The 144,179-nt window shown below is 41.0% G+C and overlaps 4 protein-coding genes and 1 long non-coding RNA gene across 11 annotated transcripts in view; 1 reads left to right on the top strand and 4 right to left on the bottom strand.

Annotated features, from left to right (window-relative positions):
- Nucleotides 1-14,769: 14,769 nt before the first annotated feature.
- On the bottom strand, nucleotides 14,770-27,878 carry SMPDL3A (sphingomyelin phosphodiesterase acid like 3A). Its single transcript, XM_062632396.1, has 8 exons — nucleotides 27,622-27,878; nucleotides 25,922-26,135; nucleotides 24,298-24,442; nucleotides 21,264-21,360; nucleotides 19,860-20,038; nucleotides 18,496-18,676; nucleotides 16,433-16,557; nucleotides 14,770-15,281 (listed from the first exon to the last, which is right to left on the bottom strand). Exons 1-8 carry the CDS (start codon nucleotides 27,725-27,727, stop codon nucleotides 14,970-14,972), a joined length of 1,359 nt encoding a protein of 452 aa, XP_062488380.1. The 5' UTR covers nucleotides 27,728-27,878; the 3' UTR covers nucleotides 14,770-14,969.
- A 2,680-nt stretch (nucleotides 27,879-30,558) lies between these two features.
- On the bottom strand, nucleotides 30,559-34,118 carry FABP7 (fatty acid binding protein 7). Its single transcript, XM_062632397.1, has 4 exons — nucleotides 33,966-34,118; nucleotides 33,129-33,301; nucleotides 32,418-32,519; nucleotides 30,559-30,913 (listed from the first exon to the last, which is right to left on the bottom strand). Exons 1-4 carry the CDS (start codon nucleotides 34,036-34,038, stop codon nucleotides 30,863-30,865), a joined length of 399 nt encoding a protein of 132 aa, XP_062488381.1. The 5' UTR covers nucleotides 34,039-34,118; the 3' UTR covers nucleotides 30,559-30,862.
- A 7,980-nt stretch (nucleotides 34,119-42,098) lies between these two features.
- Nucleotides 42,099-43,606, bottom strand: LOC134170715 (uncharacterized). The gene is made up of 2 exons (XR_009967342.1): nucleotides 42,521-43,606; nucleotides 42,099-42,403 (listed from the first exon to the last, which is right to left on the bottom strand). It is a non-coding gene; the product is annotated as an uncharacterized LOC134170715 (long non-coding RNA).
- A 6,730-nt stretch (nucleotides 43,607-50,336) lies between these two features.
- On the bottom strand, nucleotides 50,337-105,090 carry PKIB (cAMP-dependent protein kinase inhibitor beta). Of its 7 annotated transcripts, XM_062632401.1 has the most exons (4): nucleotides 87,366-87,535; nucleotides 79,099-79,193; nucleotides 55,354-55,528; nucleotides 50,337-51,210 (listed from the first exon to the last, which is right to left on the bottom strand). In XM_062632401.1, exons 3-4 carry the CDS (start codon nucleotides 55,499-55,501, stop codon nucleotides 51,125-51,127), a joined length of 234 nt encoding a protein of 77 aa, XP_062488385.1. In that variant the 5' UTR covers nucleotides 55,502-55,528; nucleotides 79,099-79,193; nucleotides 87,366-87,535; the 3' UTR covers nucleotides 50,337-51,124. The 7 variants fall into 7 exon arrangements, with proteins under 7 accessions (XP_062488385.1, XP_062488387.1, XP_062488386.1 ...); XM_062632403.1 differs by lacking the exons at nucleotides 79,099-79,193; nucleotides 87,366-87,535 and adding an exon at nucleotides 104,930-105,090; XM_062632402.1 differs by lacking the exons at nucleotides 79,099-79,193; nucleotides 87,366-87,535 and adding an exon at nucleotides 104,582-104,663.
- Nucleotides 105,091-129,109: 24,019 nt separating this feature from the next.
- Nucleotides 129,110-144,179, top strand: part of SERINC1 (serine incorporator 1) — a 15,239-nt gene continuing 169 nt past the window's right edge. The window contains exons 1-10 of the mRNA XM_062632407.1: nucleotides 129,110-129,244; nucleotides 134,339-134,500; nucleotides 135,852-136,045; nucleotides 139,067-139,146; nucleotides 139,316-139,453; nucleotides 140,392-140,561; nucleotides 140,819-140,909; nucleotides 142,012-142,153; nucleotides 142,272-142,499; nucleotides 142,715-144,179. The exon at nucleotides 142,715-144,179 is cut by the window's right edge and continues 169 nt beyond it. Coding sequence (XP_062488391.1) covers nucleotides 129,206-129,244; nucleotides 134,339-134,500; nucleotides 135,852-136,045; nucleotides 139,067-139,146; nucleotides 139,316-139,453; nucleotides 140,392-140,561; nucleotides 140,819-140,909; nucleotides 142,012-142,153; nucleotides 142,272-142,499; nucleotides 142,715-142,853 — 1,383 coding nt within the window. The 5' untranslated portion in view covers nucleotides 129,110-129,205 and the 3' untranslated portion in view covers nucleotides 142,854-144,179. The remainder of the gene's footprint in view (nucleotides 129,245-134,338; nucleotides 134,501-135,851; nucleotides 136,046-139,066; nucleotides 139,147-139,315; nucleotides 139,454-140,391; nucleotides 140,562-140,818; nucleotides 140,910-142,011; nucleotides 142,154-142,271; nucleotides 142,500-142,714) is intronic.

A 144,179-nucleotide genomic window follows, 5' to 3' on the forward strand; every position in this document is an offset into this window, starting at 1 on the left:
TAATTACCATCAAGTTCACAGTAGCATAAGAAGCTGAGACAATTCTTCCCATTTTCTGCCTGTCAGAGTGTACTATCACAACTGACAACATGCACTGAGTGAGGCCCTTCTTTGTAAAAGCACATCTGAATGAAGACTTTTAATTACAGCAACTTTTTTTTTTTTTTTTTAATTAGTGGGTAATTCTGTAACCAGTGGTAACATTTGTAATGGTGCAAGGCTATAATCAGATCTCATGCACTGGTGGAAAAACCTGTCACTCTAGAGATCAAGAAGGTTCTATGAATAAATATTCAATGAAGGTACAAGGTTCTGTATTTTTCTGGAGAGATTTTATATTATTTTTCACACATACAACATGTAATAAAGAAGGAATAAACCTGTGTGTGTTGGTCAACCACAGGATAGGTATGAGACAATGGTGTGCAGTGTCTGTTAGTTGTAGAACACATGAGGAAAAACATTTCTACCAGGGATGGAGAGGTCTGAATGCTGCTTTACAGGCCACTGATACAATTCTGGTGCACTGTTGTGGTCAGCCCTGATAAAAAAGATGAGATCAAAGTGGAGCAGATGAGAAGAAGGCTCTCAAGGAACCCTGAAACACTCAGGCTGCTTGATGTCTTCTACACAATGAATACGTATGTACTCCATCTTTGGCCCTGATCTTGATATGCATCCAACTCCACATTGTAGTTTTCTCTACAAATAAACCCATATGCATAGGCAAGACAAGAATAACATTAAATGGTGGCTCAGGAAGTGGCCAGCTTTTTGGATGTCTCCAAAAGAAGTATGGGAAGGAATGACTGCCTGTTATATATAAAATAGAAGGCTTAACACTGGAAAAGGGTTAGACTGATTTAACTTACGCAGCAATGTTGTCACAAAAGCATACAGTAAAAGACTTATGATAATGTGACTGCACAGACAGCTTCTGATAATTGAGGTGTCCAGCATGAGATCTCAATTCCCAAATAAATGCTTGCAATGACACTGTCACTTAGCATAACTGCATAACAGCAACAACAGATGCCCTAGGATAGACAGGGTTCCTCCTAGCCACCCATATGACATCTTCCTTATGTCATCCTTATCCTCCTTATGTCCTGATGTTTTAGAAGGAATACCACATGCAGCAGAAATGGAGCTAGGGAACACAGTGAGGCATGGGGGCGCATGCCTGCCTGTAGAGTCCTAGCAGACCCCAGCCCATTCAAAGGTCCGGTGGAAGAGACCAGCAGCAGAAGCTTTCTAAGAGCTCACTGCCCTGTGGCCAAGCTCTGCTCTGGCTTCCAGAGGAGTACCAGCTTGCTGCCTGCCTTCATGGTAGAGACAGACAAGTCCCCTAATTGCTCATGAAACTTGTTTCTCTCTCCATGATCACAGTTTCCCATGACAACCGTGTTCCTCCATAGGGACACCATCCCTGGCTGCCAAGAGATGGATGTTTGTGATTGCAGAAATTTCACAGGAGCTGGTCCTGCCCACAGCAGATGGGAAAGGTTTGAGTACTTACGGTGTCCAAAACACATACATCCACTTCTGAAAGAAGCAACAACTGAGACTCATTGCAAACAGAAAAATTAAACTTCTTTTGAGTTTCAAAACAGAACAAACAAGCTATCACTTTCTCTTAAGAAAATACCAGGCGCTCACAAAAACAGGGATAAGCTGTGTGTATGTACCCATCTTGACTTTGTGGGTGGGACAGAAAACTGGAATCACAAAAGCACACCATGTGTTACAGTAATATTTTTGGAAGAGATCTGGCTGCTGCGCTATCGCATCAACACAGACCCTCCAAATCAACTGCGAGGTCATCGCCATGAGAAACAGGAGCCAGGGAAGCACTCTGGGTGTTTGGCCTTCCCAGGAGCCACTGCAAGTTCCGCGCAGAAGCCTCCCCCGGCGCTGCCGGGGGACCGCAGGTTATTTCCTCACCACACTGTGCTGCCTTTGCCCACTCCTTCCGATTACACACCCTGCTTTTGTGCACCGGGGCTGCAGGGGGGAGAGAGCCATGTGTAGTTTGTGGCTTTGTTCCCTTCATTACCATGCAGACAATATTCGGCTGTTCTCAAGGAAGGTCTGGGATCCCTGCTCCTTTCCCAGGCTTTCTTCTCGTCCATGAAAAGAGGAAAAACAACAAGGAGCCTGTTCGGCTCCGTCTGGCCGAGCCGTGGGCTGACGGTGATGTAACGCCGAGCCCAGCAGTGACTGGCTGCAGCCAAACTGGTCATGCTCTGTCCACGCATGGTGCGGGCATTGGCTGGTGGCCGCCTCACACCTCAGCCACCGCTGCAGCACAAAGGCTCCGAGGGGGGAGCATTCAACAGAGGACAAAGCTCCAGCCAAGCATGAAGTTGAAAGGGATCTCCCCCTCGGCACAGAGGTGGCTCCCGGCCCTCACCGAATGCCTGCCCTGAGCTCACGTGCTTCCTGGCTCACGAAGCGGCACCCGCCTGGGGCTGAGGAGGAGGAGGAGGAGGAGGTGGTGGTGGTGGTGGTGGTGGTGGTGGTGGTGATTATTATTCGCTGGTGGAACGGGATTTTGTGAAAGTGGGGCTGGTGGGGGAGGTGAGCACAGAAGGAAGGAAAACAAATTTGCTTTTCTTTCAGAGGATAACAAGGCCAGATCTCAACTGATGTACATCAGCATAGTATCTTTGCCTTCAGTGACAGGTATGTTCAAACACATACCAGAACAAAATGTCCATGATGGCGGATAACTGAAGGCAGTTTACAACTGTTGCATAGTCCCTTGTTGGACAATTAGTAAGCTAAATGTCTACTAACATCTATTTAAACAAAAACATTTAGGCAGTGGGCTTAAAACTAGTTGCATTTTTTTTTTTGCCATCTTACAATATTTAATTTTGCCTAAAAAGTGATCATTATTCCAATAGAAAAAAAAAAAACACAAAAAAATCCACAAGCACACACACAAAAAAAAAAACAAACAAAAAAACCCACCCTTAGTCAATCCTTCGGTGATTGCTTATGATCAGCTTTTCAGTTTTAATTCTGCAAATGTGTTATATTCTTGTTACTAGAGATAGGTTACCAGAAATACAGTAATTCTCATACTTGTGTGATCTTGCCAGACACCTGACATAGAAAGGTGAAACACAGAATAAATATCTGAAGTTCCTTCACAGTAAAATGTAGCAAATACAGGGTTTATGTTTGTTAAACTAAAACTTGTTAAGTAGCTTTACTTTTTCAGTCTTGGTTCAGCCTTCACTCAGCTCATCAAAGGCCGACTCCTGGGGTGACACATCCAACAACAGTTACAGCTTTTGACAGATACGGAGGGAGTGAAAAGCAGTGGAAGCTTGCAGCTTGTTTTCAGACGGGCAAGATACTGAAAGTAAATGGCCAGGTTCTTGCAAGAAAATAGTAGACCTTAAGTGAAAGGAGAGGAGAATGAGTGGAAAAGATTAAGCATTCCATGTTATCTGAAACATCTCTTCTTAAAATTGGATCAACTTCCAAAGTACCAACTTACCTTTCAGATGCAACTTCCCAAAGCATGGTGTCATTTAAACTTGAATAATAAGTGTCTGTTAACATGTAGTTTCATCATTTTAAATGCTTTCCAGAGTCTTGAGTTTGAAACATGCTGTATTTAAACTATAAGTAAAAGTTGAACATTAATTAATTGTTAATTATAATGAAAAGAAGTGCCCAGGTGCTTGATCTGCATGCTTTACACTCATTAAAACACAAAAGTTGAAGTACAAATAAACAGTAAAGCCCTACTAAGTAAACCCAGACTTATCACACAGCAACATGAATTTTCATTAAATAAAAGTCTTCCCCTTGAGTTTTTCAGCAGCCTTTTTAAGTACTTCCAGATACATTTGTAATCTTCTTTCTGTTGCTACCCATTTCTCAAGAGTATGCAGATACTGCCTGTTTCTGCAGCTGAATGACATACGGTGCATGTGCATAAAGCACATGTACTGTAACAAATATTTTCATTCACAAGATCAGAAGTTGCCCTCCAGGCAGTTCATTCTCTCATTCCCAGGTCCTGGCATTTGGAGACTGACACATAAAAAATGATGAAGCCAAAACTCAGATGCTGCAGCAAACCCATGTATCCACTAGTGCACTCAAGGTCTATCTTTCCCTACCTTGATATATCTCATAGATGCACACAAACACGTATCTATGACAGGAGGAAATATAGGCAGCAGAGGGGTAACAACTGCACTAGTAAAATCCAGAATTAGAAGTGCTTGGAAAATGGAAAGGATTTTGCTATTAAAAAGTAAAATAAAATAGCTGGTGAATTCCCTGAGCCTGCCACTGTAGGTTTTTACACAAAATGGAGCTAGGGAGAGGAATGCGTAATTATATGAACGTAGCAAGTATGGCTAGGGTACAGACATACTTTCTATTTGTTTCTGAAAGAAACACAAACAAAACAACCGAATCACAAAACCTAGAAAATATGGAAGTCTTCCCCTATGCAATTTTCTTTGCTAATTTGTCTTCATCATTAGACTTTTTTCTTTTCCTATAATAACAAGATATGTTATATGACCTCTCCCTTTTTGTTCACAATACTTTTAATCGCAAGGCTTTGCTCTTCACTGCTGCTAGCTAGCAAAGACTACAATTAGCACAAGGCATCAGGTGCAGCCCTGTGCTGTTAGGAGTCTCATTAAGACTTAGCAAATCACAGTTCAACCTGATTTTACCTTACTGGCAGTAATTCTTTATCAAAACCACCTTCCAACCATGAAATCTGAAAAATCAGTAACAGTGATTTCCTTAAGAATTGAATACCTAGTCCTGTTCAGGGGATTATCAAAAGCAATGGCATCTCTTGTATTTATTCCATGACCCTTATTTTTTCACTATTGTCTTTACAAAATCAAGAATTGCTTGAGCTATAATTTTTAACTGCTTGAGCTATAAACACTTCATGTAACATACTGAAAATGTGTCCAGAGAGGAAGATGAGGCCTTTCAGCTGCCACGTGGCTTTGTTTTTATCTACTTTGTTATTGCACTTACAATTGTCTTCTGTATTGTAACAGTATTTCCTATGCAAAAACTATCAAGTTTTGATTCTGATAGTGACTGAAGATTAGCAGAACAGTCTGAAGGTCTTGACAACAGATTACATTCAAGCAAACTACAACACACTTAAATAGGGCACTATGCCATTTGTGAAGCCTGTTTTCCTTCAGTAAAATTTGTAAACAATGTTAAAAAAAAAAAAAGTAAAACTTTCATAGTCCTCTAGAGAAAAAAGAAGGCATCTGTCTGCACTTCTATGAATATGTGTTTGGTTGGTTTTGACAACAGGGAGCTCTATTGCTGGGGAACAAACTTTTCCAGTTCCAGAGAGGAAACCTTCACACTTCAGAAAGGCAGAAGAAAGAAGAGGCTTTTCATTCTGCTGTGAGATGATGGGTTTTGTACTTGTTTTTTGTTTAGGGACCCAAGCTTTCATACTGATGGGGAAGTAAAACAGTTCTTTATGGGCTGTTTTATAAAGGACTGTCAATCATTCCAGTACAAGTCTGAAGGTGAAGGGGAGCAAAGGAGAGGTCATGCACAAAAAAGATTGTGTTTCAAGCCGTGCAACAAATGGAGAATTGGCTGTGGGAACACAGATTCATGTTCATGCAGACCCTGAACTTGGCCTTACAGAGTAGGTAATGCTGCTTGTGCCTGTAGTATCCTCTCTCTGAGGTCTACAACCTACAAAATAAATCTGTAATGAAAGCAGATCACCTCATAATGCAGTTCTGGAAGGGGCTGATTCATCTAATATCTCTTGCTTACAAATGTACCATGGGGTTACCATAGTTCAGGCAGCCTCATTAAAAGCAGTGCAAAACATGCAGAGCTTGAATGAAGATGAAATAAAAGCCCTATAGATGGCTCTTACACGTAATCCATTTGTTACTATGCTTCGGGCAAACAAAGGAGCTCATTGTTTATGGAGCTGCTCTCTGCCAGCAGCAGGACAAATTTTTGTATGATTCTAATGAATATTTTACTGACGTTCAACAAAACAAAGAGCGTGCATTCTTCCTAACACTACTAATTCATAACTGGGTGAGGAATAAAGGCAGAATAGAGGAGAGAGTAAAAAAGTGAGATCAGGTAATCACTAACAGCTGTACAGGGAAAGTGAAATTCTCATTGATTCTGGGCACCCAGAATCCTGCACTGGAAGAGAGAAGGAATTTTTCATTATTTTATATGCACTGCATATGGTATGTATAAAGTTTAGAGTCTATTCCCTAACCACTAAATTCAAGTGGTTTATAATTTTGCAAATCAGTAGGTGACAAAGTCTCACCAAGTTTGGTTAGACAAAAAGAAGAAGATATTCTTGAAATAAAAATTGGCCAGACACTAAAAACCGCAGTGGCAGGCACTGAATGAAGCAATGAATTTAACAATATAGGACCTGTCTAGTTATACAGTGAAAAAGTTTAAAATAAAATCACTATTTCTAGTTCTGCATTTGGCATATAGGTGAAGGCTGGTTTTCATCCAAACAAATGAATCGAAAACTTTTTTTGCAGTCTGCAAATAACAGCTTTCTCATACCCTAGGTTAAATGGTGTAGATGCAGACTTCATCCTGACCTCAGTGAAGTTGCACCAGATTCTAAGGATGCCAACCTTAGAGTCAGCCTACCCAATTAGCACCGGTTAATTCACATTTTTCTCCACACCTTGCTTTCTTTTCCTGGAACCATGTGTTCAAGAGTACACTCTCCTAGCTCATACATGTGAACAAAACAAAATTCCTGAAGTCAGATTTCTACAAAGAGGCTAAACACTCCTTATGATGGCATAAACCGAGGGGTAGAGTTTTTGCCTGAACAAAGGAAATGGATGGAGATTATTCTTCAAGCTGAACATGCAGTACACTACACAGAGATAAACCCTTTGCAATTTAAGAATAGAACACTGGTCTGTCATTCTGCCTAGGCACATATGAAGTGTTAGAAAAACTTATAACCTGAAAACAAAGCTAAGAAGAGGCGCATAAAAGACACAGTCCAAGAAGACCTATCCTGAGGTTCTGTTTAGCAGCAGTATAGTAACGCCTGTCTAACTGCAGCTGAAGCAAGAGATTTTCATCTCCCCTGGTCGTGATATGACTTACCCCAGCTTAGTGGTGAAGGGGCAGGTCTCTCTCAAATAGCCTTAACTCTCCTTCATGAGCGAAAGCAATGCAAAGAGACCTTGAATACGGTTAGGGGCCTCGAAAGGGAATCAGTGTATCTGCAGAGAATATGGCACACTATGAGGCCCTGACTGTTAATACTATCTTTGTTCCACAAAGAGAAGTGGTGGCAAAACATGGTCTGGTGTAAAGATGTGATGACAGCACTGGGGCACATATGCAAATTTCTGTGGGAAAACATCCTCTTGGAGGCATTGAGAAGTACTGACATGTTTTCACATAAATCATTAGGTAAGAAGGATCCTATTTTCCACTCAAATGGCAGTCCAGATGCCAGGGAGAGCTAAGGGCCACCCCTCTTCCATTCACAACCAACCACTTTTACCTCTACCCAGCTGATCACACAGCAATTGCTTTTCTGCCTAATTATATGAACGTAGCAACTATGGCTAGGGTATAGAAATACTTTCTGTTCTAAGGCATTTATTATTTGTGTATTGGAGGTAAATACTGATAATCAGGATACAGGAAGAGCCACATTCAGATCTCCTAATTATCCATTTTTTTGGACTCCAAGTTCCCAAAATTATTTGAGGCACACTTTGTATCATAGGTGGCTAATATATTCAGGAATACAAACTCCTGTGGGCTGGATTTCTGTTGCAGCTGGGAGGTCTTATGGACTAAGTAGGTGCCGTGAGTGAGTAGGAATTTTCTGACTGGCTTGATGTGTCAAAGCTTAATTTCTGGCATATTCTGAAAAATGGACTCCACTGAAAACTTTATTTGAGATGATATTATGCAAAAAGCAAGTAATGGCTGACATTTATCAGTTAAATAAAAGAGGAAATGTGAATCATTGACAGGGAAAAACACTGGGCCTTAGTGGGGTAACTTAAATATTCTGAGTAAAGATGTGGGCTGAAGGGAGGGTGGTGGCCGCCAGCCTAGCTGCTGAGAGCAAGGAGCTTGTGTTATTGCAATAAGCAGAGGCACCTACTGAGCAACCAGCAGGTCTCCAGCACCAGTGCCCACACCCGACGGAAAACTGCCCAGATGCACATCCTAATAAGCCCACTGAACATGTTCTGCTCTCCCCTGCTGCACTGCCTGCCTGCCTCCAACCCACTCCCCACGCAAACCCCCTGCTCCTGGGCATCATTCCCCTGATGTGACTGAAGAGAAAAATCCTGTCTCCTGGTAATAGGGATCCCTCCATCCATCCCTGGAGTCTCACACAGTCACACATGCTATGAACAACACACTCCCTTTCCACTGTGGCTTGCTCTGAGGGGAGTGCTTCACCCATGCAAATATTTAACAAGAGTTTTCAGCAGAAAATTCCCAGAATCAGATTGGATGGGACTGTGAGCTGAGGCAATATAAGTGATTAATGGGTCCCCTGCAGAACAAAACCTCCTCAGCTTTGTCACAAGATAGTTGCTATGGTTTTTTGACACCACTTAGCAGAAATTTGCTTTGGCTGGGAGGACTGGAGGAGGGGAGAAACACAAAACATACTATAGAAAAGTCCTCCATTGAACGCTGGCTATCATTCTGAGGAAAATCCTGTGCCTGTCTAGAATTTCAAGTTCTGTATAAATACTTCCAATTAGATTAAAAAAAAAAAATTAAAAATGAGGAGGCTTTGTTAAGGACAGCTTGCAACATGTCTTGCTAGCTATCAACAAAGTCTGTTAGAAATGTTGGAAGTTTTCAGCTAGGTCGATTTAAAAACATCAAATATTCCCCCCCCCCCCGCCCCGCCCCCACCAGTGAGAATAAGTTAAATGTTCTTTGCAGTGACTCCATTAAAATGCTAGGTAAAACGCATGCTGCATACTTCATTGCAATCAGCTGCAACAACATCAGATTCTTTTAGCAGGATATTTTACCAAAGTCTCAAGTTTCAACTGGTTTAGAAATGCAGATGGTAGTTTTCATAGGTGTAAAATATTCTAATATATGGGATGAGTTCTGCCGGAAACATCTAACAAAATAGGAATGAGAAGTTGGCCAGGAAAGGGTTTTCAAAGTGTCTAAAAATGGATGCTTCCGATTTTATAAGGCATAAAAAAGCCAGAGCAGCCTGAAAGAGTTTTAAGGTACCCTGCCCATCTGGAAGAAGTTTTTCTGCATGTATTTTGAGTGACTCAACTACAGGCTTTTAACACCACCCCCACTTGGAGGAAGATCGTGCTAGACTGAATACTGGAGATGATACACAAAAGCCTAGAGAAATTGCCATCATTTTGCAGCCTCAGGCATTTCTAAATTGTTTTATAAACTCCAAAATCCACAAGATGCAGAGTGTCTGTATAAGGGTTGTCCATCTCTAGTCAACAGACATCATACCAGAAGACCTGGGAGCACAATTTGGGTTTGTATGCTTATGTCTGTCAGTATATACTTATATGGCATAAATCAATGCTATACAGGCAAGCATCCAGGGTAGCTTGGAGGGGGAAGCAGGATAGCTGTGTCATCATGTCACTCTGGAATACAGGGGGAATTATTCCACTGATACGGCTACTCTGCTACTGCTACCTGAGTCTGCTTGTGCGACTGCATGTGCGACTGCATTATGTCACACAGAAATATATTGTAGATGGTTTTGAAAATCCATCCTGACTCTCAAGCAGGATTATTCATTACTTCATTTATTCATCACTTCACTAATTTCAGTGCTCTGAGGTCACTTTTTACCAGCTGATCATCCTGCCCACACAAATCATCAAAACCCATAGATTATATACAACAAAAAAAAGTTGCTGCAGTGTATCCATTGGCATGTACTATGTGGACAGGCAAGGTGTCAAACATTACAGCATGTGGGAGAACTTGTGGAGAATGCTGTGTCAATATCAGAGTTTTTTATATAAATGTAACAGTTTCAGTGAAAATTTAAATTTAGAAAGTTGTTCAGTTCCAGGGTAGAAGAAGAGAGCATAGTCAACACCATGACAGACACACAGCAAGTACTTGACAGGAAAGGTGGCAGGCTCGGGTGCAAATCCCCACTTTGCATATCTCATTGCCTAAAACCTCAGAAAGATCCTGGTTTTATTCCAGTGGGACATGTTGAAATCTCAGGATGCTTTTCAGGATGGGAATTTTTTTTTTTTCTATTTTTTTTTTGCCCAGCACCACATTTGAAACTTCTCCAGCTTAATTGTTCTTGATGCCCGAGTGGTTGCTTTAAAATCCCACAAAGAGTTCATAAGGTATGAGAACAGTCTATGCAGTTTTCTTACCCAGTACAAGCTGGAAGACATGATGGAGGGGTATTTCATTGATTAACACATTTGACAGGTAGATTCAGATCACAGCTCAATAGAAATGCAGATGATAGAAGGAATTTTCTAGACAGTCTTTCAGTATAGCTCCACCACTGAAGGCAAGTTGCACTTGAAAAGCTGTAATTTGGCCACATCTGTAAGCACATCAGTGCTCTTTCCACTTCTTCACTAAGTGATTAGGGCTGGAGTTTGACACATTTCCAGTAGTTTTACTTTCAACATTTTTTATTCCCTTGTTATGATTTTAGTCATCCATCTACTGCATCTTCCATCCCACTTGTGACCAGTCTTCCAATACCTACTTTTGCAGGAACCCACTTTTGTGCAGCAGCACACTGGCAGTGTTCATCAGTACAGTGACTTTGCCATTCCCACACCCATCAGAAATAAATTAAGCACATATATGATGGTTAACATTTTTGGTTATTTTTTCTCTGTGTTTTCTTTAGATTTCTATAGTTGTGATATTTCAGACACAGTATGAAAACTACATTCATTTTACACAAGGCTTTGCAGACCAGCAAAGAATTCCTAAGGATGTTCCTCCAGCAGAACAATAAAACTGGGGCCAACAGACGACAAAGCTGGTAGAATTCCTAAGGATGTTCCTCCAGCAGAACAATGAAGCTGGGGCCAACAGATGCCAAGTGAATTATCTAAAGCAATATTTTCTTGTTGAAAGCTGTGCTGGTAAGCAGGTAAAAGTTAGTCTTCAGCTTTTGGAAAATAAGGAAGGAAAGCAACTAATATTGTTTAGACAATTACAGTCCCTTTCTTCATTGATATTGTCATAGTTCCTCTTAACTGGGCATAAGAGAGACTTCCAACAGTATTTATTCTCAGACCAATGTGACAACCATTCTTGAGATGGCTGTTTCCACAGTGGAACTTATATATCGGTGTTAAACCAGGTACTTCTTCTTGAAGATGCTACATGCTCATGATTTGTCCACACAGGAAATGGACAAGGGACTACGTGTACTTAGTTACATTCATCACTTTGATTTTCCTAACAATATGTTCACTCACTGCCCATCTCCTCCACTCATTTCAATTTCTTCAGGCTGGCAGGTGAAAAACAACAGAAATTATGAGACCACATCCAGACACTATGGAGTGCCCCAATCTAAAGCAATTAACGTTGGACTCTGGGTGCACCTTCACCTTAGTATGGATCCATAGTACACCTCTGAACAGTTTACTGATCATCCTCACTGCGCTTTTATTCATGTTGCAGAGTGCTCTTGGAGAGTGCTCTTTCAGATGCAATGCAATTGGCAGCTGCTGTTCAAATGTACATCTAATGTCCTCCAACTGCTAATGAATGTGCACTGGTCACATCAGCACCTCAGCACCAACTCTCCTGTTAAAGAAGGCACTTCTATTAGGCTGCAGTACCTGTTAACGTAGATACAAGATCAGCTAACTCCAGTGGAGAATTTAAGTATAGAAACTAATTGGAAGGAGACACCAGTCTGATTAGGGATAGATCTCTTGTTTCTATCACATTCCTTTTCTGCTGGCTAGCTGAGCTGGATGCCGAGAGTACCTTCCACAGGCTCCAGGTCTTCCCTGGATGTGAGCTGAGACCTGTACCTCCCACAGGGTTCATGATCCATCAAGTGACATGAGCTCTAGGAGCCAGCAACCATTTAAGACCCAGAGAAAGTGTACTACATAGCAGTACTGCTACGAAGAATAGCAGCACTTTCTTCAAAAACTAGAAATTAAATCCTAGAATGTTCGAGAAATTACTCTCCTTGTTTATATGCCTCAACTTTAATTGTAGATAAATTAAAAGGTTTTTACTCCACTAGGTGGTGTAATTTGTCTTTCTGACAACTGTGACCTTCCAAATATCCCCGTAATCCTTCAAGGTGGGGACACAAAATACAATATGAAAAGTGAAATGGAAATCTGGTCTACAGGAGCCAGCAACTTTACCAGGCCATGCCTCTTGGGTATTTTCTATGATTCCTTAAAAAAGGCTTCTGTCAGGAAATGTTAACCTACCTTTAGAACATTCCTAGTTCCATGAAGAAATAAAGTAGGAACATGAAACAAAAATATCGTGGTCACCCTATTTCCACTTACACCCAGGTGCCATCCAAGGTGTTCATGTGGTTTATCTTGTTTCCTACAGTGTAACATTCCAAGAAGCTCTCTCATTGGTTTATGCCTGAGTTACACGATGATGCATACTCATGGATCTTTCTTGGTCAGTTATGCTTGAACTTGCATGAGTATAGTTACATATAGGAGAAACAGAGAATGCTAGCTGGCATAACAAGGTGTATCTTGGAGGATATACCCTGGCTAAATGTAATCCTAGTGGATGTATCCCTCTGGCTGAAAAAAAAACCAAACATCCTTGGTTGGGGCCATCTAACTTTTGGCTTCAATTAAAGTCCACATTTTAAAATATTATGTCTGGGTCATAGCTTGCTGTTCTGACATTTGCAGTCACTGATTTGTTCATGCTCACTAAGTAACACCGACTGACACACATATTAGAAAGAAATCTAGGAAGCAAGATGCCCCCAAACCCATCAGCAGCATACTGTTCCTCCTAGAGTCCGTAGCTGCTTAGCCACGTGGTTCGGTTCTCTCTGAAGTTCAGCAATAAAGAAGTCCTTAGTAGAAGAATACAGCTTGATAGCATTTATAGTATTTTCAGGATATCTTGTAGGTATTAAGTTTAAACAGAAGTCACAGAACTCACAGAAATAAACCATGTATGAGAAAAGAAGCCACTGCAAAACACAAGACTGAATGGAACAAAACCCATCTGGAAAATTAGAAGCAGCCCAGCCGTCCCACCAGCTGCAACTGCCCTTTAAACTATCTGCCCACAACTTTGATTACTTGCCCTTGGAGAACTGATACAGGTAACATGGGTGTTTTTTAATGAACACACCCATGAGAAATGCAACCAATGAATACAGCCAACACAAAGGGAATCATCAGCTTTCAGCTGTGTAACTTTCGAGTACTTCCTCACAGTCACAGTCTGTACAGAACCCACATTAATTCGGGTTATTTACATATCCAGACACATTCAAGATCAGCCAGAGCAGATAGCTCTAAAGCATTTAAATGCCCACCATACCATTTCCAAGCAATTTAAAATACAGGACTGGCTACTGTGAGTTATTAATGTCATTTCTAAACATCAGCGCTACTGGAGGATTGGTTTCTGAATGTAAATTTAACAAACCGGTGTTTCTTCTTTGGATGATTGATGCATGACAAATCTGAGGTATCTGCTTCTACAGCTGTGAGTACTACAGGCTTAGAAAATTTGTCTGGAAATGTTTTGCTAAATATTTCAAACTTGGGTGGAAACAAAATCAGAAAGATCCTCAATGCTACAGTAAAGGCTTTAAATCATATGAAAATAAACAGCATTTGGATTTGTCTCATAACCACTTCTGCAGCTCCAGTTACTCTGGAATACTACTATCTGGAGTAGGGTCTGTATGATATTGTATTGACCAAAGGTTCCAAATGTATAGCTCTTGAAGTGACAGAAAAATGGGTAAAGGTCCTTCCTGGTTATACACAAGGTGGCCTTCTTAATATTATCATCATGTGCGTACATTTAATCACAAGAGGAAGAGAGTCTGTGCAACTGTAAATTCACACATGCAATAATCACATTACATATGACACTGCTTTGTGAAAAAAAAATGAGAAACATGACATGTGCATGTTTACCTGTGCTGCAAACAGAATGTATATGCTATGTCTGCTTAGTGATGGTGATCAATTTAAATGTGATTTAAGGTCTGCTGCAAAGTATCATACCAGGAGACTGCTTGATAGCAGTACCAGTGTACACAGCTCTGTCATAAGAAGAAAACACTTTGTGCTGGGCAAACACACATTCTGACAAAATGCATGAAATACTCACAGGATGGAGGCACATGTTCCACTGAGTCACGTTCATGCTGTCATTAGAAAATGACCCTAAGCAGAGTTGGGTTTAAAGGGTTAAGAAGGAAAAGGAAACTTGGCACAGGGAGATACATAATATTGGCATCACATCAACAATATAAATGCACTCGTCTTAGCAAATGCAGGTTCTGCAGATTTCAGTTTGCAAATTGTGATGGCAGATGGCTGAAACCTGCCCCCGTACAAATCCCATGCCTGAAATGGCATTGCCTACGTTTAAATGTCCTGAGGAAAGAGACTTGCATTTCTAAAGATCTGAGTAATGTCTATTACCACATACTGGGATGGCTGTTACAGAGGGTACAGGACACTTGAAACAACAGCAAAGTATCTCACCACTGTCACATAGCCAATAAACCTTTATTTAAACGTGGAAGGAAAATACGTTTACAAGAAAAAAGATCTAGGGAGGTATATTGCTCCCCTGAAATTCAGAGAAGCCCCACAGGCTCTCTGTCAGCATGTCAGTGCTTGAGTGAAAGGATGAGCAGGTTCTTTAAATCACAGGCTAAAGTCAATATCAGCATAAATTGTAGAGCAATTTCATCTCCATGTTGCCTCCCGATTGATACAATCTGTGTATGAGGAGTAATCCAAATACTGGATAGCACATATTTGGCAGGTCTTGCACCCCTCTTCACAGACAATGGTTTTGTCATAACTCACAATGAAGTTACTGTAATACTGCTCAAACAGCGTGCTGTGTGGCACAGACAACTGCTTGGCCATTTCATACAGGCTTTCTGGCTTCAAGTCTTCAACACCGTAAGCTTTAGTCAGAATATATTCTAATTTCCAGTTTGATTCATTTTTCTTGTTGGCATCTCTGAGGTCCAAGTAAAACTGCCAAAGATCCTACAGTTAAAAAAAAAAGAGAGAGAAAGAAAAAGTAGGCACAGCTGTATTGCTTTCTTCCCTGCTTCATTAAGTCTCTAGAGTGATATATTGATTAGGAAGCTGTCACTCCTCGTTATTCACAACTGAATAAAAGGTCATGTCCCACCCCAAGAGCTGGGCTTACACCCAAAGCTGGTACTGGCAGAGCAGTAATGGTGGGGGGATGGGGAGAAGAATAAAAAGGAGCCACAAAGGGCAGCAGTGGCAGTGTTAGAGGTCTTCCTGCCCAAACGATAAACCAAAATCCACTGTGCCCATGTCTGCTTTAGGACTGGGGCAAAAGGGTGAGAACCAGAAGTTTTTTTTCTGTGGGCACTGCTTGAGGGACAGAATAGACAGAAAAGAACAGCTAAGGGAGAACAGGAAAGGGAGAGATGGAAATGCAGGAGTGAAACCTGCACAGGAAAGGAGCAGCCTGTATTAGCATAGGTCTCCAGGGAGAAACCCCAGTGCCAGTCAAGCTGTGGGATGCACTGTCACTGAACTCAGGGAAGTCAAGATTTTACTGTGAATTACAGAGAACAGCCAAGTCATTCAGAGCCAAAGTAATTACACAGGATTCATTTTATATCCAAAAACATGAGACTACAAATCAAAGTATTTTACTTTTCTTTCCTTCTAAATTTATCTAGAATTTCCTATAAAAAGCATTAACTCTATAGGAGAGTGCATGATTACAGAAGACATCACATGGTTAAGAGTAGGTTTTTTTCATCTGCTCTTCCACATCCTTTAAAAGCTTTCATGGACTGCATCCCAATGCTCAAGCTATCACCAGCAAACACTGGTATGTAAAAAAGCCCAGGATTTAAGTGAACCTTCTTCACCGTCGCAGAGCTCCCTGCAAATAGTTTTAGGATTCTGACCAGAAAATTTCTGCCTGTCTTTGATTCTATGTCATAAGAATCTTCCATAGAGAACAGGAAGTACTGGGTAGTACTGCAGGCACAGACAGACTGACCAAGTTCCTTTCCTTTTCCCAGGAAGAAAAATAAAAAGTACCAAAGTTCCACCAACAGCCATAATAACACAAAGGCTGACATCTCAGTGTAACTTTTAATAACATTATATTTAGATGTCTTAAACTATGCTTTAAAATCTTTACTTACCAGCAAGTTATAATCAAGAACATCATATTGATAAAATCTAACACCAGGGTTATTGGACTCCATTTGCCATATACTCTTCACTGGGGTTACAGCAGGTGCCACAAACAAAGAATTTACTGGCTTTCCTGCAGGAAGAGGGAAGGTGAAGAAACAGTTTCCTTTCAATCATTTCTTTCTCAAACAAATGTATATGTAGAGAACGAACACAGCAAGAACCAGAGTGACTGGCTTAAGTGCATTAACATTTTTTTCCCCCAGAATAGCTCTATCACTGTGAACTCCTTCTATACTTCCACTGGATAGAACTAAATCTGTGTAAAATACCTCAGTACACATTCTAGTGTGTACCAGTTAAGACTGTCTATAGTACAGGCTTCCCACCAAATTCAACTACCTGTGCAAAATGGTCTTGCTTATATGTAAGATCTCTGTATTTTGCCTATTTCTACTCAAGAAATACTAAAAACTTGCTGTCTCAATGCTATATTTTACATACTGTTTTCAGTATTTTTTTTCTTTATGTGTTTATGATGTTATTAGAAACACCAGGGTATCATCACCTGAATCTGACTTCAGTCATTCAGACTAGCAGTACGTGAACACCAGTCTTTACAGCAACTGAAACATGAGGATGCACACCAGTTTTAATGAGACATAATATGCAGGTAAGTATATTGTGAGGTTCTCTGTGAACCATAAAACCCTAACTATTCCTTTATCTGACAACATCACAGCTGTGAAATTGTAAGGTCAGTCTCTACATATAAGCAGAAGCTTTGGAAGCTTGGAAATAAGCAGATTTTCCAGAGAAGATAAAACTGAGCTCTGTGTCTCAGGACACTGATGTTGTCTACAGTATTACAGTTATCTTGAATTCTCTAGGATTCAGTTGAGAGGAAAATGGCATGAGTAGAAAACAGCCTAAAATTGTACAGATAAACACAAACTGTACTCAGATACATGCAATTTCAGTTTTTAAATTTTGTCAAAAGATGCAAAATTATTAAAGTAACATGGAAGCAATTACTTGCACATGCAAACTGTAATAACAAGGCACCAAGACCAATCTGTCCTCAGTGAAAGTTGCAGTAGAGGTGATGATTCATGCACAAATGAGACGAACAAAAATATATAGGTATAAAACTGCCTTGAATGCCATTAAAAAAACCCAAACAAATAAACAAAAAGCTTGTTCTTTCACTAGGACTGGATTCCTTTTTACTGAAGATTAATTTCATGGTAACGCCATGTAAAAAAGTGAATTATTTAGAATACTGTTACCGCAGACAGCATTTTTAGCATTGTTTTTATGAGTTCTTATAAAGCAGTTAGAGCCTATTTGGACATTTTACATAAACCAAAACAATGGACCTCTTACTGTTCTACGGTGCAAACACACAAGTTTAACCAGTTACTTGTTAGAAATTCTCTGTTAAAGATGTTAGAGTGCTCCATACAGCCATGGCCATACTTAAACTAAAGGATTATAAAGCAGTATTTTCAGACCTGGGTGCTTTTCTTGAAGGCAAATTAGCTGATCTAAGAGATGCAACAGGCAGAGATTTTCTTTCCCCTGCCTCCTGCTTACCCTTATCTTAATTAACTTTGAAACAGCAGGGAACTCAGCAGAGAGGCACGGTAATGATGCAGGGAACACAAGAACATAGAGCACGTCTAGTCGGCCTGAGAACATTCCCTCTGACACATTACACAATAGCAACCGGCTAGTATAATTTGCCCATGTCACTGTAAGAGTGGAAAGACTAGAAATTCTTCTCTAGGTATATGCATTCATTAAAATAAAAAATAAATGAAAAAAAAGGAAGCTTGGAGAATCTCTTCTGACTTCAACAAAAAAAAGACAGTCTGCCTTGCAAGGTTCTCTTTAGGTAAAAAAGAATGGCAGTGTGTAAGGCTTGAATTCTTTTAGACAAATAGCAGTATTTCCCTATTTCCTTATTCAGTGATTTATAGCAGAGGGTAACTAGTAAGAACATGCAATAAAGCATTAATTTGCTTTTAATCAAGAAGGAAAAAATGAAGGATTCAACAAGCATCATTACCTTCTTCATCCAGGAGGACCATGATACTATCTCTATGTGTATGTCCAAAAAACTGCCCTGCAATTACACTACTGTAATTGCGAAAAATCTTTACCAGTCTCTCATTGTGATACTCCCTGATAGCTGTTGTATTCCGTGCATAGGGCAAGTATCCTATTGGCACATGTCCTATTATATATACCTAAGGAATTAGATACAGAAAGCATAATTAGCACCTTCATTTGAAATTTACTGTTTCAGCTGTAACTTAAAAATGGTTACCACAATTTCAAAATAATGGTATCTTAGAAATGGCATTCTGAAAGTTATAAGTCATGACAGTTTTGCTACACAAAGTACAAACAGTAAGAATGCTTAAATTCATAATGAGAAAAAAATAGGTATTTTTATATATATAATTCAGTATATTCTTGGGAAAGAAAGTTTTCATAAATCTACATGTGATTTTGGGCCAAAAGAAAACTTCATCAATTATTTCAAATGAAAAAAAAATTTACTAGGGCAACACTTATGATTTGTCATCTCAAGAGGACAGTAAGAAAAAATTATGCTACAGTACTACAGAGCCTGCATGGTCAGAGAGTCACCAAAAACATGGAAGAACTAATTAAAACCTCTGTCTGAGGCTGAGACTTGGTTGCAAAAGCACAAACTAACTAATATGCTGCAGGGTTTTATGAGGAAGGGAAAGCTTTCCTCTCTCCAGACTGTAATATAATAGTATTATTAAATTTGCAACACCATAGCAAAATGTAAAAGTTTCAAATTAGACACTTTTTCTGGTCAGATGATTATCCAATCCCCACACTAATCAACCAAACACAAGCCAACAATTTATAACCTCACTTCAAAACCCAAGTATTATAGGACAATTTATTATAACACTCAAATCATAGCAATTGCTGCAGCCTGGCTAAGTTTTGTGGTTGACAAACTCTAATTTCTAATACTTGCAATCACATAAAAATATAAATGAAATATACCTGCTTTTGTCTCAGGCCTAGGGTGCATATTTTAAAACTAAAGGTTATGAGTAAAAGGAGTCAGAAACAAAAATGAAAGTATTAAGTATTCTCATCCTTGCTTCTACGGTATTTTACATAGTAGGAAAGAAAATGTATTTTACTACATAATCTGAGAAATTCCATTCAACTATTTTATTAATTGTTGTGGTATAATGTGCATATTCAAGGAAGAATTATTTAAAAAATGAAATTCTGATGTTGCAGTATCTGTGGCAGCATTAATATTCTTTTAGAATCATGTTTCCGTTTTCATTGTCTCTGCTTCTTACTACTTTTTTTTTTTTTTCCTTTTCAAAGTTTAAACAAATAATGCTGATGGGCTCTGTTCACAGCCCCTACCTTTTCCTTTCTTTGTAAAGAGGTTTCTAGTATTCCCTCCAGCCAGGCAAACTGATCAGCTGGGTCAGTGATATTCACAGTTACACTATTGGGGCTGTAATATAAATTTGTGTTCAGGCTGATTATCCTGAGTGGTTGAGAGCTATCACTGGATTCAAACAGCTGCGTGTAGAAGCCACCTGTGAAAATAAGACCAAAACCATTTGAAAAACAAAATGCTTTTAAGCCAACTTAGGAATGGAAGTACAATGGAAGTACACTGAAAAAATATTCAGCCTTACTCTAACAAAATAGAATATGGCATGTTTATTCAAGCCATGCATCACCTTATCACAACAGAACATCTTAAGAATCTCTTTTCAGCAACATTTTAGTTGCTATGAATTCTTGCCTGTAATTGCTTTTGTGTTTACTTGACGGTTTTCAGATGCAGCTATCCAACTGACACAGAAGAAGTGCCTTGTAACATTTCTTCCCCATTAAGAGATGCAGTAATTGTTAAAATGTCCAAATTTCTTGAAATTCTGAAAACTTACAGGTTCGTCCAGGAAGAACTGTTTGAGTTCAGTAGCCTTGTTACTTTGAAAATCATTTAACTTCAGACTGGAATATGATGAAAAGTAAAGATCATGTTTTGTCAATCCAAGCTCCTGAAACTCTCCATGGTATACAAAGCTTCTTCAATAGGTGCAACTTCATAGTGCATGGACTTCAGTGGAGCTATGGCAACAGAGCTATAATATACTTCAACTTAAGGTCTACCACTTTGAGGTTTTCTTCCTATTAGAATTTCTACTTCCACTCTTACCCAAAGTTCCTTCTCATTCAGGACACAAAACAACAAATTAAAACTTCCAAATTGCTAAGGTTTGAGTGAATTGGAAGTTGGGTTGAACTTTTCAGTACTTTGCTAAAAAGAAGAATCATAATTAGGTATCAATATTCTACTAGTTCAGTAAATTGGATGCAAATATGATGCAATTAACAGTATCATCACCAAGACTACACGCTATCCTAACTAGAACAAATATGGGCCTGTTCAGTATGCTCTGAAATACACATAGTAACAAAACAGAAACATTTCATCAATTTTTTACAACCAAATTTAGGTCTTCTTGTGCATCTTAGGCCTTTACCTAAAAAGCACTATGAGGGTCCTGGTACAAAGCCAGTAGTACTGTACATGTTACAAGAAGCAGTAATTATTGCATCAGAAAAGAATAAATGTACTCTGAAGATAAGCACTGCTATTCAAAAAGACAAATATTTCTTCCAGGAGAAGCATTACAGATAATCCATTGTAGTGATTCATCTTTTAAGACTTAGCTAAACAACTGGGACAAACTTACAGAAATATTAGTTCTCTAAGCCCTAGCTTTAAAATGCATTACTGGCATATTTTACCTTTTCTGAAGGTATTGATTGCTTCATCTGTTAGCCAAGGATTCCAGAAATCTGCTACAGCATTGTAAACTTCACTGGCAGTTACAGGAAGCTGATCCTGTGCGAGAGCAGAACCTGCCTAAGTCTTAGCATTCAGATACAGACACAAAAAACCACCAGAGGACAACAACAACAAAAACATCACTAAATTATCCCTTAACATGGAAGTATATCCAGCCACGACCAAGAAGAACTCAAGAAAAGAAAAAAAATTCTGAACATACACTATGGCTTATCAGGAACAAATGCCTGAACTTAGAACTAACTGTATGGCTTTATTAATGCATTGATGAACGAATGCCAGAAGTATTTCGACCCTTAGGAGCACAGCAGAGTGGAAAACCATACATTATGCAAAATTAATAGATATATAAATTGAAGATTCAAAGTCTAAAAATAAAGTCTCTTGGGGGAAAAGCTTGAATATAGGCTTCTTTTACAGAAGGTGAGTTTTTCAAGCAATTTGCGGTTCATAGGAGTTTCCCAAAACTCCGCTATAGCCCTTATAAACATTCTGGTTCAATTCACAAGTATTTCCATGATATCCTATAGTTTTACTAACAAAACATTTAAAATGTAAAAGTGTTATCAATGTTTTCTCCCACTGGCTCCAACTGGGACTGTAGCACTCTTCAGTATGAGCCAAGTGTCAGTCTGGTAAGAGCCATGCAGCCTTCTAACCCTAACAAAGAAGATTCCAGCAGGTCCTTGCGTTTCCTAAAATACCTGCTTGGATTTGTGGATCCAGAAGAAAAAAAACAAAGGTCGAAAAATAGGAACAGTATTACAGTGCATGTTTTCTTAAACATAAAATTTGACCTTTCTAAGATCTTTGAAACTAAACCAATGTTATTAGAGGCTTAAGCACCAAGTCTCTGTCTGGGAATAGTGCAATCAGAATTCTGTTCAGACTTTTGTTGCTTGCAGTGCACTGATACCAGTTATTAAGAGAGCTTTGAGCCGTAAGAGTTCAGCCAGAGCTAACAAGCACTAATAGACATAGTTAAAGCCTGATCTCAGATAAGAGGTCATGTTACTGACTGAAGGCAGTTTGGACTCAGGCAAGCCCATGCTCTGTGAACTTGTGGATTAGAAAGCAGTTTGAGAATTTGGTTTAAGCAGGGACAAGGAGTAAGACTATGCAGAAAGCCTGATGTCACAACATAAAATCTGAAAGGTATCCCAATGCTTGATTAACCTGAGTAGTATTTTTAGTAGGCTCTGCAAGAAAAATCAACCAAAACCATTAAATTGTTAAGATGGACAGGTCAGAACACAATAAAAAGCAATAAAATTCTTTGGTGCATGGTGAGCTCACAGCTTTCACGCTTGCTCTGGAACAGCCTACAGTGTGTGGCTTGCTCCACATCGCTTCCAGTCAACGGGACATTTGCCAAGCATGTCCACATGAAAAACAAAATGTCATCAACAGCCAAGAAAAAAACCCAAAACATCAACCTGAAATGAACCCATAGTGGGGAATTTCTGATCCCATGGTCTTTCTCAAGCAGTAACATAAGGTTATGTGAGTTCTCCACATCGGTAAAGCCTGCCATTTCAAAGCAAAGTATCACAGATACCTGTGTGGTTTGTGCAGAGAGAACTAAAACTGTTATTCCAATCAGCAACCTGCTTCAAAATACTATTTGCTACACCCCTGCCCCTCCACCTCCCTCCCCCAGCCATCTTTTTCCTATCTTCAGATTTAATTTCACAAATGAAACTTCTATGTGTTGAAAAAGTCACTACACTCTTCGTCTACAAGGTTAATGAATGCAGTTATTTCTTCTATACCAAAGGAGACTGCTAAATGACTATTCTCTGTTAAGACTTTTTAAAAGGCAAAACAAAACAAAGTGCTGGGTGAGACTTCAGTTGGAAGTGTTACTTATCAAAATACTTTACCAGTGTTTCTGGTGAATATGACAAGCTGAAGCTCTACCACCAGAGTAAGAACGCAAGAGACTGAAGTCCCAGCTTGGTTTGTGCGCTCACACTTCCAAGACATGTTTAGCTCTTGTTTCTCACATTTCCCTTTCCCCTCTCTGAGCACCTCCTTTCTCCCTGATTTGGGAATCACTCCAGCAATGACACCAGCAATGATACAGTCACCTACTACACCATGATATACCCTGATAGGCCTAATGAATAACACAGAAAGCTGGAATAAAAGTCCTTGGGGGTAGAAGTGGGAGCACTATATTCCATTTCAAACAAAATATTTTCATTGGCCTCCTCCACATCCCTTACAATCCTCTCAGATCCAATGACAGAACCTGCTTCTGAGTCCTGAGTGCTGTCAGGTCAACCCACAATATGCTTTAAAGGACATGTGAAGCAACTGTTTACTTTTGAGCTATGCCAAAAACAGTATTTGCAGAACACTCAGAGTAAAAAAAGCACTGTCCTCAGCTGCAATAACCCACATATCCAGTGAATCATCAATGCAAGTATTTCTAAGTGTCCAATAAGGAAAGAAAAAACCCGTATTTTTAATAGTAGTGGCAAAACTATAGGAACATTACAAAAATTCTGCAATTTGTCTGATAAAAAAACATCCAGTGATGTCAGCAAACAGATTTCCAGTATGCCTTTCAATAGGCCTTGAATCTTACCACAGGTTCACAGATCCATTAAGGTCATTTCTGCTAGATTAAGTCACTGTAGACACATGAGTGACTTACACAGCAAGAAAAAATAAGTGTGTATTAACTATGATAAGACCTGGTCGTTCTAAGCCACGAGCACTATATTTGCATGACCTCAGGCAATGTAGATTTTACCTGGCATTAGCATTTGTTTGGGTAAATTAACATACACACACAGAGATGTACTTTTTGTTCCTGAATGGAACTATTTATAATTTAAATGCTAATTGGAGGACGGAATACTGCTTCCAGAAGAATACACAAATTTAACTCTTCTTTTTCACACCTGCTTTCTGAGAGGTTAGGAACACAATATGATACATAAACAAATTTCTAACTTGTTTTACCTGTGGCCAGTAGTCATGATTGCCCAAGGCAGGGAAAACCTGAAGATCTGGAAAGAAATTACGAATTGTAGAAGTCATGTTGCCAATAATGCTAATGACCAACTTTGTTGAGAGTTCTTTTACAGGAACATGAGGAGGACTATCTCTGGAAAAGGAAAAGGTTTTATTAACAAAGGTTTATTAGCAACGTAAGGAAAGGCAAAAAATTCTGCAAACACATCTACATTCTAGCATGTAATAGTACTATAGGACTCTAATGAAAATCATCAGATTGACTGAAAGGGTGTCTGCAAAGGCGTTAAAAACCAAAGTTAACTAATGTTTATCCTATGATTCACATTTATCATTAAGAAAGATTTCTTAGAAATTAAATTCATTCAACTCCATCATTTTGAGCTACTGTTCATTTTGGGTTATGTATCTTCCATCATCTGCACAACTTGCTAAGTTATTTTCCCCCTTTCGACAACACCTTGTTGAAAAGGAAGTACAATAAGGCAAATGACATAAATTAATCACTTGTCTTTACGTACTCATATTTCTTAACACGCTTCCCCCAATAAAATTAAGTGACGTGACATAACATATATAAACTTTACAGCAAAAAAAAAAGACCTTGTCACTGATAAACAACTAGTTCTCACACTCAAAGATACTAATCTCTGTGATAAATTATCCATTGATTCATACCATAAAAAATGATGTGATGGTAGAATGCAGAATTTTGCTATGGCGGATGTGTAAATTAATGCCATCTTTTATGAATACCTAGAAAGTAACAGGGTATGGTACTATCGAGCTACACATATGCCTCCCTTTCACACTTCTTTCTCCAGTCCCACTGCTAAGGCACACAAAGCACCACAGATAACACCTGTGTGAGAGAGAGAGAGTAGTATTATGCCCATTTTCTAATAAGGAAGATTGGCACAGAAAAGGAAAACGTTTTACTCAACAGGCAACTGCACACATTCAAAACACTGCAATAAGGGACTATGAAACCACACTTTCTTCTTAAGCACATGTAGCTCCGAGTGATAATGGAGAGAGAGACAGGATCTACAACACAGTTACCCTCCCACTGTGAGACCTTGATCTAGAATTCATATGGGCGCTGAACATAAATGGTAACTTTATACACTTAAAAAATACATAAGCTGTATTATTGATTCTAGTTACCTCTTACCAAATAATTAAAGGGTATCTTCTAAAAATAGATACACTTTAGATTTAGTGACCCTGACATCTACAAAATCCAGAACCTTCCATAACAGTTCATTCCAGTCAGTTATTCCTCTGAAGTTTCTTTTTGCTTTTTCCACTTCCCACCCTCCACACATAATTTCTAACACCGTAAAGTAATACAGTCGTGGTAAATGTTCAGTGAATAGTCCAACAATATCAAGAAGTTATTGGAGAGATCAAAATCTGTTCCTGAAAACAGCCTTATATTCTCACTCAGTCTTCCACTTATTAGCAATTCAGACAACTAAAGGGACTATTTAAAAGTAGTGTGAGATAGTACACTCATATTTGTTGGTGCAAATATAAATGTGTGAATTACTGCACTATAGGTTTATCCAGCTGTTAAAAACTTGAACTGCAGAGCGACTTGAGCACTTACCCTGTCCAAATCATGAATGAAACCTCCTCCTTTGAACCCTTCATGAATTCAAAGGCTGACAAAATAAGCTGATACGGCGAATCACACAAAAAGTCTCCAAAAGGACCTGGGTTGGATGCATTGGCTCCTTTGGAAGAAGAGCAAACTTTGGTGCGATCAGGGGTAATGTGGTATGTCGGATCTAAATGTAGATCAGATATATGCCAGAACTGCCCTGTTTTCAGAAAACAAAGATTAAAGAAAATATATTATTTGCATTTGAACATGGGTAATGCCAAGTTTGCTCCAGTTTGTCTACTGCTATTTCTCTTTCAAGTTTTGAAAGGAAGAATAAATTTAACAAACTGTTGGTGTGGGTGAGTTCTGCATTCCTGTCAAAGAGTCCTTCACATAGTCTGCTCAAAAGCATGGAAAACAGAAGAAGCATAGGCTTAAGTTATGCAGCAGAAACAAAAGTGGAGATTGGTAGGGACTGGAAAATCAGCTCCTTTTCACTAATAGCAATCTGGAAACTGGAAAGCAGAGGAGGCAATAGAAGGACTTCTTCACTCCAGCTGAAAAGAGAGGGAGTTGCATATTAATTATTTTTCCAGACCTTCCCTGGCTAGAAGCTACTACAAAAGATCACAGTACATAAAGAAAGGCAAGAAACAGCATGTGTGCAAAAAATCTCAAAGCTTTTCACCTCACCAGCAGCCACAGTAAGAGAGACTGAGCTTCTCATCAGAGAGAGGTGTGTCAGCCTTACTCACTACTTTCCAGGCTGACACATTCTCAGTTCCTGCTACTTAGCACTGCACAGAAAAAGGAGCTGAGAACTGTAATGTGGTGAACAAGACAAATTAAGCTTTATTAGACTACCAGCTTTCAAGCTTCATGCAAAAGAAGGTAATTTCTTTCTGTCAGTTTCAAAGTACTTGGGAAAGGCACACATATATCTGGGGGAGTGACTGGGAAACCAGGGCCGATAAATTGATTTTCCCAAGGTCACATGCTCATGCAAAGCAAGCAGCACGCGACTCGACTCCATGGAGTTTTATTTCAGGAAGCAAAGGCCAACAACGCTCTTCAAAACCTGCAGAACTGTGCTCCTACCAACAGCCGACAGAGAAACGCCTGGACGCTGCTGTTTGTTTGGTCTGAGGCACGTGTGAGTCACAAGGGATGAAAATCCTGTGGAAGCCCGCTTCGGAGCCCTCACCGGTGTACACCATCACTCCACTGATCACGCCAGGCAGAGCACATGTGTGTTTGCTGACAGCACAGGAACCAAACTTCATGTTTGCAGTGCGTGCCTCAGGACACCACGCCAAAGGCAGGGCAGCGCTCACCTTAGCTGCCACCGTCCGGAGTGCCAGCCTGGCTAACTAAATATAAACCCCATTTAACCCCCCATATATTTGCTTATCTACAAGTCACATTAAGTTGAAGCCAGCTGGGTCAGGAATGGCACTGCAGTAGTTTACGGGCGGGCAACAGCGAGAAAAGGAGGGAACGACGCAAGAGGGGAGCACTCAACCCTGGCCTCCCCGCCACCGGCAGCACGGAGGGGCGGGCGGCAACCCCCAGCCGGGCCTCCCTTAGCCGGGGAGGCACCGCGCTGCCCCTCACCCCGCACCCTTCCTGAGCGGGCGGTCTCAACCTGCCGCCACCCTGCGCGGGGCCGGCTCCGCTCAAGCTGCGGTCCCCGGCGGACTCACCCACGGCGGAGCGGTGCCGCCGACCGGCCGGTACCGCCTCCAGCACGGAGCAGAGCAGCGCCAGGCTGAGGGCCAAGCGGGCGGCGCGTCTCCCCCGCAGCTCCATGTCGGCCCTGTTGGGAGCGCCCTGCCCGCCGACGGCCGCACATGTGACCGGCCCAGCGCGGAGAAAAGGGGTGAGCCCGGAACGGCTTGTGAAAGCTTGCGCGCTCCCCTGCCTCCCCGGGGCAGCCGGAAGCCGCCGCTGCGCCCCGCCTGTATCGGTGCTTGAGGGGGGGGCAGTTGCTGCGGCCGTGGCCAGATGTGCCGGGAATCGGGGTGACCTTCAGGAGGTGCCACCCCCGGCGAAGCACGGGGACCTTGAGCCCCTCGTAGAAGCTAGCCTAGCCGCGGGCAGGGCTGCGTTCACGGCACCGGCAGATCTGAGATGGGCGCGAAGCTTCCTTTGGGAGCCCCTTCCCCGTTCGGCCTGTGGTGCTCAGTGGGCCTGTTCCTTCGGGCCCTGGGGTTCCAGCAAGGGGTTATGGCTCTCCAAAGCGGCTGGGGCCTGTGGCTGAAAATTCTTCCCGCCTCCAGAGCCAGCCGTGGCCCTGGCGGTGCGAAACTGACTGCAGTGTGAGCCCCGGGGCACAGCTGCCCCGAGCAGGTCTGGGGCATATTTAGGAAGGAGCGTTTCTGACCTGAAGTATACTTGTAATAATGGATCCTGATTACTTAATATGCTTTAAAATGTAAACGGCTGCTGAAATGAGCAAGTACACCTTTAATACCTCTTAAGGAAAACGCTGAGGTGTATTGTGAATACGGGTTTCCATTGTTAAGGCTTCATGGTAGCAGAGTGGCTGTTCATTGCTGAAGTCAGAGTAGTTTCCAGAGAGGAAGAGTACGCGGTGTCAGTTTTATGAGCAGACCACGATAGTGACATCATGGATCCCATGGCTGCCTTCAAACATCCTACTGCTCACTGTTCTGTTCTGACGAGCTTTCCAGGGCTGGAAGTCCTGTGTATTTGTATTTTCCTCACTTTTCCACTCCTCTGAGCAATGCTGTAGGCACTTCGCAAGCACCACTTCTCCACTTAACTGTTCCCTTATTTAATTTGATGTTAGTATTGTTTATCTTTAGAATAGCAAAATACTTCCCCAAGAAACTTTAGGATGGCTTCATGTGACTTACAGAACATATATATGTAGAGAAAAGTAGCCTTTGTTTAAAAGTAACTGAAATGTAAAATAGTTACTATTCAGTTTTTATTAATAAACCAAGTCTTAACAGTGTCTGTGTATTCCTTTCCTCATATTTACTATATTTTTTTATTCATGATCACACAAATCACTTGTGAAGATGAATGCCAGTACCAGGGATCCAAGTCTGGTTTCCCTGTGATGAAGGAAAAGCAGCTGCTCCTCCCTGAACGGGATCACTGGGAAGGACAGTCATGTGGTGAATGCACCCATGGGAGAACAGGCAGCAGCAAACGGGAGGCAGGTGAAAGCTGTGTTGGGCACTGAAGCTAAGGATTAAATGAGCTGATAAACCCAAGGGGAGAACAGGCTGTTTAAACATAAGTTGCACGACAGCAACTGAAGCAGCACAGAACACAGAGATTGCAACTCCTCATACCACTGTAACAAGTTGTACCCTTCATTTCTTCAATGAAAAAAGTTAACTCGTAGATATTAAAAACTATTAATATCTACCGAAGCCCCCATATTTATAATGGTTCAGAATTAAGGACTCTGTCTTCTAGATGTACAGTGCTCCCCACAAGAGAAAACAGGCTTGGATGTTCCTTTCAGGCAGCTTCTTTGTAAAAAAGTAAATGTAATAACATTAAATTTTGTATTTGCATTGGCTAGGTGCCATAGTTATGCCTAAACTTTTATGAGTGAGACAAGGTACCCATGTCATCCTAGCTATCCAGGGAATCAAGAAGCCATTTTCCAAGATACCATGTAGCAGATGTGAAGGATGGCACAGCACAGTATTAGGTCTGGGAAGTTGGGAGGAATACCCCTCTGCAGCCACAAACCCTCAGAATGCTGACTCACTAAAGACACAGCTCAGCTGTGCCTTTGATTGAAAGGTGGTAAATAGCTACACCTCCTCCATGTGGTTTGCTCAAATCAGTGTGTCAGAAAGCATGGACTCCAAACAATCTTACCCATGCTGCCAGCAACCTTTTTCTTTATTCCTAATAATCTGAAGTGTAAGGCAGTTTTTCCCACACTGGTCTTTCAGGGAAATATTCTTCAGGAATAAGGTTTTCATTTATCTCTTTCAAACAGCATTTTATTTTAAGTTGCTCACAGTGCAAACTGTCATCTCCTGTACATATTAGGTAGGAAACTACAGCTCAGGGAGGGGAATCTCAGAAAGTTTGTCTTTTGTTTTCCCTTTGTTCTCTTCCCACTCCTCTAGATCCTGATGAAAGATAAGCTTTGTATCTCAAGTTCCCTAAGTCCTGCCCTTTATCATGGTGGTCCCTTCCTCCCACCCTGTGAAACTCTTCAATCTTTTCACTTTGATTTACATCAATCCTTTATATATGAGCAAAGAAACCCACCAAAAAAATTAAAAACTCTCTTAACCATTAAAACCAAAACTATGGGATGCTCTGACATCAAAGGCTAGCTATTGACCTTAACATGCACTGCGTAACAAGTTCCAAGTGAAGACATGAGCTTAAACTGGCTTGAGGCTCTCTCTTCTCTGCCACACATATATAATGACAGGGGCTTAAATTTCTCCAGCAAAAAGAAGTCACTGAAGTAAAGCATGGCAATTTTTAATTTCCCATGTACTCGACACCAGAAAGAGAGAGGCTGCTGCAGCACTGTGTACTAAATCCTTTTCTGTTGTTTAACTCTGAAGAAGAAACTTGAAACAACTCCCTCCAGAACACGGAAATCTTATCAGATTAAATGCAAAAGGAGCACAGGTTTAAAAAAGTTTTTAATTTCTGTTTGATCAGCATTCCAAAACAATTCAAATATGTTCAATTTACTGTTAAAAAAAAAAAAAAAAGGCAAGTGTTTCAGAAATTTAATGCCAAGTTTAACCTATTTCACTAGACAGGACAATTTGATGGCATAAAGTTGTTCTTTTTTTAAAAAATAACACACATCCCTCAAACTATTAACCTTTCATGCCAGAAATGTGCTTTTTAGCTACGTTTGATTATGGACAGTACGTTAATCCATCCAGCAGAAGTAACATCTGGACAGAGGTCAGGTAAACTCTATGCTTTCTCATAATGGCGAACAGCAACCACATCACCGAAAGTGAGAGTCTGCAAGTCCAAGGAAAAGACAGACACGTTAGATGTGGACCATTTTCTGTAATAACACATATTAAGAAGTCAATTTTAGATCAGGGTTGGTTTACATTATCTTATTTATAGAAACACAGATTGGTCTAGGTTATTGATATTTTAAATGAAAAACAGGCAAAACCTTCATTATGGTTCCCATCATAAACATAACTTTCTCATTGCTATTTTTAATTCCAGGAAGCCCATAATGCACATTTACAAGGCAACTAAAAAGACTGTTCAATTTTTCTAATTTTCATGAATGTAGTTTCTTAAATATAGCATTGTTTTAATACAGACTTAACACTTGTTTTCTGAAAGCTGATCACACTGCAAGATGCGCTATCTAAAACTCCAAGTCCTCTACATCCATATTCTATACTATTTTGCGTAGGCATATAATTAAGAAGAGCCTGGTATTACAATACATGTATTCTGTGCACTTCTGTAGCTAGAACTACCAAGTGTTTCAGTTGCTGCTGCTGTGCAACTATAGTAAATACAGTAACTACAGAACAGTAACTACAATGTGTGATTTTGGAGGTATTTCCGGAAGTGGAAGAATGAATCTCACTGTGTTCAAATTCTGAAGGAAGAAAGTTTTCTGTATATGCATGCAGCTGTTTCCAAAAACAAAGCATGTATTTTTCCTTAAACTGTTTGTCACAGTGTTGCACTGACAGTATGCTTTAAGCTTTTAATCATTTGGAAATCTCAATCCATACAGATACTCTCTGAAGTATTTAGAAAACAAGCTAACTGGCTGTCTCCAACAGCAAAGTTGAATAGGTCAGTATAGCTGAAGGAGTTTTATTTTTGAAAGTGCCCAAAATAAGCATGAGAAGTACCACCCTGAACAGTAAGATAATAACTTACACCAGGTATTCACCCCATACTGCTGTTTCTGAAAAGTCGGGAAACGAACATAAATTTAAGCCAAGACTTTTTTTTCCACAAAATTGTTTTTTATTGTAGTTTTTAATGAGAGTGCTTGATGCTTATGTTTTTAGCAAGAGTGCTAAATGCTGTTAACTTCTGCAATATTGTAGTTTTATTTTCCTAGAGAAACATTTGTTCTGTGTAATTAAATATTATTTATGTGTGCATATATAAACCAAATTTTTAAAGAACTTAAATTAATACTAGCAACTGATCACTGCCTATGTTATCGAGAACTTTGTATCTTTTTCAGCTCACCAGGACTTTTTTTTCCTTTTGCTGGGCATTTACACAATTTCTAGGAAGAACGTATACACTCTGGAAGTCCAGAGGGTGGCCTGCCTACAACCTCTAGCCATGCTTCAGCTGTCAGTAAAACAAGAGAGCAAACAAAACAAATATTTGAAAAAAATCTCTGATAGCTTTTCATACCAATTGGTTTAAGGATTTGTGAAAGTAACACTACCTGTTCATAAAGCTCAAGATAAATATAAGTGAGGAGTGTTAGCAGTGTATGTGAATGATCAGTGAGCTTTATACTTACCATTACCATTTTGCCATCCTTGATTTCTCTTACAAAGTTTGTCTCTTTGCCGTCCCACTTCTGTACATGCACTAGCTTGTTGCCATCCAGGGTCACAACTGACTGTGAGATAGCAAGAGACACAAAGGCATTCATTTGTTTGGGGTATTTGGGATTCTGCTTACACATTCAGCTCGCACTATTTTATTGAATTCTCTCCAATAGATGGATGTGGATCTAGAATGATAAAGTAGTCCCAGCCATTTTAAAGCCCATGAATCATCCTCATTTTAAGCATGAGCTCCATACAATTCTCGTTTGTGTCAAAGGATGAAAAAAGTTGTTTCCTTTTCATTCCAGCCTCACAAGAACCACTGTTTCAGCTTGTGCTTTGGGATAACATTTATGTTAAGCACCCAGAGATGCTGGGAAGAAGGCATTTCCCCATTTTGCCTGGGAAAAAGTTATGCCAAATGGTATTTGGATTGAAAGAAAAGCAGGCAGCTAACACAGTTGGAGGCTGGAAGGTAGGCAGGGGGATAACCCATTGTTTCAGACAAGGAATAGTGTGAGCAGGCAAGTAAGATGCAACCTTGTCTTTTATTTCCCTGTCCTTCAGTGCTACAACTGGCAGTAACACAGTTACATTTTTTTCCTTTGACCCTTCCAAAGATACAGCCGCGGGGGCGGGGAGAAGAAAATGAGGCCTTTGAAACCCCAGAGTTCACTTACTTTGCAGTTTCTGTCATCGGGGGTAGTTTCATCAAATTCTTCTCCAAGTTTAAAGCTGATTTCTGTGTTTTTGAAAGTGCTTTGAGTCCTGATCACTACTTTGTCCCCCTCAGTGCTGATAATCACAGTGGGTTTAGTCATATTCCCCACCTGCCGTGTTGCAAAACTCACTCCTAGACCATCGAGGGGAAAAAAGAGAAGTCCATCAGACATCGGGGGTTTTTTACATCTTTTCTGCTACACATTGAGGTACAGAAATCTCTTCCCTTGCTCTACAGCTTTAAGCTACCACGGTGAAAAGCTACTTTCTGCTTCACTTATGCCCTTACCTAAAGTATCCACAGATTCTCCTCTATACACAGAAAGCTGTAGCTCTGCGCCCTCCCTCATCTCCAAGGGCCCTGACAAGGAACCAGAGCAGTGGCACGGCCTGCCAGAGCTCGGAGCGGGCGGCAATCACTTCTCTCTTCTGCTTCTCAGGATTTCGGTTCCTTAGCATTCCTTGTAACGATTTCTTGTTTGGTTGCTTGTTTCCAGCTTACCTGCAGGCAGCATTTGCCCTTCTTGCAGACGCTGTCCCTAACCGGGGGACATCTCCCGCCGTCTTCCCCGCGGCAGTGGGGCTCCCACACACGCACACACACCCCGGACGGATGACCCGGATCGATGTAACCCCACTGACAAGGACACAGCCGCCCATACCCCCTCGCCCCTGCGAGCGCCTTACCTACACCTCTGGCAGCTGGGGGATTTTTTAAAATTATTAATTTAGGGTTCTTAGGGTGGTGTAAAATTCCAGGTCTCCTGAACGTGCCGCTGCCGCCCGGCCGTACCTACCCAGCGCCTTCATGTACTCGTCGAAGTTCTGGCTGTCCACCAGCTTCCAGGTGCCGCAGAAAGCCTCTGCCATGGCGGCGGCCGCCTGCGAGAGCGACAGCGGGAGCGACAGGTGGCGAGGAGCGCCGCGGCCGCCGCTCCGCTCTGCATTTAAAGCCAGCGCCCGGCGGGGGGCCGGGAGGCGGAGGGCAGCTGCGGTCCGCCCAGCTAGCTCGCAAGGGCAAGGGCGCTCTTCCTCCTCGCCGGGGCAGGGGCGTGGGGGGCTCCGCTAGGGCCGCCTTCCAGGCCGTGGCACACGGCGGGACACGGAGGGGCAGAGGGTGGTGGGTTACCTCCGCCTAGGGCACCATTCCTTGCTAAAGCCGCCCACCGGGCAGCCAGCACCCGCCCGCGTTGTGGTGTCCCTGATAAAGTGACGCGGACAAAAAGAGAAGGCACCAAACGCGAAATATTCTACTGAATAAAAATATAGGATAGCAGAGCTACTGCAGGACAGCTTTCCTGAAAGCTTTCCCGTGAGATTTTCAAGCCCAGTTTGGTGTTGGCCAGGTAGAGACCACTTTCCCCCTCCATCTCATGGCATCCATAGGGATTTCGGATGAAACTGGCATTTGCTGTTGTTGGCTGGAAACAGTACCTTGCCTCCACAGCTGGTGGCATTTGGAGACTAAGAATGAAGAACGAAGGAAAATAACCTAAAACTGTTTCATCTATTATGGGATTTGTGTGTGTGTGTTAGAGAGGGAATGTTTTTCTTCTTATAACTGTTCTCTGAATTTTGCCTCAAGTTCTGGTTAGTCATCTTGCCTCCTGAGTGTTTTTCAGAAAGCAACCTTTCTCTCTGTGGGATGCGCCATGGTGTCAGCTTTTCCAGATCTATGGCTTGGACGGATTTCAGAGTCATGAATCTAGCTCTTCAGCTCATAACAAAACTCAGGGACTATGTGGAACAGACTTTCTGTGATTTAGGAACAAAACCCCAGTATTTTCTACCTGGTTCAGCCATACAAAATATAAATAATTATTAATACTTCCCTGCTATTTTTAAATTTGGTTTTAACTGTCATTTGCCATTTTCAGGCTCTCGTAGTATGGCATGTTCCCTGGGTCTAGAACAAGTGATGCTGCTGATTGGATTTTAATTTAATTTGCCATTTTTCCCTTTGAAAGATTTAACCCCTCTCTGAATTAACTCCAGGAATATATAATTGTAATCCCTTTTACCACACAACACAATTTTCATTATCCTTGATAACCTCAGGGTATGAACCAGTGTGTCTATTTCTCCTTAACCTTCCATATACTTACTTTGAAGTGCAGTAAGAGACAAACTGCCCTCCTCCAGCTGCTCAGTTTATGTCCAAATTTCTCTTCTGACCTGCAGTTCTGATACTTGCCAGCTCGTGCTCAGAAAGCCAGGGAGAGTAGAGCATCACTTGAAGTAACAGACCACCAAGTGTTGTTCATGAGGCTGAAAGAAATCAAGTCCCTTTTTTCAGACAAAGTTGAATGATGCCATATCTCCAAAGTCTGCACAGTATACCAGCCTTACTGGTGCATCTCATACAGATGTCCACTAACCTGATGTCCATGGTCAGTCAAACACACTATAATGAATAAGGAATATGCTTTGTGATTGGCACTGTCATGGCATGGGGCATTTAGGATTGATATTCTGCATTTTGGGAAGTGTTTCCTCAATACAGTAATACTATCAAGTATTTAGTAGTCTTCACCACCCATAGCCTAATTCTCTCTGCAGCCGTGGTCTCATAGAGCTTCATTGCTGGCACCCAGGCAGCTGATATGGAAGCAAGTACAAACTGACCTCACCACTCATCTGACACTACTTTATCTGACATGAACCGTATTAAATCCTAAATGATTTTACCAATATCCTCATGAACTGACAGTGTCTCCTCTCCCAGTACTGACAAAACGGAGTTTTCTGCTCACATAGCTCTGTCTGCAGAAGCCCTAGCGCCTCTACTGTTCCTTCTGGCGCAACATGTGTGCACAAAGCCCTGGGAGAGCTCCTTGCTCTCTGTGCTCACCGGGGCTTGTTGTGTAGAACCAGCCTCACAGATTTTGTGCCTTATAAAACTGAAAGTGATTCAGTGCCCCTGCTGGTAGCTGGACTCCTGAAAGACATTTCTGCCTTGCACCTTCTTCCAGACAGCACTGCAGCCTGGCCCTTGGGAAGTAGCCACTTCAGGATATTTCACAATTTAAGCAATCATACACCAATGTCTCTTTCCTACCAGGATATCTCAACATACTTAGCTAAAACAAGCAGCTAGTCTTAAGAAAGCTGTATTCTTCAACACTTTGCACCATGCTTCAGATGTAAAATAGGGTATGCTAAAATATTCACATTCCTTCTGCTACTTAGATAGATTGCCAAAGTCATCACACCAGGTTTTATGGTGGTGAGATTCCACCTGTTAGTGATGATTTGGGAGCAGGATAAATCAACAGTAGGAAATGCTACATTATTGACACCTTGTGGGGTGACAAGCCACAGCCAAAAATGTTTTCCATGGCATCTTATGCCCTATATTTGCTTGTGGATGCTTATGTGAGAGTTGTGTTACTGTCAACTGCTAGTGTAAGTTATCCTGATCTATGTAAATGCTTTGCTATGTCTGGAATGGAGATCACAGTGTGGAATACACTGACCTGGTGTGCATTTAAGAGACCAGCTTGGAGTTTCTCTTATGATGAGTTTGAAGGTATTAACAGACTGTGTGCTCCCCTGTGAAAAGCCTGTGTGATGAGATGTCTTTGTAGATTCCTCTCTGAACACTCAGAGAGACTCATTCTCCTTTACCAAACTTCTTAAACCTGAGCAGTGTAAGTAGGCACATTTGCATTGTCTGCACAAGGCCTGCTTGAAAGATGGAAGCGCTGTGGCAAGACATCCCTGTGTAATAAGTAATCCTTTCTCAGAAGGCCATCCAGGGTGAATATTGGACTGCTCTAACCTTCAGCCTTTGAATACAGGGCACAAAACCTGCTTTTGCCTACCTTTCTCCCCTGTTATAGCCCTGCTTCACATGCCCTCAGGCATTTGAGTGTCTTGGCCTCATTCAGCCTTCATTGAGTCCTTGAAAAATATATTCACTTGATCAAAGAAAAATATATGAGGGGGGAACACTACACGATGGGCACCAGGCTCCTGTGGTAGAAAAGTCTGATCAAGAGGTTTTCTCCTGTGTCGATTTCTCATAATTAATGTCAGGAACTGCTGAGCATTTCATCACAGTCAGTAAGGGCTTAGTAATATGGTTATTTAAATACAGTGAATTGATGCAGCTAATGATGTTTGAAGTCAGGTTTATCTATCCTTCTGTGGTGTCCCTCTGTGGATCTAACTCAGGAGGGGCACTCTTGCTACACCAACTCAGCTGAACCTATCCTTTCACCATCCTCGCAGTATAATAGACAGGATTACTCTGTAAATTTTCATCAGTAGTTAAGGGGATGCTATATTATAATTTAGTGATACCTGCATTATTCAAGCATTTCTATGTTCAACCAATGATGACCCTGAACTTCTGGGCATCTTGTACCCATGTGTGCCACAAAGGATAGCAGTGACACCAAGGCCTAAGTCCCCTGGTATAGAACCAGATGTAGGCACTCAGAGGCCTTTTAGATATTGAATCCTACTGAAAGCCAACATGATTCTGGGTCCTAACTCTCATAGTAATTTTGGTAATCTCCAAGCATTCTGAAATATATAGGGGGCTACTTAGGAATTAAGGAAATTGAAAAAAATGTGTAGGTGAAAGTAGAAGAGATTTCCTCCATTTATAGGCAGTGGACTAGGGTATTATTGGCACATTGGAACTTTTTTTGAAGCCCTGCTGTGAAACTCTGCACAGCTTTGATCTCAGTGTAGTGCAGAAATGACCAGATTTTAGTAGCTATTGTGTCAGACAGGATGATGTTGCTTCAGGGCTGAATGTGATTTGATTTTTTGGTGCTGCAGAAAAACCTAGTATCAAGCAGGGCAATAGAAGGTCTTTAACTAAAGTTATCTCTTGTGTCCTTTAGCTGTCTAAGAGATTTGCTGATCCTCCTAATAAAAAGAAACTATCTCAGTGCTGTTGGCGATTCACAGAAAATCACTAGTTTACTCTATTGATGGGCAGCTCTTCAGAAATCCCAGTTTAAACAAAAGACTTAAATACCTTATGGAGAAGACACCCAATTATGCAGCTGCACAAGAAAGTGGTCACAGAATGGCCTCAGCTACAAAGCAGATGTATGAATCCAGTTTTGTGCTGCATAAATGCTATGGGAAGGGCTTTTGGAAAGACCAGGTGATAGGCAAGGTGCAAGATACCCATGCAAGGTGCACGTCTACGGGGGTATGATATAATAGGCATCACAAAAACATGGTGGGATGGCTCCTATGACTGGAGTGTTGGAATGGAAGGTTACAGGCTTTTTAGGCAAGAAAGGCCTGGCAGGCGGGGAGGGGGAGTTGCCCTTTATGTTAGGGATAGGCTGGAGAGTATGGTACTCTGTCTGGGGACAGGTGAGCAGTCCACAGAGAGTTTGTGGGGCAGAGTTAAAGGGAATATAGCTATGGGAGACATTACTGTGGGGATCTGTTACAGACCGCCTGATCAAGAAGAACCTGCGGATGAAGCAGTCCATGGACAGATAGGAAAAGCCTCATGCTCACAGGCCCTTGTTCTCATGGGTGACTTCAACCACCCTGACATCTGTTGGAAGGACGGTACGGCCCGGCACAAGCAATCCAGGAGGTTCCTCGATTGTGTAGAAGACAACTTCTTTCTGCAAGTAATAGAGGAGCCGACAAGGAGAGGTGCCGTGCTTGACCTCGTGCTCACCAACAGGGAAGGGCTCGTTGGAAATGTGACGCTCCAGGGCAGTCTTAGATGCAGCAATCATGAGATGCTCGAATCTGAGATCCTCAGGACAGTGAGAACAGCGTGCAGCAAGCTCACTGCCCTGGACTTCAAAAGAGCAGACTTTGGCCTCTTCAGGAACCTGCTTCGGAGGGTTCCATGGGACACAGCCCTAGAGGGCAGAGGGGCCCAAGACTGTTGGTTGATATTCAAGGATCACCTGCTGCAAGCTCAGGAGTGTTGCATCCCAACCAGAAGGAAGTGCAGCAGGAGGGCCAGGAGACCTCCTTGGATGGATAAGGAGCTGATGAGGAAAATTCAATTGAAAAAAGAAGCTTATAATAAGTGGAAGCAAGGACAGGCAGCATGGGAAGAGTACAGGGATGTTGTGCAGGAAGGTAGGGACCAGGTTAGGAAAGCTAAGGCCCAGTTAGAACTAAGTACATAGCAAATAAAAAACAGACTAGGGAGAATGTAGGCCCCCTCAGGAAGCTCTCAGGAGAACTGGCTACACAGGATTTGGAGAAGGCTGAGGTTCTGAATGACTTCCTTGCCTCGGTCTTCACTGGCAAAGGCTCTGACCAAACCACCCAAGTCTTGGAAGGCAGACGCAGGGACTGTGAGAATGAAGACCTTGCGCCCACTGTAGGAGAGGAGCTGGTTCGAGACCATCTTAAAAATCTGAACGTGCACAAGTCCATGGGTCCTGATGAGATCCATCCGCGTGTCCTGAAGGAGCTGGCAAATGAAGTTGCTAAGCCACTGGCCATCAGATTTGAAAAATCATGGCAGTCAGGTCAAGTTCCCGATGACTGGAAAACGGGAAATATAACCCCCATTTTCAAGAAGGGGAAAATGGATGACCCGGGGAATTACAGACCAGTCAGTCTCACCTCTGGGCCTGGCAAAATCTTGGAGCAGATTCTCCTGGATGGCATGCTAAGGCACATGAAAAACAACAAGGTGCTTGGTGACAGCCAGCATGGCTTCACTAAGGGGAAATCCTGCCTGACCAATTTGGTGGCCTTCTATAATGGGGCTGCAGAACTGATGGACAGGGGTAGAGCAGTTGATGTCATCTCCCTCGACTTGTGCAAAGCGTTCGACACTGTCCCACACGACATCCTTGTCTCTAGATTGGAGCGACATCAATTTGATGGATGGATCACTCGGTGGATAAAGAACTGGCTGGATGGCCACACACAAAGAGTTGTGGTCAATGGCTCAATGTCTGGCTGGAGACCAGTAATGAGTGGTGTCCCTCAGGGATCGGTGTTGGGGCCGGTCTTGTTTAACACCTTTGTCGCTGACATGGACAGTCGGATTGAGTGCACCCTCAGCAAGTTTGCCGATGACACCAAGCTGTGTGGTTCAGTTGATACCCTGAAGGGAAGGAATGCCATCCAGAGGGACCTTGACACACTTGTGAGGTGGGCTGATGCCAACCTCATGAAGTTTAACCATGCCAAGTGCAAGGTCCTACACCTGGGTCGGAGCAATCCCAGGCACAGCTACAGGTTGGGCAGAGAAGAGATTCAGAGCAGCCCTGCGGAGAAGGACTTGGGGGTGTTGGTTGATGAGAAAATGAACATGGGCCGGCAGTGTGTGCTTGCAGCCCAGAAAGCCAACCGTATCCTGGGCTGCATCAAAAGGAGCGTGACCAGCAGGTCGAAGGAGGTGATCCTGCCCCTTTACTCTGCTCTTGTGAGACCTCACCTGGAGTATTGTGTGCCGTTCTGGTGTCCTCAGCATAAAAAGGACATGAAACTGTTGGAACAAGTCCAGAGAAGGGCCATGAGGATGATCAGGGGACTGGAGCACCTCCCATATGAAGACAGGCTGAGGAAGTTGGGGCTGTTCAGCCTGGAGAAGAGAAGGCTGCGTGGAGACCTCATAGCAGCCTTCCAGTATCTGAAGGGGGCCTATAGGGATGCTGGAGAGAGACTCTTCATTAGAGACTGTAGTGATAGGACAAGGGGTAATGGGTTAAAACTTAAACAGGGGAAGTTTAGATTGGATATAAGCAGGAAATTCTTTCCTGTTAGGGTGCTGTGGCACTGGAATGGGTTGTCCAGGGAGGTTGTGAATGCTCCATCCCTGGCAGTGTTCAAGACCAGGTTGGATGAGGCCTTGGGTGATACGATTTAGTGTAAGGTGTCCCTGCCCATGTCAGGGGGGTTGGAACTTGATGATCTTAAGGTCCTTTCCAATCCTAACTATTCTGTGATTCTATGATTCTATAATGGAGTCAGGAGCAGGGAAGATGTGTTTGTACCGTATCCCTTCTAGGAGCGCGGCATACCTTAGGCAAAGCTTAGGAGCATGTCACTGTAAAAGCTCAACCAAAATAATTCCAGGGCAGACTAACATTAGAGTAAGAGTCATGTTACGGTCTAATTCTGGTGGGTTTTGCTAATTGGTGAAAACGAAGTGCTCTGTGATCATGCATTTCGTTCTTGCAGGCTCTTTCTTACGTTACAAATTGGTGCGACATGAGATTAGCAGAGTCCTGGAAAGTAAATGCCCACTAATACCTCATTATGAACTATTAGACATTTATTCGGATTGGTTTAAGCTGAGAGGACGGCTGGTTGACAATGGTTTAAAGAAGGAAACAAATACTGCCAAATATCTCCAGGGTCTTCTCTGCTTCTTACATGCATTTAGAGGGTTGTTATCTGCTGTCTAATATTACAATAGCTATCATCTAGAGGACTCAAGTAGGAGGCTCTCCTCAATTAGCCTCCACTAAAGCCAGCTACCTTCCTGGCTTAGAGTTCTATTTATTGAAGATGCAGTTATTTTAACTTTGTGCCATTAGGCCTTTGTTATTTTAATATTTGTCTTTGCTTTCTTTTGTGTTTAAGAGTAGAAAAAATCCTCTACAATGTAACAGAAATGTCTGATACTGGGTGTCACTTACAATAGCTGTCTAGTTACTGTAAAATCAATACACAAAATCAGCTGCCCAGAATTACAATTTCAGCATGGCCAAATGCAAGGAAGAAATAAATACAGTTTTACAAATAAGCAACTGATTATTTCAGGGGTAAATAAGGTTAAAATAATCCTTAGGTGCATGAATGGAAAATATCACATAGGTTTAAAGAGATTAGGTGACTTGCATTTGACTTGTTGCAACTGATTCTGGAAGACTTGTGTAGATTTTGTGTTCAGAGCAGCCCAGTGAGAATATTAGTGGAGCAGAAACACACCCTGTATCAAGGTCCAAAGATTCCGTACTGTAACAAACCTAGGGAATGAGTTTTATTAAAAGCAATACAAATTTTGTGGTATTAAAAGTACAGGTAATGTCTAAACGTCATAGTCTGTAGTCCTAGTTTACACCTTGAAGGCTGTGTAACACTTAGTAAGTGCGACTATTTGGAATTCAGTATAATCAACCTCAAGCTAAATCCTTGCAGGATAACAAAAGACAACTTTGCAGGACTGGATTTAAGAAACTTTTGGAATAGCACAATATACCTGAGTTCTGTTTGCCCATACTGAAGCACTCCATTTGCTGTGATATCCTGAAATCATTCTCAACACCATCTGAAATTTAGACAAAAAATAAAGTCAGCCTTATTTAAGAAAATTTTTGCAAATTTAAGAAAATAACCACTAAGTTTGGAGAACAGATGTAAAGCAGTAACTGAGGTCATTAGCTACCTGTATTTAGATATTGCCTGGGTCCTCCTCTGTTCCACTCAGCTATGGACTAACAGGAGAGAGTCAAGGCGTGCTGGAGCCAGAAGTGATCCCTCAGATGCAGCTGGAGACACACTCCTGGGTTTGTCTCTTCTAAATTGGAATCTCTCAGCCAAAGCAAGCCATTTCCTCCAAAGTTCTAAACTAGCAGTGGGTTACAGGGAGCGTTAATGCACCCCTGAAAAATGTCTGAATTCCACAATTTTGATAAATAACTTAACTAGGTTATCAACTTATGGGCCTGTTGATGGAAAAAAAAAGCCTGACATCAGACAGAGGTGCTTCTGAAATGAAACCTCATGCTGGATGACCTAGGCAGAATTACACATCTAACTTGCTTCATTCAAGAGTGCAATTATGTCCCTGCTTTTTCATACTGGTTTGTGACCAAGTGTTACGTCATTTCTGAGTTTGAATCAGTCTAAATATTAAACTTCCCGGAACACGAAACTCTAGAGTAATTTGAAGCATTACAGGGTTATGATAGCTCATTACTAGCCTTAAAGAGGGACCTAGTACCAAGACGATCTTGGAGAAAATTTCAGTCATCCTGCTTTTTGCAGACTATCCCAGAGAAACAGAATAGAGTGGTCTCCAATCCGGTATACAAAACTCCAGTCACTGGAAATTAAGCCTAGAGAAATTTATATTAAAAATGAAGTACATATTAGCTGTCATGAGACTTTGCCCCTTGACCAGCTTTCAAAATGCCTTACTAGACTTTTCATCCCTGCAAGCTGTAAGCTTTGTTAACAACTACAGCTATTAGACATGATGCAGGAAGTAATTCAGAGAAGTTCCATATCCTAGATTATGCAAGGAGTCACATGATATGGTCACAATGGGCAAGTCTAAACCAGGAAACTTTAGAACATACCCCACTTGCTATGAGTATGTTTGTCCTTTGCCAAAACAAAGTCTATCATGGGAAAAGATACAGATATACACAGAAAGTGAAATACGTGTGTAGTCCCTGCCTGGATAATCAATGGTCTCACTTTCTGGACTATACCGCAGCAAGTGCCATTGGGGAAGTGCAGACACATCCACTATTCCTTTAATTCTACACATCCATGCGTACATTTTGAAAGATTTCCCCCTCAGTGTGTCAGTCATAAACATAACCCAGACCCTCTATGGATCACAAAGTCTGTAACTAATCCTGTAATAGTTAAACAAGGCTTCTAATAGCGTCTTCCTCCAGACCTTTGAAACTTTCTTGAGCACTGCAGCCACAGCTCAGAACATCCATAGTCCAGAGCCAGTGGAGGGTGCAGAAGCAGGCTGACTCACACAACAGGCTCAGCTGTTCTGCTAAAGGAAGGGCTACGGAGAGGAAACACGGCACAACTTTCATGCCTTTAACTCCATCTTACTGTCCTTTTTGTACCCCCCCCCCCCCCAAGTATACTTCTTCTTACATTTTATTTTATCCTTTATAAATTTAACTAAAAGTTTCCACTCATAACAGCCAAGTTTAACATCATCAGGAAAAAAAGATGCAAAGTCAAGAGTTCAAAGGCTGTCTGAAAGAACATGTCTGAAACTTATTTCAGCACTTTCTTACATCGCAACACCATCCCTATTTGCATAATCACAAGCTATTTTTGTTCTAGAGAAGCTTTCTCTCAGTGCTCAAGACAAAGACTATTCAGGGACAAGCTCAAGGGTCTTTAATGCGTCTGTCTGATACATAAGATCTCAGTCTCCCAGGACTTGCTGGGAGGAATAGCAGTGAGTTGTCCTATCATCTCATTTTACCAAATATGGAGGCAAATAAAGAGATTAGTTTCTTATATTGGCTGTTTGAAGCAATAACAGTTGATGTTGGGCATAAATCAGGAGGTGTAAGTGAGCCAAGCAAGGGGTGAGCAGCACTGAGTAGGTGAATGTGAGCTTTGCATGGAGCTAGATGAGAAATTCAGAGTGCTGGAAGGAATGGTATTATTGAGCAATTAAAGTAGAAGATAGGTACTAAATTGGTGGGAGGAACAAGAAGGTTGAAAACGCGTAGCTGTTCCGCGGATGCATGTATGGCAGTTTTACGCTTAAAGGGTGCTTTTCGTCTGTGACGCACAGGATAACGTGGCTCAGCCCCTGCTCTCTGTTGTCTGCTGGATGTGGCTTAGGCGACTGCTAGGCAGAACGCACCTACTGGTGCACTGGGCAGCTGCGCACAGGTGTCTGCCAAGTCACGGGGGTGCTGCTGGGGAATGGCCGTCCAGGAGTGACAGCTGTGCTGGAGAGTCAGAATTCAAATAAGCTGCTTGTTTAGGTGACCAGATGGATAGTGTGGCAGGCACCTCTGAGGGAAGTTCACCTGCCCTCCACCCGCTCCTGCAGATCAGCAGGAGCTGGCTGTGGTGGGGAAAGAGGGCGGCACAGTTCAGCCCGGTTTCCCCCAAGCGTTTGGAGACCGCGCAGGGCCTTCTAGCGTCTCTGAGCCGCTTGTGGCGCGGGGGCTGGGGCAGCTCCATGGGCAGCGCCGAGGCGGGAGCGGCCGGGCGCCGCCGCTGCAGTCGAGCCTTGCCGGAGCGAGCGGGGGCGCCCTCTGCCGGCACCGCTCGGCACCTGCGGGGAGCCCCCCCATCTTCCGCCCTACCGGCGCTGGGCGGCCGGGCGCTACCGCAGCTCCCCTTCTTCTTACCGTGACGGTTCATTCCGACTGCCATGCCCGAGGCGCTGCGAGCATCGGGACTGAAAAGCTGAGGGGAAGAGAAAGGCGGGCTCGGGCGCCATCTTGTGCGCACCGGGCGTGAAGTGCCCGGCTGCCTGTCTGACGGCTGCGGAGCCCTCGGGGGAAAGGTGCTCCTGTGCCTTTAGGAAATTACGTGGTTGATCAGGAAACCATTTCTCGAATACTGCTGGGGCTTAATAGCAGTTTACGTGCTGCTTCTTTTTGTTTACACTGCTGATGTGTCATTTACAAACGTGCCTAAGGGATCTGGAAAAAATTAAAATAAATGGGAAGGTTAATCCAGGCTCCCACAGATTAGTTTTTCTATACATTGTATGATAAACACTGGATTTACAGCATCAGTCACTGCACAGCAGAGTTCCAGGAGTAAAGCAGCTGTAAGGATTGTCCATATCCTCACATAAGGACCCTTTACATTATAGGTAATTGCTGAATATATGTTTAATCCAGAAAAGCCCAGAGCACTCAGGCTTTGTATCAACAACCAAAAAAAAAAAAAGCCAAACTATTTTCCATCAAGTGTTAAGGCTTTAATTAGAATCTAGAGGTCTGGCTTTAGGACGTGACACAGAGCAATGGCCTTCAGGCCTCCTTTTGCTCCAGGCCATCTTGCAATATGAACTGTGCCACACTGGTCTGAACAGGAGAATAAACCAATAATGAAACACTATCATCATTTATTGCTAATTACTGTCAGAAGCAGAACAGCTTCAGGTGTGGAAGATGAAACTGAGTTCTCCCTAAAAAATGTCAAAACCAGTCATCTGGTATTGGCACTCTAGCCCAGGTTGTAGAGGGGGCATTTAAGCTGCATAGGCTGCAAGCCAGATTTAGACACCTGTTTTGTGACAGAGCTTCCAGATTGAAAATGCTTTTGGCTACTTCACTCTTTGGTGCCCAAGCCTCACATCTTTCCTTTGCCCATGTAGTGTTAATGAGTTTCCACCAAGAAGTCTGGTCCTCTGAACGAGGCGATGCGCTCCTCCAGACTGGGTGAGGAGGTAAGCTCCAAGGCGCAGCAAGAAGGAGCACCACATACCTACCCCACAGGCAGTCCTGTGGGGTGAGGAAGCTTCAGACAGCGTTGGATTCCCAAACTGACTTAAGCCATTGGAGCAGCGTTCCCAGCAATGTAAGACGTCTCCTGTTTGCCATCATTCAACTTTCTGAGTACGCAGAGACACCAAGGTACTGAACCCTTGCTGAAACCCTTGAAATTAACATACCAGGTTAGCTGGAGACAGCCTACCTCTCACCAGGCCATCTCCCAACATCTTCGCTCTTTTGCTCTAAAGCAGATGCCTCCCAGCTGGTTTTGAGGTCTCAAGCTGTCTCCCTCCACTTCTTTGCACAAACTACCTGATAAGCTAAAATCCCGCTAGATGGCACAACAGTTTAAACCCTTTATTACTATCCAAACCACTTCAGAGCAAGTGCCCTGGGACCCCCCCCCCCCCACACCACGTAGGATCTGGGGCTTATGCTCACCGAGCACAGCAAATACAGCCTGTGCTAATCCAGTGGAGAAATCCATGCAGAAATGTCCGTTCAGTTCCTTTTGATGGGCTTTATCACACATAAAGCACCACCAGCAGGCAGGAAAGACGAATATGAACTAGTCCTAAATAATTTTCTAAACCTTGTTTCCTCTTTCTGTGTGTGATACATAAAGGATACTTGGAACACTGACGGTAAAGTGTAGTTTAAACAACTTCTAGTCACTGCTGTGCTGTCATTTTTAACCAATGCAAACAGAGTTATATTATTTTGTACCATCACTACTGTATGAAAGCTGCACAACACAGAAGTGGCCACTGTGGGTCAAATTGTGGGTTCATATAACTAAATACGATGTCTTGGACAGTGCAAACATGTATGATGTTTCCCTTGATGTTGCCCTATTGTCCTTCAATAGGGCAAACATATATGACTAGCTCTCTTGCAGCCACACATTTGTGTTCCTGGACTTTCTGAGTTGGGAGAAATTTTCTGTATGATTAGTAACTCGTAACTTTAAACTAAAGTTAGATACAATTCACACTGTATTTAGTATAAAATCAGTCTTTGTCTTCAATGACAACTGAGTCTGCCCTGTACATTGGTGTACTGTCAATGATTTGGAAATTTCTGTTAAAATATACCACTTTGCAAACTGCTTTGTCACTTATTTTATCCATCCAAGCTCAGCCTATGCAGTATTATACCAGAATGACTGTATATAGCACAGGTGGAAATAGCTGTATGAGGAATCATAGCAAATGAGCTTAATTTAAAAAAATGCTTAATTACGTCTCTTAATCTCTCTAAATGAGAACATTCTAATGATCAGTCCCCTACCTTGAAAACTATTTCGTCCTTTATTGCCTTCCAGATAACAAATTGAATTTTCCTGGGTTATAGCAACAAAAGATGCACCTCAGCATGTTAATCTACTTCTTAACATGAGGCTTCTGATGAAGGGCTGACACAAAGAAAATTACCTTCCTAATAACGTGGAAAAGATTGAGGCCAATTTTCTGTATATTCAAAGTATCTAAATTGTTTTATATATGCACAGTGAAGTTACAAGTGTATTTCATGGCTTTTTTTTTTTTTTTAAATGCAGAGTGGCTAATAATGAATACTTGCTTCATTAAGTTCTAAAATTTGAAGACAACAAAGTTACCTTTTTTTTTTTGCTTGGTACTGAAAATGAATTTCTTTGCTCTATAAAAGCCCAGGATAGTGCTGCAAAGTGGTGAAAACGATACTATTACCTGTGCCATACTTGCTGGAATGGAAATTGGGATTAATGCATTATAATACTGGATTAGCCTTAATAGAAGTTTGCTGCTGTAATTTATCAAGGTAATTAGGTATGTACCTAATTTTAGGCACTAAGAAGTTCTGTTGACTTCTATGAGACGTATGCATTTAAAGTTAAGCATGTTTTAAAATACTCTGCTGATTCAGGGCCATAACTGTTACCCTGTGGATTAGGAGAATGCCCTGTCATCAATTACCCTTAGCTGAGCTAATGGGAGGGTGGTATAGTCTGGATAATGGTTCAGACTGGATAAACAGGCTCAGTGAGAAACATATTCAGAAGCACTTCATTTGCTCTTTACAGGCTTAAAGTTTAGTGGGACTATCACCTATCTTCAAGGTATTAACAAGAAAATGAACCAGAGCTTTCCCAACCTTAGCTGTGCTTGAGTTAGCCCTGCCTAAACCCCAGACTACTTGACAGCATGGTATAGAGACCCCCACATAGCAGTAAAAGGGCTAGCTCCCCATTTGGCTGAGTCAGGCATAATAGAGAACTAATAAATTCTTCTGGACCAAAGTTCATGTGGCACAATCTCTCTCGCACCAGCAAGTGTTTATACTGGTCAGAAATACACAGCTGGTTCAGAACCATTAAGTTATGTTTGACAAAATTCAGGGCATAACTAGATATTCCTCTCCTATATCTGAACTTACTACAGAAAAACACTCTCATGCAGCCTAAACTAATAATTATTTAGACACAGACTGTACCTTCATGTGGCAGAGAAATATTTCTGCATCTGTACTGGTTAATCTGCAACTAGATAATACACAGACAAATGAGGACTGTATCATATGTGACCCATGTATTAGAGATCAGAAATGTTCATCCCACTTTTAATTGAGTTTCATTTTAAATCTTCTGGTTAATCTTTACTTCATATGAGGTTTTTCTAATTTTCTGTGAAAATCCTTCATTCTACACAGCATTTTCTCAATGACAGATTCATATAGCTCAAGTACAAAGTAAGCACCAATTTCCCAGAGTACTGAGCACTCTGACTAGTTCTAAGCTGTATGTCTGTCTGTGAGCAGTTAACTACATGTATGTAGACAGCTGTGGAATGATTTTTGTGTAGAAGTTAGCACATGAATAATTTGCTAAATTCAGCTGGTTCGTAATTGGCATCTTAATAGTAAAAAACTTGAAAGCATCTTAGGCTAACAAAATACTTTAAGTATCTATTCCTGTAACCCAAATTTCAGTGACTGTAAAAAAAAAAATCTAAATATATCCAATATTGCAATTATGGAAGAAAATTCAATATAGGCCATGACCCAGAAGAGCACTTTAGCATATGCTGCACTTAAAGTGTATAAAGAATTCTGTTTCAGTAATACTCAGCTACTTGAGTTCCATGGGATCATTTTAACTTCTTAAAATTGAACAATTTTATGTACCGTGATGCTATAAAGAAAGCTGGTACATGAAAATGGGACTGCAACTCAGAACAAGAGAATGTACCACAAATATAGTTAGCTCTGAGTCCCTCTCCATTTCAGTTTTCAACTCTGGTCTGCCAGTTTCAGCTAGTTCAGTCACTCAGACTTTCTTAAGCCACCTGTTTCGTTCCAGTGGAGTAGGTTATTTTACCTTTCCAAACCTGCAAGTAATTCTGGGATGTTGCACTTGTAAAAGGAATACAAGTAAGTGGAGGGAACTATGTGTGAATTCAGTTGGATGAAACTGAATCCTTTACTGAATGGTCCCCCGAAGACAGAAGTGCGTGAGTACATAAACGCACAGCAGGAATGGTAGGTGTGTAGAGAGATGTAGAGAGACCTCTTAAAAGCTCTCTGCCAGCTATCAAATACACAAATATTTTAGAGATGGTATACCGGTCAAATGTGGAATGTACTCAGAGATGCTTCCTCCATCTGGCTGCAGCCCAGCAGAGAGATTGTGTGGGCACATTAAAGCATTTGATTGTCATTGTTGGTTAGGTTTCAAGAAGTACATAAATGGCTGCTGCCCCAGGCTGCAGTAAAAGGTGCATGTCTGTACCTTAGGTCTAGAAACTTAGGTCCCCTACAATAAGGGAATGAATGCTAAGTATTTTCAGGAGCATGACCTCCATAACAAAACAATTCCTTTCAGCAGAGAAAAAAAAATAAACAACTTTGCTTAAAAATCTTTGTAAAAATCACAATGACTGAAATATCTTTATTGTCAGCAAACCATTAAAGCAAAAGCCATATGAAATAAAAGAAATACGTATTGTGGGGTTTTAAGTCTTGTCATACAGAAGAAACATCAGGGAATCAACAGAAGACAGAAAATATCATAACTATTTAATTTCCACAGTGAGATTAAACAATTTTAATCACTTACAAACATGACTACTTTATTTTAGATACACATGAACAGCTACAATATTCAGCCTAAAATCAGAAATGACGGAAGTGTCAAGACTGCTAAGAGCAGGAGAACTGAGATGACTTGCCATAATCAAATAAAATTTAAAGAGAGTTAGAAAGCAAACACTGATGTTGAAGTAGTTTACCAAACCTTTTGGAGACATGAGGAAGAGAGAAAAAAAAAGTCTCTTTTTTTATTTCTCACACCCATCTACATGTGCCTAATGAGAACAAAAATCTCAGGAGATAAATTACAGATAATATCTGAAATCTAATATATACTTAATGTCACCTTAAGGTGGGGAGAGTGAATATACCTCTGTGTCAGAGAGAAAGAAGCTCTTTTGGGAAATTAAGAGACAGGATTTTTATTTTGGAGCAATCATTAGTTGGTGGTACATCTACTAGGTACATTAATTGAAACTGTCAAAGAAGATTAGTTAGGATGAGTACTATAACCATGAGAAAACCCAAAACAAGAGATACGTTCTTTAGTTTTCTTCCCATTTGGATGTGAAGAACATTTGTTTTGAAGAGTGACTGTATAAAAAACAGTAGCTCCACATTAATGTCACCTAGGTACAAGTGTGCTGCAAAATCTTGTCTGTGCTGCTAAAGTTGCTACCACACTTCAGAAGGGGTGTCATGGGGAAACTGGAAAGTCTGTCAATTGGTTTCATTAATCCAGCAGTCCTTAGGTGTTAGGAATCGCTGCTTTTTCCTTCCGCCTCTTGACTTTCCAGCAAGGCTTTGGATGATGACACTTCTCCACCCTCTGCTCCTTCATCTAAAAAAAAGACAGAATTAAATGTTTATACCACACACATTCTCACAGCTATTTTAATGCAGCCAAATATCTGCATTATTCACTGATCATCTCTGTTTGGATTGGCTTATTATTACCACACTCATGATGCTTTAGAAACAGATTAACTCAACAGATAAAAAACTTGTGGAGGCATTTTCCAAAAGCAGTTGCCTGTTGGTGTTGATTTGCCTGCTCTTTACACACACTGATCAATGTACATTTGATTGTAAGATTGGAGATAACTTTTTATTATTGTTATTCTTTTTTCTGGGTCATTTCCAAAGTCAAGTTAGAATATTGCATTCCTCTGAGCATTGCTTGGTTTCAGGTAGATAACATCACAGTTTATGAACATGCCAGCTATCTGGCTGACCTTCATTTCCAAGAAATACCCAGGAGAATTCACCCTGTCTTCCCAAGATGAGGGAATTTTTTTTAAGTCTCATTTGGAAGTTCACTCTTCCACACATTAGAGTTGCATGCTTACATGACTAATAGAAGTAAAAGCTCTCCAGTGTATATGGTCACTTCATGGAGTTAAACATCATCACTTTTGATGCTCAAATTCTCTCACTAAGAAACAGGAACACCTCTTGCACTGATTTCCTTGCAAAGCATAATAATTTTCCAGACAGCCTACAGCTTTTGGGGCAAGGAGAAGTCTGCTCAGCATATCTGTCTGAATTATCTTCAGTGTTAATAGATATAATCTAAGAGGGTATATTTTCAGCTATTTGCCCTGGAGACTTTGCATAAAGTATCACAAACAGACAAAAAGGTTATATATCTTGGTCTGTACATATCACAGCAAATATATAATGCTGTACGCAATTCATCAGCTAAAGCTCTTAGCAGAAACCACTTGATGGAGCAAGTCTGCTCAGAGGTTTGGAGGCTTCGGAGTTTTATACTGGTAAATTAAAAATTGAGTTACTTTGACACTCTTCCACATTACATAGTACAGTACTGTTGAGGAAAGGGAGACAGAACAGTCTCCTCTATTGGCCGTTTCTGTGTGAGGCTGGATGCTTAATATTAGTGCAGTATAGACCAGTACAGCTTCTTTGCTCTCAAACTTCTTACAGGCTCCTCTTCAACCTTTTGATCATCAGTGACACCAGTCAACCGTTTAACATGGTTCCACCTGTGGCTTCTCACCAGACCACCTGTGGAACCTCCAAACCTTATGCACCATCAGAGATTGATCAGGCTGGATACAGATCGTTTTCATTTCAGAGTTAGGCTCTGAGATAAACAGCTGGTGCCAAAATCTTTCCTGTTCATCTCATGAGAACATTAAGTTGATGCAGCTTGCAGAGTACATGGAAATTTATATCACACAGCTATGAGCTTTGTATATGCATAAAGAATAAAGCAAAGTCTCTTTTCTAAGCCAGACAAAAGGTATTAGCACATCCTGTTCCTGACCTTTCCCTATGACAGCAGCTGACAGCATTTTAGAAAGAGGGGAAATATATGATCCAATGAGCATTAGCTAAATTTGAAGCAAGATGGAGAGAGTTCTCCTCACCATTTTCCATAATCTTCACCAAATCTTTCGGAGTTAAAAAAAAAAATAATAAAAAAATAGGGCATATATTATATAGCCACATGTTTCATCTTCTCCACTTTTCTCATTTATCCAGCTTCTTTGTTCTGAGCTAGAAATGGCTTTCATTTTTTTAACAACTTATTCTTAAAGCCAGAATCAACCAAAAAGAGATGTCTGTTAGAGCCCCAAATGTTTCACATTTTCCCTGTCACAGCATTTGAACTTCCAAACTTTCTTTCCATTTTAATGAATTCTCACTCCTTGCTGTCTCATCAGTAGTTTAACTTACAACACAGCGAGGCTGTAATTCCCATCTGAGACACCTGGAATTCCTAATTCCAAAAAGCATTCTAGTAGTCCGAGTGGACCTAAGTGTCTCCTGTATTCACTTCCTATTATCAATACCACAAACTGCTCATAACAGAAACCACTCTTTCAGGGCACACTCTGGCACAGCTACATGTCAGTGACAAAAGCAAAGCATAATTCCATTCTCTTAACTGTTCTGCAAATCCTGGCCATGCTGGTCCTTGTATTTGTAAGAAAGCATCAGTACATTTTGCTGTAACTAATGTAGCTGAATTTCATTTCTTCTTAGTGCATTGTATGGGCATTAGAAAATGAGGATTATTCTGTCTGGATGGCTAAGTACTTATTTTATGCTTTGCTGTTTAAAATTTCTGTAACAAGACTTTCACTCTTTCATGTTTATTTTTATCCAGGGGAAAAAAAAAAAAAAAAAGGAGAAATTTTGCATGCTTTAAAAAGTATATTTTTTTCAACTACTAAACGTTCTAGATGCCAAGATGAAGCAAACATGAAGATCTTATCTACAGCTCTTTGCTTAACATGGGTAACACTGTGTATCTCCCTCAAGGTTCACTGCTATTAACAATACACATAATGCGGCAATGAATATTTCAGTGGGTTGGACCAGTCACTTCACTTCCATAGCTCCTGGCACTAATAACAATGTAAGTTCTCATCTACCTCCCCTTTGATAAGGGAAACAGTTGTCTCCTGCTGGAGTTTGACTGTGCCAGGCAGAAGAGCTATTTGGAATAAAAAGAACACCATAATATTTGAAAACCAAAGCAATAAATATTAAGTGACTCTGTACTTCAGTGCTCCAGTTGCATACACCAGGAGAAAAATCTGTATGGACATACTTCTCATATTCCTAGGGAAAAAGCTCTGCTCGAAACAAAGGAGTTTTAACTGGACTCACAGGGCTCCTAGCTTTACTTTAAATGTACTCTGACAATCATGCCTGCCATCCTTCCTGCCTGCTCTTTCAGATTATCCCAGTTCCTCTCAGTAATGTCCTGCAGCCTGAGGGTATCTGACTGTGTGGTCTTTCCTTTTTTTTTGCTTTATGTCCACCCTTTATCCTTCATAAATCTTTGCAATTCGTTTTGCAAAAGTAGTGTCTGCTTCCAGCACCCATTGAGATTCTTGTTTTCCCCTCTTCCCAGGTTCAAGCCTGGAGGTTGTCACTCTGTCAGTTCTCACTCCTCCTAGTAATGTTGTTTCTACCTGCCAAGCAGTCATCTAGTAGGCCCATGTTGGGTTTAAATTACAGAACCCCCAATTAAATAAACATAAATTAAATCACCAAAGCAAGAACAACTTTAAATCAAACGAATTCCCTGCCCCTCAGCCTTTATGGTGCTTCATGAGGCTGTAAAATCAACATCCTGTAGCTGCTTTGGGCAACATACAAGTAGGACACACATCCTTGGAGCCTGGGAATCCCTCTTATAATTTATTTCAGATTCATGGGCCATCCACTACGCTGCACCTGGATGTGGGCCCACCAGTTGTGGTGGCATTTGTCACAGAAGCAAGAGCAATGGGCATGAGAGGAAAAAGTTACTTCCAAATCAGAACCTAGAAAAGTAGGAGCAACACATGCTCAGGGCAAACCTTACAATTCTCACTTCATAGGCATTAGAAACCACATTTTCCTGAATCTAAAAATCCCCCTGAAATCCTACCTGAAAGTAAAAAGTAAATCTGGTGTTGATTAGACTTGTGCTAAACCCAAAACACCTTATCAAATTAAAAGATATGGCAAAATAAGACACTGGTCTCAGACAGCAAAGCTTAAAGCCTACCAGCAGGAGTAAATTACTGTAAAAACTACTCTTAATGTGTATGCTTGAGTTAGGATAGCTGTAATTGGATTAACAGCACAGTTTGCTGTCTTGTGCTAAGTTGTCTCAGTGCAGGAGTAGACTCTATAGCTGGAGCAGTGTGTTTTTAAGCCCCCCAGCAATGCAACTGTGTTTGCTCTTCCTCAGGGGAACTGGAATTCAGTTCCCAGCACCTTTCCCCAGGCTGCTGAACACTGAATCTGTAGGTGGATATGGCAGACTTAGTCTGGGTTAAAATTAACTTGTCTCATCAGGAGGCACAAGTGGCTACTGTTTGTTGAAGGTTGAATTTAATCCTAAATGAAAAAAGAAACATTAGTATTGACATCAAAACTGCAAAGTGGCAGAAGTCTTGAGAAGAAAGCAAAGGATGACTGCATAAAAATGTCAGTTTCTTGAATGTGCAGCCATTACCTTCTGAAACAGAGAGCTCAGCCAGTTTGTGTGGCAGGTCTGAAGTCCCAGCAGCAGCAGGAGAGCCCAGAATATCTGGTAAGGCGTTCCGGCGGCCTGCCCGTCCTGATGCTGCAAAATCTGTGACCACAGGCTCCACATCAGTCATTGCTCACTCCTTTCCTCATAGCAACATCTGCATATGCAACAAACATAAGAAGAAAACAGCTGTAGTCTGGATGGATTCTAATAACCTGCTCAATCATACAATAGTCTTTGCCCAGTGAGTCTTTTGTTATTAAAAGCTGTACATTTCAATACTGAGTGCTTAAGCTTTTTTTGTGCCCCAGAAGAAGGTAAAAGAATCTCTGCACGGTGCCACTTGCACATCAGATAAGTGCAATAACAGCTCTACACCTACAAGAAACCTTGTGGACAGGGTCAGCAACAGCCGTTTCTGCCAGCCACTTGTATGTCTTTTTATGGCCTGATCCCTCTTTTTAAGTGGTTTTGTCATATAGCTACTGGGAAGGGAGCTGCAACTCTATTTTGTCATACTGTCTCTGTGAAGCAAAGCATGTTTTCTTTATTATGAAAGATGTTTAGATTCTTGTTTACAATATTGTTATAACAAATCCCTTTCACAAAAGACCAAATTATATAAAAAACCCCAAAACTCTCAAAAAACAAAACTTCATAAAATTTCTTCATCCTGCAGATATCAAACCATTTGTTTTCCTCTGCTCCTTGTTAGTTTAGTTCAGCTTGTGCATGTGACTTTTATATAATAAATAACTGAATCCTGAAATAATAGAACCAACAGCGCTCTGCTTCCTCAGTCTCTGTCTCAAAGCCCACTGAACTAAATGGGAGAACTCCTGCAGACCAAAATGGACTATGGACGAGGTACAGAGGTGTTTGCAGGATCACACCCCAGAGAATCAGTTTAAGTGAGAACACCTGAAGCCAAAGGTGATGATGCTTACCTGCAAGTGGCACACAAGGACAGTGTGTGAAAACTGCCATTAGCAACTGTATTAAGAATCACAAGACTGTCATACCAGAATTGTACACAACAATATCTGGTAATTAAGGGCATAATTTCTCATAATTAGACATGATTCACTGAATTAAAAACAGTATTTATGTGCTCTATACGAATACAGTTTTGTGTGCAATGTGGGAATAGGAATATTGTCTGTGTGTAAATACGGTCAGTGCTTTGTGTGGGAAGGGATACAGATGTGGCCAGAAACCAATCCAATGGAAGGCTGTCAACTTCTGGTTGACAACTGGCTGTATTTATAATAAGAACTGGATAAGAAAAGTCTTATTCATTTTATGTTATTCATATAGAAGCAAAGCATCATAGTCCCCTTTCTAAAATTCTACTACAGTTGGGAAATACCAGTGCTCTCATTTAATGGACAGAAAACCCAAGACAGAGATCAAACATGAGTTGCTCTGATACGCAGGAAGATGGACGGAAATGTGATGACGGAAATGATGCTGACCTGGCATTCCCACCATAAAGTACATTTTCCTTTTCTCCTTTAAAATGCCTTTCGGCTGTGTGGCTCTATCAACAAGAATAAATATCCTTAATCTTCTTTGTATCTCTAAATGCTTAGTAATAAAGGAAATCTACCCTTCTTGGCAAAAAACAAAGGCATGAGTAAAAACAGCAAGCCTGAAAGATGAGCATACAAATAAACCGCTTTATTTAACTAAAGTCAGTAACTGTAAGTTCTGAGCTGGAGATTCAGCAAAAGTTCCTGTATTGCATGAAAACAGTCAAGTACAAATTATCTCTTCCGTAAGCAGCAAAAATATAAAAACTATACATGGGCATTCAGGAATGCAACTTTGAGAAAATGTATAAAATACATGTATCAACATTCTCCGTTAGATTTAGCGTTATACTATGTATTCATTAAAATGGGTGAGGTCAGCATTTAACAAGAAATGTCAAAATGAAGAGAATGAATCCATATTTACAGACACAGTCTCATGGCTTTTTGTGGGTGTTCATGTTTACTTAACTGTAGGTGTCCTAAATATATTTCTCCACATGCTCACAAGAACAAGGAGGCCATAGATTACACTTCAGAACAGAAAATACTCAGGATCTCCTTTTGCTTAGTAAAGCTGTTAAAATTTGTTTTCCCAGTGCCAAAACACCAGTGTTGCTGCAGTTCCAGCCATTTAGTTGGTGAGACAGAGCTGTTGTTCTGTTAATCACAAAAAGATTTACAGAATGACATTAATATTAAAACATATCAAAGACTGTCTCAAACCTGTCTTGTGGGCTTGCTTGGGTTTTTTTTTCTTTTGCTTTTTTTTTCTCTCCTGCATGAATGTTTTGGTCCCTGAATGGTTACCTTTTAAATAGAGAAAATCTGCTCTAGAACTGATGCAGAATGAAACTCATCTCTTCTGTAATATAGTTTCATTTTACCCACCTTGGGCACTTTCAAATCCCTCCCTCTCCTTTCCAGCTCATCTTTCTCCCCTGAGGTAATGTCCCTGCATTGCGTAATACTAGACAACCCAGGAAGGTGATGAAGGACACAGTCTGACATGCTTTCATGTTCGTAAATTTTGATTTACACGCTTGATTTAAAAAGTGTGCAGAGACAAACCTAGAACATCTGTCACACAGAAAATCAGCTGATCATTATGTACCAGTCTGGTGGCTTTAACTCAAATGTAGCTATCTACAAATAATAGAAGTACACCATCTTTTATATATGCAGCTGTTACCATTATGTTTTCACCTTTGTTTTTTCTATACTACACTTAAGGTGCTAGAGACTAAAGAGAAGACTGGTTCAAAAGTTAACGGCTAAGCATTGTGCAAGCACAGGATGTTCTCTAAGTGTATTTCAAAGTTGGGGGACTACCCCAGCAGGCTTAGAATTGACATTATAAAAAAAACAACTGACATCCATTTAGGTCCATATAAATCAAAATTTAAGTCCATATTCATAATAGCTTGCTGCTGTACCTTAGATTAATGGCATTTTGTTTTTTAATGTTCTAAAGGCATTTCTTCAATTTAATTATGATGCTCTCTTATAATAGTATTTTCTAAGGACATCCAGGTCAGAATGTAGAGTTTCTCCACTCTTCACCTGTTTCTAACTACTTTTTTAAAAAAGTATATCCATCAGGAAATAACTATATTTTTGGCATCTTCTTGCATCTATTATGTGTAGTATTTTCCATGCTTCCTCACAGAGTAAATAACAATCACAGTGTACACAGCATCTGCTTTCCCAAATCATCTCCTCCCACTGGCAACATCTCCTTCAGCTTCACTGAACTCATTTTGCTGTAACCTTATCCAAGCTAAAGATACTTCCATCGTGCCAATGCCTGCATGCAGTTGCTTCTCAGATTCCAGGTTACTGTTGTCATTTTTCTCACATGTCACTGCTCTAATGGTACAGAGCTCTGAAAGAATGGAGACAGACTTCCAGTGCAGAAAGTTCTGTACTTTCCTGGCTCCCTTTTTTCCACAGCAAAAAACAGGCCACCTAAAATCAGAAGGGGACTGGGTGGAAAACAGCTGAGATGTTGAAGTACAGTTCAGACTGAAGAACAGTTCAGATATTGAAGTAAGTGTCCTCAGACAAAGCAATGGCAGGTAAACTACCAGTGGGATTTTCTCTAAGCACACATTCTGTTAATCTTTGAATCTTCATTTGTTGGCAGCATAGACAGTCCCCTGGGGAAAAATGAGTCACAGAAGCTGGTGAGAATTTATTTAAATAAATCACAAAAGGAAAAGAACAAATAAGTATCCTGAAATGATTTGTGTTGAGGCGCAAGGGAAAAAATGCTTTGCGGTACTCAGTTGTAGCAGGTGACAGAGTCCACATTAAATGTCAGTGCTGTCTTTTACTCACCTATCTGTTAGGAAGTAGATAAATCACCACCACATGTATTTATGAAAGCTCTTTTTTCTTCTGATCTTTTTACTGTCTTACAAGGAAACAAAATACTGTTTTCGTTCTACTTGGAAGGACAAACTATTCCTCAGGAAATGTCAAAAGATTCCCCACACTGGTATTGTTACGATTTCATACAAGCAACTCAAATACCCAACACAGGCACTCCTCTCAAAACCTCTTCTCTTAGGTCTTACGAAGTCTCTTGCACTATCAGAGAAAGCTACACTTCCCTAAAACTGTTCCTATTGAATGCTCCTTAGTAGGAACAAAATGGAAAACATTAAATCATCTCAGAAACACCTGAAAAATACAATAGCCCAGCAGGACCTTTAGATCCTCACTGACTGATTTTGTCTTGATGGTCTCTTACTGTAAGATGCATTTCAGTATATTACTATATTCAGAAGGAACCTTAGTCCTTTCAGTTGTGTTTAGTTTTTTTACTTGTAATTAATGTGTTCTCCAAGCACCTTTACCCCAAAAGCTTGTAGTTTCTAAGTAAAGAGAACAGAAAACTTATTGAATGAAGTGCTTCCCGCTGTGCAACTGAGATGAAAACCACATCTCCTTGCTATGCAGTTGACACACTTTCATATCCTCTTCTACTGCAGCTGCATCCTGGTGGCTTTGCCTTCTATTCCCAAAGATCTCAGAATAGGAACATATGTTTATGTAATCCTTACGCTTTATCCTGAAGCATTACTGGACCACAGAAAAGGAAAAAAGCGAGGAACATCTTTTAAGGGAGGCAACCCATGGATTATGATGATGACTAACGGTAACCTGGGCACTTGCACGGCAATTTTTGTGAGAAAAATTTGTTACATGTTGGGTTTTTTTTTGGCATCCATAACATTTGTAAGACACTCGTAAGCTTAATACTGGGACGCACACAGAAGAATAACCAAGCAGTCTTTGCCATATCTGTATCAAACACAGGGGTTTCAAATCTGTTTGGAGCTTAGGACAAGAGATCACACATTTCTTAATACACAGAAGCAATATATCTAACCATATGAAAGTTCTAAGTGTATCATTTTATCATTTAATGTTAGATGATTTGGGTTTCCTGTACCAACAGAGATGGCCTCTCTAATGCCTGTTGTCTGACAAATTCATGAATTGTTTTCCCATACAGGGAAAGTAAATTATATTTCATCTCAGTAAATCTACAGTGCAGAAGCATGTCTGAGTCCTTCTGCATCTTCTGTCCCAGTCTGGATGTTACAGCACATATAACGCATGATATTTTGGGGATATTTGAAAGTTTGGTATATTGTATAATAGGTTTTTACTTTTGTCTCTTTGCAGTATACAGCTGGACAGACATTTAACACAAATATTTTGTGTGTTTCTTCTGCTCTGGATATGTGACACCACACTCTTGCACCAGGGCAAACATCCTTACTGGTAATGTGCAAGAATGGCTTTCCTAGTTGCAAACAAGTCAGCTTGAGATACCAAGATTACAGTATTCCTCTATTTTCTGCCTTGGTGCTCCCAGAAGCATTGAATGAACATCTAAGATCTTGTTCATGTTGTTCAGATGCTCATCACTTTGGGTATAGAATCTAAAAATGTTGGCCAAACCTGTAGGATAAAGATGGGAGCTGATGAATTTTGCCCCTTGGTGAGTCCAGTTTCTAGATAAATGTTGTCTTTGCTTTCATGAGGAATGGCTGAAGATGGAGAATTAATTTTATTAAGTATTAAGGACTATCACAAACCTCACTAATCTTCAGCTACAAATGCAAGATACATCTTAACTTTTGCTGTCTCCTGTATACAGTACCCAAGAAGTGTATATGTGCACTTGCACAGATACTGCAGTTGCAAAGACTGCTGTAAGGCAGCATGTCACACCAGCATTACAAGGTGTGTACGGCATAAAAACACTGTATATAAATGACCTTTTTCTTCCTCAGACTGGTACTTCGAAATATTTTTTGATCACTTCCATAAAGCCAGTATTAAACTCATGGAAAAGACAAGAGAAAAAAAAGCCACGTAACTTATTAGTCATGCTGCTTTTATGCTTCTGGTACCATGGTACAGTTTACCCTCTACAAGCCCATACAGAGTAGAACACCTTTACCATAAGCTGTGTTTGACACTGAGTGTGCACAGTGCTCTGATGCATGGAAGAACACATTACAAAACTAATAGCAGTTCTAAGTAATGGTACAATTTTCCCTTGTGAAAGAAATAAAGAGAGGAGAAGGGTCATGATACTGACAACTGAATCATTAGTTATCTGCAGCATGTAATAATGCAGTGACATTAAGTGAAGGCAGTCAATAACAGACAAGCAAGTCACTTTTCAAATGCCTCTGAGTGACCAAAACCAGTGACAGACATAAGCTTCAATCAACTTCGCAGGAAACACAATTCAACAGGGAAGAAACTCTAATGCATCACCTATGCTAGAAAGAAATAAAATGCATCCCCTACTATGGAATAAAAAATGAAGCTCAGTGGTAGCAAACCAACCAACCTAATTCTTCCTTTTATATTTTGGCCATTTATCTTCACAAACTTTTAACTGTCTATTGCAAAATGTATAAATATTGCCTGTCCCTACCCACATACAACTTTCTGAGTTCAGCCGCAAAGCTCCACTCTTCCAAATCCTTTCTTATGCTTTGCATCTGGCCTGACATCCGAGAGAAGTTTGCCCACCCAAGAGAGCATACCTGAGGAGTAATTTAGGAATTACTTAGAAACTTTTTTTAAGGCTATTTTTGCAGAGGCCCTGCAACTACAGCACTGCAGTTAACTTGCATTTATGATTTTTCACGTTGCCAAAGGCACACAAGGAAACATGTACCCTCCAGCCTCTGATCTCCTTGTTTCTCAGCCTTTAAACTGGGAATTCTTAGGGAAGAATCAAAGGACATTTCCCCTCTACTTTGACCCCTGCTGCCCCAGCATTCCATGAATGCCTCCTGCAACATAGACAACAGGTATGTAAACTCACATATGTGTATGCCAGTACTGTATTCTTTATTAGGAGCATCAAAGGTTTGGTTCTCTGTCTGCCAGCTCTGGCAAATAAAACAAAACAACAAACCAAAACCAAAAACACCAACACAAACTAAACCAAAGCAACAAATGCTGATGTGTAACTTAGTAATTAATTGCTACTTTCTCATAGATGTCTGGCACTTAAAGCAAAGTCTGATTAACCCCCAATTCTTTATTGAGCAAAGTCCCGATGTACTACTAAAAGCTAATGTTATTTTCTTTAGGACAGCAAGCTGCAACAAAGACACAAAGCCTGCTTGTCTTTGTCATGAATAAGCTTGTAAATCTAACATGCCAAATGTTTATTCTTTGACCAGCTTTCTTAGGACACAGCCAGAAAGGTAAAGCAGTTGACAGCTTCAGCTGTTTCACTAGTGTATAGTGTCAATGTGAGCACTCACAAAAAAACAAATGCCAATCTGAGAGCTGCTAAGATATCTTGTAGACATAACCCCAACACTTCACTCAAACATGGTTCTTGGGGGTCTCAGCGTTCTTTGCTTTCATCAGGAAGCTCTGCATAACTATTTCCCCCCATAATTATTTATTCTGTCTCTTACTTCAGATGCTTCTTCTACTTCAAAAATTATCTGAGTTTCCTGAACTATTCTTCTGGCTCATCTACAAAGGCTTCCGGAAATCCAGTCCAAAATACTTCATTTAGCATTCTTCACTGGATAGGATGTTGGAAAGAAAATTGTGTTTGCTCAGCTCAATAAATGTTTAGTTAGTTAATAAAATATATGTTTATAAACTCTTAATATTATTTTATTAACTCAGTTCAAAGGTAATAAAAAGTCTTTGATTTTGCAAATATAAGTGAACTATTATGGGATAATTATATAAAGCCATCTTAGCTTGAAGGAGAGCGAGAGCCGGTCTACCCAAAAGTGTTTCCAATGACATTTTTCTAATAAATGATATTTTCTTTCCCTAAAAATTTTGTATTGACCGTGTCCTTAGGCTACTGCAGGTGCTGGAAAGTTCTACAAAATCATTGTTCAGTATGCCCTCAAGGGAAGATGAACCTCCAGGGATCACTGTGCTTTTTACAGTAATCTGATGACTTTTAGTAAGCCCAGGCAGAAAACAGCCATTTGGCAAGTGAAGGCTAACACAAACAAAATGGAGTTAACCCCCAAATGCAAGTCACCCTGGTGCACTGAAGCACCCTTTAATGAGTTACTGAAGATTTCTGCTGCTGTGCTTGACTTCTTGGTGATTTATACATTCACAAAGATGAAAAATTAATAGGGTATACAGCTACATTTTGAGAAGTTACGTTATATCACTTTTCTGCACTTTAAAATTGCATTGTAAATTTGGACCCTCAGTGCCCTCCTCTGTCTGTTCTATTTATATTTTATTTATGCTTTACAATATATTTTTGTTTCAGCTATAGTATTTCTTTGCTATTAAATAATTTTTCATTTTAATTTCATTCTTTAACATACATCATGTTTAGTCTAATACAATTCCACTCAAGTCATATCCTCTAGAGCATACCTGTTCAATCCTTGTAGTAGTTGTGTTTGTTTATTTTAATGAAATTACAGGTAGAAAAATCTGCCCCATCTCATAGTGACTCAGCAAGCAAATAGACTGAGATTTCAGAAATGCATCTTCCTTTAGGCTTATAATTCAAATTAAATAATAAACTTGATTCACAAGATTTCACAATTATACTTGCAATATACTTCAACTTACACTTAAAAAAGAAAAATAAATTCAATCAATTAAAATTCACTGAAACATATCCTACATAGTTTTACATTTTGATCCTGCAGTTATGCATGTACTTTATCTAATTGCAAGGCTTCTGTTGTTTCCATTGAAATTTGGTAACACCGACAGCAGACAGCACTAGGAAAGTGCTCTTTAGTGTACAGGAGCAGTTCACTGGGTCGGATTTGTCCCACTCATATTTTGAGGTAAGAGTTGTCACCAGCTGTCTCTGATACATTCCCTGGTTGGTTGTCTGCTTTTGCACCAGAAAGTCTTTGCACCTCAATGGTCTGACCACAGGGTATTCAATGCATGCACAGGCACAACTGGAACAAGACAAATCACAGATTCACTTCTCCGCCACAACATTTTGAGACTGGGGGGGGAAAAACGTACCAATTTTTTCCAAAGAATAGGGGATATAGGACCATAAATATTTGAGAGCATCTTGTCCTTAAATTTTCTGGCAATAAGCTAGCTACACCCTGCTCTACTGAATAGCACCAATGAAATATAATTTCAAATAAATGAAAAAGAAAAAAAATAACCCCAAACCCACAATCTCTTGATTGCAAACAAATAGGCTATATGATTAGCCACAGTACACATTCATAACTTTTTCCTTGCAACTTACTTTGGATTAATTCAGGTGAAGGGTTTATCTGCAGTACTACGCTTACTCACACCTTCCCATTTTTAGATGGCTCCATTTGTTTCCTCTGCATCTCAGCTGAAAGGATTCCATTGATCACAGTGATTTATAAACCCCCCTGACTTTCCTGCTATTTCAGAGTGTCTCTTTTTCCTATGAGAATAGGCCTAATAGGTGAAATTCATACTAGTTATAAGCCTAAACAAGTCAGTAGAATTACACCTGGGATTCATTTAGTTTAATTTCTTTAGCCTTTCAATATACTTCTATTTTATGAAAGTATGAATCATTTCTATTACCCTCCAATGCCCTTAGCCTAGGACATTAAAACGACCTTTCTATTGTAAAGCTTCATGGTTACAGACTAGTTCAGTAAAACAGATATATTTCCATCAAAATTCTAGTGAAATGTACAAAGGAAATTATTTTATTGTCTCCCTGAGCTTATCTGGCAATTGGGGGAAATTATTGTCTCTCAAAAAAGTAATCCCTAAATGCAAAACCCCACCTCCAAATATTATAGCTTATCTGTTACTCAAGAACAAACACCAAACAGTCATTTCTAAGGCATGTACTGGGCTGGCAGTCAGATAATTTCCACTCAGCTAAATTAATGTATTTTAAATTAATTCAATTAAAATGATCTCTAATTAAGGCAGATGGCTTTAAAAAAGTCTTTTCCATTTTGGTAAATTATCTTTCAGAAAAGATGCCCTGCTATCAAAACACCTGGATCAAGTGCTTCAAATAAGGACCAAGTAAGACTGTACTTATATCCCAAATGATAATTAGGCTGTGAAAAAAAAAACAGTACATAAAGGACCATTTAAAAGATGAAAGAGTAGAAAGGCAAAGTGTGCTTTTCACAAATTACTTGAATGGAGTACAGCTGGACCCTCAAGCTATTTTAGCTGGAATGGCACTAGGCATAGAACTTTTATGTAACTTTCTTAATCTACATGGACCATTGACATTTAAGGAAAAGTGGTGGGATGGAAACTAAAATATAAGAAAGCTATCAAATCTTGTTCCTATTTGTCATACAAACAACATTGGTTGGGAGGTCCACATACTGAATCTTTCTGTTTTAAAAGTTTTAACAACCATCTTTCTTTTTCCTTGTCTTTATTATTTTAAATATATCATTTAGTCTGCTATATTTTGAGTGAGAGGTGGATTTAACTTCGACATGCCAGACCAGAGCCATTCTTCCACATGGAGCATCAAAAGCAAAAAGTAAGATCTGTCTGAGCACTGTTTTTATTTTGCTTTCCTTTGGAGCAGAATTGGATAGGATGTTCCTACTGAAAACTGTTTTTCCATTGTAAAGGAATCTGCACTTCCACTGTGCAGGGGTCTGTTGGAACTATCATGTTCCTGAATCACATCAGTTTTAACAGGAACTTTTTAAAAGGCCCAGGCAAGAGAGAGCCTGCCAACTGCTGCCTTGCAGATGGGGCATCCTTCAACTCAACTCCTCCCTCTCTTCCCTTGAAAGATGCAGCACCAGTACTGCCACCCCCTCTTACGGCAGCAAACACCTCCTCTTTCTCTGCCCTTCTACACACCAAATTCACACACACAGCCAGGACACTCTCTCTCTACACGGGAAGTGCCAGTGCCCTCCTCCCTAACTGGCATCTTCCACCCTGCCCCACAGGAGGACCACAGCAAGAACCTACACTGTCCTCACAGAGGCTCTTTCCCCAGGCAGCACCACACATGAACCTTCCCACAGGAAGACAGAAGAATGAGCAAGGCAACTAAGAGAAGGGGAGTTTATCACATCTGCCATTTCACTCTCTTGCTGAAGGCACCCTGATGCAGAGGAATGAGGCTCCCAAAAGAACCTGTTTTCAGTTGGTTACATATTATTGTTCAGTGCTGACAATTTGTAGCCTTCAGATTTTATGTTTAATTGGAAACACCACTCTCACAAGTTTCTCTTAGAATTTTGCAGCTTCCACAGCATCTGGCCAGTGGGTACACATACCTGTGTAACATACTGTGTGAATTCAGGAACTGCTGAATGCTCAAAACCCATTTTTTCCTATCTGCTAAGCTAATGACCTCTTCCAAAATGTCCATGAGCTATGAGTGTTCCTTTTTTAGCTTTGCCAGCATAATCATCTTACAGCCTGACACCAGCAGTGTAAATTAATCTCTCTTTTTCTTTTTTTTTAATTCCTGTGCAAATTTCTCTGAAGTGGAGTCTCCCCCTCCATTTTGTGTTATTAAGCACAGAAAAGGAGAGAAGGAGAAAAATAGGCATTATCACTGAGTGAATTTTCTTGCAACCTCACACCTTCCATTTCTAGACAGATTGAAACCAACACAGAGACCATTTTGGAGGATACATTCTACAAAGATGCATCTTTCCCAGAAACACATAGAACTAATTGCACTGCTTAATGAAAACTCCATGGAATTTTATTGGTGGAGGTATGGACTTGAGCATTTCAAAAACAAAAACCTGGAAATTATACTGACTGACAAGTGCAGATCTTTGGGAGGTTATGCAGATGTTGTTGTAGTACTCAAAACATTTACTCTTTGTTTTATGTACTGGCATTTACTTCTGCACTAAGAGCTGTATCTTCAAAAAGTCAAAAATAAGAAGAATGCTTGCCGTGCTTTCCTTATGAGCACATACCCTTAGAGATGGCGGATTCCCTTTTTCTATATTCCACTCAACACTGGAGATGAGTACAGCCTACACCTCCCCCCTAGAGTCTTACATGAAACTGGTTGGAGAACTGCAGATGGTGTGATTTCAGGGGACTCTTTCTGTAGATGACTTCTTGTTCTTGAAGAGCTTCAAAAGGCACCATGGGAAACATTTTTCTCTGGTATTCTCTGTTACATTTTTATGGTTCACTTTAAAATGAGCAGTTGAAAGGATGTTTTTATTTATATCTTGTGGTTTTCTCAAAAAAAAGGTGAAATAATTCTGAATTTTCTTGATTGCAGATGAAAAGACATAACCTTTCACCAAACAGACCTGTACGCTATATTAATTTTGAAATTATGAGTCACAATCTTTTCCTGAGAACATCAACAAAACCACTACAGATTTGTTTCGTGAAACAGAGGTTTAGGAGAGAGCTGACAGAAAATAAATCTCTGCAAATAACCCTCCACAAAAGCCCTGCTCATTTATTCTGCCAGGTAAAAAAACATGAAAAATCAAGATTTGTTTCTGCCTTGGAAATTTTAGCACTCCTCCCTAAACTGTGAAGAGTGCTTCAAATTTGTGCGGACTGTGTGATGGCCAGGTCCAAGCACATGCAATTCTTTGGGCTCAGTTCACAGCTGTTTGTATCCAGTGCTTCATCTTAAACTCCTCCTGGTCACAGGGAGCTCCAGAAACCTGGCTGATATGGATGTCTCTAGAGGACCGACTTGACAATCTGCATTTGAGAGGCCACATGAATGGTTTCACCAGATGATTAATCCCTCTTCCTTTTTGAAGAAGGAAGAGATGCAACCACAGAGAAACAGAACCCATTTCTGTATTTCTCAGCAGGGAACTCCCTAACCACTGACCACTCCCTAAGTCACAGCCAGAGAACAAAATTAGAATATATAATCTAGAGCCTTTTTGTTTTTTTAATCTAACCACATTTATTATACCAAACAAGATGCTTACTCTAGTGTTTCAAAGCAGAGCCTAGAAAGACAAAAGACGACTTTCAGAGTGTGTAAAAGCCCAATGAGCAGGAAAACACTGGCAAGGCTCAAACAAATAAAGGGGAACTTCTCTGTTTGCTTAGTTTGTCAAAAGCAGCATACAGACAAGCACATCTCTAACTAAAGTTCATCAGTAATCATAGATGCCAATGGAACCTGTAAAAACATTTTAAAAACAGCCTAAAAGTGGTAGAGAACACAACTGGTAGAATACATCAAAGGAGAGCATAAGAGAAAAGCTACTTACAAGACAGCAAAAAGGGGCTGATGAACACCAGAGACACCCAGGAACAACTAGAATGTGATCTCAGTGGCTGGCTTTCAGCTGGCTAAAGCAGAACTTTGGCTAAAGCCAAAGGAAAGCTGAACTGTTGCCAAAAGGGAAACAAAACTTGAATACACTTAAATAAAGAGACTACAAAGGAGCATATGCCTTACATTCAGACTTCTGGACTTCAGCCTTTCTGTTCAGGGCATTTCTGGTACAAAAATAAGTTCTTAACAACTACATTGTAAATGAAGTCTCCATCCTCCTGTAAACCAGGGCAAATCTCTCTGCACAGGCAGTGGTGCTACAGTCACCCCAAAGGTGCAACTGTTGCCTGGCCAGCTGGTAAGAAAGCAAGCTGTGTCCCTTCAATGGCAGTCTGCCATCCAAAGTGATAACACGTAACAACGGCATAAGAACCTCCACACTGTCATGAAATAAATAATACTTCCACACCACATTTTAAGCAAATGTCTACAACAGAGTTAATATTTCAGCATCTGTACACACAGAGCTTCACAACAGACAAGAAAGCTGCCTGGAAATAACCATACTTCATTTTGTGTTAGCTGTCAGCTGATTTGCATGGAGCACTGACCAACCTGCAGGGAATTAGGTCATCTAGTATAGTTTTTGGTCAGTCTGCCCAATTCTGTCCCCCCAAATGCTTAAGTACCTTAAAATTCATGGTTCAGGTATGACTTCAGTCCTGCAACATGGCTTTTCTTGAAGAGGGGCTGGGTGTGAGCTACAGAAGAAAGCCACCACTTGATCTGTAGTCAATCACAGGGAGGAACATCCAGGAAGGTGCCAGCAGCTCTGGCTTCCACTGTCGCCTCAAAAATAACCTGCCATCACACAATTACTAGAGAAGCAAACAGCCAGTGGAAAAGCCTCCCTGCTTTCAAAAATCAGAAAGGCTTAAATAATTTGAAGCCATACAAACAAAAAAAGCTTCTTATGAGCCAAGTACATCAGCAGGGATAAAAAGAGAAAGGAACACTGAAGAAAGATTAACTTCTCAGTTGAGGAAATGACTCAACGTTGTCAAGATGATAGTCTCCACCTGACATTTTTCAAGGGTGGAGACTAGGGGAAGGTGGGGTTTTATTTACCACTGCATAGGTTTCCTCTAGTACAGAGGACCCTAAGCTGTGTAAAACTCAACTCCTGCAAATCTAGAGCAATCCCACAGGAGTTAGGTTCCCCCAGATGTACAGTGGGGCAACTGAGAGAGGGGTCTTGCCGTAAACCTTTCACATGGGACATTTCAGTGGATGTCAGTGGAATCATAAAGTCAGGTAGCAGAAATAGACATTAATTTGCCTAGATAAATATTCCTTTTTTTTTGTATGGTGTCATACTCAAATGTTTAACCTAGACATAAAAAGAAAGGAAAAAAAGGAAACCATTTTTTTAAATGGTTAAGTTACCCTTCAAATCACTTAATGTATTTATTTGTGTATAGTATGAAACTACATTAACGCCTACTCTGATCTATTAAACAATTCAGCACTTGCCAAGTATAACATTTTCTTCCCCATATTCTCTCTTGGATGAACATTATTCCCTCTGCACTTTCATATTAAGTAGTAATACTTACGAAACCCAGTGCAAATGTTGCGAAGGGTTCATAGAACCCTATCTGCTCCATAGGTACTAGTTATAAAAATGTTGCTCCATACAGTTATAATAATAATATAAAGATCAGTATTTTGAAGTAGATAGTGGTTTGTCATGGAGAGATTACTGAATTTCAGAATACTGCAAAATAAATTGTACCACTTCTCAACCTCCACCTCAATATTTCTGCTGATAGAATAGAGAGCATAAATTCACAGGAAAAACTGCAATCTTCCCTGGAGCTTTTACCACTCTGTAAAATTAGTTTTCTTCTTGTGCTTGTCAATTATGCCTATTTTATTGGTTTTGCTTAATTAACACTATCCAGAAGAAACTTCAACTACATAACTGTCCTTGGCCATTGCTTACAAGATATGCCTAATTTATTTTACAAGTATAGTTGGCAAGGCAAAGCAAGAATGGGTTTCTAATTAAGGAGCAGGTTCTGAAGAGAATAAAGGGGGACAAAAAATAGGTTGCCAGGGTCACACCTACCTGTGCTGCAGTAGCAGAAAGGAAGTATGTGGCTGCCACAATGCTGATGCACACACACAACCCAGCTAGGGTAATTCAATGGCTAGAGCCCCATTAGCCCCTTTCCAGCACATTTCCTGTCATTCTATTCCCCCTCTATTCAATAAATCATGCCTAGTATCAGCAGGGAAACATAAAATTGTGAATGTTATGTCAAGTTAAAATGCTCTCTTATTCCAAATCTGTTGCTTACCAAAGACCAAAAACCATGCTTTTGCTTCCGCTGATATTACTGGACAAACTGTTTGTACAGTCAGTGCTCTGAACGACATTCTTAGCCTAAAATGCTTTCTTTGCACACACCCCCTTTCAAACCTGACATTTTATGTATTGACTTTCGCTGCTTTACAGTTACCTAACTGCTGAGACAGGAAGAAAACAACATGGACATACAAAAGGTCTGTCACAAGTTCTCCCTTTTGTATTTTAAAGTTCAAAAGCATATATATTATATATGTTTGCAGCTCTCCAGGATTTCTACCAGCTAAAGGGTAGATTTTTCTGAACTGCTACTGCAGCTTCCAAAACTGTGACTCAGCAAACAGACTTTCATATTTATAAGTTTGGCAAGTGGCTTGGTACAGATAAACTAATGATCTAAGAGCTTCCAAATAGGCAGCAGGATGCTTTAGGGAAAGTTTGCCCATTACATATGTAAGGACAGATTATTTGCTGTAAACTCAAGATAAACTTTACTGGTCTTGCAGCACTGAGAGTATTCCGAACCTCTCAACATAATGTTTGGGTTGCGGAAAGTCTATTCTAGCATGTCATTGTTTATCAAGAAATCATTTTTGCATTTCTCATTTCAAGAAATTTATTTTCAAACTAATATTGCTAAGACTTTTACTTGCGCATTTTGTCTACAGTAAAGAGTTTTGTTTATTCATTTTTTTAACAGATGAAAAAAGTCTTCTCACCTTCAGTTTAATGCATTTAGAAGCTCAGTTGTCTAGAATGCTCTTAAATTTACAAGATGAATATAAAGGCATTTCAGGTTATTGGTATTGTGGACATAATTCACATTGTAATTTGCACGTAATTATATGAGATACCCCCACATGTACATTGATGTCTAAGGACATATGTCATCTAGATTCTTTTTTGTCTAAATGCTCTTGCTGTAGCTGTTAAGGTGAAATGACTAGGGAGGAAAAGAAACTTCCCTAAACTTCACTGGATATGGAACTGTTCAGGGCCATACTACAGCTGATAAAACCCACTTTCCTCTAAAGTGAATAAAGATGGAGTCAAGCCTACTGCAAGCAGCCCCTTGCAAAATCAAGCTTCTTGTGGATTGTCATGATGATGGCCCTCTCCTGTTCCTGGACCTTATCTTGCCTCCTCTTGTACCACACACCACAATTCTTCATAGCATCTGGGCACGGATTTATGTTCATTCTTCAGCCAAGAAGACATGTGCCATGACACCTTTGCTTAGGGCAATTTGCAGGCCTGCGATTCAGAAAGAAGCCAAACTGTAGAGCTAGATGTCAAAGTTTCCTCTACCAAGTTGGATGCTTCAGAAAACTGCTTCCACCTACCAATTTCATACCAGAAAGGAGAACCAGCTGGAACTAACAAACTAACCTGCGAGGAGGGCATGCCTAGGGATCCTACCCTTCACAGACTTGCTCTGGGTTCCCAGGGAGCACCTGCATCTACTCATCGCTCACTTCAGCTGATGAAATCATTCCCTCTGAAGCGACTCCTTCAAATCACCAGACAGGGTTCATTCCTCCTTTTGAAAACATGACCAGAAGTGTATACCTAGTGATGTGAGAAAAAACTGCCTTTAGCTGCTGTCTCCGATGTGAATATTTTAACCCCTGGAGAAGAGATTAAGTTGAGCCACAGCACTTTTCACTGTGAAGAAGTACTGTAACTAAAACTCTGCTCTTTTTGCGTTAATGCAAGTTTTGCTTTAGCCTTTACACTTTAAGCTCTAATACAGTGCTTTCTTTGAGAGGGAAAAAAAGTATGTCACAGAAGCTGGGGGTCAGGACTGGCATTAGTCAGGCCACCACTTGAAACACAGAGGAAAAATATTATGCTTGAAACCTAAAGACTGCTTCTGTTATTTATGCAAGTAACTATTTCTTATACAAGAAGAAAGAGGCCTTGAAATCAGTCCAATATTCACAACTTCCACATTTTGTGCAGAGTATCGTAATGACTGCTCATTTTGTTCCCACAAACCATTAATTCTTACCTGTCCTCTTCTCTAATTACCTCCTAACTGCCCAGATAAGAAGTGTCCACAGCACTTAGCTGTTAGAGAGGGATTAAACCAAATGAGTAAAACTAACACAAAATTAAACCAAAACACTGTATATTTATTTAAGACTTGACACTAAAAACATCAACCATGCTGCAAAGAACTGCAGAATATTTCTCTGAAATAATATATTCCTTGCATTGCTAATATTACATTACATAGTGATAAAGCAAGCACTAAAGAGGACCCCATTAAGATGCTTTTCTCTTGGAGACAACAGTTGCAAAACATCTTAGTACATTTACATGTTTCTTGCAACTGAAAGTAAATGAGATCAGTCACCACCCAGACCTGCTAATCTGATGAAAGGATACTTGTAATTACCTCTGTTGTTACATGCTATGTTGACTCACTGCCACTAGAAGTTTGACTTTTCCTATCTCCCTAGGGGAAAGATTATTAGAACTTGTCCCTGCCAGTGAGGAGTTACCACACCTACAAAGAAAGGAACAGGATTAAAATAAAGCTGAAGGGTCAGCTTTCAATTATACATATTAGTTGCATACACCATACAGTGATAATTTACTCTGGAAAGATTTTTTAGACAGTTTTAATCCAACTACTCAGGAAAAAAAATTATGCTTCTTGCCAGCCTTTGGTGACATACAAATGCATGGCATACATTAGTTCGTCAGCAATACTGGAGTTAGAATCACAAACAAAATAAAGGAGGTCAGTACAAGCTGTCAGGCACACAGTACTTGAGAAAAACAGACTGCTAACATGTCCAAAATAAAGAGAAGATAATTATGTAATTATTTTGGAAACTCTGAGAAGGCAGTTTCTGTTTATCATTTCTACCACCTGTGTGTCTCCTACTACCACCTCAGTCCCTGAACACTCACAAGCTGCACTGAGGTCAAGAGCTGATCATCACATAGTCAAGTCTGAACTGACGCAAACACATATTACATCATATGTCAGAAAAGGCCTCCTGTTTTGTTGCTCTCACCAAATAGAAAGCCATCCTTGCTCAGGCACACCCCAAGTAATTAAATGAATTACTTGGTGAATTCAGCAACTGCTACCAGTGTTGCCCAGTTGTCAAGGCAACATGAATGTTGCTTTTGATAGACAAACTGATGATCCTTCCTTGCTGTCATCCCGAAGCCCTGTTTTTCAGGAGAGTCTCTTTGCTCTCCTTACTGTCAGCCAACCTTGTAAATTTCAACTCCAAAAGTAACATTTTTGGGGAAAAAAATGCAAAATCAAACATTTAACAGTGGCCCAGGAAGAAGTGTCCTTGTTGTATACTTTACTTTATCATGATTTTAGACAATTGCCACTGATCTAGATTAGAAATCTGTTATTTTAGTCTCTTTAAAAAAAGTCAAGTCTGCAGTTTGCCTAATTTTATTTCGCATTTACTAGTAAGTCATTATTTCAGACTATTCATGGGGACATTTTAGATGATGTCTTTGTGTCTGCCCATTCTGTATAGATTGACTCTGCTGCTGTTTTTCTCAAAGTCATCTGAGGAGGCGAAGGGAACAAGTAACATAATTAGGAAGAGTACAAACTAGTTCAACTTTATTCTGTTTAGACTTCTAAAAAAAGAGTTCTGCATATGAAAATGAATTAGTGTCACTGCTTCTGGGACAACTAAAAAATCTAATTAAATCAAAGGAATCCTACTCGACTTTGCTGAATATGAACAGATGGGGTACATGAGACATGAGGCAAGGTCTTGGGGGAAGCAGACTCTGGTGGTTTCTCAGAGGCCACAACCAGCTGATGCTTGCTTCAGAATGTCAAGCACAAATTTAAGGATATTGTAAAATGTCTGCCTCCTAAAAAAAGGAGCATCACTCCTTTAACAGTGAAAAGTTAACGAAGTTATTCTGTTCAGATGGGAGTAAATGGATGAGGTAGTCAGGTGGAAATCAGTGGCTTACACTTCCTTCATTGATCAGAACGACCTTCCTCACCAAGCAGAGTTACAAGGCCACAGGGATAGGCTGGCATAGGTTTGAACTCAGGTAAAGAATCAGCCAAGGTGATGACTGGGTGTGAAAAATGGCTTATACTTTCCTGATGCAGGAAGTCAGTCAGTCTCTTGCCAATCAGTTAGCACTGTTTTGCTGTATGGGGCTTATTTTTTATTTTTTATTTTAAATTCCATCTGTCTTTCTGCCTAAATGAACATGTATCTTCTGTCTTTGGGTCATTTCTTGCTCCTGCTCCCAGAAATTGCTCCACTTTATTTTGGACCCTGAAAACAAGTTCTTTGAACTTATTTGAGGCTTGAACACTAGACAATATTATTTCTTCATTTGCTGAAGCTGTTATACTAAACTACCTCAGCAAAGTGTTTGTTGGAATGCAGTTCCGCCTTCCTGCTAATTATTGCTGTGGCTTCCTGCCAGGCATCATTTTGAGAAATTAAATACTAGCTTCCAGAGGAGCAGCAATGTTAAAGATGACAGAACATCATTCTAAATAAAATGGATGGTGGCATGAAAAAAAGCAAACATTTTCCTGATGGAACAGCTGCCTACAAGTCCTGGCTAAGCAACTCCCAAACAAGGTAGGGTTTTGACAAAACAGGAGTTTGTCAATATCCCAATACCAGCACACTTTTCATCATGTCAGGGCTCACTGGGTGGAGAACAGCAGTGATATCCTGCATTATCTGTAGGCCTCTGAGAGTGGGACAAGCTACGTAGCCAGGAGGTGTCTGGTACAGAACCAGAAGCAGAGGATAAAGCAAGGCAGAAAACTCAGTGATATGAAATCCTAGAATAATTCAGGCTGTAAGTGACCTCAGGAGGTCATCTGCTCCAACCTCCTGCTCAAATCAGTAATTGGTTCAGACCGCACTACTCAGGGATTTGTCCAGTCAGCTTCTGAATATCTCCAAGGACAGAGACTCCACAACCCCTCTGGGCAATCTGCCAGGGCTTGACTGTCCTCACAAAGAAAAGGCTTTTCCTTACCTCAGGTTCACATCCACTCTGTTCTAGTCCATGACCATAGTCTCTTGTTCTCCTGCTGTGCAACTCTGTAAGGAGCCTGACTGCATCTTCTCAGGTACACCTTATATGAGAAGGCTGCTCTTAGGTCCTCCCAAAGTCTTCTCTAAACTCAGCCTCTCCTCAGCCTCTCCTCACAGGGAAATATTCCTTCCCTGACAAACTTTTAATAAGGCAGGAGTGAAACTGGACAGTCTTCCGTACATGGTTTAAGGAGTACAGCCTAGTATGCTTGGTAAGTAATGTTTAGCTTGTTGCAGGCAATGCACAAAGCAGCATAAAGATGGTCACAAGAGACTTCTGGCTGAACAGCTCACCCTGACAGGTGTGGAAAAGATGGGGAACTATCAACTGATCCAGCAGGCCTCTGTATTCTAAGAGCCTCCATCTTTTGGCATGGTGACAGGTATCCAGTTCGGCTGTGAGACGTGTAGAGCAGAGCATGTGGTACTCCAAATCAGGCATCAAAAATCAGCTATTTTATTCTGAAAAGGGCTGGCCTGGCACTGAGTCTGGTTTCCAGATGGTCTTCTGTTGTGTGTTTCTGTCACTTAAAGAATGGAGCAAAATCAAAAGGAAAGCCCTTCCCCAAAGAGAGGCAAGAAATCAGGGAAACAGAAGTAAACATGCAAAGAATAAGGCACTAATTCATAACTTAAGTCACTCCGTGTGTCACAGTTTTCTCAAGTAAGGAACCAGCTGTGGAACCTCACTTTTATGCCAAACAACTCCGTGTTTGACTTTCCTGCATGTAGTAGTTTTGGCTGCCATTTTCCAGTCTTATTTATACAGTTAGATAAAAAGCAGCAAATTGATGTGGTTATTATTTATTAACAAACAGGTTTTTTGAAAGGACAGATGCTCCTGGCTCATCATTCTATCAATCAGGCTCCATATCAGTGTTTGTGCTCTATGCTGTACAAAGTCTGACTTCTTTTATTCTTTATCTGCTTTTGATATTCAATTTTTCAAATTGCTCAATGCCTCTATTAGGGTCTGTTTTAGTTGTTTCTGTATTTGGAAATGTTCCTTATAGCTCCTTGATATCACATTCATTCATGAATATCATTAAAAGTCAATTGGAAAATCCAGTTTAAGAATTTGACCACTGAAGTAACTCTGGCTTCTGAAAAACTCTCAGCACAGTCAAAGGGCACGTATTTAATACAGTGGGGACATGACAAAGTTGACTTAAAGGACTGCTAACTGGACTCATCTTTAACTATCTGCCTATGTTCCATTTATTAATTGTATTAGAGCCCTCTAGCAAAAGACAAGTAAAATACAACAGGGAATAATGTCAAATCAATAAATTGAAGTGCAATATACCATCAAATGCCACTTTAACTTCAAGTTTTAGCACTATAAAACAATTGTACTGCATAGCTCCAGCACATAGGAATACTAAATCAGGTGTCTAATTTTCATAGCTGCATGCTTAAAAACTCATGCACTCTGTACAACTGGGCCATAATTACTTATTTAATCTTATTTTCTAATTTCACCTTTCAAAATAGCAGTTGCAGCCTTAAGAAAGACCACTAGGACACAACAGGTCCCAATTCAAGTTTCTAATCTGAACTCTTAAGAGTGCTGAGTACTGTTGACTTCTACAGATAGCGGGGAGATCTGAAGTTATTTAGCAACTTAAGGGATCCAGCCCTATTAAAATTTCAGGAATGTGCAAGACTTCATCAGATAGGTTTCTGTCATAAGGGAAATTTTCTTTTCTAACAGTAGACCTTTCCCTGACATCCAATCTCCCACCTGACACAGTCTGATACACTGACACACTTTCTTGTAGGTCTATTGTATTGCCGTGGCCTTGAACCCAGGCCCTCTGAGGAGATCAATAGTGAAAAGACATAGCAAGTCATCAAAACCAGGATTCCTGTTGCCGATCATACCATCCTGCTAAGGGCAACCATGGGAGGCTGAGCATGGAGCTCCTTGCTGTTGCTGAGCAGGGGTAGCTGGGGTAGAGGAATTGGGCCAGGAAAGCACGGTACCCTCTAACTCTACTGCTCCTTCAGCCCTTGCCTCTTGACCTTGAACCCACGTTATAGTTTCTCCACTCCTTACAACTTTTCTCTTTTCCTTACTGATGCAGAATCCAAGCTAATAACCTTTAGCAGGTTACTGCTTTTTATGTCAACTACAACTTACCTGGCTTGAAGCAGAAACACATGAAAACAGTCTGTGGTAGCCAAAAGGTCAAACTACCTTAGTACAGATGTAAGCAGTGTATGGACAGAGGGGCCAATTAACTTGTGCACCTAGCCATGCAGACTTTCACATTATTGGCAGCTACACTGTAAAAAGGCAAATGTGTGCTTGCAGCATTAAGACCCGTGAAATACAAAGAGTGAGCAAGCAGCATTTTGAAGGGTAATTTAATTCTAATCACTGGTCAGAGATTTGCCAAAAGCAGAGAAAGCATTTTGGGCTCACCACTGTCCAGCAGATGCCAGTAAAGCAGTAAAATACCTTATTTCACACGCCCTAGCATGAAGGTAGACACAAGTAGAGTCACACGGGCATCAGCAGAGCACCAGTCAGGTGTATCTGCTAGTGTGCAACACAGAAAGAGCCATAGATTCAAAAGGAGAATGGTGGGGAGAGATGGTGGTCGGAAGGGCTTAAGTCTTTCCTCCTACACTGTACAGCTAATCCTATCTATTTGTCAGACAGAAAAGGAGAGAGGAGAGAAATCTCCCCCAAACATCAGTATCCCATTTTCAATGGCATGCAGCCATAAATCAGCAAAATTCACACAGACATACCTAGGTCTGAGTGAGGCTACATCTTATCTCCGTGCAGGTTATCACACTGCACATGGGATTTTTTAGGTACAATTATAGTCTCTGACATCCTATCTAAAAGAGTGGTCACCATGGTAACGCTCGAATCACATAGCACTGCACACCTGATACCAATCAATCTTGAAAACATCTTTTTAAAGAAAAACACTCCTAGAGAAGCTGTAGATGGAGGTTTCTGGTCACTGGGAAGATGCTCTCTTATATCAAACATGGAAATTTTACCTTATAATCTTTTCATCCAATTCTTCCTCCATACAACCCCAGTCTCTATCATCTTATAGAAGTGATAGAAAATAAAACAGGGCAATGGCTTTCTGCTGAAAAGTGACAAACAATGAAGTACAGCTGGCATGTAAATGATATATTGCATTTTTCCCCAGATCATTAACTGTGACTTCTGAGAATACAGCCATGCACTGATTGCTGAACAAAACATAAACATGCCCACCATAATGCCTCTCCACCTGCCCAGGGCACCAGATTTCCCTTCAAATGCTAAACCCCAGAAATTTCACCAGCTTCTTTCTCCCTTTTTGCTTTCCCAGTCTGCAGTTCAGTTTAGTTGATTAGAGTTGTGTTCCTCTCTCTGTGTGCGTAAAAGAAGCAGAGCATGTTTAATGAAATAATGTTTGCACTTAGCTTGGCACAGTGGCTTTCTGAAGTGCATTCTTCAGAAGCCAAAGAGCTGACGAAGTTAAGCTGCTGACACCACTGGGGTTTTGGGTGGGCTGCTTTATTTTTACAGCTCAGCTCCACCCCAGCAGCCTTTGGGCTATCTGTGGTGTGCCTGCTCCTCTACCTGCTTGAACAGTCTGCTGCCTCCTGTTATCCCAGCAAGGACACTGCTATGGCCTGATGAAAATCATCCATCCCAGCAAACCACTTATGCACAAAGTTCAACCAGCCTCAGCAGTATTTCCAAAATAGTTCCTACTTGGTTCTATCTGAAATTACTGCTCCTTTCATTATTTGAAATCCTACCACTTCTCAATTGTCCTTTGAAAAAGACTGTTTCTGTTCAGATGGATTCCATCTTTGTCAACTTCCACCCTATCTACATTTTCCTTTTCAAATAATTCACAGCTATAATCATTTATTCTGACAGTGCCTCTCCTTTATTCAATGTGATTTTGAAACAGGAGAGCCACTGAATTTATAAATGCCACCAACTGGCCTGGGAAGAATACAGGGATGTTGTCCGAGAAGCTAGGGACCAGGTTAGGAACGCTAAGGACCAGTTAGAATTAAACTTGGCTAGGGATGTTAAAGATAACAGGAAGGGATTCTATAGGTACACTGCAAGTAAAAGACAGACTAGGAACAATGTAGGCCCCCTCTGGAAGCTGTCAGGAGAACTGGATACCCTGGATTTGGAGAAAGCTGAGATTCTGAATGACTTCTTTGCCTTGGTCTTCACTGGCAAAGGCTCTGACCAAACCACCCAAGTCTTGGAAGGCAGATGCAGGGACTGTGAGAATGAAGACCCTAGGCCGACTGTAGGAGAGGATCTGGTTTGAGACCATCTTAAGAACCTGAACATACACAAGTCCATGGGACCTGATGAGATCCATCCATAGGTCCTGAAGGAACTGGCAAATGAAGTTGCTAAGCCACTGTCCATGATATTTGAAAAATCATGGCAGTCAGGTGAAGTTCCCGATGACTGGAAAAAGGGAAATATAACCCCCATTTTCAAGAAGGGGAAATGGATGACCCGGGGAATTACAGAGCAGTCAGTCTCACCTCTGTGCCTGGCAAAATCTTGGAGCAGATTCTCCTGGAAGGCATGCTGAGGCACATGAAAAACAACAAGGTGCTTGGTAACAGCCAGCATGGCTTCACTAAGGGGGAATCCTGCCTGACCAATTTGGTGGCCTTCTATGATGGGGCTGCAGAACTGATGGACAGGGGTAGAGCAGTTGATGTCATCTACCTGGACTTGTGTAAAGCATTCAACACTGTCCCGCATGATATCCTTGTCTCTAGATTGGAGAGACATCAATTTGATAGGTGGAACACTCGGTGGATAAAGAACTGTCTGGATGGCCACACACAAAGAGTTGTGGTCAATGGCTCAATGTCCAACTGGAGACCAATAACAAGTGGTGCCCCTCAGGGATCGGTGTTGGAACCGGTCTTGTTTAACATCTTTGTCGCTGACATGGACAGTGGGATTGAGTGCACCCTCAGCAAGTTTGCCGATGACACCAAGCTGTGTGGTTCAGTTGATACCCTGAAGGGAAGGAATGCCGTCCAGAGGGACCTTGACACACTTGTGAGGTGGGCTGATGCCAACCTCATGAAGTTTAACCATGCCAAGTGCAAGGTCCTACACCTGGGTCGGAGCAATCCCAGGCACAGCTACAGGTTGGGCAGAGAAGAGATTCAGAGCAGCCCCGTGGAGAAGGACTTGGGGGTGCTGGTTGATGAGAAAATGAATATGAGCCAGTAGTGTGTGCTTGCAGCCCAGAAAGCCAAGCGTATGCTGGGCTGCATCCAAAGGAGCGTGACCAGCAGGTTGAAGGAGGTGATCCTGTCCCTCTACTCTGCTCTTGTGAGACCTCACCTGGAGTATTGTGTGCAGTTCTGGTCTCCTCAGCATAAAAAGGGACATAGAACTGTTGGAACAAGTCCAGAGGAGGGTCACGAGGATGATCAGGGGGCTGGAGCACCTCCCATATGAAGACAGGCTGAGGAAGTTGGGGCTGTTCCGCCTGGAGAAGAGAAGGCTGCGTGGAGACCTCATAGCAGCCTTCCAGTATCTGAAGGGGGCCTATAGGGATGCTGGAGAGGGACTCTTCATTAGGAACTGTAGTGATAGGACAAGGGGTAACAGGTTAAAACTTAAACAGGGGAAGTTTAGATTGGACACAAAAAAGAAGTTCTTTACTGTGAGGGTGGTGAGGCACTGGAATGGGTTGCCCAGGGAAGTTGTGAATGCTCCATCCCTGGTGGTGTTCAAGGCCAGGCTGGACAGAGCTTTGGGTGACATGGTTTAGTGAGAGTTGTTCCTGCCCATGTCAGGGGGGTTGGAACTACATGATCTTAAGGTCCTTTCCAACCCTAACTATTCTATGATTCTACGATTCTAAGTTGGATATCCAACAGCCATAATGCTATTAACAAATTTGCTTAGAAATTCTTTCAGCATCCTGGAGATACATGTAAAAACAACAGGAGGAGACACTGTATGAGTTGAAGACATCCTTCACTAAGCCTACCTGAAGTCACTATATACTCTCACTGCTGACCCACCAGAACAGATTATGTGCACATGAACTGCTACCATAGGTTGTTTGAGCTCATCTGGGTGACTGTACACTAAAATTGACTAGGAAAATGCTCCCACAAGTCATTCCCAGAGAGATGGTCATATCCAAGACTGACTACTTAGATCATTAGACTTCCTCTTGAAAAAAAAAGGTGTAACTATTGCTGTTCAAGAAGAGTGCTATCAAGAGTTTTGCATTAAAGGAAGTGCAGTAATTGGGTGTTTATGATATATATATATATGTCACTTTGCATCTATCACAACTGAAAAGTCAAATTGTGCTTGTTTACCTTAGGTAGGAAAAAATTCTGGTTGCCTCTAATTTTAGTATAAAATTGGCCTCTATCCTACAGGTGTGTTCCAGGAGCAAAGTGAGGAGCAGAGCTAGAAATAAGATGCATGTTGCTTTGAAAATACAAAAATAAAGGGAATTGATGATATGTAAACATTTGTGGCCGTTGTTTTCTGCCCTCAGTATGTTGTCATGCAATAGAGATACTTCCTAGCGGCTGTATGAGGTATTTGTACTGTCTATAATGCTTTAGAGGTCAGTGCTAGCAGTCATAGAGTCCTATTACACATAAGGAAGTCAGACTTTGATCTGTTTTCATAATGTGCAAGTTACATTTTTTCACCTGTGGCTCTGACGTGTGTGTCAGAGTAAATGGTGTTATTGTTTGACACGGCAACAGACCCCAATGATAGAAATGTAATGTTCCAAAATCAAAATGAGGAAGTCAGTAAACAGTGCTGAGTTTTAAGCTATGCCAGGGCCCAATTATGGTTTTCAAACTGCATAGGAATTGATCGCAGAGGAGATTCACTCATTTTGGCGTAGATCAGAGACTATACTTTGACTATGTCCAGTATCTTTTGCAAAGGTAAATGTCAAGGGAAGATCAGGAAAGCACAAGTGAGCTGTTATAGCAATTAAGAAAGCTGCCTGTGGCCTTATGTTCTTTATCAGCCTGTAGGAAAGAACTTAAAACCTGCTCTTCCCAAATCTTTAGTTTAAAGACAACAACATAATCCATAAAATGGAACACACAAAACCAGTCTACTCTCACCGTGAAAGAGCTTTGTTGTACATAACTAATTAACCACACAGTTCAGCCTGGAAGTCATTTGGACAAAGGCACCCAGGAAAAAAAACACATTAAGAGACAGAATTATCACATTACACTTGCCGCTGGAAAATGGTGACTCACTTGTTTTCCACATCCTTTTACAAACTAAAGGTCATCATTAAAAAAAAAAACAAAAAAAAAACCAAGAAAAAAACAGTGAGAGTCAGCTCCATGCATATTTTCAGGACTTCTCTAGCAGGTCTTCATGTGCCATTGCTGACAGTAAGATCACAGATCTTTTACCCTTATGCAGCTGACTCGCCAGTGCTGTAGAAGCTGTCAGTATTGCATGTTTCAAACTGTATGCTAAACTGATGCTTTCTGTTAAGGTTGCCTTCTTCTACTACTATCCTTATGTGTATGGACTTCAAATACTAAATAATGGACTGTGGATATGGCATGTGCCTTTTAGGCTGAGGGGTCTTTTTAGTGCTGTCTTAGGAACATCTACACTCTTTTTTATCCCTTGTAACTCTTTTTTATCCCTTGATGCTCTACAGTAGAAATAACTAACAAATAGCTTGCTAAAGAGTTATTTATACAAATGCAAATACAAACACATTAGATTTCCTAATATATTTTCCTTTCGTATTTGTATAAAATAGTAGCGAAATAAAATCATTATAAAAATGTGATCCATCAAAAGCAAACAGAACAGCAGAACTAGCAAATCAAACAAGTCAGAAAGTCTGCCTTTTCAGATTCAGACTTCCATCTCTGACACCTAGTCCAGTTTCAAATTCTGAGTCTCGGTTCTATTACCTAGAAGCATTTAACAGCTTTTTTTCCCCTCCTATGTCTTGGAGAAGTGCAAAAAGCAAAGATAAAGCCTGGGACAGGGTCTGTCTTCATACTGTGATTGATGAGGTTGATGCTGTATTGAATTTAAACTTAAAACCATCAAAACGAACATCCCTCTGAAGCAGTGAGGAAGGAGGGCACCGATTCAGCCCATTGCTATAGGAAGTATAGCCTGAAGTTGCTTGAATAGGCTCAAAAACATCTGAAAGCAGAGGCCTGTCTCCTAAGAGAGAATTTACGGTATTCCATGATTCATTTACCTGGAATTTAGACTGAACAACCACTACTTTCTAGCTGTGAAATGTAAAAGGAATTGTTACCTGCTGCAGCTCAGCACTCCTCTTGTCCAGTTGCACCATGGAAGGATTTCAGCCACATGTCCCTAGCAAGAGCCACCTCCCCCAGTGAACAGGAGAGGAGTCTCCCTGCCAACCTGCATACAAAGCTCCCTTTGTCCCCTGAGACTCCAGCTAAGAGGCTTTACCCTCACCCGTGGTTGCTCCCCACCCATGAAGCACATAAATAGGAGCATTGTGCAGAAGCCTCTTTCCAGCCAGCCAGTGAAACAAGGGAGATGCCTGGCCCACCCTGGAGTGGGGGCACCCCTTCTTAGAGGGCCTGAGTCTTTCTTAATTGGTGCACACAATTTAGGAGTCCACCTCCCCACCCTATCCTGAGCTGAAATACCTATTCAGAGTAAAATGAAACTTCTGGGGGATGCGAATGTGATTTTTATCATGAGCTATTAAACGACAAATACTTTTGAGCATGGCCTTAAGGACCCTGATATCTGATTTATCCATCATAGAAAGATATGGCAAATACCACGGTACTCACCTGATGCTCACCTGCCACTGTTTTCCCAAGGTAGCCATGCCTTTCCTGACCATTTGCAAGATAAAAATGTAAAAGACAACTGGCATGTCAAGAAAGAAATTACATCTTATAGCTACTCTTTTCACTCCTGTTCATATTCTTTTTCCAGTGAATGCATAACCACTCCCAACTTCTACTTATTTTGGAGGGAGGGGTGAAGGCACCTCCAAACACTTATCACCCAAGTGCATCTGCTCCTTGTCCATACCACAGCTGAAGAAAGGTAACCTAGAGGAGGCAGCTCTGTCCCATCACACCCAGAAGGAGGTGTCCTATAGACACTGCTAAAAGAGGGCTTTATGTACATATATGGAGGCCCTCACAATTAGGCTCTTGATGCACTTACCATTCATTGCCTGATTCTGCCTTCAGGTGAGTTTGCATTGTTGTTAGGAGCAGCCTCGAAAGTGCTCACCTCTACTGAAAGGCATTTTATGCCAAGAACTGAAATGCGCCGGCTCAGTAGCCGGGTACAGCTGTACCTGCAGGAGAGGGACCAGAACCTCAGCCTGCAGAAAAATCATTCTCCTTAAGCTTCCTATCTATTCCCATGACTGCAATTACAGCATCTCTTTGGCTGGAAGAGACCAACTTGCTCTTTCTTCTGAAATATGTAAACATGGCATCAGTTTGGACTATGCAGTGCTTTTATAGGACATCTTTAATGTGCACACAGAGCAGCTTTAGAGATTCCCCCACGTTTTTTGTGGGAGGTTTAGGCATGGTCTCGCCAATGAAAAAATCCTTTATCACAATTCCTCCTGGGTCCAGTATAATTATATTGGCCTGGGTGACTGTTCCCCACTTCAGTGTGGTGCCTATACAGCCCTTGGAGGCTTTGAAGCAAAACCAGGTGTCTATATTAAAGAAATAAAGATGTGAAGTTAATATGGATCGAATACTTTATCTGACTCATGCTTAAGTCAGGGAAAGCATTTCCAGCATCTTAGATGCAGGACAGGGCTCAAAGAGGTGGATTTTATGCTGCTTGCAACTAGCAGCAAGGAATTCTGCCTTCTATGAAGCATCTTTGAACCCTGAGAGGAAGCACACTGACTTAATCCTCCTCATACAGACTATGCTGAAAATGAAGGACATTGGCGGGCAAGATTTCCACATTGCAAACTCATATTTGAGGAGTTTATCTTTCAAAAATTGATGGAGCTTATCCATGTGCACATTTTTACCATTCCCAGACACAGAGATATGTGGGCTCTACATCTGAACAGATAAAGGAAGTCAATTTAATTTCTGATCCCACGTTGTATACTATTAAGCTTCACAGCTTGAGTCATGAACATTATCTGCAATGAAATACGTAAGAAAAGACATTTCATGAGTTCTTTCATCAAGTTTTAAAAAATGTAGCTGATCAGTAGGTTAATCTTATGCTTAAGCCACATCTACTTAACAGTTGTAGCTCTTTCCTCCACCAGAAACTTGTGTAAGCAAGGGCATTCTATTACTTTCCAAAGAAATTTCACAGATGCAGAGAGAAGAAGCCTTTCCATACCCAGAGTTACTAATACTTATTGATAAGCATTTCAAACTCAAAATCTGTTTTAAACATTCAGGAATGATCACCCCAAAGAAGCTGGTTTTCAACAACAGAAAAATATTTTTTTGAAACCAAGTCATCAGTATTAATGAGGTCTAATTAAGCACCTTTGCCTTAACAGAGCTGGCTGTAAGTACCTACTGAATTACGTACTGATTTGCAGAACTGGTGAATATCTACACTTCTCATGTGAGATCTCTAAGAACTTAAGTTAAATGACACAGTGTGAAAATCACCTACTGTAATTAGGCTTTTGCTTTAAATACATAACTTCAGATGTTTTGTTAACATGTATTTTCTTCAGATCTTAAAATACAACATCAAGGAGCTCCGCTGTCCTCAATACAATGTTAAAAATCACCAGGACTGTTTCTGTTTCTTCCAGAGCTGTGACTAGTTCCCATTTCATTCTCTTCTTTTTGGACACCTCAGTGTATAACTTCTGAAAGCAAAATAGTAGGTAGGTTATCTGAAGGACATTCACTACACATCACACCCTTTCTCACCTCAGTATTTCTTTGTGTGGCACATGAGCAACACTTCTGCCTTCAAAACTGCTTACCCTGCAAAGCACTGGCAACATCCCTATGTACCTAAAGTGGACAAGAAAGCAATAGCTACATTTGGAGTATGGACAGGCAGACAATTACACCAGCTGGCAGGGGGTGATGAGGAGGTAGCAGTGCCATTCAAAAGAATGATGAATTATGGCAGCAGTGAAGCTTGGCTTTGAGAAGACTATGGCTATCCTTCTGGATGTCCTGCCCCTTGGCCAGGATCTCTGTCAAAAACCAACACTGCAAATTCCCACACCTCCACAGATTCATGGTTTGCTTTCCATTACACATAACCTTACCATTTCAAATGTCTAAAGAACCAACAGGCAACAAATCTCAATTGTTTCCAAGACAGAAGTTGCTTGATGTCATGCAGGTGACTTCAGGGAGCAACTGCTGGATGTCTGTGGAAAATCTATCCTGGATCTGAAAACTGGCTTCAACCGATAGAGATGATTGAGAGATCCAGGAGGTAATTAATGAAGTTGAGAAGGTCATTAAAAAAAAATGAAGAAAAAAAAATATCTATCAACAGCTACTAAACACAAAGATACTGCCTCTGGCTCAGGTAACCTGTGAGCTGCTGGAAACATGGAGAATATACAGGGGGAAGCACTTCCCTGTGTTCCTAGTGTTCCTCTTATTTTTGACCTTTCTCAGCAGCAAGGCACTATGCACTAGGCAGCCATTTGATCTGAACCAGTTCAGCCGTTCTTATGCTCTGGAGGAAAATATAAAAATAAAAATAAACTCCCCACAAACGAAATCTCCATTATGTCAGTTCAAAGCAAATGGAAAACTTCCCTCCCATACCAAAGAGTAGTCCAGTCACTTAGTCAACATTGACTTAAGAAAACCCATTCTTTTCTAGACACACAAGCACTGGAACAGTACAGCACACTAAGGTTTCTAATCCAATGTTTGCTGTGCAATGCTGTGGCAAGGGAGAACATCAAGTTTTTAATGAAGCACAAAAAAACATTTCCAATTTTGATTTCCACCCCCAGAAACTGGTGTGTGAGACCACTTCTAACAAGCCCCACAGCAATATCCTGCAGAGGCGAATAAGTAGTCCTATGGCAAGAAGTCAAAAGTATCTGCTGAATTTGGAGGGGCAGAAAGAAGAATCTGAAAGCAGAAAATTACAAGGGTGTTTTGGATGAGTAAGACATTACAGCTTTACAGTGAAAACGGGAAAGGATCCTATTAACCGTTCATTCAGTTTAGCTTTCTGATTTCAAAGAAGCATTAGACAATGAAAAAGGACTCTGAAGATTGAAAGAGCTCAGTCAGAAAAGAACATTATCAATTTTGTCTTCCTATTGAAACTGTGTGACTCCTCCACTTGTGCTGAACTCTGCTTGAATGGTAAAATGGGAAGTTTCACAGAACGTAAAGAGATGAACACACAGGTTTTTCCATATTGATCATCTGTGAAGCCCTGCAACTTTCTGCTGGTGGCTGCAGAGGCAGCCCTGCAGTGCTGCAGGTTGCCCTTCTGAAAGGGCAGCAATAGGAGCAATCAATCTCTGAAGCGGTGATCTTCTAAAGCAAGGCGATGCTGAGGAAGTTTAAAAGTCAAATGTCCTGAAGAATCACCACCTGCTCTCCTGTCTACAGTGACATCCCTGACATCGGGCAGTCAGGACACAACTCATGTGCGGTATCTGATGTGAATAAAGCCATCAGCACAGATGTGATCTGGAATCAGCAGCTCCAAAACCAAACCCCTCTTTAAAACCTATGATTGGAAGGAAAAGGGTGTCAGAAGCCCAGATACACCCCAGCTGCAGCTTGTGGTCATTTGCCAGTGTTCAGCTGAAGCAACCTGCTGGCACACCAGGGCTTGCCAAAGGTTGAATGGCATCTGGAGGTGAGGTGAAGGCAATCCCAGGGAAGACAATAAATCATATCTGATTCCCTAAAGAGGTGGAGAGGGACAGCAGAAGAGGAAGTGGGGTTTCCTCAATCTTTCTTCTTGCACTGTTCAGGCCAGATACAGCTGAAGCCCCAAGCATTCTCTGAGGGCTAGGACTGCTCCTCTTTGCTCTTCCTGGAACCACAGCATCTCTTCAAGAGCACGAGAGGGAAAGCAGGACTCATTAAGCTCCAGCCCTAACCTCTGCATACTCTTTTATAGCTTCATCCATCAAATGGGATTTTTATAAGTTCTTTGCAGTCCCCTGCAAGACTCCTTGGTGCTCTATCAGTAGGGAAATGCATTTTCACACACATGAAACCACCGTATTTATATTAAAAAAGGAAAAAAAAAACAAAACAAAAGAAAAACAACAACAAAAATATGCATAACTTGATGTCAGTGGCAGAAAGATGATAAGCCTGAAGCCTTGAAGATAAGCCTGAAGAGAAGCGTGTTTGAAAACTACTGTCCTATGTCCGGATTCATAGCTGAATCCACCATTTTCCCCTCCTATATTTCATATCATTTTATCATTGCACTTTATCCTCCCTTCCCCACATCCAAACTGTTCTGCACAAGAACTACTGTGTTTGTTAGCACAAGGGTCTCTGTCACGCAGGCTCTGTAATTGCATCTGCTAACATTTCTATTAATCTAACAGGCTGTGACTGACCACATGTTATTCCACATCCGGTATCACCAAGAACAAACCTGAAATAAAACAACGGAAGTAAGCCTTGGCACACTGTATATCCAGGGATATCACACTGATGATAACTGAAGGTCATCTCCTGGATTCAGTGTGCTGTGAAACCAAACCTATGGCAATCTGGTGGTGTACTTGCTCTCCTCTCTGCTATGTACACCACTTAAATGATGGCAGACTACTTACGCAGCTTTTAGCAGCCTGCAAGCAAACATAATTCTGATGTTAACGTACCAGGTATTATTCCTAGTCCATCTCTCTCCCAGGTATGCACAGCAGCAGCATTCCCTCTGTTCATTCTTGGAATGAAATCTTCCCTTTACCAATATAGAGGAAAAGAACCAATGCACTGGCTTATTCTGAGCACAGTTCACATGTCAATGCTCTACACAAGGATGTTTAGGCCACACATCAACCAACCATGCAGCCTTACAGCAACAAGCAGGGAGGTCTACATATTTTTTATTTGCCCTTGGTATGGAGGACATCACCAAAGAAAAAGAAAAGCCAGTGTACTACTGTGCTGCAGAGATCCATCAGAGAGGCTAATGCAGCCAGGGGCAATTTATAAGAGATATTCTGAATTATATCAGAAGACAAATTCACCTTCATTTATGCTCAAGCACAACAAGGCAGACAGGCACCAATAAAAGACTCTACCCTTCAAGTCCTAAGAGGTCCATTCCTTTGACCTTGATGAGCTGTGGGTCTAAGGTGGCTAACAGGACCCTTGGGGCAGGAAACTGTTTTTGAAAAAGCTGCTAAAAAGTTCTCCTAAGGATGCACTATTTCTAAAGAAATGCATAAAACTCCAGTGGAAATAGGGTAGGATACATCTCAGACAAATGAAGAGACACATGGCATAGGCCTCAAGATTTTGTGCATTCAGCCAATTTCCTTTCAGGAATTTAGTCAACATCTATAAAATATTCATGCCCATTCCCACCGAAGGATGTCCAAGCTCTACAGCAAACCTCTCATACAATGGTGTGAGTTTTCTCTCACTATTTGTTCTGAGTAACTTTTTGCTTCTCCAAAGAATCCTCAGTGCAGCATGAAGGAGAGGAGGCAGTGGTTATTTAGCAGTAGTATCATGTCTTTTTAAAGGCACAAAAGCTACCCTGCCACAAGTACCATCAGTCAGGGGTTTGTGCCTAACACTCAGGCTCTTCGTCTTAGGATTCATCAGTCAGCATCAGTCTTCTTGGGATGTATCAGAACAGGACAAAAATACCATTCTCTCAGTTTTTGTGCTTGCTGAGTTTCAAGTTAACATTTGATTCTCCAGAGATGTGTGGTTTGAACAGATGTGGGAGCTGACTGTCAAAATACTCTATGTATATACATGAAAACTGTATGTGTATGAAGAAAAAGAAAAGAACATCTACAAATAAACTACTCTCCTGGAATTGTGACCCTCCAAATACAGAATTGGAGCCTGAAAAATGGGTACCTGATACCAAAAGCTGACACTGACAAAATAACTTAGGTAAAGGAGAATGAGCTTCAAGTTCACACTAAGTCCTATACAAATGCAAGTGACAATTTTATCTGAAACTGTAAAAGACTATTAAAAACAAAATCAAAGTCAGGATATACCAATAGCCTTTCTGAGATTTCATGCAGCAAGAAAATATGCTGAATCTCTAGATCCAGGAAAGTAGTCTTTAGTAGTGTGTGGTTTCAGGCTGCTTACTACGTGACCCAAAATAGTCCAATGGACATGGATTAGTTCAAAGGCTGTAGAGATGAAAACTAACTGAGTGGAGAAAATAAGTGCCCCGTCAGTGCGATGGCAGAACACTTGCGTTGTGCAGCCCACAGATACATTAAATGTATCTGGGATCATATCATACACTTTTTCACAAACAATTAATTTCTGTTATCACCCACTTGGCACAACTGAATCCAGAGTGTGTCATTCATTTGCCCCATTAGAAGAACATAAACTCCTCGGTCTTTCAAGAAACTTCCCTGATGGCAGTTTGTTCTGCCTTTTGAAGGCTTCATCCCACAACTCAGAAGGTTGCATTTTCCCAATTTAGCGAGGACAAGCTGGAGATCCATGAGAAAACCTGCCCCTACTTCACAGATCCCCAGCTGAAGAATGGCCTCCAGCCACAGGGGAACACTTCCAATGCAGGACACCCCATAACCAACTGGGAGCAGTCTCACCATCTAACTATGGCATGGAGGGCTCTGTGGGGTGCTGCAACCTAGACCCTGGCACAGCCCTGACAACCAGATGTGGCTCATCAGCAGGCTGGAGAAAAGGCTGAACAACAGTGCAGTGATTGGGGCCACAAATAGCCACAAAACTACTATGCTGAGGTAAGGGCATGAGACTGAACCCAATGGTGTGAATGCTCAATAGACATGATTCGACAAGCAGCAGATAAATAGCTGCAAATCTCTCTCCCCTTCCCCAAGTCCCACACTTTCAGATCTGGAGAAGGAGGTACTGGCTATGTTGCTGGGATGTACTGCTACACATCAACACCTGGGCTCTGTTGAAGCTCCTTCTGAATTAACTGGATAGCAGCCCTCACTACTCAATCCTAGAGAAACAGACACAAATAAAAAATGGGGGTTTTGTGGTAAAAATGCCTTTTCAAAATCAAATTGTGAAAGACAAAAAAGGTTCCCATGAATTTCTGAATTAGAAGTAATCAATTTGTGGTGTAATAAAAAAAGGTCTTTTGGTCTGTTTGGGTTTTTGTTTGTTTAGTGGTTTAGGTTTTTCTTAACCTCAACCATCCTTCAATTTAAAGCTCCATGCAATTCCTACATTATCTGTGTAGGGATTTGAATCACTGCTGATTCAAAGCAAGGATTGCTAACAAATCTGTGCAACACCAGATCCATTAAAACAGCAAGTTAGTGGATGGGAAAACAGCAGATGCATGTGATATCCAAAATTACCTTTCCTACAGATTTCTGTGTTTGATTAAGTATATCTTTTTCATGGTATACTGTAACATGAGAGCTCTTCCCAAAATGTGAAGACAAGAATGAGGCAGTCTTTACCACCAAAACAGGAGAAGCCTCATACAGTGCAATTCAGTACTGCATATACAGTGCAAACTGTGCAAAACCACCTGTACAATTTTATTCTTCTAAATAGTGAAGTTACTTTAATAAACCTTATTAAACCCAAGCATCAGTACGAGTTACAGCATTAAATCACTGAATACAGAGCAGTCTTTCTGTGGGAAATTTAAGACCAGAGGAAATATTCTAGCCCTGGTATGTTTATAGCATCCATTTGGTTTTTAATGGAGGAAAAAGAGATCCAAGATTTCAAATGCTACTCAGAGTGTCCTGTACCTTGAAGAAGGAAGACAACTTGCACCACAACACCTGTCACAGCTCCCGAAACATGAGATGGCTACTAGGTACAACTGCCGTTGCCATGGCACATTCATTTAGTCAGCCACCATTCTCCTCAATAGAGCTGGGTAGTATTGGCAAGGTCTCATTAGACTCATCCTGGCCATTTTGGATATAAAACCAAACCATCCCAACCTTTTCTCTTACTCCTCTGTCCAGTACTACCGACACCCATTGTCAAAGCCGTGGCACACAGCCCCAGGGCCAAATGGCACGCAGCAAGAGCTCCTTAAGCCCTTTCCATGTGCTGCAGACCTTGTTCCTTGAGGTGCCTGTTGGCCCATCACCCCAGCTCTGCCCCCTCCCACGGGGAAGCTGCCTTTCCCGAGGCATTCAAGTGAACACTGCACAAACTCAGCATCCCAGATGAGAAATACAGACAGTTCATGAGCTCTTCTCCGGCAATTTATTACCAAATGCAACATGATCCCGGGGGGGGGGGGGGGAAACAGTTAACTATTATCTTTGTTCCTCTAATTTAGAAAATGAGGGTGCAATTTCCTCCAGAAAGCAGATGCCACAGGATTAGTGGTGGATTTTCCCTGGTGTTCTGTTCACAGTTTAAACATTCAAATTGGAGCATCAATAACTGTTTCCTTAATGTTTAGCACAGTAAAGCTCTGTTTTTATCTAGGGAAGTATCATTTCAGAAGTCACAGTTCACCAATGAATGCTGAGCACCACATTCATGCAGGGTGGCATTTCTCATAGGATCTACAACCCCAGAGCTGTTACTGGAAAAGCCTTTTTCTCCCGAGGGGCAGCTTTTCCACTGAAACATAATTAACAATGTAACACATCACTGCAGCTCCTCTGCACCTTCATTTGCAAATTGGTACTAATCTCTGTCAGATCACAGCTTCACTCCCTCCTCAGCTTCCCTTCCTTCTCACTCTGCCTCTCTAAACTCAGAGACACTAATCTACAGGAAAACATGCAAAGACATTTCCTAAGGAGGTATAAAATGGAGAACAGTATCTGCTACGTACACCACACAGAATAAGACTATGTGCCTTCTATACAGTTTGTATGCTTATTTTCTTAACAATTTTTGAAACTCCCATACTGACACCAGACATGATCATTCCATTATATTCCCTTCTCAGCTCCGGTTTTTCCCCTTTAAGGATTCGCTCCTCTGAACAAACCCAGAACAGTTCCAGCTGCTCCTGAGTTAGGTACTGGCTGGGCTGGCACTGTGCAACTGCAGCTCCAACACCACCGAGCTGTTTTTAGCTCCCATGCTGCCTGAAGCTGAGCATCTTCCCCCTCATCACATCCCATTTAGTGATGAGCCATTCATCCTCAGGCTTTTGAGCCCTACACTCTCTTACAAGATTGAGCCTTTAAAAGGTCTCCATCAAAAAAGCATGTCTCTATGCATGCTGCTACCAAAGCCTTTGCCCCAGAACATCAGAGGTGTCAACACAGACACTAGAAAATCAGAATTAGGTCTTATCCTGCACGTATTTTGTTCAGCTGTCTAGACTGGCTTGCTATCTGCTGGAGCAGCTCAGACTGGCACAGAAGGAGTGAAGCCAGATTCCCCTGCCAGCATCTGGTTACACATCTGAACAAATATCCACATTTTGGGAAAAGTTTAATTTCAAATGGTAATTGCATCTCACCTTCAATGGGCTCCTGCTTTTTGAAGCATCAGCTGCTGGACTGCCTCATCTGTCAGACACAACTAACCCATCCACTGCCATCTATGCACCAAATGCAAGTCCCATCAGATGGCAGCTTGGGCTGTCAGCCTTGCTTTTCTTCCTCTATGAAATACTGACATTAGAAAGTCTTAACAAGGAAACTGAGATTATGGGAAACATCTTTTGCTCCAGAGACATCAATGCCAACTGTTATCTCTGTTCTCCAGTCTCAACCAGGAATAGAGGAACAAATGCACTTGATCCTACCCTGAACGGTAGCTCTACAGAAAGGTCTGGACTGCAAATCCCAGCTTTGTGGTGGCTTTAATCAAACAGAACAGCATCAGCAGGAGTGGGGAAGTGGTGGTGGGGAGAGCCTACACCATCAAAAAATTTAAATTGACCTTTTTTTAATCTGCTTTAACCTCTAATCTTACATATTTTCTCCTAAATTCTGAAAAGGCACAGAAATGAGACCAAGATACAGATTTAAATAAAGAAATTACCATTTCCTTTCAATATGTATGCTTAGAAAATTTACACAGTTAAAATATTTATAGTAAGAGCTGATCAAGTGATTAAATATACTTTTAAAAGTTCCCTTTTAAAAACAGTACATCTCTGAATCTCCTCTTTCAGCTCCTCCATAGGATAAATCTTTATTTCATTTTGAGCAATAGAACTTCAGGTTCTAGGTTTTATAGAAACCTAAAGAACAAGCAACTTTTAAGATCATTATGTTGTTAAGTTTTAATCGGCTTCTTTGTTAGTCAAAATCAAGAGTCAGATATCACTCCATGTGGACTTGCAAAATAGGTCAGCTGGGTAAATTTATCCAGCTTTCTTCTACGCACTTTAGACACTTCACCAGTTACTACTTCTTTCTAAAGAGGCCTCCAAATTTGTTTGTTCTCTCTTTACATGACATAATCCAACTCGCTACAAAGCCTGGCTTGTTAATCAGTCACTTAATTAACACAGTGAATATACAGTTGGCTGCATTATTATATCCATTCAAGATAGGTATGTTTCTGTAACAACATTCCATTTCCATGGTGAGATGTGTGAATTGATATAGTTTGCTCAAACCAAGAAATTGGCTGTCCTTAAATGTGATTATAGCAAGTAAATTTCCATTTGTAATTATTTTAATATCAGTAAAGGTAAATTAGTTAGTACCATGAATTAACATTTATTTCTTTTACTCTCTATTTACTACTTCTACTTACTAGAACAGAAACAACACACCCTGTTGGGAAATTTGGGAAATAGATCATGCCATTTATTCTGGTTTACTTTGAAGTGCTACTTCCAGCTACCTGTAAATAATGAGGATCTGGAAGTAGAGAAAGAACATAAAAGTCAGTTAGCCCATTAAGAAAAGGAACTGCGTGGACAGCATGTACACTCTTTTCAAACTGTAATAAAGCTACAAATTCAGAATGGAAAAAGCTAGCATGGACTTTTCAATAAGTCTTCTTCCTAAAGGCATCAAGCTCTGGCTCTGTGCTATATGCCTCCCATGTTCAAGTGGAGAGCTTCCAACCACATCAATAAGAAGATGTTTCCATTAGGAACTGGTTGAGATTAATTTTTATTCAGTTCATTTGCTTCCACAATTCTAGCTTTTCCAGCAAACAAATGCAAGTTCGAGAGGAAGGAAAACAAATATACCTCCAACCCTCACACACTCATCTTCTTACGCTTTTTTTAAGTTCTCAGAGGTAAACAGCATGCACTTTCAATGACAGTTTCTGAGTAATGATGGGAAGAGTGAGGAGGTGGTTGAAAGCACCACTGGCTTCTTAATGCAAACTCTTCTATACTACTCAGGGAACACACGTTCAATCACTGCTTATGAAACAGCTTTGACAACAGGGAGGGCAGCTTTTTGCTTGATGTTTGTTTAAGTGAGGTTGTAGAAGCGACTGCTTTCATTTCACTTTTTTTTCCTTCACATTTTTTTGTTAAACAGAAGCAACCCACAGTCTTAATAACAGACTGGTGAGTGGCTGTCTTCTCCAGAGACTTCATTACCATGAGGTTTCACTGCACTCCAGCTCTTCTGAGAAGGCATTCAGAGAAAACATAAGGGTACTACAGAATTCCTAATACCTGAGCTTCCCAACAAGAAAACCAAGCAAGATGTATTAGAACAACTGCATTCCCACTGAGTGACCTTACTTTAAAACATCAAAATCACACTACTGCACATGATACCTATGTCCAAGAAAGTAATAGCACCAGTGTTTCATTTCTGAACACAGAACATAGATACCATGTTTATGCTTTAGCGAAACATATTTACAGAAATCCCTGCGTATTTATGGAACGATATTGTTCTTTGGAGAGAGCTTTCCTTAGGTGAACAAAAGCAGCAGCAAACCAAATTAGACTTGGAGCCTGAAACAGAGCATGTATAGCACACTTACTTACAAATTATTTTGCAACACTGAATGTAACCATATTTTAGACAGATTATATTGGCAAGATATTGAAGGCAGGGTCTGCAAACCACTCTGCTGTTGTAAGCATCTATTTGTTATTTCTTATTAAAGGTAGTCACTGGCCTTCTTTCACTTTGGGAAATAAGGGTCTCTCTTCCCTGTTACATTTTTCATGCACAGATGGTAACAAGGACTTTGCAGCAACTTTGCAGAGCTCAGCTTTGAGCTTGGAATGCTAGGGTCACAGACAACTCAGTCTGGACAGGAGAGCAGGAGGTCCCTGGTCCGGCTGTGCTGCAGCAGGCTCAGCGCTGAGGTCAAACAGGGCTCCTCAGGGCTGTGCTCCCTCTGGACTGGAAACCCCCAGATGGACTCAGCACAGCCTCCCTGGGTAGCCTGGCCCTGGGAAAAAGCCTTTTCTTTGTGTGCCAGATGGACCTCTTTTGCTTGGTCCAGTTGAGGCTCCTTGTCGCTGTGACTCCCTCTTCTTGACTAGCTCCCTGCAGGTACCAGGGGCTACTAACAGCCCCTGCCAGAGCTTTTAGGCTGGGCCAGCCCCATCCATAAGCCTCTCCTTGAGGAGCAACTGCTCCAGACATCACCATCATAATGCTGATACTCTTGAAAACGGCTACTTCCCCAGAGCCTATTTTACAGGAAAACAGATAAGATGAACCGCACTGGTAGCCCCTGTCAGCTCCACATCATCATTTGACTCCTTGCATCAGGGCTGCAGCTAGGTTCCTGTGTCCAAGCCCAGCTCTGCTACAGGCAGGGTTACAGCTAAACCAGGGTCTCATCTTCCAGCTACAAGTTGCCCCTGTAAGAGTATTCTATTCATGTTCTGGAAGAAGTGGCAACAGAAACACAGAACTCTGCTCTGCTCCTAAGTTCCAGGGTGGCTTCACTTTTTTGTGGAACTGTTTACAAAGCCAATTCTCCAAATTTTTATTCATACAGCAGCAGAAAAGCTCTAGCACTCCCACTATATCCTGGATTTAAATTAAGATGAAGTGCCATAGGACTGCTTAATGTCTCATTGTATCATTTGTGCTATTCACAACTGGCTAAACCCTGAGAAAAGTGAATACTTCAGCTATTAGGCAAACCACATCCTTCTACTTGGTACCACAGAGGAATCCTGGTAACATTTCAAATGCTACTTCCAGAACTGATTGCCCAGTCAGAGACAGAATTTCTAGACATCACCTTCCTGTCTCCTGCTTCCTCTAATCCTCCTATCAAACCAAATCCTATCCACAACAGACAGAAGAGACCTTCCAAGGCCTCTGTATAAATATTTACAAAACAAATCTTACCAACTGTATTTAATGGAAACTCTCTTAATTAAGTACGGTAAAATCCACCTTTGTAGATATAAATTGCTTATGAATAAGGCATACCACATATTGCCCAAGAATTAAAGCTGTGTGTGATGTGGCAGAGCGAGGGTGTAGGCTCACCTTAATGGTAATCACTTTGGCACCACACAGCAGATATGTCACAAAGCACTTGCATTACTTTGTGTGAAATATGTAACAGCTGCCAACGCTTCTGCTTCTGTCTGAGCAAAAGCAAGATACCTTGCAATGAAGAAACTGTAGGTATTGATGGGTGAGGTACTCAGCTACAGAATACAAATGACACAAGATTTAAAACTAGGCAAAATAAAGGATGCGTCACACCTACACAAAAGAGAATACTTTACCCAGACAGAACATAGAGTTGCGTAAGTTTTATTAGTGCCTGTCTGGTATCTTGGCTTCGGATCATGCAGAGATTGTGAAATACCACACTTCCACTTGTTTTCTGTGCTGTACATGGAAATACATGCAGCCATACAGCTACCACATAAGCTCTCCCTAGGGTATAGTTAACTCTGAGATGTTTCCTAATCAGAGTGTGTTATGTTATGGTGAAAATGTACACACTTTAATGCAATATTGTATGAAAGTATGACAAACTAGCGCTTTAAAAACTCACAAACATACTGAAACTTTCTTCCTCTCTGGTTCTCCTCATTCTCATTTTTGTTGGTTCCTTTTCTTTCAAGGCCTATCACACAGGTATTGCTAACCATTTTGTATTAGCAACCAACTCAAAATACTGTGAAGAGTATCCTAGTGACATTACCCTTCAACAAGTGAGCCTGCTCCATCAGGAATAATAATCCCAAAGACCAAACCCAGAGATCTGAAGGCATTTGGGTTTGTCTTGTAAAAATGGCTTGTGTACTCCTTAATACTTGTTTTTATTGACCTGCCGGCTTTTCCTTACATAAACTGAGTTGCAGGATGTCAATGTGATCCAAGGATGACTCCAAAGGAGAGATTTTTATTCTAGAAGAGGAAGCTGTAACAACCCAAGAGGTGCTGAATGCAGCATGTCTTCCAGGGGCATTCCCACAACTCTGCCACTGCATTACTTAACATGGTTACAGGCTACTCAGAAGCCTATGGGTTTCCCACAAAATTTGGTAAGCCGGTTTCAAAGGTAATTGAAAATGGCTAAAATAAAAGGCTTCCCATTTGTCCATCAAGGCTTGAAAGCATCATAAATTATTCCACTGTTCTGCATCAGCAGGTGTTTAGATCTGCAAAAACGACCAGTACTGTGTACTACAAGCCCACTTCACCTTCCTCTGTCAGATGGAATATGTGGACAGGATGGGGAAAGTCAACAAAGAGGAAAATAATGCACTGCTATCATTATGTCTACAGAAATGCTGCTTAATCTGGATTAAAGAAAAAAGCAAGAAGTGCTCCCTGATCTGCAACTGTTTCTCTGGGATCTTCCTAAGGACACCACAGAAAATAGAAGGTGTTTAATTAAGAGCTGCCTCCTTTCAGCACAACCTAGCACGGATTGCCCCCTCCTCTGGGGTCAGCAGAGAAAGATGCGTGCTACATATCAAAGCAAGCACATGCAGAAAAGCTTCTGACATGTATATTCAGTGCTTACTGTGCTCTGGCAAGGCACAGTAACGGCTCCTGTCCAAATGCCTCAGCCTGGGTGCACCTGACACGGCTCTACACCCAAAGGCTGCTCAAGGTACACAGCTTCCCGTGTGCAGTGCAAACCTGACACAGCTGGCAGAATCACTACTCTCTTCACTGACACTGTGTTTTTAGGCTGTAGTGATGTGTGCTGCCTTGGCTGCAGCTGAACCATATTAAGGGCTCCTGATCTCAGTCCCCCTGCTGGCTTTCCCACCACAGACCACCCCCTTGGCCTCTGAGCAAGGGCTATGCTCTGCTCTCCACAGGATGTCACTGCCCTTCCCCAACCTGCCAAGGTAAGTGCATGGGTTTGCACACCCTGCCTGACCTGTCACAGTGGTACAAGTTGAACATTTCTACTGGCAGCATTTTAAGGTCCCTTGGATGCATCTTAACCAAAACAAACTGGGTAGCACCTACGCGTGCTGCTACATCCCACGTTTCTGGGAGTGATGCAACTGCTGGTGAGGGGTGGGGAGTGAGAAACCTCTGTGGGAGCTGCTTCTTAAAACCAGCTGGAAGGCACACAGCCTAGCATGCCTGGTGGCAGCTCTCCAGGGTGCAGGGAGAGCCATGTGGGGCTGCTGGAAGGGCCACATACCTGCAGTGGGGAAGGACGTTTGCTTCCATCACAGTGCACAGGATGAGGCAGGGCAAGATGTCACATGAGCTCATGTGCCTGCTCCCACTTTGCTCCTCCTCTTGCTAATATAAACCAGGATACTAAAGTCAAATGTAATCACTATACAGGCACGGTGCTCTGTCTTTAGTGGGGAATGCAGGCTTTAATAATACATAAATGATTTCTAAAAGAGGTAGACCTCAGCTTAGTGCAATGCAGACAAATACTTGAATGCAGACAAATACTTTAAAAGAAATCATCTGCTAAGCACTTTACTAAATTGGTTTCATTTATAGATACGTACACTCACGCCCAGAGAGCAAGTCCAGCTGATACAATTTCTACAATAGGAAAAGCCTAGCAAGTCAGCTTATTGAACTATTAAAGCTTTCTAAAACACAACAAAATGGAAAAAAAAACCAAAAACAAACCCACAAACCTACAACAATTTTGTAGGGAGGTAATGAAAGACAGACAAGTATTGTGATGGTATTAATGCTGGAAAGATGAGGAAGGAGAAAATGGGCAATTACCCATAAATATAGCTCTTAGCTTTAACTATATAACAGAACAAGTAATCGGAACAATAACCACCACTTAAAAGTCAATAAAAGCAACATGTATTTATAAAGGCCCTGCTAGATAAACTCACAATACCTTTTCATATTTCTCCTCCATTACCATTCTGTCACGACACAGGAAGAGTGTTACAGCATCCTGCTTGGCAGAGAAAGCAGACAAGGGTGTTTGGACGCAGCCATAAACAGAAGAAACAGCAGTGGCAGTAGGAAGCAAATTAAAGTCTCATCAAAAACTTGTAAGCAATTCAGAGAAATTGATTGTGGAAGAAAGTAGGTTTTATTGTGACCACAGTAACTGAGTGTTTGCACCAAGTCAAGGTAAAGAAAACCAATAACTGTACTATTAGCTACCAACCCTGCATACAGAAGTATTAAATTATGAGCTAGGAAAGCAACAAGTCAGATTTTGAAGTTGAGGAACAGCAGAGTTTATATATATCTCATTACCAGAAACATCTCGGACAAGCAGAGTTTATTTTGGAGTTACTATGGAAAAGAAAAGGCACAATCAAAACTTCCAAGACTCTGCACTCCCAAGGAGCAAATAAATTGAAAATCAGCAACCCTTGAGCAGCAGAAGCTATGACACTCAGCATCCTACAGAGCACCCACAGGAATTTTCTGACGTCTAATAAGTTGAATCCTTGCTATAGCTCTTCTCTCGGTGGGGGCATCAACCTCATCTCTCTCATCAACCTGGTCACCACAGTTTTTAGGTTTGTAGGAACTTCCAGCACTTTGAAATCTCTACTCTCCTATTTATATCGGTTTAAATCGATCCCGGAGGTAAAAATACTTCAGGGCAATGAGGGGAACTATCAGTCAGACAGCATCATTGTTACCATTACTATTTCAGCTTCATCTCCTTAAGAAACCAGGTTGAAAATAATATAGTCAGGAGAGAAGAGAAGAAATAACAAACAGAAATGTCACATGGAAAAAACTTTTAAAACCAGAATTAAGCCAAGTACAGAAGACATTATTTCATGAGAGAAAAGGCAGATATGGAAGCTTTTCATGAACAGATCACCATTCCTGGCTTTCTAGGATTTCTGTTAAGCCATAATCTTAGGCTGCAAGGAAAATCTGGATGATCCCCTTGTAAAAATGTAACTACCAGAATCTTAATCCATTCCAACACAGATGTTTGACTGTCCAAATACTTCTACTAGACACAATCACTTGGATTTACTTCTGTAATTCTCCCCTTTCACTGCTGGTGGTGATCCCATGGGTCTGAGCGGTCTGTCTGGAGGCCACAGGGTGGAACAAATCAAGCCATCAATCAGAAATCTTGTGTCATCTCAGTGCTCACAAAAAAGAACCAGGAGCACATCAGCAGGGAGCTGTTGCAGTGAATGGAAGCTTTTTGGCCATCAAGATATGGACAGGGTGCAGAAATTTCCCTCGTTGTTCCCTCAAAGCCAATTAAGAGGGAGCTGTGCCCTGAGAAGTGAGCGAAGTCCTGGAGCATCCTTATCAGAAAGAGAAATCAACGAAGCCCAGCAGAAAGCCAAGCAGGAGTTTGGGGAACAGATGCGTGTAAGACAAAACAAAGTAGACTGATCTGTGTTCCAGCAGGGTGTATTTCAAAACCAATCTACAGAACTGAACCTTTACTCTAATGGTAAAGTCACTGCTATTAGAAATTATTTGGGTATTTCTAATGAAGTTCCACCTTATCTTACTTCTGTATAAGTATTTTTTTACCAACCACAACATCACATCTCATAAACATCCTGGCACAAACATTCAAGTTCATATTTCCAAAGGGAATATTAACAATTGAAGAAAAGATCCCACCCCACAACATTCTCATCCCCCTGACTTCTTCAATGAGGAAAGGTAAACAAAGTGTCATGGCCTTCCCTTCAGCTGCTTTGGAGGTCTCTGTTCTGACCAAATATTTCAGCCAAACTGCTTTTTCTAACTACAAAAGGTGATGAAGTTATACAGTGCAAATAAACATGCCCTACGCATTTCCACATTCATCGATCCTAACCACAATGCCCCCAAAGGTGGCTAGGATTTTCTTGGAATCACCAAAATCTCATTGCTTTTCAAAATTCAGACCTTCAGGAACTGGGTGTATCTGTACCAGCCAAACAGCATGCTGTGCATCATTTTATCTATTTCTCCGGGAATATTTTGAACACTCTTTCACTTCTTCCTTTGCTAAAAGCATTCGCCTGCTCCCCAGAGTCCACAGATAACTCTGAACAAATGCAGAGGGGCATAATTCATAATGGAATTAAGAAACAATTCTCTTACTGCCAACATTTTGTTGCAATCAGAAATAAAAATCCCTGCCTTGCGAGTGATCAAAGTACAAGGGCACTCCTTGCAATCACGGGAAGATGAAAGTCAATGATGTTATAAAGTGATTTTCTAGGACCATCTTTTGCATCAGCAAACTACACGTTAGTTCTTCATTATGTTGTCCGTACAACTTTAATTAGAGTTTATGCACAACGGTTATTCTTCAGAAATGTATTTTCATATAACTAGCAGTGTCATTATGCAAATAAAGCTGATTATTTTTCCTCCCTAGCCTTAGCGTTCTTGCCACTGATTAATTTGACCACAGAGGCATAATTGCAGAACGGAGATGTAGATAAAAATTGCACCTGAAGCACTTCTGATTGCTTCTCTGCCAGAGAAAAAAGTCTGCTTGTTCTCTTCCTGAAGAGAGGCAGTCTATTTATGACACCGGTTATCAGTTTCCCTCAGCACTCCCTAAAGGTTAATATCTAACGTTAATGAACATTAAACCTGCCCAGTCCAACGCCGCGGAAGCACCTAGGTAGGGCAGGTGGCACGAACAGCTTACCCCGTCACTTACCCACGGTCACGCAGGACACTCGGGAAGAGGTCGGACACCAGACCTCGCGTCCCGGGAGCACCCTTAGCAGCGGCTCATCCCTTCTCTCCCAGCGCACCGCGTCTACACCTTCCTGCCCTAGCTCTCCTCATTCCCTTCCACAAGCAAAGGGCTGCTGCAGGGGCCGGGGTCGCTGCCCGGGGGGGACGCACACCTTATCGGGACGCTCCGCCTCGCCGCGCACGCACTTCCCGGCACCGCCGCCGGCACCCGGCCCGGGAGACCGAGCCAGCCCCGGTAGTCACGGCCCGGGCGGCAGCGCACTCTGCCTTGCGCCGCTTCCCGCCGCCTGACCCCCGCCTGCCGCCGCCGCTCTCACCTAGCGCCGGGGGTGCCGCTCCGGCGGCCAGCGCCTCTCTGCCGTCGGCCCGCGCCGCCACGGGAGCCGTGGCCGTGCCGGGAGGGGGCGGCCGCCGTGCCCGCCCTGCGGCCGCACCGCACCGCGCTGCACCGCCCCCCCGGCGGCGCCCCCGTCCCGGCAGGGAGCGGTGCGGGGGGACCGGGAGCGAGAGGGCGGCCGGCATGAGGGGACCCCAAGCGCTGGCGTGAGTCGGCACTCCTCGAAATAGCGAGTGGGGAGAGGCCCAGCTTGTGCTCCCCCCCCCCCCCCGCCCTCCTAGTTTGCGTCTGCAACCGGGAGAGGGGACCTGCCCAGGACCCCCCTCACCTCCAACGAGCGAGAAGGGATGCGCCTCCCGAGGCTCCTTGTCACCTCCAGCCCCGCAGATGCACAGAGCTGTCCCTCTGCAAACGAGCGGTGGCGAGGAGAGCAGGTCTGGTGTCCGGTCACCCCAAAATAGCAGGGAAGAATACAGCTCTTTCTGGAGCCTTGCTCATTTTAGTGTCAAGTTCTTTGTGTTACACTTGGGTTTGTTTTCTTTTTTGGCTGCAGTCCCTCAAACTGCACCAGCAAAGTGACACAGGACATCCTCCCGCTCCTGCCCCACGCAAGCAGCCAGTGTCTGACGAGTTCTGGTATGAAAACAATGCATAAAGTTGGCACCTGGATGTAGCCATATGTGACCCTTTTCTGGTTTCAAGCTTTGTTGTAACCACGCATGGAGAGGCCAGGACACAGCTGCACTCGTCTGTCCTAAGACTTCTGGCCCCTGGGACATGGAGCTTGGAAAAATGCAACCTGGGCCTGAAATTCAGCAGTCTTTGCAGGCTTTTGTTTTCTTTAAAATGATGCCCTGTGAAGAATATTGCAAGTTCCCTGTGTTAACCATTGCATTTCACTGGAAACACAAAAGTTAACTTCTGGCATTGTAGCCAGTATATGGAGGCACCAGTACATTCCCTTCAGCTGGATGCATAGGACCATGCTACACCAAATTGGCCTTGGAAGCTTTTAAAAAGATCCATACATTTTAAGCATTGATTTTTAACATGGATTGGTTTTTTTTTTTTGAGATTGTACCAAAAGGACTCTATCTATTTTGTAATGCCTTTAAAGTGTTTTCAAAATCTCACTACAGCCGATCCATACACATCTGAGCCTTCATCCAGCCATTTCCCTAGATCCAGACACAGCCTCATGATAAGGGAACTTGCACAGAGGTTTTCCATTTATACCTGATACGCTGAAAGCTGGACAAATTCAGCTAAAGATGGGTATCACACATGGGTTGTTCAGTGCGTACACTACAAACCATGTCAAGCTTTTTATCACACTTATTTATGATGACAAATAAAGGCAGCCAGAGGGTTAGAATTCCGTTTCACTTTGAAACTGAAGTTGGTGTTCCTGAACCTAAAATCCCTTGGTTTTACTTTTTACATTTTTCTGGTGTGACCTAGAATACTTAGGATCTATTTTTAAGACTATATAAGCCATGATATTACAGTAATCCAATTTACAATGGGAATTTTAAACACCTAATAACCCAGGTGATGGCTTGGAATTGATTCATTATCTTGTGTTTTTATTAGGTCTTTCCAAATGTCCTCTGAAAGTGTAAAAGCTGTAGTCTGGAGTCATGCCAACAGTCCCTCTGAAATATTTTTCTTAGAACATAATTTACTGCATTCCCTTTACTGATTAGTCTCTTTGGCATTTATTTTATTATTTGGGCAGATGGTTTGATTTCTCAAAAAGCCTTTATGACTACTATTTTTAGCATAATGACAAAAATAATTGGCAGATGTCCTTCATTATCTGGGTTGTCAGAGGTTCATTCAGAAGAATGAACCTGCAGTTATTCTCCCATAAAACTAGTATTTATACTATGGATTTACATTCAGCTGTTCATTTTTCCAGCAGAAACTGGAAATCAGTCTGCTGATCACCTGTGGTGCTTAGTTTGTGTGAGGACACATCATAGAGTTGTAGAATCATAGAATAGTTAGGGTTGGAAAGGACCTAAAGATCATAGAATCATAGAATCGTTAGGGTTGGAAAGGACCTTAAGATCATCAAGTTCCAACCCCCCTGCCATGGGCAGGGACACCTCAAACTAAACCATATCACCCAAGGCTCTGTCCAACCTGGTCTTGAACACTGCCAGGGATGGAGCATTCACAACCTCCCTGGGCAACCCCTTCCAGTGCCTCACCACCCTTACAGTAAAGAACTTCCTCCTTATATCCAATCTAAACTTTCTCTGTTTAAGTTTTAACCCGTTACCCCTTGTCCTATCACTACAGTCCCTAACGAAGAGTCCCTCTCCAGCATCCCTAAAGCCCCTCTTCAGATACTGGAAGGCTGCTATGAGGTCTCCACGCAGCCTTCTCTTCTCCAGGCGGAACAGCCCCAACTTTCTCAGCCTATCTTCACAAAGGAAAGAAGAATATACCCGACCTCTCTATATATCGCTATTACAAATATTAGTGCCAAGATACATCCTGGTCTTAGCTTGGTAATACCATGTGAAGGCCTTGACATCTTTCTAGCCGACTTGTATCTCCACTGAGGGAAAATCCAACCCGTGTACTCCTTTGGGCTGATGTAGTACTTGTGAGGTAGCACGAGACACTGCTCACCTTTCCTCATGCAGGATGTCTGCCATGTGCAGTCAGGATTTCATGTGTGGTGTTTCATGGGGAGTACTTCAGACATCTGTTCTGAATTAGACCCAACGCAAGTGCAGGGAAGAACTATAGTTACTATATGGCGACAAGCTCTTCAGAGATGTGTGTGTTCCTACTGTGACACTGAGAGAAAAATCCTTTCTGTAGAGGAGCAGATCACTTACCTTAGTGATGTTCACCAGCAGAAAACTGTTTTCAAGCAGCTGGGATGAATTTATTCTCTGCTGTGGGTATGCCCTGACAGAAATGCAGTGCATCCCACTTAGAGCCACCATAGGGTTTCTCTTCCTTTTCTTCATCATAAACTGATGCTTCTTTAACTTTTCCCTCCTTACAGCAAAATCAATGTCACTTGAAAACCAGATTTTATATCTGTAAGGCTTGCTGAGAAATTTTTCATGCTGTAGCTCTGTGCAGTTTCTGTATTTAGGATAAGGAAAAAAGCCTTCAAAAATATTCATGCCAAGTCTTTCTTTCTTTGTATTATATTGTACATACTGTTGAGTGTTTCAGATAGAAAATGATAAAAGATTAAAACCCAAAGAAGCTTCTAATGAAATCAATTGCTTTCACAGGAAACAGCCCAGTTCAGAAAATACTGTAGAGGACTAATTTTTTATTACAGTTGATAAATCTATGAAGAAGAGTCTGTTTTACTTTGTGCCTAGAAGGCAGGGAATTAATTCAGTGGACCAGATCCTTGCTAGTCCTGTGACCATGTTCCATGTCCACCTGCCACCTGAAGTTTTTTAGAATAACAGTGCATAAATAAAGTAAAAATAAAATAAAATAAAAATGCAGACTCTGATGATTACTTTGCTGTCCCCTCTTGCAGCAAGCACTGGTGATGCCAGCCAGGAGAGGAAGGGGCAACACCTGAGGAGTGGCAGGAAGCTGCACCATCCTTCCCTCTTGGCCACCTCACAGGATTTGCCATGTAGCAAACCTACTGCCCATGGCCCTTCACGGAGCTAGGGTTAGAGCTATGCTGAGCTGGGCTTTCATGGGTTGTGAGCAGCTACAGCACAGGACGTAGCAATGTATCAGAGGCTCAGGCTGCCTTTTAACCTGGAGGCAGCCTTGCCTCAGTAAAGGCTTCTGAACTCTCTACTTTCTTCTAGAGAAGCTGACTTTAGAAAGCTGAAATTTTGCCCTCTTTAAAACCATCTATTTAAGAGATGCAGAAGAAATTAATATTCCTTGTAAGAAAAGAATAAGATTCTTAGAGGGCTATAAATTAAATGACAGAGCTAAACAGAGGAAGAGGCTGTATCTGAAGGTAAAGGGTGCTTTTCAAAACGTGGAAGTTGTGTGCAAACAAGGGATCTTAACACAGATCATGAATCCAGACGAATTAGGCTCAAAATTATAAACAAAGATTTCAAAGGACAACTTGCTACAGGCAAATATAAAAGTTACTAATAAAATCTTAGACCACAAGAACTAGGAAACTCTGCAGAGATGATGGATGATCAAGAAGGAAGAGGATCACAAAAAAAGGCCATGGAAGATGTGCAATTGCTACTCTTTGTTGCAGTGTTCACTACAAAAGGCCTTGGAGACATTCATATCCATACTCTTGCTTTGCAAAAATCAGGTCTGAAGTTATCTCACATTGAATGGTTGGAAGAAAAAATATAGCTTAGATAAGTAAAATGGATAATAAAATCAGCTGGCCTAAGTCCTGTTCACCCAGTAGTTCCTAGAGTACTAATATTCCTAGATAGTGAATAGTTGTTCCACCAACTGAAGTGTAAATTTACCATTCAAATAGTTCTTGAAGTCAGCCAAATAGAAGGTACCAAATTTTGAAAAAGGCTCCAGAAGGTGTTTGTATTTGAGTCAATCCACTTAAAAATATCCTAAAGAGTATTGTCAGCCAGCACATGAACAACTCTGAACTAATGGGGAAATATCAACCTACTTTTTATGGAAGGAAAACATGATTCCTGCTATCTGCTGAAGGCTTCATCAAGATCCTTTTATATGTACATGATCCACTCTACATGAAACTCTTAAATACCATTAATGCTTCTGTTAAGGTCTTTTAAGAAAAACCTGTGAAGTCCATTATAAAGAAACTCAACTATCTTGAGATGAGAAGGATTAATAACTACCCAAAGGCCCATCATGGGGTATTAAAGAAAATGGTCCAGTTGCATCTTCTGTCTCAGAACACAGGAAAAGGAGCGTTGAATGAAATCCTCAGACAGTGGGTTTGAGACAAACAAAAGGAACTACTTGTTCCATATGGCTCCTTATTAAATGACACTTTGACCACATAATCAGAGAATCATGTAGAAACAAAAATCATAAATGGGTAAAAAAGTGCAAATTATACCAGAAATATCCATCAGGTACAACTAAAGACACAAATTCAAGTTTCCAGCTCTTTATATGTGTGAGGCCTCTAATAAATGACTGAAAGTAACAAGGTTTATAACAGCCTGCAGAGACAGAAAAGCACGTTCATCATCTGTGTCTCAGCTCCCTGCAGCTTTAACACTTGCAGTCTTTATGCTTACTTGGGGAAAGCTCAAACTCTGGAGACATTCAGAAATCTTCTTGGAAAGAATATTGGTTGGAAAAGGTGTTTCAGTATGAATATTAGATTTTTCATTTACTTCTTTACCAGCATTTCCATTAACATACTGACAGCATGAGCGCTGCATGGAGCCCTTCCTAGTTTGCATAGCACAATTACTCTAAGTGGCAACATCTTTTTCTTCTTACTATCATATTCTTATGCTGATTAAAACCAGGAGAGGGCCTCCAACATATTGGCCTCCAGCCACTGGCCTCTAAATTAGTATGAAGCAAGAGTTAGCTCTGCAAAAGTTGAAAGCAAGTATGAAGCAAAAATCAAGCTTCTGATTTATGAGATTACGTGTATGCATCCAAATACATGTACACTTCCCTGTGCAAGCAACCTGTCACCTGTGATAGAGCATGAGGCTTCACATCTGTCTGCGACCTAGAGCAGAACTGGCAGGTACATATGTGCTTTGAATTAAAGCTCTCTAAGGAGAATGGAAGAGGTTACATTGCCTAGATTCAGATATGTCTACTCAGATATTCATATTCACATATGTTCTACTGCAGTTGAAATGTGTGTTTGTATCAGAATGATAGAGCCAGGGTCTGAACAAAGATGCTGCTTTTTCAAGCCGGAGTTGGCCCTGACATGTTGCATGTGAGATGTGCCCTGCAGATATCTGCCTCTTGCTTCCTACCCTTCCTCATCTCCAGGCTCCCACACACATTCATAAAAGGATTAGAGCATTTAAATAGCCTGCTTACAAAACTGTATTGAGACATAGATACTGATGCAAATTGTACAGCCTGTTGGCACTGTATGAATCATGCCAGGCCTAGAATGTGTCTACATTAATTCTGTGTGTGCTGTATTTCCATATCCAAACTAGTTCTCTTTTGATATTCATATTTGAATTGCCTTCATTTAGATTATTTTCTTTCTTCTTGCAATTTTCCTTTGCATCTATTAATGGTTTGCCAAGTCTCTGTATAAGTAGCTGATTTCCAAAGCTTCCCTCATCCTGTTCTGTGTTTGATGTGCAGTTCTTCCAAAGAATGTAAACAGTGGCAATTGGAAATCGAGATAAAGAAAGAGGCATCTCTTAAGCTAATTGTTACAAACAAATGCTTGTTAGGAACAGAAACAAAAGTATCACGAAAGGGTCAATTCCCACTGTAAAGCTGCTTCTTTGCATCTCAGATAGAGACACAGTGGACTTATGACCTACCATTTTGGTCAACTTGAATTTATATGGAAAGCATGTGCTACCCTTCGCACCCTGCCTGCTTTCTAAGGGGAAAGCCAGCTCTTCCCAGGTCACCTCCATGAAAACACAGGCACACACGAAACCTCACCAACAGCACATACAACATGCATGCAAGAGCCTGCTGGTACTGTCACTGACAAGGAGTAGTACTGCCACAGGATACATCACTTGCTGTGATGGCTGCTGTGTTGAATGGCCATATGCAGGTGATATATTTGAGAGTGGCTATAATACACCTGTCAGTAGGAGTTTGTATTTATCAAGTCAGGCATACCTTTGGTAAATCTGGTACCAAAGGGGATTAGCAGGCAAAATGCATGCAACCCTCTGTGCTGCAGCAGCTACCAATGTTTGATCCTTGCTACCAGAAATTACAAGAACACTTGTAACAAATGCAGTTGTTTATAAAAACATGGAATAGCCTGCTGGGTGAAAAGTTCATTAAAAGTCACATTCTATTAACAAATGACTGTCATTGCCAGATGTGTATATCCTGAGGTATGGTTTAGTATGTCAGACACAGCCAGAGCGACGGGCTACATGGTGTTAATGCTTAGCTGACAATTTCACAAAGCATCACACTAAGTAAAGAAAATAAACAGCCTAACTCACATACCTTAAGCTAACTGAGGTGAAATATGAAATAAGGGAAAAAAGATGATGTCCAAAAAATACAGAGAATTGCAATGTGTTTGCATGCATTCCCCAGCCTGTGTTTCCATGCTTCATCCAACTGGGGAGCAAACATCTCCTTTTCAGATCAATAAATAACAAATATTTTGTTCAGAAGCAATAAACCCCAGCAACAGAGTTCTAAGTACATTACTCAAAAGACAACAAAGACAAGGTAGGTCTCAAATGTGACCTGCTGGGCTTCTGGAGAGAAGCAGAATTGCATACAAGCTCAGAAGACCCAAAGTGGTGGGTGGTGTTAATGAGACTTTCCACAGCTTTGTGGACCATCTTCCAGGCTTAACACATTTTACTGTGATGTTACAACTGAAGTACAGACAGCTGAGGCTGTATTTTCATTATATGAGAGGACTGGCAACAGCATTGAGTTCAGGAGGAATTCGCCCCTGACACCTACTTCACAGATGGCCAGTTTTAGCTCCATGAAATGGTGCATCACCTCCTCAGCTGTACAACTGGCTGCGGGGTCATGCTGTAAACTGGAGCAGCAAATGGGACATAAGGGTGGGCCAGAGGCACTGACGAATAGTGCCAGAGTGGTATCATGAAAGCATGGTCTCCACTCAAGCTCTGCCATGCTGCAACCATCTACATGAGCTTTTCTGGGTGGGATTTTTTCTTCCTTCTATTGGAAAAGTACAAGGAAGTCAGGAAAAATTTACTTGTATGGCTGTCTGCAATGTGCTTCTTCATGACTGAAGTCAGTTCAGCTTTCCAGAGCTGCTAACGCTGGCTGCTGCAGTAATGTCACATATTGTATGAATTCCTGGGCTGAACATTTTCACTTTTTCTGAACTATCTATCCTCTGCACAGCATAACCAATAGGCAAAAGGACCATATGGGATGAGGATACCCACTAGTCCCAGCTGGAAATGTTGGGAAATTGTCCTACCAGAAGCAATCTTATCAGATGTCCAGAATAAGCTGTAATTGCTGAGGAAAAGTGCTAAAAAGGTGAGAATTGAGATTTAAAAAAAAAAAAAAAGAAAAAAAAGTTTGAATACAAAGAATTATCTCCAGTTTTCTCACTCCAAAAGGGGCAGGTTCACAGCATCCCTCTTGATCCCTTCCACATTTCCTTTCCAAGGGTGTTTGACCTGTCCCTCAAACATGGCCACAGGAAGCACATGCCTGTTACAAGCACATGTTGCTCAAACCACAGAAAAGCAAGTAGCAGCAGGACATCCCTTCTGCTTGCACAAGAAGCACTTGTGATACAGCACAAGACAGAGCGCATGCAGTCTAACAGCAGTCACAGTCAGACAGTGCTCCTGACATTAACTCCACCAGTAGTACAGAGCACTTGTACAGCATTATATGGCAAGTTAGTTGCAAGAAATAAGTCTAGAAGAGTTACAGTGCCCATGTCTCTCTCATAATCCCATAATAACACATTTGTTTATTTCCTCATCAAATGACTGTACACAGTGTGTTGCCATTTATTTATATTATGCGTATGCAGGCTACAACCACATCTCTCTCAGGTCCTACTTGTCATGCAAAAGAAGAGCAAACAAGCCCTGAGACACATATAATGAGGAATAAGCACATATTGGTAGGGAGAGAAAAGAAAAACAGCATTGTGGAGAATTATCTGCATGTCATCACAAAGTGATCAGAAAGTGACAATTATTACAAACATCCAAGCATGCGATTGTTGTCTGGCATTAGTTGTCATTTGAATTTGGTTTCTGAGTAATCTGGAGTAAAAAAGTTCCAAATAAAGAAGCCACAGCGCATGTGATTTGGAACAAAAAAAGAACAGAGAATAGAGTGGACTTGAATCTGAGTTCCCATTTCAGACGTAGAGATCATTGTCAGGGATGATGTAAGCAGTGATGATACAAGCGGTAATAAACTTGAGCTTGCATTGTGTCTTACTCATTTCATAGCTGGCTCAAAGCAGTCTCCAGGGAGAGAGCACATGGATATTGAAAACCGTTCTGAAGAGGGGTGAAAGGACATTTTGTCTTAAAAAAAAAAAGAAGGCCGAGAGAAGATGTTTCATGAAAGAACCTCTCAGAATGAATCAGCTCTTGGAGTGCGTCAAGTAAGCATTACAAAACAGACTGTTTCTATGTATTCACCATTCAAAAAACCTTCAGTGAATCAGTGAATTAATTTCTTTAAGGAAGTTTCTCAGAAATGCCTCACCAACATTACTGGGGAATTAATCTTTATAATTCAGCTGTCAAGCAGTGTGACTGATCACACTTATTCGGTCTTATTCTTGCTCCCTCATTAAATGGTCTCTGCTTTGAAAAGACTTTTTCCCCTAAAAGAAATAAAACCTTCACCTAGTCACAAAATTAATCTCAAATGTCAGCAGCCTTGAAGATCAACGTTCTTAACTTTGTGTTTATTAGTCTCAGGCAGAATTATAATTATCTGAAAAAACAAGGAAAGCAGAAGTTTTGTTCCTTAGAAAGCCCAGGGGAGAACATAACTAGGGCATAGGCAATGGATATGAAGATACAGGCTGACCCTCTTAACCTTGTACAAGACTCTTCAAGCTTCTGTAAAATGGGCATATTAATAAATGAGAAAAGCATTAAGAGAATAATCACTGTGGATTTGGAGGTCCAAAACATTATACCAGGTAATGAGAACATAGAGAAAGACATTAAGAATGGACGTATCTGAGATTTAATCAATTCTGAGGCAGGCAGTTTGAGCAAGAATCTAGCTGCCACTGAAAGGTCGGAAAGGGAGATGAGATTTTAGGAAGCAGAACTGACACATTTCTTTCCCAATGGTAATTAAAATATGGAATATCCTACCAAAATGACCAAAAGAGTTGCAACAAAAAATCATATTCAAATAAAGGCTGGATGTAGTCAGATGGTGCCAATTAGAAATTGTATCTTCATCCAGACCAAGGAATGGTTGTATCTCCAATTTATTCATGTTATTAGGATGCCAGAGCAGTGCCTCCGTTTGCACTTCCCATGACTGTGAGAACAGCTCATCACAGAAAATTTCAGTGACTACAGAAATGGTCCATGTGGTCTTTCCATAATTCTAACTCACTATGAGGTTCCTGCTGCAATAATTTAGCAACGGTGAAGAGCTTGGCTGTGCAAAACTTTTAAATCATCGCCATGTAGAAGACACACAGCTCATTTTTCTTTTCAACTGTCATAATCCCTGAAAAGATATATTTCCTCCAATTGTGCACTGGGAAACATTATTTCCTCTTCAGAGTTCCAGACGTACCATGGGACAGTTCACAATATGCAAAGATGGCTCGTCTTCTAAATTAATAAACTAGATCATTTGGGGGGGTGGTCACCGGAAAGTTCATTTGCTGTGTTTAGAGTTTATGCAATGTTTATTCACTGAAATGTGCTTCTAAATTTAATACAGCTGCTTCTATCAGTAAGTTTTCACCTAGAAGATAGACAAAGGGGTCCTTCCTGTATGGGAAGTGTTAAATATGAACAAACCTTTCTGTTTGGTTTCATGCAACACAACAGAATGTGAATTTCCTCTACTACATTTTCAGTTTACTTAAATTTAGGTCAATTCAGCTTGATCATGAGAGAATAATATTTAGAACCAGAAAGTGAAAAGAACAGAACCCACAAATACTGTAAGAGACCGGTACTGTAATGCTGAAATACGGTTTTGGTTGTAAATTAATGCTAGCACATCATTCTTAGAATCACAGAACATCCCAGCTTGGAAGGTATCTCAAAAGACCATCTGGTCCAAACTCTCATTGGAAAGGGAATTCATCAATTACAGCCAGTTATGTGATGAATCCTTTTTAAATTTCTGTGAATGCTGGTTTAGTGAGACCAATGGAGTATAATGTTAATGCTGGCAATATTAAATACATAAGCAAAGCACATAAAACCAGAGGTTTCAATCATCCCATTATGCTGTTGTCTTTTCAGCTTTCATAAGATAAGTGATATGACATCCTTAGGCTATACCTTTACTTTCTCTGAGATTTTTCTAATTTTTAAAAAAATGTAAATTATGCAAAAAATAAGTTTGGGGATATTTGGGGTGTGTGTTTGGTTGGTTGTTGTGGGCTTTTATTTAATAGAAGCTGAGCAAAGGAAGTCTGGTAGAAAGAAAAAATACTTCTCATTGAAACACTGAAACATAGGGAAAAGACATTTTCCAAACTTTTTAGTTTTAATTAGCACCTATTAGAGTACAGCTCCACATCCAAAGCAAAAATATGAGAACATCTTGCTGATGGCAAGATATAACTTCTACAGGGTTTTCCTCCATTCTCCTCCATTTCAAAGAACCTCTATGGAGGTTTAAATCTGTATGAACCTCTTGATTATTTTGCTTTTATGCATTAACTGGTTAACCAGGTAATGCTACAAATGTCAGGAGCTGAAAGTAAAATGTGTGGTACCAAACATAAACAGTAAAAACTACGTGAAACCAGCTTAGGCTGGGTTGTTCCAACACACATTTTTGTTGTAGGTGGGTCTCCTCCATATCTATGATATTGTTAATTTCAGCTGGGTTTTCTTTCCTTCCTAGATCACCCGGTGCAAATTAAGGAGGCATTGCTGCCCTTAGACTCCCTTCCACAAAATCTAAATGAGATGGTCACTGATGTGCCATTGTGGGTGTACAAAGGTTCTGTAGTTTGCTCTCTTTTTTCATTCAACAGGGCATGAAAGTTTCGGGGACTGACCTTTTTTTCTTTCCTGCAGTCACCTTTAAAAACATTTTTTCTGCTAATGGCTTATCAAGTCTTGACACAAGAATGCCAGAATAACCTATAAAATGGTTTCTAGCCTCCTAAGCTTGACTGTCTGTGGCTCTTTCTTTAGAAACACTGCATAAACACTCGCATAAACACAAGTTTCAGCAAGAATCAACATTTATATTGTTTGGATATGAAAACACCTGCTACTCAGTGGAATGCTAGGGATGTTACCTGGGGTCCAGAATGGCATCTGTTACTAGCTAAGCAGATAAAAATAAAAACTTAACACTATAAATTCAATTTATAAGCATTGTAGAAAAATATTCATTGTGGGCTTAATGTATTTCTTTTGCACTAATGCTTATGTATAATATATAAAGATATCCTGCATATTTATAGGCCCAAACCACATTACACATGCTAAGACACCGGAATGTACCTGCTTGGTTGTGCAAGTCTGGGTTCACCCTTACTGACTGCACTCTTGCAGGCTGCTCTCCACTTTCATTCTCCATTGTCTGGGTTAGGATATACACATGTGTTGAGGTTTAAACCCAGTCAGGTAACTCGTGCACTCACTTCCCCCCCTTCTTTCCCTCCCCCTACTCCCAGAGAGATGGAGAGGAGAATCGAAAAGAATGCAACTCCCATGGGTTGAGATAAGAACAGTTTAGTAACTAAGGTATAACACAGATCACTACTGCTACCACCAGTAATAACAATGATAAAGGAAATAGCAAGGCAAGAGAATACAACACCTCAGCACCAGCCGACCAATAACTTGCCCCCTCCCGGCCTGACCAAGCACCCACCGATACCTCCTCCAACCCTGCAGTCCCAGCCCTTCCGGCTCACTCTCCGTTACATCCCGGGCATGACGTGCTGTGGTATGGAATACCTCTTTGGTCAGTTTGGGTCAGGTGTCCTGTCTCTGCTTCCTCCTGACTTCTCCTCCTCCCCGGCAGAGCATGAGGCTCACAAAGTCCTTGGCCAAACCAAAACATCATTGTTATCAGCTCTGTTCCCAAGCTGAAAGTCAAAACACAGCACTGCACCAGCTACCAAGGAGGAGAAAAATGACTGCTACTGCTGAACCCAGGACAACATGGGAAGGAGATAATTTGCTTCCTGAAACATGCCTCCAGTCCTGAGGCTTGGAGTCCTGTCACCAACATGCCAGAGTTCAAAGTCCTCTCCACACAGACTCCATGCTTAAATCAATGAGAAAAATAGCAGCGAGTTAGCTATCAACCATTCCCTGATTTTATAGGGGAGCTCAGGGAACCAGATGCTTATCTAAGGCACATCATTTAAGAAAGCATTAAGAAAGTTTTAGAGTGGCCTTCAATTTGACATGTTGCAAGAGTCACTTGCATGATGGCCTCAATGCATGAGGGCATTTCTGGGCCTCTAATTTATTCTGGATGACAGACACTGGATAGTGACCTTTAATCCACCCTCAGCACCACCTGGACCAGCAACATTTGGGCCTTTCTCTTTCACCATCCATATCGCCCCAAAACAGCCACTGACCTCCTTCAGACCTGTTATATCATCTGCTCCACTTGACACACTGCTGTCACAGATTTTACCACCCTAGAAAGAAGACAAATTACATTTTATTCATTTTCTTGGAGCATTACCATTTAAATCTGCGCCTGTTGTTGAGTAGCCTGGAGCTAGCTCTTCTGGCCTGGATATCAGGTGGGTAGACAAGAACATTTTTGTCCCCAAGCCATGATTCAGTGCTCAGAGCTGTCAGAAAATCTCATTGCCTGTTTTTATGAGACCTTGCATGCCCACGTGAAATAGGTTTGCTACATAGAGATAGGCAAATGCTATTTGCGACTCAAGTCAGCTTTTGCCAAATTACTTTGGCCAGAAAAAAAGCTGGTCTGAGGATTACAGAAATGATGGGAAGCTGCTGAAAATGGTAGTCCCAATCCTCACCAGGAGACAGCAAACCCAGGCACGACTGTCTTAGCTTTAGCCCTACAGTCAGAATAGGAGTTAATCTAGTTCAGCGTTGAAAAGTTCATGTCAGGGTAGGTCTGAAACAGTATGGCTGCTTGGGACAAGCTGTGGTAAGACATAAGATGAGAGTGCAATATGGAACTGGCAGAAGCTGCCCTGATCATGCTGCTGACTGCTGCAGGTTCCAGAGAGCCGGAAGAGGTGGGAGTCTCTGCAGGCTGGGAGTCACCCTGACAGCCCAGAGGAGATAGGTCAGGTAGTATTTCCTTTTGATGAGCACTTTTTCTCTACAGTTCCACACATTGCCACTCGCACATGTTGTCATTGAAGAGAGATGCTTTCTAGCATAAAAGTAAAGCTGCCATGAAAGTCAAAAGACAAGATAAGAAAAAGAATTTTAATTCTGGATCTGAAAGAATATCCATAGAAAATATTTATATAAAATATAGAGAACATATCAAGCAAATTTGCCATAATAATATGCTGTGAAAGTCTGGAAAACCTAAGAAATCAGATCTGGACTAAGTATTTATACAATAGATCATTGATGACTTACAAAATCAATGTTTGTAATTCACTTACGTGAGACAGATGGAACAGCAAAAATCCAGCTGCACTAGTATGAAAAAAAGAAAAAAGTCTTGTGTTGGTAGAGAAACAAAAGTTATAGTCATTCCTTTTCCTACCTTAGGTTACAGTAAGCCAGTCTGCAAATGGGATCAGGAAGAAACAAGAAGCTCCTAGTAATGAAGAACATGCATTGCCACATTCGTGGTAGCACACTAGATAGACACATTCTAAACTCTTGCATAGTTAAATAAAGAAATCTCTTGTTTTCAGACATCAGAATTTTTATATACAGGAAACAGATCTTATAGGGGACACACTGAATTCACAACAGGCTACATAAACATTCCCTGACATTCCTACATAAAAATTTCCTGACACCATTATAATTGCTTAATATTTGACCAGTGTCCCTCTTCATCATAAAGGCCTTCAAGAAGAAAAAGAATCATTTGGTCATAGTTAAGAGAAACAAATACAGGCAAACTGACAGCCTAAAGTTAAAAAAATGGGGAAGGGAAGTGTTAATGCCCCCAAACAAAAGCCTCCTTGTTGCTAAGTTGTATCTGTGAAGTGCTATAGATTGGCCAGAATACTGTCCAGTTGACCTCAGCCAAGAAATACAGTTCATTTGTATCACAGTAAATACCTCAGCTTTTAATACCTGCTAGTACTTCATCTTTCTTGATAATGTCTCGTGGGTCAATGCTTGACCACCAAAGGTGGTTATAGGTCATGATTTAGTACCCGACATGCCATAATCCTTATGCGCTTGCTGGTCTGACATGTGGCAGTGGGGCATGCTGTCAAGATCCAGGACCCACAAGAGAAGTCAGGTTACCTGTCAGTCCCACCCACCATCAACGGGGCATTCGTCGTCTGCAAACCAAAAAGGGTTCTGCTTTGGTCCTTCAGCAGCACTTAAACACTTTAAAATAAGTTGTGACTTTTGCTAGAAAGTCTTTGCTAAACAAATAAAGAAAATTATGGAGATTCATGTGTTTTTCATGATAACAAACTTCCACATGCAGCATACTGAACCAGATGTATGCAATGAAGACTTGCTGTACTTGGGTGATTTCATGTTCATAAAGAGGAAATCAGTGGTGAACATATTCTAAAGCAGTCACAGAAATACCAGTACTCCTGAATGCTTCCTTTAGCCCATGGCTCTTCCATCACTATTGTAAAGCAGCTGCTCTGATACCATTACTGCAGTGCAGAATACCATGAAAGATGAAACTCAAATTTATCAGTGAAAAAACACTGTTCTTCAAACCAGTCTATTAAGCCAGAGAAGAAAAACAGCAGAATTATGTTTCTGTTGTTCAGCAGTTTTTTCTTTCATGGTGTTAAATCAGTTTAACTTTGGTTTCCACAAAATAAATTGGCCGTCATCACAAATAAACAATTGTTAAAAATTAATTCTGGCTATAAGCATCCTCTTAAGGTTGCTTTGTTTTTTTTTTTTGGGGGGAGGGGGTGTATTCTTTTTTTTTTTGTAAATAAGGACCTAAAATTAGGCATGATTTCTGGGTGGCCTGAATGTTCTGCTAGCTGGAGGTCCAGTGAATCAACAAGTTCAGCTAAAGTTAATGGAACTGAAGAGGGGTTATTTACATATTAATTTAGGCATTAATCTCTGAAAACCTTGATTCTTTTTCTCTCTATTTAAAAACTGGTCCCATATGAAGTCAATGGATTCTGGAAATAAACACTGATTTATTTCTTTGAATGCACTGATCAGTATATCTCTGGTGTCTTTTACTATTGGGTTATACTTGCACACAGGCAATTTGTTCCACTCCAGAAAATAGCAACGAGCCATTCTAGCTTGCCAAGAGATCATATCAACAGCTTAACAGACTGAGAGAGCAATTTGCCCATTTAGTACACAGACATAAATCTTTTCTCCTAACAGCTTTGTTTGAGGGACAGCGCTGCCTGCTTCTGCACCTGAAACTGCCACTAATATATATATGTTCATGCTGGGAAAGAAGTTGTAGTGAGGGAGAATGCTTACATTTACAAAAGTTGACTTGAATAGTGTTGCTCTGTCTCATGTGAGCTTATACAGATGCAGAGTTCATGTTGTAGTCCAAACTTCCCTCATGTTCAGTACTTCACTGCTTGTGGCTGTACGAGTTACTAAAGCACACACATGCAAATTTCATCTTTGATTTCCCAGCACAAATGCAGCTCTCAGGTTGAAGGATTATGGCCAGCTTGTGTCCAGCTCATGTTCCTGCTGGTCTCCGAAGTCTCTGCAGAGGCTATCTCCCATTACGACTAATCAAACTGCAGGAACCTTGTTCCTTTCTCCAAAGTCTTCTAAAAACAAGAGGAATGACAGATTTCTGCATTGCCTGCTACACTGTAATTAAAATTACAGCAATTAAAAAAATGGACAATGGCTCAAATTTTGAAAGTTTGCTGTCCTCCATAGAAGAAGCTATTGATGTGGAAATTATTGCTCTATTTTTAAACAAAATAGGTTATGTAAGAAAGAGTCCTTTTAGCATTAAAAAGAGGAAAACATAGATAACTGTTATTATTCAGTGCATAATACGACACTTAGCTAAGAATATTAGAAAGGGTCAGGTAAAAACTAGGTCAGGGTAAAAGCCTTCTTTCCCAGCATTACTTCCCTGGCAGAGGCCAAGAGCAAATGCTTCAGGAAAGGGTGCAAGTGAAGGACAAGCAGGTGGTGGTAGCTTTGCCATCCCGGTTCCAGCAATTACCATTTTAAGGATTTCCTGAATAGAGGTTGCAACTGGACAATTATGTTTAATAGCCCTTGATGGATCTTCCTAATAGCCATTAATCAGAAAGGAAGCCTCTTTTGTCATTTCATGACTGATTAGTTGCTTTGAAAGCTGTTACTGAGGGCCTTGTGTAGGGGTTCTTAGAAATCCAGGTACACTGCAGAAGCTAAATGACCCTTATTCATATGCTCACTGACTTTTTAAAAGAAAGGTATTACATTTGTGAAGCATGTGTTCCCGGGAAGCTAAGCTGTGCAGGTGCCTCTGGAGCCATTGGGAAAAATGGATTCGCATCTGTTGCCCCCTGTCTTCTGGGACAACTGCCAGAGCCAGTTAAATAACATCTAGTGGTTCAGCAATTTCATATTTTAATTTGCTTAAAATAGCCAGTGAATGGCATCTGATTCCACCAATGTTATTAATTTCTTTGAAATTAGCCACAGTGCCCAAAATACCAGTCCTAACAGCAAAATGGTCCCTAGCTGTTGCTTTCTTGTTGCTTCAAAAGATATTTTAATGGTGCAAATACTAAAATCCTACAGCCTTACTTCCTCATGATTACATTTTAAGATTAGAACCCCTGTATTGCCACTCCTGACTGGCAACCTTTATGCTTAGCCAAAACTCATAATTGAGGGAAATATGTTCTCTTTGCCTTTGAAAAGGAAGGTCATTAATAATACAGACAAATAACATCCCTACAGATACAAGAAAAAACACCCCAACAAGCCCAACAAAAAACCCCACAAAATTTACTAGCTTTCTGTAGGCTTTCATTTTTGTCTACGTGTATGTATTTTAATGGTTATTAAAAAAAACCTTATTTCAATAATCAACTAGCTCCAGATGGTGCTATCCAGCAGAGATTGAGGAGATACTGTCTAGACCACTATCTTCTTCTAATCAACGCTATAACTATGAGGCACAAAACTCTGAGGCCATTTAGAATTAGTGTCTCATCTAAAACTTGCCTATTAATCCTCAGATAAAAATATCTACATTTCTCAGTCTATTTTTTTTAGATTAGACAGTAGGTATATGTATTTGTCAAAAGAGGTGGAATTAGCAAAAATATTACAATTCGTATAATTATATGCGCTGCCTACTCCATACCTATAAAAATCATTGTCTTTTTAGTTAATGTTGGGGCACATATACCTCCAGCAAATTCAGTGGAGAGAGGTGATGCTGTGCTACTTAAGGTTCTGGCCCAGAGGTAGATTTCACGGAAGTTAAGAGGCATTTATAAAAATTCAGGAAAGGATTTGGCTCCAAATTAGCCATTATTAATGAAAATAAACAAGAAAAAAACAAATGTTGTGTATCTACAATGTTGAAATGAAGAGGGAAGTGCCAAGAGATTCACTGAAGTGCTGGTACAGCATAAAGATCCATGACAGTTCCTTTCAAGTAACATTAATTCGCACATGTACCCATGTATGCATGTTTGTGTACACATATATGTACATCAGTGTGCAACATGCAGATACATAATTACACACACATATTTATCTATATATACAGATCTACATGAAAAATGAGAAAGAACAAATACTGTGTGTCTGTATCTGTGAGGTTAAATTATACATACATAATGAGATGGTGATAGCATAGCTTTCCGTTCTAAACTAGTTTTTCTTAAATCTGCACAGAGTAAAAGCCAAAGAAACCACGCCTGTCTGCAAAAAAACCCACCAAAATAATCTAGTGAAGAGAGGCAGGTTACCATTTAACCCTGAACATGCATGAAAGATGTGCAGGGGCAGCTTTCACAGCATTTTCTCTCTCTTCGTGTGAGGCTGTTGATCAGTGTCTTTTCATGGGCAGGGGAACAGGGTGGCAGTCACAGACCGACAGTGTGTACCCAGGGAACCCTGAGCACAAGCCTCTGTGAACCTGTGCTGAAAGCTGCCTTCAGCAAAGCCACTGCCACCAGGTCTCTGCTCACTGATTCTTGAGGCTGGAGGTCACCTAGTGCATTGCCAGCTGTGTCCCCTCAGGTCCTTTTGGACACCCGAATGAGGCCTCCAATACACAAGACAGAATGATTTTGAAGAACATAGACGGTCTTCTAAGATCATAGAGTCACAGAATGGTCTGGGTTGGAAAGTACCTTAAAGATCATTTACTTCTAATCCCCCTGCCATGGGCAGGGACACCTTAGCCCAGGTTGTTCAAAGCCCCATCCAGCCTGGCCTTGAACCCTGCCAGGGATGGGGCAGCCACAGCTTCTCTGGGCAACCTGTGCCAGGGCCTCACCATCCTCACAGCAAAGAATTTCTTCCTTATATCTAACCTAAATCTCACTGTCTGATGAAAAAAAGGGGGAGGGAATTGGGGGTGGGGGTGTAGAATAATTAATTGGTGTATTCCACAAGTTTCTTTAGACTTATCCCCAGGACAAATAATACAAACACAAAGCTTCTCATGGATGGACCACTTGATAAGACGGAAATAGACTGAAAGTTGTCAGTATTGTGTTTTAATGGTACCCAACTCACACTGCTATAACGCTAGCAGCAGTCTCCAAAATGCCAGTTATTTAGAAACACTGAACCATACTCTGCTACACAAATTGAAGGGAGTTGATCTTATTACAAGTATTTGTGTCTTTTCCTGTTAAGAACACAGAGCATTACGTAGTGATGTGGAACCGTCTTGTTAATTTATGCTTGATGAGCATCTTTCCAAGCAAACAATAACAGTAACAGAAGTAGAAATTAGTTTTTCTCTCTCACTTGCAATGATTGTGATGGGGCTTAACAGGAATGTTAATAACAATCTGTATCTAATCTTCTGATGTCATGAATGGAGCGACAGAAATATGTACAATCTGATGATTAATTTTGTTCTTTGCTTCACAACTGTGCCTGTATAAACCAGTTCCAGATTATGCACACTTATGTAAAAAAAAAAAAAAATTAAATCCATATATATTTATAAAAAAGAAAAATGTACATTGTTAATCAATTTCTACTCAGTAATGTAATTTTTTGAGATGACAAAATATAATTTTATAAACATACATATTAATGCTTTACCATTTAAATCCATTGCATCACTTGATTTTGATCTACATAAATGGGTATTGTTGGAATAAAAAAAAAGCCACCTTGTAAGACTAAGATAAATATAAACATTTATTCTATAGTCCTATCTATTTATTAGACTCAGTATTAGATTTACATCTAGGTCAGTTCTTAAAAAAGATGGCTTCTGAATTCCATTTAATTTCAGCTATCTCTGAGTCTTTGCACAATCCATCAGAAACAAGAATTTTAGTATTTTGTGCTCCACTTTTCTCTCACAATAGAGATATAACCATGGATACTATAATCTTTTATCACAGACATTATTTCTATATTACTTTTCATTTAGAGGATCAAGGGAGAAACAAGGAGATTTTTGTAGACTTCACTTATATATGGCTTAAAGCAAGTGAAATAGAGTCATACTGTGTACACAGAATTATTCCAGAAAATACATCTCTGTAGACTATTTTTCTGTTAACATTGTTGAGATAAAAATACATCTTCAAATTGCCGATTTCCATTTATACACCAGCAGCGAGACATTTCCATTCTTTAAGTTGCACTGCCCTCTGGAGGAGATGATTTTCAGATACAGCTCCACATCCATGTAGACAGAACAAAAGCCTTCCTCAGTTTTGAAGGCTGAACATTTTGTTTCCTTCGAATTTCATGATAATACTTGGCATGATTTTGGCATTGTAGCACAAAGATGAGAGGCCCCGTTACAGCCACCTTTTATTTGTCCTTTTTTTCCCTTACACATGTTCTCATCTGTGTTTGTGTGCTTGGAAAGTCTTGTCTGGGAAGGCCTGGAGATGTATTTGTCTGAGATTTGTAGTCTATCCATGGTGAAAGGTCTGATGCTGTTGTACCGTAGTGCTGAGTGCTTCATGAAGCAGAGCCCTAGGTCCCAAAGAAACGTGCTCATGGCATCTGAACAACTGGAGATGGGCAGAAAACACGTCAGGGTCAACACTTTTCCCAAAATGTTTTAACTCCTGCTTACACGGTGCACGCTCTTAACACGTACATGGGCACTGCCTGGCTATATGCAGAACTGCTGGGCTTATGGTGCACACATTACGCACATGGTCACTGTATGAATACCTGGTGTCTCCTGCAAGCTGCAGGGTTTATTCTGTGTATGCCAGGCAGTGCAGTATTTGCATTGTGCTTCCAGCCTCCTACTTGTTTGTTCCTTCAAAAAGCAAACGCAATGAATGGTAACTCAGTTACTGAGGACAGGAATTCACAGCACAAAGGGCAGGCTCCCTCAGGGTGAGGCAGGCACCAGGCAACTCGTCCACCTCCTGTCCAAAGCAATTTCCAGGATTCTCTCTCTGACGCTGTTTACCAGAGTGTTGAATCACTAACAGAAAAGTGTGGATTCAGAAAAGCCTTACCTAAAGCATAAGCCTGTTTGGTGTATCTTGTTCTGCCTAGCTCACCCTTCCTCTCAGTGGAAACAACTTAAGGAGACAAAATGGTCACCAGGGCTTTTCTGATGGAGGTTTGAGTATAGCCGTGTTGGCTGAATGGTGTGGAATCCCCCATGATGTATATCTGGGCTTTGCAGATCCAGTGTTCGCTGCAGAGGCTGTTGGAAGTTTCTTGTGCAGACCATGGAACTGACAGTGGTCTCCAGTCTGGAAAAATCCTCATTTTCCAATAAGCATTTGACAGAAAGATAGCTTTTAGTAAAAAGCTCTCTAACATAAACAAGATGTGAAAAACAAAAAGTTACTTCAGTTTTTTGAGCCCTGTTATTTTCTAAAAATGAAAATTCAGAATGCTACCCAAAAAATGGACAGCTCTGCTTCTCATATCCATACAAACTCAAGAGGCTTACAGGGAAGCAGGAGATCACACTGGGGAAGCCGTCCGAGACACATCTCTGGGTATGAAGGATTCCTCCCCGCCCCTTCAAACTGAATAAAACTGAAGTACCACAGTGAAAATAAAGCATCCAAACCTAGCAATGTTGCAAGAGGCTTTTCAAGTGGCAAGGGGACTTACAGCATCTAGCTAAAAGAAACTCTGGTGCACAGTGAAGTATGTACCATCATAGCTGAAGGTAAGCAAAGTCCTAACCATTTCCATAGCAGCATAAGAACAGCCGAAACAGACTTCCATATTCTCAAAGAACAACATTGAGAAACTGCTAGTTTCTACAAAACTGAGATTTCACAATATGATTTAAAACTGTTGAGCAAGCTGTGTGAGTTGAAAGTGAAACAGAATTCCAGAAACAAGATTCCTGTAGCAGATCTTTTCTCTCTTACAATTTCTTAGAAAAGATGTGTGATGAAGGAGGAGGACTTGGTTCAGTGAAGTGTATGTGATGATTCAGTATCTTTCCACAGTAAATGCTCCAAATAAGACAACAGAAATAAAGAAATATCAGAGAACAGCGATGTGATTTGATATTTGGAAAGAAAAGAGATCAGGTTGGTCTGGACAGAAATAGTCTGCCTTGGCTATCAGAAGCTCTTGTAAGGAAAAAGAGCACACTGATGATTGTGGGAATACAGAAGCAGAGCAGATCAGTAGCTAATGAAAACCTGTATTTAGAAAAGATAAAGGGCTTCAAAATGAGAGGCAACAGACTCCTGTTTTGAGAGACTATGAATTCATCACACAAAGCAAGTCACGGTGTTAGCTGTGAGCTGACGTTGAGCCTCCAGGACCTTCTGGCTATCAGGTGGTGCTATGTAGAAGATGAACACAACACCCATTATTAGCTTAACTTAGTGTACAAACAAAAGTGATCATTAAGAACTACTATTGTGGATCTACTGGCCAAACTAAAGGGACTCCAACATTTTCTCCCACCCCTGCCCTCCCATTGTCCTCCTAAGGAGACACAGGACACGTAGAGAAGGTTTAAATTCTTGCTCACTGCCAAACCCAGCCTTGCAGCGCAGGACAGAGTAGCACCCACTGCCTTCCTCTCCCTGTCTTTTCTCCTCCTTGCCACAGGTGCAAATCCACCTCTCTTATCCTGCCTGACAGGGTGGAAGGTCCCATTACACTAGAGTGAATCTTGTAAGAGAAGATGGCTCAGGCTTAGGCTCAGGTGTCATACTCTGATCATAGCTAGCCTGCAGTCTTGGTGCAGGACAAAGAGGTGCTTATCAGCAATAGCCAGGGCCAGTGGTGAGTAGACTATTTATCCAAGAAGCAGGTGCACCCTAAGCAACAGTTGATCCCACCTCCCATGCTTGAGGACTTCCATTTCAGCAATGTTTTTATAGGAACTTTCCAAAGCTTTCTTAATGTTTGGTAAGGACAGGCACACTGACTTTTTATTTCAGTTCAGCATTCAGTGACCACTAATTCTGTGCACCTACCTTTCAAGCTAATAACTATTGCTCTCTTGTTAATTATTCCCATTCCCTTTTTTATCACTAGATAATAGTCTAAGCCTTAAACCTTCAGCCTCCAAAAGTACCTTCTTAGCCTTTTTTTTTCATGTTTGATTTTGGAAAGAGGATTGCCCTTAAAATCAATTATAAATGATAGATTTATCTATATTCATAGAGAAGTCCAATCTGAGCAGCAGCTCAGTATGTAGTACTGCAATCACTGCATATGTTAGCAAGGAGAGAAACTTGTGAGTCAAAGATGTTTCTTAATTTGTAAAATGGTACTATAAAACTCCATATGAAATGTTCTGCCTCACACTTCTAAGTATTTTATTTAAAACCTCAATTATTTATCTTTCTCAGGTGCTTGCTTTTGGGGTTTTAAAACACATTTGACATATGAAATGGTTTTGTTTTTCAGCTGAGCCAGTATCCTTGGTATCACTATGTCTATAATATAAACATATAAAATATATAATTATGTAAAGTGTACATTTTCTGTTCCATGATTACTGATGTTTTTTTAAAGATTTTTTAGGTATACTTTTTTTTTTTTTTTTTTGACTATTTTCTGTTTTGGACTGTGTTCACCTTCTATTTAGCACCACCATGGCAGTCCTGCATGGTTTTATACATTTTATATGGGATGCAGTCCGTAATGCCCGCTAGCACCACTCAGCCCCTCACCCATCTCCAGCCCATCAGCCGATTTCGGGAGGTGCCGGGAAGCGCCGGCTTTGGGTACTCGTGGAAAGCACGGGAGCGGCACAACCACCTCATCCCCATGACCGGTAACCCAAGCGCAACGAGGGCACGGAGCCTTGTGCCCGCCTGTTGGGGGCGCTCCGGCTGCGCGACCCCGCGGAGCAGCTCAGGCCCCGCCCCACCATCGCCACCTCCCTTCCTCCTCCGGAAGTGACGTTGGCGCTGCGTCAGCGCAGCAGGAAGCGCTTCTGGGAGCGGTAAACAACCTTGTCGAGAGATAGTTGCCGTCGCGCTTCCATCTTTGAGGCGCCGGAGCTCGCCGCCACCATGGGCGGCGTCCTGGGCCTCTGCTCCATGGCGAGCTGGGTAAGGCGGGGGCTGGCGGGCGGTGCGGCGGTTCCCTGCATCTCCGTGCCCATCGCAGGCCCCAGGCAGGCGGCCGGTGCTGCTCCTTCTCCCCCTCCTCCCCCTCCTCGTCCCGTGCCTCCCCCGTAGCCTCACCGGGCCTTTGTCTTCCAGGGGCGGGCGCGTCTGTGGCGCTGCCTTCCCGCCTCCTCCAGCGTGGGCCGTGGGCGCTCTCCCCCTTCCCGCCCCGTGAGGCAGCCGCTCCGCTGGGACAGGGCTCGTTCAGCGCAGGCTGGGGGAGGCGGGCCCAAAGAAGGTGGTGGGGGGGGGGGGGGAACGGGGACGGACGGACTGACAAGATCGCGGTGGTTCCCTCCCCCGCTGGGCTTTTTCAGGGATCCGCCGAAGCCGAGTGAGGAGCTTTGTACTTCACCAGACAGGCCGGCCTGCAGCGCTGCTGGTCGCTGCTTGATTCGCGTAACGGTGTGGGAGGTGTCACTGTCCACTGAGCTCCCTCGCACCAAACGTATAAAGGAGTCAAAATCTAATTAAATGCTTAGGAATTCGGTGTTTCTTTACGGAAAAATAAACCGTGTATGTTTCCCTGATCCTAGTGATTGCATTTAATGCCTCTTTTTTACGGCTTTGTCTTGAGCAGCTCCACCCTTCATAGTATCTTTGTCTTACTGAGCCATCATTTTCGCAGTGCTCAGTAGTCTGTGCTAATGTGTCGCCACCATGCTGAGCATCGTCAGGTGATTTTTCTTAATGGGAAACAGTAGTTCGATGTGGTTTTAAATTGTTTGCACTGTGCAGAACAGCACAGAAGTTGAAAGAGATCCTGCATAGCAGTCCTCATTTGAGGCGTTGCTATCTGATCCTTAAGTGATGACAGGTCATTCCAACTCTAGTGCCTGTGTAGATGCAGTCAGGTGGATTATGAATCTTCAGAGTTCTGTCTTAGAAATGTCAGTGCAATTGTGAAAACCTGAATTTACCAAATCAAAAATATTGTACTATACCTGGATTAAATGAAATTATGCGTATTCAAACAGTTCCTACATGCTGGTCTAACAAAGCCTCATACTGATTCAAACCTCAGTATTTGTGCTGCCAAAATATATGGATTTTGGTTCCTGTAGTATAGAGTGATATTTAATTACAGAGATGATACTTAACTCCTTAGTCTCCTGTCTGAATTCTGTTAAGTGATGGGTAAATTTGTATGAGCTAAGCTTCCTGGCTGATATGCATGTAATAAGTGACTAGAACACTGATAATATCCCATTAAGGAAGTACTGTCAGTGTTCATTTTGCTTTAATTAACATTTAAAATGCTACTTAATGGATTAGCCAGTTAGACTTTTAATTACTAGCTGAATATAGTTAACGTTAGCATTTTTAATTATTGTCAAATACAAAGTGACAGTATGACTGTAGGTTTTAATTCACATACTTGAGTTAATACACGCTGCATTTTCAAGTGCATAAATGGCCATTTCTGATAACTGGCTGGTGTTTGTAGTTGCATGAAGAATCTCTGTTTACTTGCTCTTAGTTTTGAGTGTTTGCTTCTGTACAGAGAAATACATGTAGTAGTCTTTTAGCCAGAATGATTTACATGAGTATGTAATCTCGATTAAGTCAAGATTTACAGTGGGTAATACCTTCTTTTAAAATGCCCAAGCAAATTGGGGTTTCTTTCCACACTTAATACCACAGCTAAGCAGTACATAAAAACCTTGTGTATGATAGTTTTTACAGAAGTCTGTCTGCACTGGTCTCTAAGGCTATGTCAGTAAAGTGCCATTTGGGATGCAGAAAGCAAAGCAAATTGTGAGGGTGAGGCAGCGGGGGAACTAGAAGGAGCAGAGGTTGTGCTAGTGTGGACTGTCCATGGCCAGTAGAACTGCTCTGCTTTTGTCTGAGAAGATGCTGCTGTTGCTCTTTCTTCAGCTGTGTAGCTTTTGCAAGGCCACGTGTTGTGGCATGCAGAGCTGCTCTGAGTACCTGACCTTGTCATCTGGCCTCATACCCTTTATTCTGGGATTTTTTTTTTTTTTTGGTGTGGTGTTAGTGCTGGTTATAGCTCTGCCCTGCTCTGTGCTGAGCAGGCAGTGCTTCAGTTCAGTGCTTTTAAGAGCACATATGAGCATACCAGAGATGGGTAGTGGGATGGGGGAAAGGCCTTAAGAGCACTGTCATCTCACTAGAAGTCTTGACATTGATCCTGATTGGTCAGACAGTGCCATTTTCACGCTGCTGGGTCGTTCCTCTCTTGCTCTGTTCTCTGGAATAGCTCAGCTGCTGTTCTACTCACTTTAATATTCTTTAGCAAAGCAAAGATCTTGACTAAATTGGTTCTTTTAAGCACATTGTAGGGATGATGTAGCTAAAACCTGACTAGGCTCAGCGGGGGAGGGCTTAGTGTTTTTGTGAATCCTTAATTCAGTTTATAATCATGTAGTCATTACCCCAGTAAGAAGATTATATTTGATACTAAAACCCTGTTCTGTGTACCTCGGGGCAGTAACACTTGATTTTTAGTGGTTTTGTTGGCATTTCTCTTTTTCTACAGTATTCATCTTGTTATATGTTCCTCCTGCAATTCCCAGAGAGAATGAAGTGACTAGTTTAGCAGGCATGAATTAACTTGTCTGCCCAGCTGGCTGCTCCCAGAATAGGTGTGTGGGTCATTTTTTATTATTTCTGCCCTAGCAAGCACCACTGAGCTCCTTGTATCCCTGTGCGTTTTGGGGAAAAATGAGTTGGTAGGTACAAATGTTACTGGATGGTGGTTGTGACTTAGTAACTGTTGTCTGAGCTTCCTTACAAAACAATCTCAAAACTAATTGCAGGGTAACTCTTTGTGCGCATTTGTGACTAAGCTCAGTCTCACCTGGGGAGTTAAGCTTTGATTTCTGTGGTAGTATCTTACTTTTTGTACTGCAGGATTCTTGGTAGGAGGTATGGAATTCAGGAAGAAAGCAGCACAAACTGTCCTTGTCCTCTCTGCTGATAAACTCGCTTCTATGTGCTGAATGTTCTTTGCTTTCTGTTCTTTTGGAAGTCTGTTAGAAGTGGTTTTGCCAGTAGTATGATGACATTTGATTGGAATGGTATGTATTTTGTTCTTTCTTGCCTAAAGAAAGAGGGACTTGGACTATACCATGTTTCCTTGTAGAAGTGGCCAACTTGTATAAATAGTATCAGTAATCAGTAGGTGTCTCTTGTTGATGTGCATGGTCTCAGCTTGTAAGGATAAGCTTCTTGGTGGCAAAATGTTTTGGAAGCTGTTGTTGGAGCTCAGACACTTACATGAGTTGTATTGCCTCGTTCAAGGCATGTTGTCACCCAGTGAGGTGGAGACAGTCATCTTTATTTCATCCACTGCAAACCTCCCATGTCTCTCAAAACACACATTCCTCTGTGTGCATTTGGGAGGAAGTTGCTTGAATTATTTAAACACTTAACAAACAGTTTACAACTGGGATTCAGAAGAGAAGTGGCTTGTATACCAGCGAGTCCTTGCACCAAGTTTTCTGCAGCAGATGACCCTAAAGGTTATATTCTACTCCACCAAACTCAGCCTTTTATTCAACAGGATTTTTAAAAATATTAATGTAGAAAGAATTCGTTCAAGAAAGTAAGTTTTTGAATAGAGAATAGAAATACTCTTCACTAGAAGGGTTATTTGTGTGTGTTGAGGAACTGTTGGAATACATATAGTACTATAAAATCCTTATGCATCCTAAGCCAATATTTGCCATACATTTCTTGCGTACTAAACATAGGTGCCCTAATGTAGTTGCTTGCAGTTACAGAACAGCCTCAAAGGATCATCTGGTCCAACCTTCTGTGGGAAAGGGAGCCTTGATAAGATGAGCAAGCACCATGTTCAATCTCATCTTGAAAACCTTGTCATGAACTCTGCCACCTCCTTGGGGAAGTTGTTGCATTGTAAAATTCCTCTCCTGGAATCAGCATGCTCGTACTCTTTGTGCTATAATGATACTGAGTGGAGGAGGAAGTAAAAAAATGTCAACATAATATCTTTTACATATTGAAATAGTTATAATGAGAATCTGCCTAGTTTCACTTTTTTAGCAAGACAAATTCAGTACTGAAGTTTGCTTATTTAAAGATGATTCTGTAGCAAAGCGAGTGGAGATTCTTGGCTCCTCCATCCTCAGAGAGGAACACAAGTACAAAAAGAATGCAAGGAAATTATTTAAAAGACCTCAAGTGTGTGAGTCTGGTTGAACCTGTAAGAACGCATCATCTGTGCCTTTTCCTGAGGGCTTCTGCGGAGGCTGCTGGGAGTGTTGTGGCAGTTTGTCTGCTCTTCCTGTAAGCCCTGGGCCTTTCCTGGTAGCGGCACACTACTGGCCTTTTTAATTGTCATATGACTAAATCTTTAAGAACTTGTTCTGACACATGCCAGTCATGCTGCATGATTGACATGCACTGGTCATGTGGCTGTGTAACTAGTCATGTTTTGATGTGACTGACTGGGTGTCTTCACTGCTGTGATTAGCACCTATGGCTTTTGTCACATGGTGGAGGTGTCCTGTGGATGAGCTGGGGCAGAAGCTGGGTTCTGCTGCTGTCTGGTATCTATGTCAGGGTGATGTTTATGAATCCTCACCAGTGAGGATTGTGGCCCAGCTTGGCCAGATACTGGACATGTTTGTAGGTGGCAGTTGTGCTCAAATATTTTTTTTTTCTGGAGTATTTGTTTAATCTCTGCAGCTGTGGAAGGGAGGATGGAATTGTTAACTAAAAGCAATCCTTGCATCTCATTTAGCTGAAATTAAATAAAATTCAAGAGAACAAATGAGCCTGAATCCAGTCTTTATTTCCTGTGAATGGATAAATGATTACTTTTGACATAGCACTAATTTCACTGTGCAGTGGTGCATTAGGAAGTGCTGCCAAGATTGTGAGGGGGCTCTGTAAATGTGTTACAGTGACTTAGCCTGCACTAGTGATGGAATGCACAGGATGAGTAATTTTCCATCATAACTGCTGATGATCTGCACAGCCTGATTAAATGTTGAAATCTAGTGGTGCAAACGTTTTTAAAGAGTTTGTTGTATGTTCTGTTTCTGTCAGATACCATGTTTATGTGGAAGTGCGCCATGCCTGCTCTGCCGATGCTGCCCCAGCGGAAACAACTCCACCATAACTCGGCTCATATATGCATTCTTTTTACTTCTCGGCGTGAGCGTTGCCTGTGTGATGTTAATACCAGGCATGGAAGAGCAGCTGAAGAAGGTCAGGTTGCTTCTTTGCTAACATGTGTGGTAGAACAAATGTCATAGATAGTAGTAAATGACATCTTGAAAGTGTGAGTTTTATTTGGAAATAGGTCATTGAGCTGCCACCTGTGCTTCACAGTCACCATTAATTTGATTGTAGATCATATAAACAAAGAACTCATGGGACCATCACTGCATGGATGAGAAGTACTATTTAGAGATAAAGTTGCACCTCTTCCTTAACAGCTCAGAGGAGAAAAAAACCAAAATCTTGTATCAAACAAGAAAATGTAGTTTATGTATATGGAGTTTTAAATTATACATTATCAACATGCTTGTATTTGTGGCACTTGATTGGTTTTGGTTGCTGTTAATAAAATCAAAAAATAACCACAGTAGTTTCATTCTGCTATACTGATTAAAATTCTGTTTTAAAGTGTGCAAATGCATAACAAAAATACTTTTCATTAACGATAGTAGCATATTTTTCACTAAGGAAATGAGGAAGTGCTTATAGGATTTTACAGTTTATTAGTTATATGCAGATATGATAGTGCATGTAAAATTACTGAGTGATAATTTGAGTTATGGGAGTGCATATAAGTTCACTGAGCTTGGAATTCATGTGCTTTGTTTCTGTTAGTGTTTGATTTGCTGTTTTTATTTTGTTTGTAGGTGATATGAACTTCTGTTAGGCATGCTTTTGATTTTCTTCCCCTGAAATGATTAATCTGTAAATGGTTATTTTGGTGTGGTGTAGTGATTACATTAGAGTTTCTGTGAGAGCCATGTTAGTCGCCTAGGAAAGAAAATTAAATCCTTCTGGAGTATGATTTGACTTCAGAAAGATGTTGTTCATGTCCTGGTAGTGACTGGAAAGGATATTCTCAGCTGTTTTGTATGGAGGTTACAGATACTTCTAATTGATGTTGCTTTTTTGACGGGGAGGCTCTTTCTGTTTTAAAGAGAAGTAAGCAGGCTGCCTTCTCCTAGCTACCTGATTGTAGCTGTCAAATCAAATTTATTAAATTCCAGATCTTTTATTTATCTTCTGATTCAGATCAGCAAGTGAAAACTGTATTTCCATGAGAAGTTCTGAAATTGCTAATACCAACACACACACCCCCCGTTAATTAGACTTGGTTTTGTGTAGAATTTGCCTATGTGGGATTTTTTTTTTCCTTAAATGTTTTTAATATTCTAGTTAGACTGTAAATAACAGTACAGCCCTTCAGTATTATATTTTCTGACGATGATAGTTGCATAACGTTAAAATACTCATTAATGGTATATTAGTAAAGCATTAATACATACTTACTTGCAGGAGGCCTTTTGCAGATGACTGAAGTGTCTTGTATTTATCACAGATTCCTGGATTTTGTGATGGAGGTATGGGAACAACTATTCCTGGTGTGTACGGCCATGTGAATTGTGATGTACTAGTTGGTTACAAAGCTGTGTACCGTGTGTGCTTTGGTATGGCCATGTTCTTCCTCCTCTTCTCCTTATTGATGATCAAAGTGAAGAGCAGCAACGACCCAAGAGCAGCGGTGCACAATGGGTAAGATACAGACATGAGCAGTATGTGCATATGAGATAAAGCTACTGTGGAAATAAAGTCTGTGGCCAAGCACACTAGTCAAATATACTGTTCCACAAACAGGGTTGCATAGTAGCTAGAGGAGTGATGTTGCAGTAGAGGGCACTCAAAGTTCTTAGGCATGGCAGATTAATTTTTGTAAGAGGAAAAGATCCATTTTGACAATGGATAATCTGTCCAGAGGTTTTCCAAGATCAGAGGTTCTGCTTTTGTCCAGATATGACAAAATTCAGAGATGAATGATGGTACTAAGTTTCATTCCACTGAGATTTTTTCAACAAATTGAAAGATTAAAAAGCCTCATCTGTCCATCTGTAAGAGGAATTACACTCCTAACTTTGATGTTTGTAAAGGCTTGCACTTTTCTGAACAGTTTTATTTTGAAACTTATAACAATTTATGTATGTTTCTATGTAGATATATAACATATCTCTTCCCCCTCTGTTATCTTTTCTTCATTCTTCCCTCTGCATAAAGAAGTATGAGTTATGTATTAAATTTACTGGGAAGCTCAGAAATTATTCTTTGTATTGCATTATAGTTAGAATTATCAGATGGAAGATGAGTGGAATTGACATAAGTGGTAGTTTTTGTCCAGGCTCAGCTTATGTGTAACATAGCTTCTTGAACCAAGGAGATGTAAATAACTGTAATAGGGAATAGCACTAAAAAGTATAAAATTATTTATGGTGCCTAGTCTTGGTGGTCACAGTGATTGCTTAGACTACTTTTTCAAAATTATTATATTTAATGGAAGCTATGAACAGCTAAGCCATAAAAATGAAAATCAGTGTAATAAGATTAAACATTTCTAGCATGAAATGAGAAAAATCTTCAAATGATTGCTGTAGGGGAAAGGAAAATAAGACTGAGCAGAGTATTGCTTTGTTTGCTTCTTTTGTTTGTTTCGGTCTTAAAAAAGAGGCTGGGTACAATATTAAGATGCATTAGTAGCAGTAACTCAGATCAGCCTTTCCCTCCACCCTGCTTTGTTCAGAAGGGCATACTTGGTACATGCAAGAAAATAGTTCAGGTACATTCTACAGCAACACTTTGGGGTGGGTTTTTTGTTTGTTTTGTTTCGTTTTTTTAAACCTGAAAGTGCTTCTTAAGTGTTTGGGATTTTTTTGATGTCCTTGTCTGGGGTTGTGCTATCCAGTACAAATGTTGGTACTATTTATGCAACCTGTAGCAGTTTACTCTTAGCCAGTCTAGTGTCAGCACCAGGGTAGAGGGAAAAACAATACTGGTTACTGGTACAATACTTAATAATGTTACTTCCAACACTTCCGTAATAACTGGTTGCTCCAATACAGTAGCTTGATGAAAACCATGGCTTTTGATTTTTGAAATTGTATGTATCTTCTGTAATACTTCATGATGTCATCTTTCTGCCAGTGATTTGAAATGTTCAGAATATTGGGTTTTCCCATATATATGTACTAACTTTTCCGTACTCATGTGCAAGTTAAGCCTAGTTATGTGGTCTGGTGCCAGTGCTTGCTGCCTTGGCTTTAATGGCAGTACTCAAAATGGTTTCCAGCCTTGGGTTAATAGAAAAAAGTCAGTTATAATGTATTCACAGGGTTGTTGCTGGCTTGCACAGAATTCATACAGAATGTAGGTGGTGGTTCAGATGAGAAGTGCTTTCAGCTGTCACACATTATATGGGTAGAGTGTTAAGATCACTTTAAAAAGTCTGGAAATTAGAGATTAGATTTAATCAAAGTTGAACATGTTCCGATTTCTACAGTTGAGAATGAGAATTCAAAAAAATATATGGATTCAAAACCTAATTTTAGTGAGGCATATGCTACACCATGAATGTTGTTAATTCAGCCTTCAAAGTGGGTTTAGTCACTTCTCTGTGTCCCAGTGAATTAGTCCATTTCCCCTACATTCTTCACTCAGTCATCTCACATAGTTCCTCTCCACACAACTGGAATGTGTTTCTCTGGTCACCATCCCCTGATTGTAACAGCCGGAAGGACAGATTCCCCTTGCTCAAAGTATGAGGAAAGATGGGCAGGGATAGAAAACTGGAAAACCATCCATTGTGGAGTGTGGTACTTGTCTTTGTGTTATATTCAGTTTTGAAGTACATGTAGATGATACTGTGCCTATATCTGGAGCTGCCTGCCACTGTGATCAGAAAAAATCATCTTCAGCTTCTTGTAGTTTTGTTGGTGTAACTTTTTGATTAGAAGTTTACTATGCAGGGTGTATTTGTACACTGTCTGTATTTGGGGAGAGTTTAGTAAATCTTTAGTGGAAGATATTTCCTTGTCTGTTTTCTAGGAAACATCTGATCTGTTTTGTTTGTCCAAGACTCTATCTTTACTAGAAAAAAATAAAATTCAATGCTACTGCCCTGGAACGGGGACTTAGTTTGTTTGCGTCTATTCTGTGAAAGATAAATCCTTTGCTTTTGTTGCTGTGGTTAAACCTCAGCAGGTGTAGGCCTAAAAAGTCTGAATCCAGGGTTTTGTACATCTCTTCCGTGTAGGAAGTGAATTGAGACTGGTAGGGAACTCCAGCATAATGTTGTCTGTCATTGTGGGAACTGAACAGATCTTCTGACTTTTTGGTTTGATATTAAAAACAGGTAGGGATTTTTAACCTGTTTTTCTGATATGCAGGCAGCTCAGTGATGTCACTGTGCTAGGTAGAAACCTTCTTAAAAAAAAAAGCCCAACCAAACATAAATCCTCTCAGTTATCTTCACCCTGGCTTAATTTGTAATACGCGAATGAGATATCCCTGGGAAATGTGCCAAATTGTATGTCAGTCTAGCACAGTTCAAGCATAATAAGAACAAAAATCTTGGGCAGGTAAGAAGAGATTTATAACCTACTTCAAAAGACTTAAGAGTTGGGGGCTTTAATTCACTCATTCTTAAAGATGTGTATTTTGTTACTTTTAAGTTCTGGTGAATTAGATTAGACTTCAGCAGTGGCCTTACTTTTTTTAATTTCACTTTAGATTCTGGTTCTTCAAATTTGCAACAGCACTTGCAATTAGTGTTGGAGCTTTCTTCATACCCGAGGGACCATTTACAACTGGTAAGGGAATATTTTCTTTTGCTGTATCATGGTGCCATCATAAATGGGTTTAAAGTTAAACTAAGTGCATGCTGATGTCTTAGAGCTTTAATTGTAGCTGTCTTAACTATAGCACTTTTATTTGTTTAGAGACATATCTGTGGTTCTTCTTGTTTTCTTTCTCTTCTAGTGTGGTTTTATGTAGGTATGGCTGGAGCATTCTGCTTTATTCTTATTCAACTGGTCTTGCTTATTGACTTTGCCCACTCCTGGAATGAATCTTGGGTTGAAAAAATGGAGGAAGGGAACTCAAGATGCTGGTATGCAGGTAAAGGACTGGACCACAAGCAAGTTTTAGATTTAGTTGTGCATTATATTAAATCAGTTATTCACCAAGCAGTGCATTTTACAAGAGTGCAGAAGGGCTACGTCATGCATAAGTATCACTTTCTCAGATGGTGTAGTTCAGCTCTGTTGTGCTGTCCTTTTGATGTCAAGTTAAATAAGGGGGCAAGGGAGAGGGGCAACAATCTATCAGTAATAAGATCTAATTTCTGGGAGCAGAGTTTCAGTTCGTGATAGCAAAGAAGTGGCATTTGTAGGTGTTTTGGGGTTTGTCTTTTCTTTTTTTCAGCCATAACTTTTGTTATACCTTAGCACTGATTAAAACCAAACTGGCCTCTTACTGCTTCATGTGGAGCATAAATATCTCAAATAATTGTTTTTTACTTTCTGTCTGCCAGTCGGACATTCTTCAAATGTACATGCTGAGTGAAAGGCTGAGATGGTAAAGAAAATACATGTTAATTTTAATAAATCATTTCAGATGTGATAATTTAGGTATTTCAAAAGACAGCACGGCCTGTCTTTGTGCAGTGGCTGTTTTGCTGTTTAATGTTTTTAGCAAGATGGAATTTGGAAATAACATTTGGTTTTCTTTCTATTGGAGAAGTAGTTCTTCAGTTTCTTTTTTAAGCTTTTAGCCAGAGTGTGTGTAGTAGAACTTTGTTCCTTCACACTTGCTGCTCTTGGTTGCTCTTTGAGCACCAGAGAATCTAGTATGGCTTCAGGCTTCCCATTTATTGTGTTCGTTCTTTTTAACACATCAGAGTATTGAAAACTTACTTCCTTTGTGCTTCGGTGCCCAGAGCTGCTGTCTAATTGTGATTGTATGCCATATCCAAAACCTGAGAGTCATGTAATACTACTTCAATTCTAATACTTTCCATTATTAAGCAGCTTAACTCTTTTTGTGTCTCTTCACAGCACTGCTGTCAGCTACAGCTGTCAATTACCTGCTGTCTCTGGTAGCTATTGTCTTGTTTTATGTTTATTACACTCATCCGGAAGGCTGTTCTGAAAACAAGGCATTTATCAGTGTTAATATGCTGCTGTGTATTGGTGCTTCTGTCATGTCAATTCTGCCGAAGATTCAGGTATAGTTTTAATTCTTTTATCTACTAGATTTGTTTGGGGTATTTTTTTGCCTTTTGTTTTTTTTTTTGTTTGGTTTGTTTGTTTGTTTGTTTGTTTTTGGGGGGGGGGTTGGTTTTTGTTTGTTTCGTTTTTTTTTTGGGGGGGGGGTGGGGGTCTTATTATTAGTCCCAGGCACCTATTATATATAATAAAATATATAATTGTGCCTGAGAATTGTAATTGCCTAACTTTGCTGTTCCATGACTACTTTGCGTAGGAATCTCAGCCAAGATCTGGTTTGCTTCAGTCTTCTGTAATCACAGTTTATACCATGTATTTGACTTGGTCAGCTATGACCAATGAACCAGGTAAGTATAGGAGCAGTGTATGTTTTTTTGGATAACCAGTTTGGCAGTAGATTGTATTTTCACCATTTTGCAGGGCAGTATTTGAATGGGCTACTACCATGCGTGTAAGGTAGAGGCAGGAGTCATTACTTAGTGTTCTCTTCCCCCTCCCCAACTTTCTGTAATCATACTGAAGAAATAGTTCTTCCAAAGTAATGTGTTTTTCACTTGCTCTTATGTTTATCATATGGAAAAATTTTGATTTCTTACTGGCAGGACTGCAGTATTCTAAAGGTTAGATGTTGCAAGTTCCCACAGCTCTTCCCAGGTGTCTGGAAGGTTCATCTCCCCACCCAGTTTCAAGTTTCTTTCTGGTGACTGAGATGCTACTGATAATATTTTTCCAAACAGAGGATTTTAAATAATGTATTAATAAATGTTTTCAGTGCTGCTTGCATCTGAAAACAGCAGAGCATCTCTAAAAAAAAAACAGATTAAAAAAAAATGCAGAAATTCTGGTCGTTAAAATAAGCTGTCAAATATTGATTTTTGGTGTTTTTAATTGGGTCTCTAGTCCTTTTGTCTTTAATGATGGACAATCTTCTCTGCTTCTGTGTAATAGTACATATGAGTCATATCTAATTCCTGCAGTAATTATGGAGAAATAGGATGGTCTGCCGTTCTCAGCTGTTTCATCCATGTTATCTGTGGAGGCGGTGGATTGGGAACAGTTGGTAATATGAATCTGACTTTGAAGCGTTATTTTCCAACTCTGAGATGACTCTGGTACCCCATCTACAGAGTATATTGTTGTCAAACTTGTTTTCTAATGGTAAAATTTGTAAAGCTTAATATGCAGAGCGTTTTTATGTTGTGGTATCTAATTATGAGATGAAACAGTAATGCAGTTGATGCATATCTTCTATAAGTTTAAAATCCGTTTATCTGCTTGGAGAGACAGATTTTTATGTCACATACTTTCATTTGCCTGCTTTAGAGAGACTCAGTAGGTTAAAATCAGATTTAAAGGTTATTTTTTAACTCAAGACTGTCACAGTTCCTTTCTATTACCATGCATTCGATGTGGAAATGTACTGAAGTCCTAACGTAGTATCTCCCACAGACAGGCGCTGTAACCCAAGTTTGCTGAGCATCATTGGTTACAATAGCACCACCATTCCAACTGAAGGTCAGGTAGTTCAGTGGTGGGATGCACAAGGAATTGTAGGACTGGTTTTGTTTTTGCTCTGTGTTCTCTATTCAAGGTAAGCTTTTTAAAAAAACAAAAAAAATAAAAATTTCTGTTAACTTGTATTACTTCTCATTGCCAGACACTAAATTGTATTTGGGTAACTGTACTGTGTCCTTTCGTGTCAAATGCAGCATCCGAACATCCAACAACAGCCAAGTGAACAAGCTGATGCTGACCAGCGATGAATCAACACTGATAGAGGATGGAATGCCCAGGAGTGACAGCTCCCTTGATGATGGAGATGTTCACAGAGCCATAGATAATGAGAGGGATGGAGTTACTTACAGTTACTCCTTCTTTCATTTCATGCTTTTCCTGGCATCACTGTATATCATGATGACACTTACCAACTGGTACAGGTAGTTACATTTGATAACATGCTTTTCTAATAATAGTAATAATCATACAAGATGCTGTTAAGGAAAATTCTTGACCCCCAGGGTAGAAGTGTCCTTGGAGGTGTGGAGCTTAAGTGGAAATGACCTACTGTGCAAACAGAGCTGAAGTGTGGTATACTACATGTCTGTTCAAACAAAGATTGTAGATGTTCACTTTTCTTTTCCTTCTTTCACAGTCCGGATTCTTCTTATGAAACCATGACCAGCAAATGGCCATCTGTCTGGGTGAAGATATCTTCCAGCTGGATCGGCATTGTGCTGTATGTGTGGACCCTGGTTGCTCCACTGGTCCTCACAAACCGTGACTTTGACTAAGCCATGCTGCTCTCTGGGGAGACTCTGTTAGCTTTATTCACAGTGTCTTTGAGACAAACAGTATTCCAGATAGTAGTGCAGTTGTAAATATGTGTGTGTGCACGCACGTGCTGTCCATATAGGATACCCTGCTTTATTCTGCATGAGTACCTTGAATCACGTTTTTTGTCATTTCACTAGATGACTTTTTCTAGCTGAGCTCAGTGACAATTGCTGTCACAATGGTTTTCATAGGATTACTCCTAGATCAAGTGCTTTGGGAGCATTAGATGTAAGATCAAGACCCTTTGAAAGTAGGGTGGTGGTGTTTTTTTTGTCCATCTCAACTGCATTAAGTAGTTGTAGGAAAAAAAAGTGCAAGTGTTGTTAATTAGGCTAACAAACCAGTGTTTAGATCAGGCTGTGGCAGCAAAGGAGAGGCTGCCTTTGATTATCCCTGTTGCCTTGATTCCAAAGCAAGTCTTGAGTAAGCATTGTTAAAGTGGTGCATGTGGGGGGTTAGTGGGCATCCTGCAGCAGCATTTTGGCACTGGCAGCCTGACCCTTGTCTGTCCCAAGGGCAGCAGTACCTTTAGCAGAGATGGTAAATGAGGGAACTTGCACTTGAAGCTACAGAGGAGCTGATGTCCTCCCCTCCTGCGTGCTGCTGGGTCTGATGTGTGCCCTTGCAGAGCAGAGGGCAGATGCCCTGTTGAGAAGGGTCCTGGTATCACATGCTTAGAAGCTCATTTTTAAGGCATCTGTTTACAACGTGCATCTATGTATTATTACTATTTTTTAAAGTAGTTTAAACGGGATAGCTGTGCTGTAATTTATTGCTGTTTTGTGTGCCGCTTCCTTGGCTAAGCTACAATCACAAGAGTTTGCAAGGAGCAGAGTGGTGAAAACTGTGTGAGCCCTTTAGAGGCATTTTTGAGTATTGTGGTTAAACTAAAAAAGAAGCGGGGGAAAAGGGGTGCTGAAATTGCAGTAGCTGAAGGAGGTTTATATTAACTCAGGCTTCAGTAAGTGTCTCTTCATGTATTTGCAGCTCTGAATTTTGAAATCTTTTAATGTATTAGGTATTTTGCTTGTTGTTTGTTGCCAGAGATGGACTTGAGCATAGGGAGTCTAGATCTAGGCATGAGCTATTAATCCATTTGATTAAAATACCGTATAGTTCCTGTGCGGTTACAAAACCTTAAATGCTTTTGTGCTTGCTGCTTTGTAACTGAAGTATTTCTCAGTATTTCTGTTACTTGCTGCAACTTGAGGCTGGAGCAGCCTGGCTGGGGGTGATCCAGGGCCTTCAGCAGGCATCATGTTACTGTGGTGGTTATACTCCCT

Source organism: Pezoporus occidentalis, unplaced genomic scaffold (assembly GCF_034315485.1).
Source record: "Pezoporus occidentalis ecotype Australia unplaced genomic scaffold, CSIRO_AGI_Poc_V1 ctg39, whole genome shotgun sequence".
In the NCBI taxonomy this organism is placed as follows: domain Eukaryota; kingdom Metazoa; phylum Chordata; class Aves; order Psittaciformes; family Psittacidae; genus Pezoporus; species Pezoporus occidentalis.

Bases quoted from the DNA above. Each gene is read 5' to 3' on its own strand.
- PKIB (XM_062632403.1), bottom strand. From the start codon at position 55,501: ATGACTGATGTGGAGCCTGTGGTCACAGATTTTGCAGCATCAGGACGG. The intron at 51,211-55,353 runs GTAATGGCTGCA...TCTTTTTTTTAG, and splicing joins TGAGCTCTCTGTTTCAGAAG to ATGAAGGAGCAGAGGGTGGA.
- FABP7 (XM_062632397.1), bottom strand. From the start codon at position 34,038: ATGGCAGAGGCTTTCTGCGGCACCTGGAAGCTGGTGGACAGCCAGAAC. The intron at 32,520-33,128 runs GTAAGTGAACTC...GCTATCTCACAG, and splicing joins CCGATGACAGAAACTGCAAA to TCAGTTGTGACCCTGGATGG. The intron at 30,914-32,417 runs GTAAGTATAAAG...TTGGACTTGCAG, and splicing joins AGGATGGCAAAATGGTAATG to ACTCTCACTTTCGGTGATGT.
- SMPDL3A (XM_062632396.1), bottom strand. From the start codon at position 27,727: ATGGAGCTGCGGGGGAGACGCGCCGCCCGCTTGGCCCTCAGCCTGGCG. The intron at 26,136-27,621 runs GTGAGTCCGCCG...TTCTGAAAACAG, and splicing joins GCGGCACCGCTCCGCCGTGG to GGCAGTTCTGGCATATATCT. The intron at 20,039-21,263 runs GTAAAATATGCC...TTATTTTCACAG, and splicing joins AATCAATACCTTCAGAAAAG to GTGGCTTCTACACGCAGCTG.